The 144,179-nt window shown below is 46.0% G+C and overlaps 3 protein-coding genes across 4 annotated transcripts in view; 2 read left to right on the top strand and 1 right to left on the bottom strand.

The window, feature by feature from the left end:
* The window catches only part of NATD1 (N-acetyltransferase domain containing 1), a 12,033-nt gene extending 8,737 nt beyond the window's left edge, over positions 1-3,296 (top strand). Inside the window, exon 3 of the mRNA XM_088027918.1 lies at positions 753-3,296. Coding sequence (XP_087884044.1) covers positions 753-869 — 117 coding nt within the window. The 3' untranslated portion in view covers positions 870-3,296. The remainder of the gene's footprint in view (positions 1-752) is intronic.
* Positions 3,297-17,140: 13,844 nt separating this feature from the next.
* TMEM11 (transmembrane protein 11) lies at positions 17,141-31,958 on the top strand. Its single transcript, XM_028089560.2, has 2 exons — positions 17,141-17,215; positions 31,044-31,958. The coding sequence occupies exons 1-2, from the start codon at positions 17,154-17,156 to the stop codon at positions 31,558-31,560; spliced, it is 579 nt and encodes a 192-aa protein (XP_027945361.1). The 5' UTR covers positions 17,141-17,153; the 3' UTR covers positions 31,561-31,958.
* A 3,660-nt stretch (positions 31,959-35,618) lies between these two features.
* Positions 35,619-95,135, bottom strand: DHRS7B (dehydrogenase/reductase 7B). Of its 2 annotated transcripts, none has more exons than XM_028089562.2 (7): positions 95,073-95,135; positions 57,005-57,183; positions 51,708-51,817; positions 42,799-43,015; positions 42,096-42,188; positions 38,265-38,417; positions 35,619-36,586 (listed from the first exon to the last, which is right to left on the bottom strand). In XM_028089562.2, the coding sequence occupies exons 1-7, from the start codon at positions 95,090-95,092 to the stop codon at positions 36,381-36,383; spliced, it is 978 nt and encodes a 325-aa protein (XP_027945363.2). In that variant the 5' UTR covers positions 95,093-95,135; the 3' UTR covers positions 35,619-36,380. The 2 variants fall into 2 exon arrangements, with proteins under 2 accessions (XP_027945363.2, XP_027945362.2); XM_028089561.2 differs by lacking the exon at positions 95,073-95,135 and adding an exon at positions 60,387-60,463.
* Positions 95,136-144,179: the final 49,044 nt, after the last annotated feature.

The raw sequence follows: 144,179 nt of genomic DNA on the forward strand, positions 1-144,179 counted from the left end.
CAGGCTGTCTTCCACCTCGTTTCAGCACACGCTTATTAAACGCCAGCTGCGTGCAGCACATCGTGCAAGGCACCGGGGGCAGGGGGTACCCCGGGCGCGCCCTCGCCCTCCGTCTCCTGAGCTCCTTGGGGAGGACAGCCACAGCGGTGACAAAAGCCACAGGCTGCCACCCTCATTGCTTCCCTCCCCACCCCCCGCCCCCTCCCCTGATGGGCTTCAGAAGCCCGCTAAGAGCTGAGCGTGACCTCTGCAAGGGGCAGGGAGCCCTGGGGCTCCTGGTTAGGTTCCAGGGGGTAAGGGTCCAGGACGAGGCATCAAAGGAGTGGCTGCATGAAGATGACGGAAAGAGTTGCAGGCCTGGCAAGCACAGAGGCCCTGAGGTCGATGGGGCGGGTGCGCTGGCTCCCGGGCCTTGCGGGTGGGCTGGGGGACCGGCAAGACGCGGCGCGGGGTCGGGCGTGCTCTGGTTTAGTGCCTGCTTGGCGCCTTCCAAGACGCACGGAGCCGTGCGCACATTGCTGCTGGGCTCACTGGGCTGCCCTCCCAGGGCCTCTGCATCCGATCCTGGCTTAGCCGCTTCGGGGTCGTGTGGCCTCGGGCAGTTTACCCAAGCTTTGGACCTCGGTTTCCCCCACTGCACAAGAAGGGTGGCAGCAGTGGCCTCCAGCTCCCGCCCTCGGAGGGCAGCGCCCGGGAGAGCGTGGGGGCCGGGCTGCGGGCACTGACCACTTCTCTCTCTGCCCGGCCGCCAGGCTGCTCTGGACTTTGTAGTGGAGGAGGACCTGAAGGCCCATCTCACGTGCTGGTACATCCAGAAGTACGTCAAGGAGAACCCCCTGCCGCAGTACCTGGAGCGCCTCCAGCCATAACCCCGGCCCCGCGGGGCAGGAGCCCTCCGCGCCAGACCTCTCCTCGCGGCCTTCGCCCTGGCCCTCCGCGTGCTCTCAGGAAACCTGGTCCCCACAGGGGACGGACTCAGAGTTATTTTTGTAAGGACGCTCCTCGGTGGCCCCCGGAGGCTGCCGGCCAACGATGGGCAGTGGTCCAGCTACCGTGGTGAAGGGGAGGCCGGGCAGCCGAGGTCCCGGCGGTGGTCACTCTGCAGACGCTGGCTCCTCACGAGGCCACCCCCGCCTCTCGTGGGCGCGCCGGCGGGGGCCTGCGGCCAGGACTGCAAGGTGGCCAGGCCTGTCCCTGGGGCCGGTCTGGGTCCTACCTGCTGCTCGCTGCTCTGTGATCGGCAGGAGGGCTGATTTGGGGCCCCTGCCGCCCCCACCTAGTCTGTGTCCTTGGTGCAGACGAGAAGGGGATTCCCTGAGTGGAGAGGAGCAATTAGAAACCTGGCGTGCCAGCTTCCCAGGGGCGTGACACCAAGCCACCCCTGCCACCAGCGCCCAGCCTTCTCTTCCTCCAGCTCCTGTGCCCCGGCGCTGGGGGGCACAGGCCAAGGCGAGAGGCAACGCTCCTTCATGGGCAAGGCCTGCAGTGCATGTAATGGGCACCCGCCGCAGCTCGCCTGCGTGCACATGGCACACACACGCGCGCACACGCACACACACGCACGGGACGCTATGTGCAGGGCTGTGCATCATGGAGTGGCTGCTGTTCTCTCCTTGGTACCTGTTCCCTTAATTCCTTGCCCCCTCGTCTGTCAGCTCAGCAGGAGATCGAGGTCCCTGTCCCCTGTGGCCGCCCTCCATTTGCCTGGTCTGCCTGGAGCCAGCCCCAGGCGTGGCCCGAGCACCAAGCCCCGGGAACCCCCCTTTCGCCGGCCTCTTGGCCGCCCTGTGGGTGGGCTTTCTCACAGAGGACCCTTTGGAGCTCAGGTGGGAGGGAGGCACACCGTCCTCACGAAACCGTCCTCACCACCCAAAGGGAAGAAACATTTCTGTGGAGGGATTTCCTTTGTGGACATTGGACATCGGAGCATCTTTCTCTTTCAGGGCAAGCTTCTGGCTGCGCACGTTCTGTTGCCTGCTGGGATCCCAGGGTCCCTCCCAGACCAACCCTCCTGGTAATGGCCTGGGAGGTGCACACCAGCACCCTTTCTTCCGTAGGCTTTGTGAGCTGGTGAGGGCTCGGGGTCCTAACCTCCTGTGCCCTCCTTCCCACAAGGGTCAAATCCATGCCCACCTCTCTGTGGGGCTGGAGGGTGACCCTGGAGTCAGAGTCCCTTTGGGGCTGAGACATCAGTTAACAGCACCTCCCCAGGGGTACCGTGTCCCTTCCAGGCCTCTGGCTGGGGGCGGGCTTGGGGACGTGTGTGTGCTGGGGGGCCTGGTGGCCACGGTGACCCCTCACTTTCTCTGACTCGCTGTAGTGGGACTCGGCCTGGGGTTGCCTTCGCGCTCACCTCTTCCCCGCTCTCGGCACGGGCCGAGCTCGACCGCCAACGCAGCTCAGGGGTTCCCCCCTCCCGCAGACATTTGCACACACCCCTTCCCACCCAGTGGCAGGAACATCTAGATCAGGAAATGCACGGAGGCTGGGCAGCCTGCCCACGGCGGGGGGGGTCCCCGAGCCCCAGAGAGGCACTATCCTCAGCATCGCCCACCGCCTCCCATGTACTCCCAGCCCCACTCTGGCCTCTAAGAATTCCCCTCCCAGAGGGCTGAGGGCACCCCTCGCCTTTCCCACCATATTCCTCAGTGCTGTTGGCAAAGGGCTATTGTGAGGAGCCAGAGAAGCCCCTGGGCCTAGGAACAGCTTGTCCCCAGTTCCTGCAGGAGCCACCTGGAGCCTCCTGGAGCTTCCTCGCGTCCGGCTGCCTTAACGTACCACCGCCCCACCGCAGCGTCCAGCCCTCCCTCAGTCTTCAGCAGAGGCTCAAGACAGCAGGGACCTGCCCTCCGAGGCTGGGACCCTGGTCTGCAGCAGACACAGGCCCGAAGTGCCCAGCCCAGCCCCCCCCCCCAGCCCCCGCCCCGGTGCTACTCTGTGGCGCTCCTGCGTTGCCCGCACCCATCCGGGCTGTTCCAAGAGCCCTTCCCCGGCGGGCAGGTCACGAGGGCCGCTTCCACCCGCAAGGGCACGGGGATGCTTGGGGATCCAACCCCGGGCCCCCCTTCCAGCAGATTGCCCCAAAGGCCCTGCGCTCTTCTGCCATGTCTTGCTCTGGGGGGTTTCTTTTTCTTGCCCGGTCAAAATAGGTGGTAACTCATGTGCCTTTCCTACTCAGGACCTGTTCCAGGTGGTGTCTGGGCCAAGGCCGGTCTCCAGACCTGCTCCCTTTGTTATTTTTCAAACTCCTGAACAGATTGCATGGCATACGTTTCAATAAAAGGTGTGGCCGAGTGCGCGGGCTCCAGGGGTGCTTCTAGAAGCCGCACGGTGGGCACTCGGGCGGGGGCCTGTTCTCCCCCACACCGCCCTGCTCCATCCCCACGGCAGTCTGATCATTGGCCCCCCCTTTTACTGAGGAGGAAGGACGTTCGGGAGCCATGGGGTGTGAGGAAGGAGGGGAGAAGGCAGGCTTGGCAGGCGCTCTCCATTCTTCTGTCCCCGGTCCCTGGTGTTGAGCCTTGTGTTTAATGGGCAGGAAGGCCCCCATTTTTCTGGTAGGGAAGGCGAGGCTCTGACAGGCACCCGGGGCCTGGCTAAGGTCTCCCAGCAAGACCGCAGTGGCATCAGGATCTGGGGACTTTGCTTTCCTTTCACATGTCACGGCTCCCGCCCCCCGGGGCCACGGCCACGCTCTCAGCGCTGGGCACGTGGAGCAGCCCAACGGGGTTTGCCAGGAAGAGGCTGTGATGTCCTGTCATGTGTCCTCAGCTACTGCTCTTGGACATGTCCCTCTCCCCACTAAAGAGCCTTCTTTTGGGGCTTCTGGTCCCGTGGGGGGAGGCAGGCTCCTCTGCAGGCCCCCGGGGAAAGCCAGGTGCTGCGCTCAAGGGCCACGTGGCCACGTCCTGTGTCTGTCCCACTCCCTGCCCCCCACCCCGCGGCCCAGGGAGGAGGGGACCCCTGAATGGGAGTTTTCCTAGTTCCCACTCGGGATTATGGTGCTACCCCGAACAAAAGAAGAAGGGGAAGGCCCTTCAAAAATCTTGTCCGGCCTGTCATGGCAGGTGCCGTGAAAGCCCAGTTCTTAGGCCTATTTTACAGATGCGGAAACTGAGGCCCAGAATGGGGGAGTCACTAGGCTGCAGCCCACATAGCTAGACACCAAGAGCAGCAGGATCCACACCCGGTCCCCGCCCCCTTTATAAGATGATGCTGGGCTCGGGGGTCCTAGGTCTTAATGTCTACCCTAGGTGACAGACGGTCTCTGAGAGCAATACACACCTAACCCTTCTGGCAAGGTGGGTTCTGTCTTAAGCTACACAGCTAAGCAGGGGGGCCCGCTGGGCATGTGAGGATGACTTCGTGCGGGGATTAGGAGGGAGCAACCAACCATTCAGTCGCTCACATTGCTCCTTCCTCGGGGCAGGCTTCTCGGGTTTGCTCAAGTCCACACAAATGTCCCGTCTACCATTCTCAGGGTCCCGCTCCTTCCCAGTCAGCGCCCTAAGCTCCCCATCGGCGTCTGGCGAGGCTGTGAAGGGACGTCACGCTGCCCCCAGCAGATCCAGCTCCGGGCTCCGTGGGCCCTTGTGTCACCCCACAGCTACAGGACATTAGAGCGAGGAGTTCCCGGCTGCCGAGGACGCTCTGCGGTCTTGCGGCTGCGCCTGGAGCCGAGTCTACCCCTTTCTGTCTGCTGACCCTGCTGCAGCCCCTGCCTCCAGCCCACGGTGACTGGGGACAGCAGCCGGCGGGTCTCCAAGCCCGGCCTTCAGGAGGCACCTCTACCCCTCACCGAAACTAGCGGAGAGGTCAAGTAGCAGCTTTGAGCTTCCAGGGTCCCCTTCCCCCACGGGGGCAGTGAGGTCAAGACTGTGCCCCAGCCCAGTCCGGTCACACAAGCCAGCCCGGGTTCCCGTGTTCGAGGGATCGTTCCTCAGAGACCGAAGCTCCGACCAAGAACACCACCACTCCGTGTAGGGTCCGGCAAACACAGGGGATGTTAGTGCAGGGGACTGGCGATCACACTGTTGGAAGGATGAGAGGAACCAGCGCGAGAAGATGACCCGAATGTTAGTACGTGTGGGAGGCTGCGGTGCCATAAGCTGGGGCACGAGGTGTCCCTTAAAGCCGCCATCGCTGGGCCGCTGCTAGGACTCCGCTACCTGAATAAAAGCCCGGAGTGGGTGCCCACCCATCGCTGCCACCACTGCTAAAAACACCCCAGATCCAGAAACACCTCCACCGTCTTCTAGGCTCGTGCCAGTGCCCCCTTGGGCAGAAATGAACAGGCCGCCCACTGCCGAGGGCTCTGGGAGGTGTGGCCTGCAGGTGTGGTCCAGGCGGGGAAGGCATGTGGATGCCCCCAGACAAGTAGCTGGGATAAAATATCCTTGCCAGCGAGGGGCAGGGCATCTGATAGCGTGCCAACCCATCTACACCAATGGCTGAAGCCACAGCATGATCCAGAATGACAGCTCCCAATGCCAGGCCGACTCCGAATGGCTGTTAGAATGGCAACTCACGTCTGGCACGTCATGGGCTGGTGCCATGAGCTTGTCGTAGGTGACAGGGGACACTTGCAGGCTGTGGCTCGGGTTTGGGTGCGAGATCTGTGGGTGAGATTCAGCAATCCTCTGAATTAGGGAGAGGGTGAAACACATGAGGTCAGAGGAGGATCCTTCAAGAGGCTTCTTTCTAAAGGCACTCGACAATGAAGCAACAGGTGAGATGTGTAAAGACGCTGAGACTGGACAGGAATAAGCCTCTCCATGGTCATTCTGGAATCTAGAGTAAGGAGAGTCAGGGAGAAGAGAATTTACCAGTGTTTTATCTGTTAAGACAGAAAGGCCAACTAAAAGTATGAACTAGGTCAGAAAATCAGGTCCCTTCTTTCAGATTTCCCAAGTTGAATTTGCCTGTGAAGAGAGAGCCTTCCTCCTCTCACATGTGGAGACCCTGCGGTTCAGAAGCCCATCCCATTCCCACGTGGAGTAGCCATTATGTATTCAGTGAGGATCTGAGGGTGAGTAAGGCAGATGGGGCTCCATCTTCATGGGACCCCGCAGGGCAGGGTAGGAGTGGAAAGCACACACCCAGTAAGAAGACTCTGACAGGGCTGCTGGTGTTCACAGGCAAGGCGCCCACACCAATGCAGAGGGCCCTGGAAGGCTCTCTCGAGGAAGGAATATCTGGGTCGAAAGCTAAAAGATAGGTGGGCATTGTGAAGGGCTCAGCCTACAGGCCCCATAGTAGGTGGTCCCCACGGTCTCATGACCCCATCTCGTCATCAGCCACACAAGCCTCCCTGTGGTTCCTCATACCCGCAAAGTCACTCCCACCTCAGGGCCTTTGCACATGCGCTTCCAGCTGCACGGAATGCTCTTCTTCCCCGCCATCCTTGGGTCTTCCTCCCTGGCCTCCTTGAGGTCTGTGCCCAACTGTCACCTTCTCAGTGAGGCCTCCTTTCCCACATCCTACGCTGCCTTTAAGGGGCTACCCACCCCTCCTGATTCCCTTACTCTGCTCTAGTTTTGCCAGTCATTGCTTTCTTCTTACATTATATATAACCGGTTTGTTTTAGCTTGTTTAGTATTTGTTGTCTGCCTCTCACTCCTAGGATACAAGCCCCATGAGAACAGTAGTTTGTTTGTGTTCCATTTTGCTCACTTTGATATCCCCAGACCGGAGCAGTGCCTGACACAGATTCAACGCTCAGCAGTGTTTGTTGGATGGAGGGAGGGACCGGTGGACTCATAGATGAATGGATGGAACGATAAGGGGAAAGAAAGCTCTGGGTAGATTAAGCACGAGCAAAGGCCCAGCAGTGAGGTAGCTGACGGCGTCTTTTGAGGTTGCACGTGTCGGAGGTGAGGGAGGCAGGAAATGAGCCTGGAGAGGAGATGGCGCCAGAGGATGGACAGCACAGCGGAAAGCTGGAGACTCAGGTCGTGTGGGGACAAAACGTTCATGACCACCGGCCCCCGCCAGGCCCTGGAGGGCAGAGCAGGCCGCTCCTGAACCTGTGGCTTTCGGGGGGCACTCAGGCGATCGAAGCTGATACTGATGTGTGCGGGGGGGGGGTTCCTTCAGTTTGCAACGAGGCGTGAGGACAAGGTGCGTGCGAGAGGACAGTCTGCAAATGGAGGGCAGGTGCGGGAAAGGGCTGGAGGCCCCGCCGTGTTCGAAAAGACAACTGCTAAAAAAAACAAAAAACAAAAAACAAAAAAAAAAAACTGCTAGTGGCCGCAAAGAGCAGGGAATCGAACTGACAACGTCTGAGGCAGCAGCGGCCCGACACTCTCAGTTCTGCAGACAAAGCCTCGGCCGCCCGCAAGATCACATGCAAGTGTCCCCTGGGCCCGCCAGCTCACTGTCTGAGCTGCTCCGGAGGTTAAGCTTTGGTAAACTGAGGCAGAGACAGACATGTGATTAGAAAGCAAAGAAATGGAGCTGCTGCTGCTTCTTTTTTTTTTTTTTTTTTTTTTGAAAGCCACGTTAGGAAAGAGCGACGGGCACAGTCCTCCGGAACTTCCTGAAAGGAGAGCTGCCTCAGTCTTGGAGGGAATTGTACTGCCAACGAAGAGTGTGCCCATGGCTTGGCCCCCGAGGCCACGGCCATGTGGGCAGGCTGCAGAAAGCATGCAGACCCCTCCTCAGACCCCTCCTCAGAGGTGGCCACGGAGGAAACAGGACGGGGAGGGTCCTCCCCAAGAGCAGAGTCGGGGCCGAGCCAGGGCGGGGGTCCCCACGACGCCTGCCCCTCTGGATTCCGTTGTCGCTGGCCTGGGGCTGCCATGGGACGTGCCGGGACGTGCCGTCTCCTGCCCTCCCTTTTTCAGCTGAGAGCTTCACCTGCGTTGATCCCGTCCCTGTCTCACTACCTCATTCTGGGTCGGAGGGCGCAGTAACTTGGATTTTACTTCTAGATCCCAGGCCGGTGGAGAACATGCTGCATCTCTAAGAGACTGGAGGCCTCAAACCAAAATGGGGTGTGGTGTTGGCGTGTCCCTCGGGCGGAGGGGACGAGTGAAGAAAGGGGAGCACTGCCATTGGGTGGCCAGGGGACAGATTGTTGCAGGGACTCGGTAAGTCACCTAAACTCCATTTCCTGCCCTTCCTGGACAGACAGATGCATCTCCCGGGCTCCCTGGTCATTAATTACCAGCAAAAGTGGACGGAGGCTTTCCGAAGGTGGTGCCTCCCCTCCCCCATCTCTCCTTCCCCTTCAGGAAGTGACGGACCCCTGGGAGGGAGCCCCCAGCATTACATCTGAACTCTGAAGCATGGTTCGGTCTATTTGTTAGACTAACAACAGCTTAACAAACACATAGGCCTGGTCAGGCATCTAGATTGTTGCTGAGGCTTCTGGGGACTCATCGAACGCTTGTAAATAGGGAAGTGCCACGTTCATATTTGTTTTAAAGGAATTATGGTGGCTAGAGTGTGGAGAAAGGATTGCAAGGTGAAGGTGGGAGGTGGGAAGGCAGCTTAGGAGCTCAGCGCAGATCCTCAGTGTCTTGGATCACAACGGGGGAGTAAGATTAAGATAGAGAAATGGGTAGGTTTGAGGTGTCCCCGAGTCCGTAGCTGACAAGTGGCAGGGTCAGGACTCCAGCTGGGGTCCGTCTGGGTGGAAGAGGGCCCTATGTGTTGAGGTGTGTGTGTGTGTGTGTGTGTGTGTGTGTAAACATGGCCCCCCAGATTCCCTATGTGTTGAGGTGTGTGTGTGTGTATAAACATGGCCCCCCAGATTCCCTATGTGTTGAGGTGTGTGTGTGTGTGTGTGTGTGTGTAAACATGGCCCCCCAGATTCCCTATGTGTTGAGGTGTGTGTGTGTGTGTATAAACATGGCCCCCCAGATTCCATCTCCACTACAGCCAGCCCAGGGCAGGGCCCAGCCTCCCTCCCTCACCTGACCTTCTTGTCTCCTGACCGATCTCTTATGCCCTGTGAGCTGCTCTCCACACAATAGCCAGGAAGATCTTCCTAAAACCCCAATCAGACCATGTCCAGTGCCCTCCCACTGAACTAAGGGTACAGTCTGAGGGACCTGAAGCAGCCCCTGCTCACCCATGTCCCTCAGGTTCATCACAATTCAGTGGCACTGACCTCGTTCCTTTACTTCAAATCCTTCAAGCTTGTTCCTGCCCCAGGGCCTTTGCACTTCTGTTCCCTTTACCTGAAATTTTCTTCCTCCACATTTTACCATAATTTCACCTTCCTTGTCATTTAGATCTGTTTTAATTAGACATGTGTTCAGCTGCTAGGAAGACCCAGCTCACAGTGGTATTTCATTTATGCTATGCATTACAAAGTCTGGAGGATGAAGGCCCAGGCTCTTTTCATCCTCCTCTGCATCTCCTTACTATGTTGACTTTTGCCCTCCTGCTTGTTGCGTCATGGTCACAAAATGGCTCCTGTACCTCCAGGTATCACAGCCATATTCCAGGCAAGAGGAAAGGTGGATGCTGCCTTTCCTGAGCTCCCCATCTAATGTTGCCTCCCTGGGCACTCTTTACCTCACGCCCCATCTTATTCTGAACCTATATGACTCCTTGGACTGTTCTTACTTGTTTCCTTGTTTGTTGACCAACTCTTGCGCTGAAACAAAAGCCTAAAAGCAGGACCACACCCGTCGTGTTCATTGCTACACCCCGGCTGTGGCACCGTGTCGGGGACATAGGGGTATTTGCTGAATGAATGAACAATGAAGTCTCCTAGCTAGCTTGGTGCCAGAGTCAGGACTCCAACTCAGACCTCCTGTCTCATGGGCCTGGACATTTCACAGTGTCCCTGGGACCCTCTGTGTGAGGAATCCAGGGAGTCATGAGGAGCTGCCCCGCCCACGTGCAGGTTGTGGGCATATGAACAAGGAGCCTGTGTTTGCCGGCCTGGATAGAGAGAGAGAGAATCACCCCTGCCCCCCACCGGGTTTTGGGGAGTGCTCCTTACTCAAGAGTGTGGGGCAGTCTTTCCTCAGAGGCCAGCCGGCCAGTGAGACGATCCTGGGCCGTCTAGAGCCCAGAGTTAAAGGGCAACCCCTCACCTCGGGGGCAGGTGTCTCCCTTTTCCTGGGAGCTTTAGGGGAGCGACAATATCTTGCTAGAATTTAATAATTTTTTTTGTTCTTATTGTATTCATTTTTGCAGAATCGTGCATGTGATACAGGCATTCCATTCAGAGAGTCAATATAGAGTTTCTCTTTTAAATAACTATATTTCAGTGTTCAAAGAGTGAACCCATTCAAAGAGCAATATTAAGAGTGGACTAAGGATCTGGCACAAATGCCAATCATCACCTCTACCTAGTTCCAAAACATTCTCTTCATCCCCAAAGGAAGTCTGGTACCCATCAGCAGTCGCTCCCCGTTCCCTCTCCTGACACCCCCCCCCCCCGACCCCTCACACACAACTACTAATCCACTTTCTGTCTGTCTAGATTTGCCTATGTGGGCATTTCATATACATGTGACCAGCTTCTTTCATGCAGCATATTTTCAAAGTCCATCCATGTTGTACCATATGTCAGTACTTCATTTTTTATGGCCAAGTAATAGTCCACTGTGGGGATGCACCCTGTTTTGTTTATCTGCTCATCTGCAGATGGACTTTAGAGTTGTTCGAACTTTTGGTGATTGTGAATAGTGCTGCCGAGAGCATGGGGGTACAAACATCTTGTTGTTTTTGTTGTTTTCAGATTTTATTTATTTATTTGAGAGTGAGCAAGAGGGAGAGAGAAAGAGAGAGAGAGAGAGCACCAGCAAGAGGAGGGGCAGAGGGAGAGGGAGAAGCAGACTCCCTGCCAAGCAGGGAGCCCGATGCGGGGCTCGATCCCAGGACCCCGGGATCATGACCTGAGCTGAAGGCAGACGCCCAGCGACTGAGCCACCCAGGCGCCCCACAAACATCTGTTTAAATACGACATTTGCTGGTCACCTGTGTGCTTCCTGCAGAGGCCTATGGCCGGGTATTCTGATTCCACTTCCTGTGATGGCGGGTCTTCCAGTTCTTCTTTCAACCCCTAGGAATCTGGTAGCCCATCCTCTTGGTGGGGTCCCCCTGTCTCTCCAGGCATCCCCTGGGGCAGGACAGGATTTAAAATAGCGTCAGAGCCCCTCTGCCATTTCCCCCTGCCCAGGCGGGGAATGTAACTGGTCTAGCACAAGCCGGTCCCTCTCTCCGTGTGCAGCCCCCTTGGTTGCCAGCAAAGCCTCTCCCCTTCAAACGGCTTCACATGCAGCCGTCCACCGGCCCACAGCGTCCCAGCCCAAGGGGACCCAGAGCAAGTGGCGTCAGCCCACCTGTCCTTGTCTCGAAGCAATATTCCCTCTGCTCTCCAGCTTCTTTTAGGCTGGATGTTGGCAATGCTCACCACAGGGCATGGAATCTTGCCACATTTGGTGGCCTCAGTCCAAACATGTTCTGGGCAGAGTCATGTCCCCCGCCCCCAGATTCGTATGTCGAAGTCCAGTACCGCAGAATGTGGCTGTATTTGGAGGGAGTCTTTAAGTGAGCAGGGTAGAGGCGCCTGGGTGGCTCAGTCGGTTGAGCATCTGCCTTCGGCTCAGGTCATGCCCCATGTGGGATCAAGTCCCACATGAGGCACCCTGCTCAGCGGGGAGTCTGCCTCTTCCTCTGCCCCTCCCCACTGCTTCTGTGCTCTCTTTGACAAATAAATAAATAAAACCTGAAAAAAAATAAAGTGGGTAGGGTGAAATGAGGTCAGATGGGAGGGCCCTGATCCAGTCTGACTGGTGAGTTCATAAGAAGAGGAAATCTGGACACACAGGAGACACAGGGAGACGTGTGAGGACACAGCGAGCATGTGGCCTGCTGCAAGTCAAGGAGAGAGGCCTCAGGAGAAAGCAGCCTGCTGGCACCTTGATCTCGAACTTCTAGCTCCCAGAATCATGAAAAAAGAACTGTCTGTGGTTTAAGCCCCCCAGTCCGTAGCACTTGGTTATGGCAGCCCTAGCAATGATTATAGGGTAGTTTTAATGTCCTGTGAAGATCTGAGATCTTCACTTCCCCTGAGGTCCCCCAGCCCCTGCTTGTGATATAGACCTGTGAGTGGACGTCTCACCTACTTCACGCTCCCCAGGAGGCACCTGCTCTCACATGAAGTATAAACAGGCACTGTTATCATCAGACCGTCTTGGCCCAGTTTGTCCAGGAGCTCCTCATATTAACCCCGGAACTCCCGTGTCCCCCTCCAGTACCCTTGCTCTGTTTGGCCCAGCCCTGAATTAGGAGCTGGCCAGGCGGGCTACTGGAGGCAGGGGCCTTGGGCACGTCCTCCTCTATCAACCTGTGCCAGGTTGTGGGAAAGAGCAGGGTTTGGTGACACATGACCGAGTAACACCTCCCACAAAGCTCCACGACTGCTGAGCGGCGGCGCTCTCCTGCTGACGGCCACCAGTCTCCACCAAGGAGGACACTGAGATCGACTAGGGGCAATCTGTGCCTTTTCCACACTCTGGCCCTGAAACTGGGGCAACTGGTTTGCGATAACAGGCACGAGCTTGGGGTGCCCCAGGAGTATGGGCTGTGCACACACCAGGGCCCTTCCCGAGTCCGAGGTGGGATGCCAATAGCAGGGAGGATTGAAGCTCCCCAGGAACATCCCGAAAGGACGCTTGGTTGCTTGCGGCTGGGCTCATGACTGGCTTTGGGCACCACGGAGCACTGGGAGGCCAGCTTCTGTCTCTGCAAGTGCAGAGCATCTGCCAATATAGGATTTTAGGAAGGGCTTGTTTCAGGAGCCCACTCCTGTGGAACAAGCCACCTCCAAACACGGTCGCAGAAAACAAGGGCCACTTCTGTCTGCTCATGGAGTCTGTGGGTCGGGAATCTAGACGGGGCACAGCACATCTGCCCCTCAGTGTCTGGGGCCGCAGTGGGGGCGTCGTGAAGACTGTGCTGGTGAAGCTGTGGGAAAAGAGCCCCTGCTGGTGGGAGTGGAGGGTGCTTGGGCGATCATTACCAAGGCGACCAGTGCCCGTGCCCTCTGACCCAGCCAGTTGTCTGTAGGAAATTATCCCACAGGAAGGTGTGCACACGGGCGCCGGGAAGTTGTGCAAGCACACGGATTACAGCCCTCCTCGAAACAGCGAAACACTACTGGGAGGCTGCCTAATAAAACCCTGGCATCTCTGACCACGGCGTGCGCGTACTGTTAGAGCCGGTGTCTGCCCAGAGTGATCGCCAGGGTACGGCGAAGTGAACACCAGTCACACAGCCTGAGTACAGTATGCACCCTCGGGGTGAAAGGAAACAGCTGTTGGTAGCTGGATACATTTGCCTCTGTCTGAGGATCGGTACAAGACGCATAAGAGAGGTACTTAGCTCTAGCAGGTGTTAAGGACTAGGTCCTCGGGAGACCAGGATCCGAGAAACCTACTGTCACTGCATATTGTTTTGTAATTTGAATTTGACGCCGGGTGAATATATTATCCATTCAGAATTAAAATCCTATTTTTAAGATGCTCACTTTTGATGCTTTTGGTCGTTAAGTCCAGACCGTCATGTGAACACAGTATACCAAGATGTCTTCGCTTGCCTCCCGGATGCCCACCATGTGCTGCGCAGCACGCGAGCAGACATAGCCCGTTGCTCGTGCTCACACCAGGCGTGCACGGCCGCTGTGTGAGAATGGGTCTGCCGTGTCCATCCCACCCGTGCCTTTCTACACTCTCCCCTGCAGCCAGGCCTGGAGGCCTGCAAAGTGCACTTCGCAGACGCCCCTGTCGGGTGACTCGGCCTACAGCAGGCACGGGCAGGGGTTCCAGGGACGGGAGGGAGGGAGAAGCCATCCAGTCCAGGGTGCTGTGGCGCCTCGGGCCACCGTGGTGACAGCAGCACCCCCAGGGGTGTGGCGCTCAGCTCCTGCTCCAGCAAGTGGGAGTCACGGTTCTGGGAAACACTCATCTTTTCTTTTGCTCCCCCAATCTCAGGGGCCACAACTGCTCCCGCCGGTTACTAGGCTGTGGGCGTTCTTATTGTCGCTTTGCTTTTCCTGCCCTCCCAACACCTCTGTAAACTCCTTCTGCCTGAAATACCTACAGTGGCTTTGCCCCCTAACTAGACACTGACTAACACACAGAGAAAGTTACCCCCATTTTACAGAGGACAAAACGGAAACGCAAAGAGAGGAAGTGACTTAGCCAAAGGCAAACCCACTACCTCTCCTCCCTCGCCATGCTCCAGTCAGCCCGGTCCCGTTTCTGGAACACATGAAGCTCGCTCACACTCCAGAGCCTTCACACGGATTCTCTCGGGGCAGAACATTCTGTCTCCAGCTCTACCCGAGCACACTCTGTCCATTCAGGTCCCAGGCAAATGTTACCTCTTGAAAGAGATCTCCTCTAGCCCCCCATAGTCTCCAAGTCACTCTACGACATCATCCTGCTTTGTTTCTTCTTAGAAATTCTCTGAAAATAAGTACTTGGTTGTTATCTCACTAGACGGAAAAGCCCATGAGACCAGGAACAGTGTTCCTCTTACCAAATGCTGTGTCTCTGGTGCCTAAGAGTGTGACACAGAGTGCACTCAATACTTATTTGCTAAGAATGAATGAATGAAAAGGGTGCTCAATGATTTTGGAGCACCAGCTAGGACCCACCTTTCCTGCTTTCTGTCTGGTAGCAGTTCAAGGGTCTCTTCAGGAGGCTTCACTGCCTAGGAGGCCACAGGAATTCCAACTTCCACCATTCAGGCTGTGCCCGCAGTGGGTGCTCAGGTAGTACATGCTGAGGGAACGATCCTGCCTATAAACCTTCCAGAAGACGTCTGTGCAGTAAGAGTGATCCAGAGGCAACACTGGGGGGTGAGGGGGTCTATGTCATGTCAGCCGACTGGAAGCAGATGGCCTGCTAGAAGTTAAGTGCAAGAGCCGGGGAGGTGGGAAGATCGGCCTAGGTGCACAGCTGTTTGTGTACCTACCTTTCCTCTGTGCATTAGACATTGGCCTGGGACCTGTCCTCATTGATGAAGACAATGGCATTCCCAGGCTCCTCCCGAGGCGCACCACGGCGTAGTGTAATCTCTGCAACCAGACAGCTTGGGTTCAGTCCCCGGCACCATTCCTGACCAGCAGGGTGACCTTGGAAAGTCACTCAGGTCGTCTGTGACTCGGTTGTTACACAATAACAACGTTGATAATAACAGCATCACTTTCACGGGGTTGTTGTGGAGATCAATAGTTAAATCACTTAACATATTTAGAACAGGGCTTGGCTTGACAGCACCATCGGCTGTTACTGTTACCTGTGTAACATGTATGTGCAAGTTCCATACATGTATCATCTTATGTGATGCTCAGAGCAGTCCTATGAGGAGAGGTACTAACACCACCCCCACTCTACAAACAAGGAAACTGAGAAACAGGTTATAGAAGCAGCCCTAGATGCAGAGTGTGGAGCCAGGCTTCAAACCCAGCTGTTCTAGAATCCCTAGAGACCCTCCTCATCACCACTCTGGTCCAGAGAAAACGGGTCTGTCTGTAGGTAATGACGAGGCAGCGTGGTAATTGTTCAGAGGTCTCTAGCAATGCGGTACATACACACTGGCTCTGCGAGGCCGTGTCGTGTGACCTGAGCAGGCACTTCTGAGGTACCCGACAGGCCTACGGTCTAAAGGATAGTTGGCTGGGAGAGAAAGACACTTTAGGGAAAGCATGGACTCGCTCTCCTGGCAAGTTCCAGGCAGGAAAGAGAGGCAGTAGAAGCTGGCGAGATAGACAACCTCCAAACGATGGAGGGGCTTCTAGATTGTGCTAAGGAGCTTGAAGTCCATCATATAGGTAATGAGGGACTCTAAGAGGATTTCAAGCATTTAAATCTACTGTAGAACGTGAGCTGGAAGGAGATCCGGATGCATCCTCAATGCTAAGAGTGCGATCTACACCTGACAGCCCCGTGCCCAGGCGTGCTGAGTTCCGCCAGACTTTTTCCTATCTCGGAATCTGGAACAGATTTTGACATACAAGAGTTGCTCAAATATTTATGGAACCAACTAACGTGTCCTAACGTTGTCTGTGGAAAACAGGAGAGGGACGACAAGTTCCAACACTGTGAACGCTCCTCCTCCAAATAGCCCAAAGGTCCGTTGGAGTAGCGTCTACGAATCACCGGGTCCGGTTTCGTCCATCCTGACTCTCTGCAGCAGCGTCCAGGCAGGGCTCCCGCCAGGCGGGGTGATTTGCCCTGCATATACCCTCAAAGACACCGAAATAGAAGACTGATTATGTTCACGTCTCCGCACCAAGACAGGAGTGGGCTGTGCGGTGGAGACGAAAGGGCCTAAGGGGCCCTATCTAAAACGGGCTTTTCCCTATAAAGGATGCTGTTTCTTCCATAGCAATGATCACTTGTAGTTCTTTCTCTTCTTTGCTTTGAGACTCTCGATTCCAACAGTCTGTGAGCAGGGGCTTTCGTGGCAGAAGGGACCGCGTCTGTCTTGTCCCCACAGCATCCCTGGAGTGCAGGGAATTCGGGGGAAGGCAGCGGGAGTAGCGAGGGCCTCTGAGAAAGGCCGGTGGCGCCTCCGGCCCCTCGGTGACCTTAGTGGGGAGAGGCGGCTGTGAAGGGCAGGTCGGGCCGCCTTCGCGGAGGGCGAGACCCAGGCGCCAGCTGCCCACGCCGGCGGCGGGACCGGGGCGAGGGCGGCGAGCGCGGGTAGGACCGGGAAGCGGCGGGCGGGCCGCACAGAAAGCGCGGCGCCCCTCGGCGACTGCAGCGGGGCAGCGGCGGGACGCCTCCCGCGCGGTGCTTTGGGAGTTGTAGGCACTTTCTTTCCACTCTCCAGCTCTTTGCTCTTGAAGCCCAAGCCCGTACAGGCGGGCGGGCGCCTGTGACTCCTAGGCTGCGAACTCTGGGAATTTTTAATTTCTAAAAAGATGCCCTGAATAGGACTCTTCCCAGGGTGCCTCCTTCGCTCCGCCCGGCTTGAGGACTACATTTCCCAGGCGACCTCAAAGAGGCGGGGCTTCCGGCGCGCGCGATGCACTGTGGACATTGTAGTCCTAGGAGGGGCTCGATTTCCACCTCCTGTATAGTCCGGAGCTGGGCCCGGACTACATTTCCCTTCCGTCCGCCCACTATCCCGAGGCCGCCTTGGCGCGAGACATTTGCGAGCGGAGTGTCTCCAAGATGGCCGGTTGGGGAAGGAGGCGTCTTGGCCCGGGCAGCAGTGGCGGCAGCGCCCGAGAGAGGTGAGATCCGGGGGCCTGTTGCTTTCCCAGGGCGAGTGGCTCAGGAGCCTGGAGGCCAGTGAGGGCTCCTGGGGCTGCAGCGCTGTCCCTGCCTTCGTCCCCGGGCCCCCCTTTCCGCCCACCCGCCCTCCTCGTAGCCCTGCGGGGCACGAGGGGTTCCTGTCCCGGGCGATCCAGGATCTGGATGGGAGCCGGCACCCGCTCTAGCCCGGCTGAAGCGGCCTCCGCGGAGGGCTCAGGGGAGGTGACGATGGCGGGGCCGGGCGAGGTGGGCCGCGTCCGTACAGGGGCCGGGCCGGGCCCGGGCCACGCGGGAAGGACCGGGAGCCCCGCGCAGGCCCAAGGGACCCGCCTATAGCATCCCGCGGCCGAAGCTCCCGTCCCGCCTGGCCACGAGCGTGGCCGTCTGGGCCGCGACCCCTGACGTGGTGAGGAATGGCTCCCGGGAGGGAGAAGGAAGGGAAGCCTTCACCGAGTGGGCCAGCTGCGGGGAGGGCAGTGCGGTCTGCACGTTTATCAGGGTAGCTTTAACCTTCCCCAGTTTGTCTCCCGGGCCGAGAGCTGGCCGCTTCCTCGAACCCTCGATTCTTGCGACTTTTCGAGGGTTCTCTGCAAGCGCCCCTGCCGTGGAAGTCCTTTAAAGTGACCTTTCCTAATGAATGATGTGTGGGTAGGGAGCTAGGGGCTTGTTTCTTCCAAGGTGGATCTCGATTTGGAGAACTGATTTCTAGAAGATGAGATTGGAATGGTTTAGGTTTTGCTTCAGGAAAGCAGTTTCAGCTCGTAGAAGCCGCTAGAAGCTGTTCAGCTACTAGAAATTTGGGGAAGGATTTGTATTGGTGGAGTCACCTGGATTCAACTGCTCTGTCCATTGTGTTGTGGCTTGGTTGGTATAGCTGAGGTTAGCAAGAAAGTTGGGTGTTTGCTTGTTTTTTGTCTCTTTGGAAAGCCTTATTACCCAGAAAAGTTCTCTTTCTCCCCCCCCCCCCCACCGCCTTTCTCTTAACTCTCCTCATTATTCCTTTTCTTTGATTCCATCACATATTCATTGCTGTTGCCTGCAGATGGTTTTTTCAGCTCAGAAGACTCTTCCTGTTTGGTAGTTGGGATAGACCAGCTTACATTTTATTCTTAAGCTCAGAGTTATCCAACGTTGTCTGTTCTGCACTTCCTCTTCTGTGGAAAAGCAGTGAATGGCAAGCAGATAATTTTTGTCTTTCCAACTCCCATGTGCTATTTCTTAGATCAGACCCTAGGAAGAAGTTAAAGAAGTGACCTCGATGGTTTCCAGATGGCCTTTAAACCTGCAAACGTTTTCAAATCTTTAATGCGACCATTAATCCTGTTTAGAAAAGCCGGAGTAGCTGAGAGAAAGGCATTTCTCCCTCCTGGATAAAAACAGCTGGAAGGGCCAAATAGGAATGCCCCAGACACCATACAAGGAGGGCTGCGCCATCACAAGTTAAGCTTTTATTGATCTAAGAAATGAGATACTGGGGCTCTTATCTCCTTGGTTGGAGACGGGCATCAATTCAAAACGGAGTCTGTAAACTAGCAGCCCATAGGCTGAATCCAGCCCTTGACTGTTGATTCTCAGGTTTTAAAAAGAATTTAAATCAGTTGCCAATACTTAGAAGTTGAAAGATTTCACATAAAACTGCCCTTGAAAAGCTGAGTAGTGGCTGACTTTTTTTGGTCAGGGCAAGTGCTCTCTAGTTCATTACTCACCTGACAGCTTGACTCATTGCAGTTACCTGCCTAGTCTCCCTAGGTGTGCAGGTTGCAACCTTTGGCCTGGAACTGAAGGCTCTGCTCACAAATGCAGATGCTGTCTGTCAGCCAGGAATGGGGCATCAAATTTTGTGATTCGGGTGGCCCCATCTCTCTCTCTTCCAGATAACTGTGGTGTGTGGCTGGGGGAGACCCTTCTGTTTGCCTTTTCTGGGAGGCCCTAGCCACGCTCTGTTGGAGGAGTCATCTGTCTGAGCCCAGTTTCCTTACTATCCTCCCACACTGAGCAGGGGATGGAAACATAACCCGCTGCTGGGCCAGCTAGCTAACGTCTGGGCACACCTCCATTCCTGCTCAGTGGGTGGAAAGACTGTTCGGGCGGGGCAGGCTGGATTAATTGATTGCCCAGCACCGTAGATTAAGAGGCCCAAGCATATTATTGGCTCTTATGACTGAAATAGGCTGTTTATGGCTCTCTTAAATGAGTTTGTTCCATGTCACATTTGTGCTGACTCAAATCTCAGCTTCACATTGGAAGACCACTTTCCAGAATTGCTTGACACACCCAGTTGGAGTCTGCTTTATGCTGAAAGCGAAGGACACATTGCCTGGTTTGGGGCAGGAGCTGGAGCAGAGCAACACTTTGGGCAGGCTTTCCAGATTTGCCAGTGGCTGCAAACTCCAAGGCATGACTTGTATTTAAAGGCCCGGCCCAGGGCCGTACCATCCACCGGCATTACTGACCTCAGCTCTGTATTAACGGTGGTCCACTTTAGAATGCACAATGTGTGAATTCTTTACCTGGTTCTTGAGTCTAGAGCTGTGTTCATTCTGTAGCCACTAGTCACATGTGGCAATTAAATTTCAGTTAATTAAACACAGGGGCCCCTGGCTGGCGCAGTCAGTAGAGCGTACAACTCCTGACCTCAGGGTTGTGAGTTCAAGCCCCATGTTGGGTGTAGAGAGTATACTTAGGAAAAAAAAAAAAAATCTTAAAAAATTAAATAAAAATAAATAAAATGAAAAAATTCAGATCCTCAGTCACACTAGTCACATTTCGCTCAGTGGCCACATGGGACTCGGGGCTACCACATTGCGTAGGGCAGCTGTGGAACCGCTCCGTCACTGCAGAACGTTCTAGTGATGCGACAACGCTGGTCTAGACTACAAGACGAGAGGGGTGGAAATAGCAAAATGCCAGCTGCTTGCATGTTGATTTTTCTCTCCACTCCATTAAATCCAGGGACTCAGCAGTGTTTGTCATGAAGAACATCAGATTCTGAGCTGTAACCTGAATTCTTGTCCAGAATTCAGCACACTGGCAACGAGCACACGAAACAGATTGCCGCTTGTCCCGTCGGCGTCTTTGAGACACACTTGCCCATCTAGGAAGGCACAGTGCAGGTGTCTGTGTGTCCTGCCACTTGGGTGCCACCCCGGACCAGCTCACAGACGGTCCCGCGCGTCCTACTTGGGCTGCTTGTCTTCACTCCCTCAGGGCCTCCGAGCGTGATTGTTGGAATGTGAGGATAACCACGTACTCTCAGCTTCCGCTCTTCTCATCATGTGAAGATCTGCTTGATCTGATTCTGATCGCGATGCAAAGCAGCAGTGCTGTTTACAGACCTGGGGTGTTCAGAGGGCCGGGCACACGGGCCTAAGTGCTCAGGGGTTCAGGAGAAGGCACTTCTTGCGGCCCTCCCCCTCCCCGGGCCTGTGTGGCCGTCTGCCCGTGTTTTTAGGGAGCCGGGTCCGTGGGATTATGTCCCCGTCTTTCTGTACCATATACCTTCTTTCCCAGGACTCGGTCCTCCTTTTCTGACAGTGTTGCTTTAATATGTGAATTGAAGAGACGTGGTCCTGGATGGCTGGTAGGGAGTTTAGGTCCCAGTCCAGCTGAACAGATGGGCCCCAAGCCATGTGGGCAGTCGGCCCACATTCCGGGAGTGACACTCTCCTCATTCTGATCTGTTCTTTTCCTTCTAAAGCTGAGGACCCTAAGTGGTCGGGGGTATTTTTTTTTTTTTTTCTTTTTTTCTCTTGGAAAACTGCCTTTCCGGCTCTAGTATGTGGTAAAAATGTTTCTTTCATCCTGCTCTGGATGAGCCACACAGGTAGAGCGCCTGCACCCGGGTCTCTGGGTGTGTGGGTCCTCCCCAGCTGGCTACCAGAAGGTGGAGTCGTGCACACTTAGGCCACCTGTTCTGATCCCGGAACTTGGATATTGCGAGTTAAGGTCATCTGTGGGGTTCATCCTCTTAAGGCACGATTTTCCATTTTCCTGCATCGAGTTGAGCAGTCTGGTTCCAGCAGCAGTACCTTGTGCCTCGGGGGTTTAGTCCTTTAGGCCCCGTTCCAGCTCCATCCCAACTTCCTGAAGAAGGGCGAGATCATCTTGTATGCGGGGAGGGGAGGCCGAGGCCCGGCCTGAGTTGGGCTTCTCCGTCTGGGGCCTTGGTGAGCAGGGGCAGTGGGAGGACGTGGGAGGTCCTCCACGGAGCACACCCTTGGGCACCTCCCAGCTGCCACTGTGTTCTGTCCCTGCCGCCAGCAGCAGCATTATGGGCCACGGAGTTCTGGGGAGAGCCAGTAATCGCTTAGTATAGTCGTAGGAGTCCTTGAGCTCAGGGCTGTTCGGTAGGATTTTCTGCCGTAAGAGAAATGTTCTGTCTCTGCGCTGTCCATTAGGGTAGCCGTTGGCCGCAGGTGGCCGTGGAGTGTTCGAGGTGTGGCCCCCGTGTCTGAGCAACTGGAGTTGTTACTTGACAGTTTTAGTTAATTAATTAATTAATTAATTTTTAAAAAGATTTTATTTATTTATTCGAGAGAGAGAGAGAATGAGAGATAGAGAGCACGAGAGGGAAGAGGGTCAGAGGGAGAGGCAGACTCCCCGCTGAGCAGGGAGCCCGACATGGGACTCGATCCCGGGACTCCAGGATCATGACCTGAGCCGAAGGCAGTCGCTTAACCAACTGAGCCACCCAGGCGCCCCGACAGTTTTAGTTAATTTAAAGAGAAACAGCTGCGTGGGCCTTACGCTGGGGGGTGCTTTGCAGCTGTCCCTTTGGCTGGCATAGCTGACCCCATTCCACCCTCGCTGCGGCACTCACTCGGGAAGAGCTGGGGCCTTTGCCCTGTTTGACCCGAGGCAGCGTGGCTTAGAGCAGCAGGGGCTTTTGCCCTTGGCTACAAAGCCAGCGGGTCACCGAGAGGAACTAGAATCCAGGTCTCCGGACTCCCCCACTCGGTGCACTGTGTTCTTACTCCACGGCAGAGCGCTGTGCGGTTCCCGGAGCACCAGGGAGGAGCGTGTGCTCTTGCGCGGGGCTTTCTCTGAATCAGATGAACATGCCAGGTGCCCGTGGAAGTTCCTTGGCCTGTTTGGAGTCATTCTCCACATCTGGGGCTATGTGCCTGTGCCTTTCTGTCCGAAGTGGCCTTTGAATCCACAGCATAGAACCCTTCTGCTTGCTTTGGCAATTTTTGGTTAGCCAAAAGTGGATTCTAGATCTGGGGGGGGGGGGGGGGTAGAGGTAAAGTCCAGCACCTCACAGAGCACAGGTAATGGAGTGGCCACAGGCTTAGTAGGTGGAAAGCAACCTGACATATGGACCTAGTTTAATTTTTCACCCACCTGTTCTCTTAATTACTGTAATTGTTTTTCCCCTGCCACTCATTTCGAATGTGCTTCCGCTGATGTCTGCTGGTACCCTGTCACATTCAGGCCCGGTGCTGGGTTGCTGTGGTGAAAACACAGTCTGCCTCCACAATCTGACAATCCGAACTGACAATCCTTTGTGTTTCAGACGGGAGCTCACAGCCCAGGCCTGCCTGGGAGCCCAGGGCCCGCTCCAGGAAGTGGGCCCAAAGGAAGGCCTTCCGCTACAGTTAGATTAGCCTCTTCCGGTTCTGCCAGGACCAGAAAGTGATGGTGGCCTGCACGGCCCCTTGGCCAGTGCTTGCTTGAGCCGACAGGGAAATGGAATTTTCCTCCTGCTCACTGGCAGGACGGCAGGGGGCTGAGACCAGCAGGCTACCTCAGCCACGAGATGGCTGCCTGTGCCCAGACTCGCGGCGGTGGGCTCATTCGCTGGTAGCGCGGGCTTCTCCGCAAGCACGGAGACGCTGCTGGAGCCGGAATTGGGCTCCCTCCGCTCACCTCGGCTGTGGACGGTCCACGGCTGTGGGGTCTTGTCACCCCAAGGGATATGGGGCTGTCGAGCAAGAGTTTTCTTTTTTTAAGAAAAAGTTGGCCATTAATTTTCCCATTATGAAAGAAGCACATGTGTATTTGTTTTCTTTTTTGAGAAAGACAGAAACCTATGAAGGAAAGTAAAATTTTAGTCACCTGTTAGGCTACCATCCGAAGAAAACCATTGTTGACTTTTCTTTATGTATAGCATCTTTGATACCTCGCTCCAGATGTTTTGTCTTGGATTTAAAAAAAAAAAAAACTGTATGTTACACACATCAAAAGTATGTTCCTAACATGTGAAAAGTCATAAGCTTGCTGCCATGTGTCTGGCCCCTGAAAACATTACCCTCCATGAAAGATGCCAGTCACAAAAGGCCGCAGACATGATTGTGTTTATATTGAACGTCCAGAATAGGTGAGTCTGTCGAGCCAGGAAGTAGACTGGTGCTTGCCAGCGGCTGGGGAGGCCCGGGGGAGATGGGGAGGGATGGGGTTTCTTTTTGGGGTGATGGAAATTCTCCAGAATTGCTCATGGTGCTTGCTGCACAATGCAGTGAAGGCGCTGAGCCACTGAACTGTACACTCCAGATGGGTGAATTGTGTGGCATGTGACTGCTATCTCCATAAAAAGTACGAATCAAAACCACAGTGAGATCCCTACCTCACACCCATCAGGGTGGCTACAGTTACAAACAAAAACAAAACAAAATTAGAAGCATTACTGAGGTTGTGGAGCAGTTGGACCCCACATGCCCTTTTGGTGGGAATGTAAAGGGATGCAGCCGTGGGTAGCGTGGCGGTTCTGCAACCAGTGGGAAGTGGAATCCCCACACAGTCCAACACTTCTGCCTCTAGACGTGTATCCAGAAGAATTAGAAGTGGAGACCGGAGTTGATCATTTTATACTATGCTCACAGAAGCAGTATTCCCAGTAGCTAGAAGGTGGAAGTATCCCAAGGGTGATGGATGAACAAGTGTATAGACGTACGATGGAATCGTTTTTCTTCATCCTTAAAAAGAAAGGAAATTCTGACTCATGCTGTAGAACGTGGGTGAACCTTGAAAACATCACGTCGAGTAGGGCCAGTTGCAGAAGGACAAATACTATACGATTGCACTTACGTGTGGTACCTAAGGTTGTCCAGCTCAGAGGCACAAAGTCGGGGGGTGGGGGTGGGGAGTGCGGGCTGTTGCTTCACGGGGGCAGAGGTGTCCTTTTGCCAGCGGAAAGCGTCCCGGAGATTGGTTGCACGACAGCGGCAAGGTGCCGAACGCTACTGAACCGTGCACTTAACAAATGGTCAGGGGGCCCCTGGGGGGGCTCAGTCGTTAAACGTCTGCCTTGGGCTCAGGTCATGATCCCAGGGTCCTGGGATCGAGCCCCGCATCAGGCTCCCTGCTCAGCGGGAAGCCTGCTTCTCCCTCTGCCACTCTCCCTGCTTGTGTTCCCTCTCTCGCCGTGTCTCTCTGCGTCAAATAAATAAATCTTTAAAAACAAACAAACAAAAAGAAATGGTCAGGATGGTACATTTTCTGTGGGTTTCACCGTGATTTGAAGACACAGTAAACCCGTGTGTTCCCCGCTCAGCCTTAGTAGAAAACGAGCATTACCCTGGCCCACGTGTCCCTACCGGCAGGCAGAGGCCCCCTTGCTCATGACTTGTCATTTCCTTGCTGTTCTTCACAGCGCACACGGAGACAGTCCTCGGTAGTAGCACCTCCTTGGGTTCTGTGCGCTGCTGCACGCATGTGTAGGGTGTACACCTGCATGTTACCGGCTTTCTCCCCCACCTTACAAGTGAGGGATTCAGCTGTGCCTCCATTTTCGCTCTGACGGAGGAACCGCCCGAGTCGGCGATCTCTTCGCCTCAGTGCTGCTTGGAACGTTTTTGCACAGCTCTGACTTTGGGGGAGGTATCTCCAGACTTTGGGGATCCCATGGGTGAGACTACTTTTGTAATTCCGGATTCCTCTGAGACCAGCTTCCCGATGGTCTAGGGGACCAGGGCGCCACATGCTGGGCAGGCTGCCCGGGGCACAGAGGGTGCCCACATCGGGGGAGTGGAGTTCATCCGGCTGCTTCGCCGTGGCCACCTTTGCACCGGAAAGCCCGTGTTCGCAGGGAATTCCTCTGATGACCGTTTCCTGACTACCTCCGGAGCGGGTTCAGAGGAGAGGGGAGGGTCTCAGGCCCACTCTGGTCGAAGGCAGAGGGAGGGAGGCCGATTCAGGAGCCCCAGTGACAAGTGCCCATGGCCCTGAGGCAGCGTCCACAGCAGCCCCTCCGGCTCAGGTGAGAGAGCATCAGCTCTGCCGCACAGGCTACTTAAGGGCTCCCCAGGCAAACTGACCTCAGCACGGGCGGAGGGAGTTCAAGGGGACGACCCTGTACCGTAAGTACCATGGATCGTGCTAAATTCGAAAGGCTCAGAAGTTACGCGGTAAAAGAGCCCCCTTTCCTTTCGGAGACAGTCCATTCCTCTCCCCAGTGATGGTCATAAATCTCAGGTCTTTGTATATCCAGGAATGTTCTGTGTGTTTAAAAGCAAACATACACTTTTTATTTTTTTTGAAGATTTTATTTATTTGAGAGAGTGAGCGAGCACAAGCGGGGCGGCGGGGGGGGAGCAGAGGGAACAGACGCTCTGCTGAGCAGGGAACCCGATGCGGGGCTTGATCCTGCGACTCTAGGATCATGACCTGAGCCCAAGCAGACGCTTAACCGACTGAGCCACCCAGGTGCCCCTAAAAGCAAACATAGCTTTTTTTTTTTCCCTTCTTTTTCTTTTTGTTACTTATTTTTTAAAATTTTATGTTAGTCACCATACATCATTAGTTGTTTTTTTTTTTCAGAATAGTATTTTATTTTTTAATTGTTACATTAATCAACATACCTTACATCATTAGTTTTTGATGTAGTGTTCCGTGATTCATTGTTTGTGTCTTAACACTCAGTGCTCCACGCAGAACGTGCCCTCTTTTTTTTTTTTTAAGATTTTTATTTATTTATTTATTTGACAGAAACACAGCGAGAGAGGGAACACGAGCAGGGGGAGTGGGAGAGGGAGAAGCAGGCTTCCCGCGGAGCAAGGACCCCGATGCGGGGCTCGATCCCAGGACCCTGGGATCGTGACCTGAGCCAAAGGCAGATGCTTAACGACTGAGCCACCCAGGCGCCCCAAGAACGTGCCCTCTTTAATACCCATCCCCAGGCTAACCCATCCCCCCACCCCCCTCCCCTCTAGAACCCTCGGTTTGTTTTTCAGAGTCCATCCTCTCTCATGGTTCGTCTCCCCCTCCAATTTCCCCCCCTTCGTTCTTCCCCTCCTGCTATCTTTTTTTTTTATTTGTTTTTGTTTTTTTTTTAAAGATTTCATTTATTTATTTGACAGAGAGAGACACAGCGAGAGAGGGAACACAAGCAGGGGAGTGGGAGAGGGAGAAGCAGGCTTCCTGCTGAGCAGGGAGCCCGGTGTGGGGCTCGATCCCAGGACCCCGGGATCATGACCTGAGCCGAAGGCAGACACTTAACGACTGAGCCACCCAGGCGCCCCTTTTTTTAACATATATTGTATTATTTGTTTCAGAGGTACAGGTCTGTGGTTCAACACAAACATAGCTTCTTAAAAGTACACTAAATATAACGTACTATAATCACTGTTCTGTACTTGCCTTTTTCACTTTATTTCTTGGATACTTTTCCATCAGTTCTCTTTCTCTTTTTACATGAACTTTTTTTTTTTAAGATTTATTTGAGAGAGAGAGCGCGCCAAGTTGGGGGGAGGAGCAGAGGAAGAGGAGATAAGGAAGCTGTGCATTGAGCGCAGAGCCCGACTCAGGGCTTGATCCCAGGACCCTGAGATCGCCACCTGAGCTGAAACCAAGAGCCAGACGCTCAACCAGCTGCACCACTAGCCAGCCCTACATGAACTCTGTATTATGCACTCTTACTGCTCATGTCACACTTGTCATGAAAAGTAAAAATATAGTCTCTTAGGAAGCCCCAAAGACTCCCAATTAGCTTTTTTTTTTTAATCTGCATTTGTGTACCAGGGCTCAAGTTAGGGGTTGGCTGGTGATGGTCTAAAATTGTTCAAGGCCACTGGGTTCCTTCCTTAGTTGGGTGATGTGACCCGGAAACAAAAGCAGGCCACATGTGGGTGGGCACTGGAGTAGCTCGGTGGCGGGAGACACGGCCCTGTCCTGGGAGTACTCGGCCACCGGGTTTGTGACGTAACAGCCCATGACAACCATGCGGACTGAATCCAGTGGTCCAGGCAGCTATTAAAACCTGTAATTGCAGGGACACGAACCCCAGCTGCCACAGCCCAGGTGGAAGGAGTAGACGCTGACCGCTTGATGGGTGGCCTCTAACAGGTGGGGCCTCCGATCGTGTGCGCACGTGCCCGCGTTTTGAGCCTTTGTGTCTCCTGTGTATAGCGTATGGAATCCTGGAAATGTCCCCACGACTTCAGATTAGATCGTTGTGCAGTGAAACGACTGCGTGTGCTGAGTTTGGGAATAGCGCCTTGGCTTTAAGAGCAGAATTCGTGCGCGTCGGGGCCGGGAGCGCGGCTCTGCGGCTGGGCTGGCTTCAGAGGCGGGCTCGTTGGAAGGCGCCCGGAAGGGACTTCGGTGCGGCGGGTGCTCTGATTTTACACTCTGGGTAGCTGGTGGATGGTGACGGGTAGCAGTGGGGTGACCTGCCCCCAGGAAGCCGCTGGGGCTTCAGGAAGCTGTGGCATGCTTTGGCAAGGCTGGGTGTGCGTACTGGATGAGCACACTCGTGTGCGCTGTGGCGGTCAGAACGCAGAGGGTGACCCGCTGCCCGTGTCTACTCACGGTCCGTCCCTGTGCTGTCGGGCCTGACGCCGGGCACGGGGCGGCAGCAGTGAGGCAGGAACCTGGAGGGTAGTGGCCTTTCACTGTCGGGCTTGAGGGGGGCCCGCAGGCGGCGTGGCTGTGGATGCCAGCTGGGCCTGCAGAAGCACGGGCAGCAGGGGGCTCGGGGACGGCGAAGTGCAATCTGCCCGCCCGTGTGTTTCCAGAAGGGAGCGGCCGGTTCCAGGTGCTGGGGTTTCAACTGGCGTTTGCTTACTGGGCCTCACGACGTTCAGGATGCCTCCGATCTGCTGGGCAGAGAGGGCACTGTATACTAAGGTAGACTTGGGCTTTGGGCAGGAACATTCTGTGATCCCAACGCTGACACCCACGTTTTGGTTTGAACGTTCTGGAGGGACTTCGTGGCCAGAAGGGCATCCCTGGCCTCGCTCTGGTAGTCAGTGGGGTAGTCAGTGGGGACACGCACTGACTCGGAAGCGCCTCGTCCTCACACCTGGAGAACACAAGGGAAGTCGGAGCTGCCCTGGGAGCGAGTCCTCTCCCTGGTCCTGCGCACACGGGGCCAGTCAGCCCGTGGCCAGTGGCTTCCATTTCGGCTGTGACTTATCCAGCCAGCGTGAGACCCTGCCTGGGAGTAAGAACTGAAACAAGTTCCATCTCCCCTCCCTGAATTCAAACCAAATGGAGGCCTTGAAGGGGAAAGCCCTCCTTTTCCCGTTGCATCAACTTCCGGTGGATTCTTCCGGAAGCACCTCGTTAACTCCTCCTGGAGAGGCGGCCCTGACTACTGGCTCCCTACTGGCCCACCGTAGCTGCTCTGGCAATGTCCCGTGTTCAGGAGGCTGCTTGTCCGACCCCCAGGGAACGACTTCTCCCCAGTGCACACCGTTTAATTAGGGCCTGTGCTTTAATTAGGAGGCTCCCCTGAGCCCAGCTTCAGTACAGTTACTTTTTCAGAATAAAGAGTTCCCTCTGCCCAAGTCCCAGCCAGTGCCTTTTGCTGAAGTCCTTCCCACCTGGGAACGGAGGCCCCTCCCCCCTGCGCTTGGGGGCGCATTACCAGTGACTTTCCGATGCAACCACGGGGAGACTATTCGGGGAGAGTATTTGAGCAGTTGTTTTTCTAACAGAGTGAAACCCTCTGCCTCTTAGATTTGCTTACTTGTTGGCTAAAGGTAGCTTTTATCGTGTTGAATCCTGCCTGGGAGTAATAACTGGAAGGAGGGCTCTGATCACCTGTCCTTTTTCCTTGAGGCATACCCCCGCCAATGCAGTTTTCACCACACCTGACGTGTCATTTTCATCTTTGAACGAGGGCTAGGGCCTAGAGGTTCTGGGGTGACCTTGTTTTAAAAGCCTTCACTTGTCCTTAATGTGCACAGTCCCTGACGAGGAAGCTCTGAGCCCCGGCTCCCCTGTTGCTTTCCTCGGAGCGGCTGCTGAGTGTGCGTGCCCGGGAGGTGGGGAGCTGATGGCCTTGTGTCCTTGAGCACTTAGGGCTGTGCTTACTCGTTGGGCAATCAGACCTCAGGTGGTGGGCTGCGATCACCTTTGTATGGCTCGGTACACTTGCCCGGAGCCCCAGTCAGAGGGGCGTGGGCTTGGGCACGGGGAGCAGTGAGCACCAGAGCGAGACGGGTGCCCCTGGACCTCCTCTCCTTTGTGATGGTTTGACCAGCCCAGGGCCCAGGGGCTGCTGAAGGGAAGGGGCTGCTTTTCACCGAGGCACGTGGAGGGTGCTCTGCACTGCCTGGTAAGAGGGTTAAGTGACTTGATCCAGCTTCAGGAGCTGTGTCTCGCAGTGTCCCCCTCGGAGACTGGTTTTATAAAGAAGGCTTTTTACTGGATGAACTGAGAACATAAAACTAGGAGAAACTGTATACGCTGGCCGGCGGTATGGAATTTCAGAAAGATCTGGACAGGTTGAAACAAGCCAAATGGAAATGACAAGGCGTGTACAGGTCTATATTTAGGTTTGCCCATCAGGGGTGTGGAAAGATTCTGCTTTGGATACGAAGTTTGCGCCGGAGAGACGTCAGTAGAATCCCGAAACCGCCTAAAATGCCCCCGGGGCCCATGGTTCACAGCTGAGCCGTCCCTGAGCCTCCAGATTTGCCTTCCACCGGTGAGGGTCAGGTCACCCATCCCTAGTCCCGGGGGGGGGGGGGGGAGTTGGATCAGCTCAGCCACTTGAAGTGGGGCTTCGTGAACAGTGTTTTTTATGTGAGTGAGAGGAGCTTTACTGGCAGTAAATACAGAGTCCTGGAGGCACAGGGTCAGAATGGGTGGGAACCTCTAGGGGCCCTTCATGTCACCCCCTTAACACTGAATTTCACTGTCACGTTTCTCGAGGCCTTGTCTTTTCCTAATTAAATCAGAGGGCTTCTTTTTCTAAGCTGTGTGCTGGTGTTCTTGGGGCTCTCGGCCTCGGGTGCTTTGTGCACCTCATCCTCCCGTGACGGCCAGAGGAGTTTTGTTCTCGGTCATCGAGGTGAAGATGGCCCTGTCGGTCTTCTGTTCTGCAGCACAGGGATGACGACTTTTGAACCTTGCCGAGGGCAGAGCGTTTGGCACTATCGGCCTTGGGTCTGTTGGTTTCCATCGAAGGGTCCTCCTCCTCGCGTTGCTCTGGTTAACCAAGGGCCCGGTTCATCCAGCCGACCCCAGGCCTCTGTGTGGGTGTGATTCCGCGCCGAAACAGTCTTTCTTCCTTGGGGCTGCTGTGCACACTCAGCTCTGTCCGTGCGCGGCCTTGGGCTAACCGCCGGCCCGGTACACACCGCAGGTGGTCATGTCCTTAGGGATCTGGGTACTCCTCCCCCCTGTGTCTCTCTGCATTTCACCATTTTCTCTGAGGGGGGGGAAAAAAATTCTTTAGTGACTACCTTGTATATCGGGTTCCAGGGAAGATCAAAACATAAGCGAGACGTGGTGCCCTCACGAGCTCGGGCTCTCTGATGAGCCACGGACTTCTCCCCAGCGTCTCGGCGCAGAGGCGGGGTGTGCACTTCTCGGCCTGTCTCACTGTCTCCTCTTTCTCTCCCCTCCCCCCGCCCCAAGGGTGAGCTTGTCGGCCACAGACTGTTACATCGTGCACGAGATCTACAATGGGGAGAACGCCCAAGACCAGTTCGAGTACGAGCTCGAGCAGGCCCTGGAAGCCCAGTACAAGTACATCGTGATTGAGCCCACACGCATCGGCGACGAGACGGCCCGCTGGATCACCGTGGGCAACTGCCTGCACAAGACCGCCGTGCTGGCGGGCACCGCGTGCCTCTTCACCCCGCTGGCCCTGCCCTTAGATTACTCCCACTACATCTCCCTGCCTGCTGGCGTGCTCAGCCTGGCCTGCTGCACCCTGTACGGGATCTCCTGGCAGTTTGACCCCTGCTGCAAGTACCAAGTGGAGTACGACGCCTATAAACTGTCCCGCCTGCCCCTGCACACACTCACTTCCTCCACCCCCGTGGTGCTGGTCCGGAAGGACGACTTGCACAGAAAGAGACTGCACAACACAATAGCCCTGGCCGCCCTGGTGTACTGTGTAAAGAAGATTTACGAACTCTATGCCGTATGATCTCAGTAGGACGGGGAGAGAAGCAAATGACCCAGCCCACGAGAGACCCCCCCCCCCCGAGTATGCAGATGGCCCCAGTAACAGTTTTTGCTCTATGGGGCGGCAGAGCCTGGGAAGGGGTTTCGTTTAATATTTGTTATTTTAAAAAAAAAATAACACAGATCACAGGTGTACCAAGGGTTTTTCAACTCATTACACTAAGATGTGGATTTCCAGAACCCACAGGGGGTCTGAGCTGTGGGAGTCTGAGCGGGCGGTGGAGTGTGGACAGCAGCAACGCTACTGAGGGGGTATGAATGCGCTTGTGGGGCGGGGGGGAGGTCTTTACGTCTGTTGTTTAACTGTACCATCCAGAGCCAACCAGAAGCTATTGGCCATTAAAATTATGAGAATTTCAACTTCAGGTGTCCGCTGTGTCCATGACCACCTGCAGCTGCTGCCGGCGGGCGCTTGCTCGTGGGAGCTGTGGGCACCACGCGAGCCCGCCAGCCCTGCTCCTTGCTGTGGCCTGGTGCCACCGTCCGCAGCAAGAACAGGCCTTTGTGCAGGAGGCCGGCCCGGATCCCGCCCAGAGCGGTCTCACTGCGTGCCGGCCTCGTTTTCAAGGCGGGCGCCGCTAAATGCCATTCGGGGATGTGGCAGGACCCGGTGACGAGGCCTAGAGGTCACCGGGTTTGCGTGCGGGGCCACGTGGAGAACTGAGGCCTGGGACCTCCCGTCCAGAGATTCTGATTTGGAAGGCCCCACGGGTGAACGCCTGTATGTTTTCAAAGCGTCGAAGCTGTTCCTGATGTGGACCCCGAGTCGGAGCCCAGCGCCCCCCCAGCAGTCCCGTTCCACAGGAGCCGGCCCCGCGCCCCTCCCTCACAGCAGAGGGCGTGCCGCACCCCTTCCTCCATACCCCTCGAAGGTGTTGGGTAATTCAAAAATCTTCCCTTCCGTAAGGATGTCAGGTCCCCCGCCTTACCTGCAACCTTCCTGAGACCTGCTCTCAGTCCCCCCTGAAGAGCTATGTGGCACTTCCTTCTGAAGGGTCCACCTTTAAGAAGCAGTCTAGTTTTAAAGGCCACACCGGGAAGATCTGATACCAGAGAATAATGAAGGGGTACGTGGGAAGGCGTCAAGGAGCTCAAGTGGGCGACTGGTCCGTTTATTGTAAGGGGAGATCCGGCGCTTTTAAAAGACTTCACAATGGACCGTGGTCCACGGAGTTTGAACAACTTCAATTCCAAGAGGCCTAGAAATACTAATCACTCAGGTGAATGCTGGGTGGCAAGATGGTGCTGGGGGCACACTATAGCTTACACGGCAGTCTGGCCATCGGCAACAATGCTCGATCGGTAGTGATCCCAGACACAGGGTCTCAACGTGCAGAGCCCACAACCCCTTGGGTGTCTGACTGCTGGCTCCCAGGCCGGCCGGGCACGAATGGCAGGTGTCTTGTAATAAATGGCGCAGATTTGGAAAGGGAGCCCCATGCTCTGCCTGCAAACCAGATTTCATGGGGGAGGTGGCTGGAAGCCGACAAGCAGTAGCCGTCTCGGTCGGGTCAGCTAAGCAGAAGTCCTCACCGGGAACAGAAGCCAAGTGCAAACAGGCTGGCTCCAGCTGCGCTGAACAAAGTGATTCTTGTCGGGTGGACTAGCCGAGATTCTGAAATACCACCGCAGTTCCATGTCCCCCGCCAAGGTGGAGGACTCAGGCCTGCCGCGGACCGCAGAGCGGGACTTGGGTGCTCTAGGCCTCCCTACGTGAGCAGCGGCCCAGATTGGCTGGGAAGGGGAGCGGCAGGCCCACGCCTCCGGCGCCTGGAAGGCTTCTCTGTTTCTCCCGCCTTTCTAATTACCCGTCACAGTCGAGCGGGTTACACTCCTCGGTGACGTGCCGCAGGGCTCTTGACATGGGAAACACAGGCCCAGTCAGCTGGCCATTGCCTGCGAGGTCCACACACCAGGCCTGTGTGCGCCCACGTCCGTCAATGCATCGCGCCAGTAACCCAATTACAGGAGTCTTGTTTGAAGTGCCCACTCTCACCGCAGTTTCAGAGAAGAGCAAAGAGCCTTTAGAAAGGTCAGCTCATCGAGAAATGCGGAGGAGCAGACCCCGGCAAACACTTACTGGCTCTCTCCTTAGCCTGTCCGCTCCCTCCCAAGCGTTCACATCTGGTTCAGCAGCTGCGGTGCCCCATGAGGAAAGGAAGGGAAGCGGCGTCCCTGGGAGCCTGCAGGTGGCAGGCAGCGCGCGCGGGCTGTTCCGTCTGACCACCCGGGAGCTGCGCACAGATGTGCAGCGCTGCTGGATGGAAACTCATGTGCTTGTGCTTTCCACACCGACGTGGGCGCGCAGCCCAAGTGCGCATGCTTCTGCCCTCGGCCCGGGAAACTCCAGGAGGCCCACAGAGCAGAGCGGACAGTGCCTTTGAACTTTATGTGCAGGCAGAACCAATGCAGAGCTTTCCCAACCTACCCACAATCCACGGTGGGGCGGGGGGGAGGAGGGGAGGGGACGAACCCTTGAGGACAGAAAAGAGAAACGGCAACAGGAGCACCACCCCGCCCCTGGTGGCAGATGTTCATATTCAAACACCGGCTTGAAAGCAAGAGTGGGGTCCTGGCCGGGGGCACAGTGTGTGTGTGTGTGGGGGGGGGCTCGCCCTCCCAGGCCGGGGAGTCCCGCCTTCACGCCAGCGCGCCCTCCAGGGGGACGTTCCAGAACACTGACGTCGCTGGCCCTCCTTAGTCCTCTCCCTCGTTTCCGAGGCCAAAAGGAGCATCTGTGCGGCGGGAGCTCATCTCTACTACCTCTCCGATACTGCCCACCTCCTCAGGAGCAGCTGGCTGGGCCTCGGACAGCGTCTGCCAGCCGGCCGGAGGTAGCTAGATTTTAATGATTGGTTGTGTTCCATTTGCTGTTGATACGGCAGAATATAAAGTTTCTAAAGTAAGTTTAAGAAAGTGAGTGTGAGTCTTTTAAAAATAGGAGGTAAATGAACGTCCAGTGGTTTGGAATCGGGCCCAGGGGTCGTATGTAGGTTAAGAGACCCTTTGTGTCTGCTCCAAGCTCCGCGTCCGGACCCGTGCCTGAGTCGGGGCTTGGCGGGCCCCCAGCCGCTGCCCCAGTGAGCCCCACAGCAACACCCTCCGCAGCGGAGTGGGTGCCGTGTTTTGATGACCGACCCGTGTGGCTGCTGAGCATGTGTTCTTTAGAGGACAGCAGGTCACATCGTGTCCAGTTGCTGCCCGTTCTGTTTAACGGAGAGAAAAGGACAGCACCTGGATCCGGGCCCCGCTGAAAGTGCCAGTCAACTGAGTGCCCGAGGAGAGCTGTTCTGTCGTTCCCGTTTGGACGCACAGCTTCCTCTGTCACTGCCTTTCCCGAGGACGTGCTGGGCACTGGGCAATTTTATTCCATTTCAGAGTAGGCTTTAGAGTGGCCGCCACGGCTGTCGTGGGCCCAGCTCTTCCCTGGCTCTAACGGCCCTGACGTGAACAGGAAGATCGTTCTCTCCCCCGTTAGGGTGGAGCAGGTGCTTTCTGCGGAAAACAGGGAGCCGCCCTGTACGTCCGGACCCACGCTTCCACCACGGGCCCCTGCAACGTCCAGGCCGCGCTGGGCGCTGGGGAAGGTCACCAGAGCTAATGCCCCACGCCTCGTCCTGCTCCCAGGAAACTCGACAGCCTCAAACACTCACCACAGGTTGGCTTTGGCCATTTTTATTTCAGGGACAGCTGTTTAAGATACAAGCTCTGCAGGGCCAGGATACGGCGTAGGATGCCACGACGACGTGCTAGGGCATTTTTACTCCATGTCGGGGAAGCCATACAAAACACCCACAATTTCCACTTGCAGCCTCGATAAGAGGAAAAGTGTCATCCTAAACTTCAGGTATGATGTTGATTTACTCACTGAACTTCAACCATGTATTTTTCATAAATCAGAAACGTGGCGGCGGGCATCCCTTCTGGCCCCACTCGAACAGGCAGAGCTAACAAATGACTTCTGTCACCGGGGGCCAGCTGAGGCCTCAAGAACCGCCCCGCCCCCCCCCCCCCCCCCCAAGCGCACCGGGCTTCGGAGTCTCACTTCCTAGAGATCTGCGGGACCATCCGGGTGCTTTGCCTCTCCCTTTTGGCTGCCATGTCCTTGTACATTCATCTTCTGCTTGGAGTGGGGCCTGGTCTACACGGCTTCAGGCGAGAGTGCACAGGGAAACCAGGGAATTCCTTTGAGGTACTAAAGCCAGCATCACTTGGGTTATGTGGAAAGACGGAACACACAGGAGCCCATTTGTTGTGTTGGATGACGGACTGTAGGACCCTGACCGTGGATACGGATGACAGCTTCTTAAAAGGACAGCCTGCTCCCTCGAGTACTGTAGGTGACTCTGCCAAAACCATTAGTTTGTGATCCAGATCAGTCAAATATGAGAAGTGGGTCATGTGATGTCAGGATGTCTTCCGTCTTCAAGACTGAAACACTTTCTAGGAGCTGGCTGAGGCTGGATTTCAAAGGAGGCATGGTGCTGGCAGCCCTCGAGGACTACAACTCTTAACCGTTCTGCTCATTTATTTCAGAGTCTTAGTTTAAACCCAGCTCCACATTTGTTCCTTAAGGTTTACCCCTCACCCCTACGAAGCTGGGTGCCCTCTCTGGTTCTCATTCTATTAGCAGGGGCCTAGCCAGGGATCCTCAGAAGTGTGTGTTCCATCTCTCCCACCCGTAAGACAAATATCCAGTAAGGTCTCAACAAATGCAGCCGTCCCTTGCCGAGGAGCTGCACCCAGCCAGGTGCTGCTCCCTAGCCCAGCTCGGATGCGCCACTAGGAGTTCTTGGACTTCCGCTCCTTTCTGGCCCTGGAGGCCATGAGGCTGAAGAAGAGCCCAGGAGCCAGAGTTCGCAGATAAATGGCCAAGGAAGGCAACAGGTCGGCCAGGATCACATCCTTCTTTTTCTTCCCCACGGCAGCCAGAACATCTCGGGCCACCTCCCCAGGGCTCCGGCCCTGGGCCGTGGTCTTGTCCATAACTAAAATAAACAAAACAAAAGAAAGTCATGAACCAGAAAGCAGAAGTCCCTCTCTCAAGGACTTGAGCAGACACGGACCAATGTCAGCTGGGTTTGCTGAATTTCCCACCACGAAGCTCTTTCCACCGCCTGTTGGGAGGAACATGGTATGCCGCCACCCCTGACTAGTCTGTACTCCCAAGAAATGAGGAAGCCGTCTGCAGGTCGGTGTGTGTGAGCGGGGAAAGGGAATGCGGGTGAGACACGGGAACGAGGCAGACGAGCCCCCTCAGCGCTTAGGAACTGGTAGCCCGTGACAAAGGCCGAAGGCCAGGCCGCACGGGGTCCCGCAGAGTGAGCCCTTCACGCACAGTGATTCCAGGCCTTGGGAACTGTCCACTGGAACCAACACCACAGGATGGTGTGGTGCTGGGTTGGTCTTGAGTAGCCTGGCCTGAGGTCTGCCAGACGGGGGATGAGAGAAGACTAGGAGCGCCCACCGCCGTGAGAGTGAAGTAACTCAGGAACAGATGTCACAATTCCCCCGTCACGTGTTAACTGGACAAGAACCAGTAAGAAAGCCTTGGTTTGTCTGCGGTGTTACAGACAGCTGCAGGGAGTTTAGGAGGTGTTTGGCTGGTTAACACCAACATTCCTTCCTAGTAATCCGACAATTTTGCTCACAAAGTAGAGCTAGCTGGCGGGCGGAGAAGAGAGGCCACCAGCACAGGCCATTTGCCACCACCGGTGAGCTGTCCAAACTGCATGAGCTTCCTCACCGGTATCTGTTCTCACCGTGCTGCTGTAAACACAGAATAGGAAGTTTCTGACTGTTGCTTACTTTTAAATGTCACAGACAGAATTGTTAAAAAAGGATTCTTCTAGGTATAAATAAGTATGAACCTCTCTGACTCAATGCTTCTGTATGGTTCCTGCTGACTTGCTGAGTGAGCAGCTATCCAGGGCCCGCACAGTCGTGGTTCAGGTCTGGCTGGGGGTGGGGGGTGTAGGACCTGCAGGCCCCTGCTGAACACCAGAGCACAGGCCCAAGAGGGCACATTCAGGGAGGCAGGACATGGCAGGTCACTTCTCAGAGAGGTGGGGCCATGCAAGCGTGGGGAAGCAGAGCCAGGCCCCCCATCGACAGCACGCATGGCGCAGCAGACCTGGGAGGCTGGGGGCCAGGCCGTTCGGCCCACTAGTGCTGACTGCATGTCAGCTCACCATGTCTTTGGCTGAAGCAAGCTGGAGACTGAGACCGGCACCCCTAGCCTCACCCCAGAAGGCTTCACTCTTTCCTTTGAGCACCCTGAAATCAGTCATTTCTCAAGCACACTGGGTGGGGAGTATTTTGGGTCAAGCAACCCCTACTTTCCATGAAGTTAATCCACTTTAATTTTACTTTAATTTACTTTAATTTGGAAGCTTGGCCTTCCAAGTCCTTCAAAGGACTCACAGTCCTGGCCACCAGGGACCCTGTTCCAACAGCTGCAATGGTGATGCTCAGGCTAAGGACGGCTCGTGGTAAATGACCACTAATCAACAGTACGTATTAACCAATACCCACACATCAAGGTTTTTGGTTTGAAAAATTACATTGCAAATGAAAATAACCAAAGAATCATCAGGGAAGAGAGGCACACCTCACTGTGGCCAACCAACAGCTTTTCATGGAACAAAAGAGAAACCAGGGCCTCACCTCCGTATGTGGACCCGTCGGCAGTGACGGCATTGAGAGAGAGATTGGTGTGGATGTAGCCAGGGCTGATGACAGTCACCTCGATCTCATACTGCTCCATCTCGGCACGAAGACAGTCAAAGAATGCCTGGGTTGCATGTTTGGAGGCCGCATCTGCAAAGGTTCACAGCCAGACACACAGGTGAGGGAGAGGGCCTGGGACAGACAGGCCCACAGATTCATTCCCGTTCATTCTCTTTTATTTAAAAACTGATACTACAATTTAAGATTACGGTATTAAGGCAGCGTTCATTTCCTGAGTTAGGGAAGCGTATCGTACCCTTGTTCTCAGGAAATACCCTGAACTGTGTAGGAGTAAAGGCGTGTCATGTCTCCAACCTTCTTTCAAGTGGGTCAGGAAAAAACCTAGAAATTTTATATACACACACATGTGCATACATACACACAACACACACGTGCATACATACACACAACACACACACACTAGGATAAAGCAAATACGGTCAAATGTTAACAATTGGGGAATCTGTATGAAGGGGCCATGGGAGTTCTTTGTAATGTTCCTGTGAGTTTTCTTTAAATCAAAATTCTTTTTTTTTTAAAGATGTATTTATTTATCTTAGAGAGAGTGTGAGAGTGGGGGGGGCAGGGCAGAGGGTGAGGGAGAGAACCTCAAGCAGACTCCCCGCTGAGCACGGAGCCCAACGCAGGGCTTGACCTCCGCCCCATGAGATCAGAACCTGAGCAGAAATCACAAGTCGGACATTCAACCAACTGAGCCACCCAGGTGCCCTGAAATCTGCAATTATTCTAACGTTAGGAGTTTAAAAAAAAAAAAAATTAATGCCTACTAGGTAAAACATTCACACAGGACGGAGGATTTGAAGTAAAAAATGAAGGTCTTCCTTCTGTCTTCCAGTTCCGTTCTCCAGAGGTCACCTATACTTTCGGTTTCTCAGGACTGACTCTTTACATATCCTGTGTTCATATAAAGAATTTTTTGTGAGCTCAAACCGTTTATATTATTCCTGCAAGTAGCTTTCTTCACCCAGTGGCGCAGAGCTAGCAGTCTCTGTGTTGCCCATACAGGCCCGCCATGCTTCCACGGGTCATGGGACCAGAGAAGCGGCCCGAGCCACGGGACCTTGTGGGTGGTTTCCAGGTTTTGTCACTGAAGCAGCGCTACCAGGGGGCATCCCTGCAGGCCTGGGAGTGTGTGTATGAAATCCATGCCTGGCTTTCTTACGTATTTATAGTCTGACAGACCTCCGTGGAGGGGCTCTCCACTGCGAAAAGCTACTGAGCTTGCTCCCCTGGGAGCCACTGAGCCACGGCTGCTCTTCAGCCATGGCTCCAAACATGCTGACAGGTGCTCTGCGAGGGGACACAGTGACCGGACAATGACATTCTTGGAAAACACATGGCATCTCCACTGAAAATCAGTTTCCTCCCATTCAGACTTCTAAATGTTTTAGTCTTAGGGAAGGGGAATCCATCGGCCAAGAAAACAGGAAGGGAAGCAGCAAGGAAGTGTCCCAGCGAGTCACATGAGAAATTCCAGGGTCGGAACTCACTGCAGCAGCTTGAGGCCAGCAGCTTCGCTTGGGGCCAGGTTGCTGGGGGCTGACGGCGTAGTTTGTGGGTAGGCAGGTGGAGAGCTTCTATCACCTGTGATCCCAGGGGGGTAGCCCAGGCCCAAGGACTGAGAAGAGTCATCCTGGGGGTCCCCCAGAATGGAAGGCCACACCCGGGGGCGCCTGGGTGGCTCAGTCGTTAAGCGTCTGCCTTCAGCTCAGGTCATGATCCCAGGGTCCTGGGATCGAGCCCCGCATCGGGCTCCCTGCTCCGCGGGAGGTCTGCTTCTCCCTCTCCCACTCCGCCTGCTTGTGTTCTCTCTCTCGCTGTCTCTCTCTCTCTCTGTCAAATAAATTAAATAAAGTCTTAAAAAAAAAAAATAAAGAAGGCCACACCCTGCTGACTGGTCTCACGGAGTCTCAGGCCGTAGGTCCTGGCCTGGCAACTCACGGCTGGCAACAGGGAGCCCGCCGAGCCGCAGGGCACGGGGCTCGACACGCCACCCAGATCATCTCACTTGGTTCTCATGAGAGCAGTGGGAGACCGGGAGAGCGGCTCTCCCATTTCAGAGACGAGAAGACTGCTGCTCACCAGGATCAACCAACGTGCCCAGGCACGCTGCCACATTCGGTCTGCTTGTTAGGGAGTGCCCAGACCAACTGTGTGTGACCTACTACAGGCACAGGCCAAGGCGGAGAACAAAATTCAGAGATGAAATCAAAGTAAAGGCTGGAAGCTTGCCTTTACCCTGATTTACCTATTATCAACATTTTAGCTCACTTGCGTTCTCATTTGTGATTCTATTCATTCCTGGACCACTGGAGCTGCCTTCGATAGGTGTCCTGTGCTGTCGGAGCTGAAAGAGAACGCCGGCAAACAGGGAAATAACCAGCACAGACACAAATATGGCTGGGGTGCTTCCCAATTCACAAAGGACTTGCCATCTCCAGATGTCTCATTTCATCTTTAACACATCTCTGTGGAGTGTGTATGAGAGCTGTCGGTCTCTTAACAAGCAAGGAAATGGAGGCGGGTAGTCAGAGAAATTAAATTACTTGCCCAAGGACATGCAACTAGAACCACAAGGCAGAGCAGGGGGTCCGCTCTTGAGAGAGAGAGGGTGTCTTTGTGAAAGTTCCAGTTCAGCCGCGCCGTGTCATCCAGCTGGATGTCTGCGACTGTCCTTTCAAAATGCTGACGCAGCTCTGCTCTCCCTTCCCTCGCTGCCAAGTCTGCAGCTGCGTGAGGCAGAGGCCAGCGCTTGGAGGCGGTGAGAGCAGCTGAGGCTGCTACAGGTCAGTCTTGCAGAGGGTGGAGCAAAGAACGGAGCTCCGGGGGCAGTTTGTGAAATCACCTTTAAAATCTGTTAACACCCCCCCGTGTTTGCTTGCTGGTACAACAGGAAGGCAGGCAGACGGGCGAAACGAGATCTCAAACTTCTGGTGCGGTCACACGCACATGGAGGTGACAGTGTGAACTGGAAGTCAATCGGCAGTTCTAGTTTTTGGTCGTACTTACTATTTTCCACTTTTTGGAGACCCTCCCATGAGTGACCAGAGATGGAAGTATTTTAGGATATTCTGGGTAGCACATCATTGCTACTGGTCAAGAACTGAAGGGAAAGTAATCCTCGTGTGTCCAGAAAAATGGCTAAATCACTCACGACACAGCTATTCAATGCATTACTACATACCCACCTAAGAGGATCCAGTGAACTGCGGGTGTTGATATGGAAAGTTGCCTCGTCGAGTGGAATAAGCAAGCCGCGGAACAGTACGTATAACGTGATCCCATGTTTGAGTGTTTGATCACAGGAAAGAAGCTGGGAGGCATGTGCTGCAGAGTGATGACGTGGAAGTGCCTGGGTGTCCACGGTGAAAAGTGGTAACGAGCTAGTGGCTGACGCACGTGCGGCACCTAGGCCAGGCCAGCGCTGCACGCATGGCCCTCGCAGACTACCGCAGTCGTCCGGCGGCCCTCCGAGGCTGGGACCGGCCCGTCTCCCTTCTGCAGATGAAGACTGGGGTACAGAGCAGGAGGGACCTTTGCACAAGGTCACGTAGAGGGGGTAAGGAGTAGAGCTGGGATGTGAACCCAGTCATTCTGCTCAGGAGAGCGCATTCTCGTCAGGCCCCCTCACACCCTGTGTTGAATGTCTCTCTAGTGTCTGAATTCTGCATACTAAACGTGCTATTTTTATAATCCTGAGAAAACAATAAGGAAGAGCACACAGGGGAGGGAGCAGGGAGTACTCACATGCTGATCGGAAGGGAATGCTGATTTTGCCCTGGATGCTGCTGATCACAACAACGTGGCCTTGTCGTCTTTTGATCATGGAGGGCAGGAGTGCTAGAGACAGACAGCGGAGATTTAGAGACGACTTTTCTTGTGGTCACGCAGCTAACGCTGACAGGAGGTGACCTCGCTTATTATGTGCACTCAGAGCCAGGGGAGGGGACAGGGAAAGCGGCTCCGCGGGGAGCACCACGCGGGTTGGAAGTCTCAGGCCTCCTGCACCCAGCAGACCACCAGCAGGAGGGAGGAGGCCAGCAGACAGTGGGAAGGAGGTGAGGAGGGAGGCAGGCAGAAGCCCAGTCCCTCCGAACGGTCAGCTCGGTCCCCTTCTCTAGGGAGAGCCTCTCCCCTTGAGTGATATCTGTGGCTGGGCACAAAAATGTCCACACTTTGTATGGGCTTCCAAACCCCGTGGAAAGGAAACGGATGCAATGCTGTGCAGATAAGCTGTCACCGAGGAGAACACCCTGGTTTAAGGCTAGAAGGCAGATATAGAAAATGCAAAGGGAAGCCTGGAGAGAACAAACCCCCAAGCTGTAATGCCCACACCCATTCCAGGGTAAAACAGACGGAGACGGGCAACATCGGGCTAAAAAGCAATCCAGTAAAGTACGAAGGCTGCCGCCATACAGTGGTCTTTTTGCTTTTACTTCAGGACTATTACCTTTTGTTAGAGCAACTGGGCCAAAGTAGTTCGTCTCCATGACTTTCTTATCCACGTCCGTGGTGGTGTCCACGATGGCGCCGCGGTAGCTGATGCCGGCGTTGTTGAGGAGCACGTCCACGTGGCCGAAGCGCTGCAGGATCTCCGCTGCCGCTGCGACAATGGCCCCAGGGTCGGCGAGGTCAAAGGTCACCGTGTAAGGCCGGTGTGTCTGCACCTGGTCAAACAGGACAGAAACCAGATGCACCTTCAGAGTGAAAGGCGTGTGAGCCACGTGTCCCTGCTCCGAGTGCCGCGAGCAGCCTACTGGGCGTGACGTGACACAGGCTTCTCACACCTCTCTTCCGCAGAAATGTGGCCCAGAGCTTTCCTGCCGCTGGTGCTCACACCCGACCTGGGCAACTTTTCCCCTGAACTGAAAATGAGTAGTAGAGCCAGGCTCCCCTCCCTACCTCGGGCCAGCACTGTGCTGTACGTCGTCATGACGCTGAACAGTGCCCCTCCTGACAGGGACTATGCTTCTCTGGCTGTGCTTTTTGTTCATTTGTTCATGAAACTTTTTTATAAATATCTCCTATGTGCCAGACACTGGGGCCAGGGCAGAAAGCAAGACAAACATGGTTCCTGTCTTCCAGAAGCATACCATCCAGTGAGGAAGACAAATTCTGTAACTGTAAAGAATATCATGAAGAAGTATAAGATGCTAGAGAAATGAATAACTGAGCCATCTAACTTACAGGGCTTCCCAATGGACATGAGCTTAACAAGAGATTAAAAGGAGCGGTGGAGATGTGAAATCAGAGAAGATGGCATAGTTGGAAGTGCCAGGAATCTGTCTTTCCACCTGGACGTTGTACTGGCAGAAACTCTCTGAAGCGACAATTTTGGAACTCTGGAGTCTATATGAATGCTTGTAGATTGCAGGGCAGTGCTTGCCTGGCAAATTATGCATAATTTTGGTCCATTCTACCTATCACCTTGGTGGTAGGCTTCCATCCCCCATCCCCATTTCCTGTGGCAGGCAGCTGTAGGAAAACCCATACTTCTGGGGCAGCGTGAGGGAGCCAAAATAGGCAATAAGGACCTTGTCTTCTAAAAATCAGGGTTATATTCTGGTGATGGATCACTGAGGTGCGGCATGGAGGCAAGTTGAATTATTCTAACCACCACTGGCTAAAATGGTTTTCAGTAGATTTAAACCTGTAGTTAACACCTGTGGTTTAGTAGTTAAAGTAAAGTAGTTAACACCTGTTGTTTTGACATTCAAAAATATAAATAAGTCCCCAGAAAACATACCCGAGGAAGCCCAGACGATGAACTTACCAAAGATTTTTAAAACAAATGTCTTAAAAGATCCTCAAAGTGCTAAAGGAAGACATGGACAAAGGCAGGAAATTGATGTATAAACAAAATGAGTATCATTAAAGAAATGCCATCAAAGAAACAAATTATAAAAAAAATTCTGGAGCTCAAAGTACAATTTCCGAAATGGAAAATACACTACAAGTATACAAAGCACATTTGAGCAAGTAGAAGAGCGAAGCAGTGGAACAGAAGAAAGGACAACTGAAATTACTGAGCCTGAGAACAAGAAAAAAGAATGAGGAAAAGTAAACAGAGCCTAAGGGATCTGTGGGACATCATCAAGTGTCAATAAACACACTGTGGGAATCTGAGAAGGAGAAGAGACAGAGAGACGGGTGGAATGAACATCTGAAGAAATAATTGCTGAAAACTTCCTAAACTTTATGAAAGACATGAAAACTACACATTCAAGAAGCTTGACACCAAACTGGATAAATTCAGAGGCCCATACGGAGGCACATTATAATCAAACTGTCAAAAGACAAAAAGAGAGAGAGAGAGAATCCTGAAAACATCAAGAGAGAACTACTCTAACATAAAAGGAATTCTCAGTAAGATGATGAGCTGATGTCTCATCAGAAACCTTGGAGGCCAGAAGACAGTGGGTTGATAAAAGGGTGGAAAGAAAAAAAAAACAAAAAACCTGTCAACCAAGAATCCTGTATCTGGCACAACTACCCTTAGAAAATGAGGGAGAAATTAAGATTCCCAGATGAACAAAAGCTGAGGGAGCTAGTTACCAGTAGACCCGCTCTGCCAGAGATGCTAAAGGGAGTCCTTCAGGTTTGAAATGAAAGTAAGCTGGTCAGGGTAACCTGAAGTCATATGAAGACGAGGTAAAGATCTCTGGTAAAGTAAATGCACGGGCAAGTATAAAAGCTACTATTATTGTAATTTTGGCTTGTAACTCCACTTTTTACTTTCTACCTTATTTAAAAGACAAATGTGTTTGAAAACTATTATTTTTTTTATTATAGTTTTTTTTATTATGTTATGTTAGTCACCATACATTACATCATTAGTTTTTGATGTAGCGTTCCATGATTCATTGTTTGTGCATAACACCCGGTGCTCCACGCAGAACGTGCCCTCTTTAATACCCATCACCAGGCTAACCCATCCCCCCACTCCCCTCCCCTCTAGAACCCTCAGTTTGTTTTTCAGAGTCCATCGTCTCTCATGGTTCGTCTCCCCCTCTGATTCCCCCTCCTTCGTTCTTCCCCTATTTTTTTTTTTTTTAACGTATAATGCATTATTTGTTTCAGAGGTACAGGTCTGTGATTCAACAGTCTTGCACAATTCAAAGCGCTCACCATAGCACATACCCTCCCCAGTGTCTATCACCCAGCCACCCCATCCCTCCCACCCCCCACCACTCCAGCAACCCTCAGTTTGTTTCCTGAGATTAAGAATTCCTCATATCAGTGAGGTCATATGATACATGTCTTTCTCTGATTGACTTATTTCGCTCAGCATAACACCCTCCAGTTCCATCCACGTCGTTGCAAATGGCAAGATCTCATTCCTTTTGATGGCTGCGTAATATTCCATTGTATATATATTATTAATCTGTTAACGGGCCGAGCACTGTATGAAGATGTAACCGGTGATGTGAATAACAGAAATGGGGGAGGACAGAGCCATAAAGCAGAAATTTGGTATGCTATGAATCCCCTTAGAAACCACACAACAATAGCTATAAAATATGCACACGAGGAAATGAGAAGGAAATCAAAAACATTTCACTACAAAAAAATCAACTGAACACAAAAGACAGTAATGCAGGAAGTGAGGGACCAGAAAAAGCTATAAAGCACACAGAAAACAAACAGCCAAATGGCAGAGGTTCCTCCTTACTAATAATTTAAATATAAACCATTTAAACTCTCTCATCAAAACACTGATAGCTGGAATTTTTTTTCAAAATCCAACTATACGCTGTCTTTAAGAGACTCATTTTACATCCAAAGATACAATTAGGCTGAAAGTGAACGGATGAAAAAAGGGTTATTCCATGTAAATAATAACCAAAAGAGAGCTGGAGTGGCTGTACCAATATCGGACAAAACAGGCTTAAATCAGAAAAGGACAAAAAGGGACCTTATGTGCAGGCATACCTCAGAGACATTGTAGGTTTGGTTTCAGACCGCCACAGTACAGCAAATATCTCAATAAAGCAAGCCAGAGGAATTTTCTGGTTTCCCAGGAGATACAGAAGTTATCTTTACCCTGTATTGTAGTCTATTAGTGTGCAATAGCATTTTGTCTAACAAAACAACGTACGTATCTTAATTTAACAATATGGCTATAAAGTGTGAACCATCATCTGAACTTTCAGTGAGTTGTAATCACTGATCACAGATCACCATAACAAATTAATAATGGAAAAGTTTGAAATATTGTGAGAATTACCAGAATGTGACACAGAGACATGACGTGTGCAAACGCTGTTGGAAAAATGGCACTGATAGACTAGATCAATATGTGCTTGTCACAAAACCTTCAATTTGTAAAATACACCATATCGGCAAAGCACAATACAGTGAAACACAATAAAATAAGGTAAGCCTGTGATAATAAAGAGGTATTCGTTATAGCAAAAAAAAATGTAGTTACTGTAAATATTTATGTACCTAATAATAGACCCTCAAAATATATGAAGCAAAAGTCAACAGAATTGAAGGGAGACATAGACAGTTCTATAATAATATTGTGATATTTCCATATTCCATTTTCAAGAGTGGACAGAACAACCAATCAGAAGATCAATTACAAAATAGGTGACCTGAATACTATAAACCAACAGGACTGAACAGACACATACAGAACATCCCACCCAACAACAGCACGACACACATTCTTCTGAAGCACACATGGAACATTCTCTAGGATAGACCACATGTTAGGCCACGAGACAAATGCTAACAGGCTGAAAAAGACAGATATCATTCAAAGCGTCTTCTTCAACCACAGTGTGATGAAGCTAGAAATCAGTAACAGAAGGTAAACTGGAAACCCAGTGGAAATGAAACAACACACTCTTAAAGAACCACTGACTCAAAAGAAATAACAAAGGCAATTAGAGACTATTTAGACACAAATGAAAATGAATACATAACATACCCAAAGTTATGGGATGCAGTGAAAGCAGTGTTAAGAGGGAAATTTACACTATAAATGCCTACATTAAAAAAAAAAAAAAGATCTCTAATCAATAATATAAATTTACAACAACTTTACAGCTTACACCCGGGAACTGGAACAGAGTAAAACTAACCCAAAAGCTAGCAGAGGAAGGAAATAAAGATTAGAGAGGAGATAAAATAGAAAGTAGAAATAAAGAAAATCATGAAACCAAAAGCTGGTTCTTCGAAAAGAGTGACAAAATTGAGAAACCATTAGCTAGACAAAGAAAGAAAGGATAGAGCGAGTCCCTATGCACAAATTATCTGACTCAAGAAGAAATGGAAAAATCTCAGCAGACATAGAACACGTAGACAGATTGAAGCAATAACCTAAAACCTCCCAACAAAGACATGTCAGGCAGCAAATGGCTTCACTGGGGAATTATTTTACCAAACTTCAAAGAAGAATTAACATCAACACTTCTCATACTCTTCCAAAAAACTGAAGAAGGAGAGAACACTTCTTAACTCAATTCTGAGAGGCCAGCATTACTCTGATACCAAGTCCGGATAAAGACATCACAAGAAAATTACAGACCAATATCCTTTATGAATACAGATGCTAAAATCCTCAACAAAATACTAGCAAATCAAATTCAACAGCATATTGAAAAGATTATTCACCATGAACAAGTGAGATTTATCCTAGGAATGCAGGGGTGGTCCAAATCAATCAGTATATCACATTAATAGAACAAAGGAAAAAATTACATCATCATCTCAACTGATGCAAAAAAGAGATTTGACAAATTCCAACCACCCTTTAATGATAAAAACCCAGAAAACCAGGAATGGACGGGAAAGTCCACAACAGTGGTAAAGGATGTTTATGAAAAACCTACAGCTAATATATGTTCCCAATGGTGTAAGACAGGAGGTGTTGCCCTATGACCAAGAACCAGACAAGGATGCTTGCTTTCATGTAGGTATTCAACACCGTCCTAGGGTTGTAATCAGAGCACTTACACAAGAACAAGAAATAAAAGGACACCCATATTGCACAGGAAAAGGTACAACTTTTCACAGAGGTCAGGATCCCAAACATAGGAAATCCCGAGGAATCCAGAGAAAGCCACAGAGCCAATGTAAGTCAGCTTAGCAGAGTGCAGTTACCACAACAACACACACATACCAGCAATGGATAATCTGAAAAGGAAATGAGGAAAGCAAAATTTAGTTAGGAATAAATCGAACTAAAGAGGTCAAAGATTTGTATGCTAAACACTGCAGAACATTGCTGATAGAAATGAAAGAAAACCTAAATACATGGAAAGACATCTCACGTTCATGGACTGGAAGACTTAACACGGTTAAGTAGTCACTACTACCCAAAGTGATCTACAGAGTCAATGCTAGCCCTATCAAAATAATTGCATGTTTTGGAGGAAATAGGAAAAAAAATCCTAAAATCCATATGGAATCTCAAAGGTCCCCGCATAACCAAAACAATATTGGGGGAAAAAAAAAAAAGGAACACAGCTGGAAGAGTCACACTTCCTGATTTCAAAACTTACTACAAAGCTACAGCAAAGGGTGTGGGAATGGCATAAAGAGAGACACACAGACCCATGAAATAGGACGGACAGCCCAGAAATCAATGCTCGCATACATGGCCAAATGACTGTTGACAGGGGTGCAAGACCATTCAAGCAGGAAAGAACAATCTTTTTCAACAACTGGTGGGTGCTGGGAAAACTGGATATACACAAGCAAAAGAATGAAGTTGTGGGGCGCCGGGGTGGCTCAGTCGTTGAGCGTCTGCCTTCGGCTCAGGTCATGGTCCCGGGGTCCTGGGATCGAGCCCCGCATCGGGCTCCCTGCTCGGCGGGAAGCCTGCTTCTCCCTCTCCCACTCCCCCTGCTTGTGTTCCCTCTCTCGCTGTGTCTCTCTCTGTCAAATAAATAGATAAAAATCTTAAAAAAAAAAAAAAGAATGAAGTTGAAACCTTACCTAATACTGTATACAAAAATTAAATCAAGTGGATCAAAGACCTAAATGTTCGGAGTTAAAATTACAGAACTTTTAGAATAAAACATTGAGGAAAATCTTCAAAACATCAGACGTGGCAACAACCTCGTGGATATGACACCACAAGTACAGTCAACAAAAGAAAAATAAACTGGGCTTCATCAAAAATAAAAACTTTTCAGTGGCTCGGTTGGGCATCTGACTCTTGATTTGGGCTCAGGTCATGATCTCGGGGTCGTGAGATCGAGCCCCGAATCAAGCTCTGCACTCAGCATGGAGTCTGCTAGAGATTCTTTCTCTTGCTCCCCCTCTGCCCCTCCACCTGCTCGTGTGTGCGCGTGCTCTGTCTCTCAAATGAATAATAAAATCTTATGCGTGCTCTCTCGAATAATAAAATCTTTACTGAAAAAAAGGAAAACTTGGGGCACCTGGGTGGCTCAGTCGCTTAAGTGTCTGCCTTCGGCTCAGGTCACGATCCCGGGGTCCTGGGATCGAGCTCCACGTCGGGCTCCCTGCTCAGTGAGGAGTCTGCTTCTCCTTCTCCCCCTGCTTGTGTTCTCTCTCTCTCTCTCTCTCTCAAATAAATAAATAAATAAATAATCTACAAAAAAAAAAAGTAAAACTTTTCTGCATCAAAGGATACTGTCAACAAAGTGGAAAGACAATCTACTGAATGAGAAAAAATATTTGCAAACCACAGATCTGATAAAGGATTACTATCCAGAACATATACACAACTAAACTCAACGACAAAAACAAACAACCTGATTTAAAAAGACAGGAGAAGGACTTGAAAAGACAGACATTCCTCCAAAGAAGACATCTAAATGGTCAGTAAGCACATGAAGAGATGCTCAACGTCATTTGTAATTAGAGAAATGCAACTCAAAACCACAATGAGATACCATTTTCTATCTCTTAGGATGGGTACAATTAAAAGACAAAGAAAAGAACAACTGTTGGCAAGAATGTGGAGAAAGCAAAACCTTTGTGTGGTGCTGGTGGGAATGTCAAATGGTAGAGCTGCTGTGGAAAACAGAAGACAATTCTTCAAAAGGTTATACATAAAACTACCCTATGACCCAGCCATTCCACTCCTAGGTCTATATTCAAAAAAACTGAGAGCAGGGACTCAGATAACGTGTACAACTATGTTCAGTGCAGCATTATTCACAATAGCCAAAAGGCAGAAACTCTAGTGTACGTCAACAGAGTAATGGATAAATCCAAATGTGGAATATATGGACCGCACTGATCTGAGGAATTCTTAATCTCAGGAAACAAACGGAGGGTTGCTGGAGTGGCGGGGGTGGGAGGGATGGGGTGGCTGGGTGATAGACACTGGGGAGGGTATGTGCTACGGTGAGCGCTGTGAATTGTGCGAGACTGTTCAATCACAGACCTGTACCTCTGAAACAAATAATACATTATATGTAAAAAAAAAAAAAAAAAAAAAAGAAGAAGATAGCAGGAGGGGAAGAATGAAGGGGGTAAATCAGAGGGGGAGATGAACCATGAGAGACGATGGACTCTGAGAAACAAACTGAGGGTTCTGGGGGGGGGGATGGGTTAGCCCGGTGATGGGTATTAAAGAGGGCACGTTCTGCGTGGAGCACTGGGTGTTATGCACAAACAATGAATCGTGGAACACTACACCAAAAACTAATGATGTGATGTATGGTGATTAACATAACAATAAAAAAATTCAAAGGGAAAAAATGTGGTATATATGTATGCTGCAATAATACTCCGCCATAAAATGGAATGAAATTTTGATACACGCTACAATCTGGATGAACCCCGAAGACATAATGTGTAGTGAAATAGCCAGACAGAGAGAGACAAATATATTGTCCACTTAGATAAGGTATCTGGAAGAGGCAAATACACAGACAGTAGAATAGATGTTTCCAGGCACCGGGGAGAGGGGAGGAAGACTGAATGATTGTTAACAGGTACAGAATTTTTGTTGGGGATGGTAAGTACAGAAAGTGGTGACAGTTGTATACATTCTGAATGTGTCTAACGCCACTGAGTTGTACATCAATAAATGGTTAAATTCATTAATACTATGATACGTATATTTTATTTACATGTATATCTTTATATGCATGTAAGTACTATGTTATGTATATTTTTCCACAATTAAAATTTTAGGAGTCACAGCCAACCTCCCCCTATCTCCCACCGTAGAGAGATGAATAGGTGTCAGCCAGGTGAAGGGGGAGCGGAAGCACTCACGGAGGGAACTGCCCAAACTCAGTGGCAGAGTCGGGATCTGAACCGGGCAACAGGCCTCCCTCCTCAGGCAAGGAGACCTGCCATCTCCTCAGACGCCTGAAGATGATGGCCTGCCCCTCTGGCCCACGGAAAACACACCCCTGGGCTCACCTGGGTGGCCAGAGAAGCAGTAAGTTCTTCGGTGAGCTCTTCCAGGGCCTCCCGGTTTCGGCCGCAGAGCACCAGCTTAGCACCCGCAGTGTAGAAGACTCTGGCGCATTCTAAGGGAGGGAGAAAGAACCTTGACAGCTGAGGAAATTCAATGCCTTTCTTCCCCAGTGCAGGTCAGTCCAAACTCACTCCGTGTGTCAGAACGTGAACTTGTTCCTTCATGCACTGCACACGTGTGTATTCGCCCCTGCTGTGGACGAGGCGTGGAGCTAGGAGTTAAGGCCCCAGGGATGAATGAGCCCCGCTGCTGCCCTAGGAGAGCTCACATCGATGGTATGGCAGACACCAAGGCAAGAGGAAGGCCGGGACCGGTGGACAGATTTGTTGGGTACCGTGCTCAGAACTTTCCATTACGATCTTTAGCTCTGAACAACCCTGGGGGCATCACCCCCTTTCTCACAGCTGAGGAAGCTCAGAAAGGTCAAGCGATGTGCTCCACGATCAGGCAGCACCAGCCATCGTGAGGCCGTGGTCTGCCGAGGCCCGTGTTCTGGCACAATCTAGGCTGTTTCCCAAGTCACTTGAACGCAGCAGGTACAGATCTACAGGGCGTGCTTACATGGTTTTACAAGCACAGGGGGCACAGGACTCTGTTGAGAAAGGATGCGGGGCCTGAGGGGCTGTTTCTCTGGAAAGTGCGCAAGGCTAAGGGAGCAGAGTTTGCAAAGCACCCGGGGGGGGCCATGGACAGATACATCTGGGACACAGAGTGGAGAGTCTGCCAGGCTTGCGCCAGGCTGGGAAATGACAAACAAATGTGAACAGCTGAGGCGTGTGGAGTGTTGACAGCAGTGAAGGCCCAGTACGGGAGGATGCAGTTTAAAAGGCTCCCTCCCACTGGCTGAGAAGGAAGGGGACTGGTGGAGATCAGGCTCTGCTGAACGCACTCCAACATTCCAGGTGACATCAACTGAGACCGGGGTACCTCCTATCAGTCAGTGTTGTTTTGGTGGCAAGAAAAGAGACCCAACTCCCACTGGGACAAAGCAAAAAGAGATTTATCAGGAGGATGCTGGGGTCGCTCCAGAATTAAGGGAAAAGAGCTGAGTGGCCGAGACTCGGGAGGGACAGGAGTGGTGGCCGCCCAGGGCCACTGGCAGCAGGACCCAGGCTCTCTCAGGGCTGGCAGGGTCTTTTTTCCACTTCGTCTCCCTGGACGGGCTTCCTTCCAAGATGAGAACGCGGCTGCAGGCAGCTCTGAGTCACGATCAACACAGCTCTCCTGCCAGACAGGAGAGGGGTCTCTGACTCAGGCAAGCTCTGCTGCCGAAATCCCAGGAAGGGTGGGCCGGCATCTCGAGGACGAGGCCAGCAAGGGTCACAGGCAAATCCCTCAGGGGGGAGACCTCCAGAACCGGGGCTAACCTGTGGGGAAGACGGAGGGTGAGGGCCTCTTGCTTCTTGCTTGCTCTGAGCCCAGACACGGCCTGACTGAATGCTCGGTGCCCTCAAAACATACAGCTTGTGAAAAGCAGTGCAGTCCAGTGCTCAAGGGACTGGACTCGAACTCGACCTCCAGTGCCGGCCTCGGTCACTTCCTGGCTCTGTGATCTGGGGTAAGTTATAACCTCCGTGTATCTCACTTCTCTCTTCTATAGAATGCAGGTAAAACGCAGCCCTGGGACCGAATGACTAGAAGTTGATACAATACAGTAGAGAAAAAGCACTACAGAAAAAAGCACCACAGAAGTGTTCATTGTTTTCATATTTCTAAGCTGCCTTTTTTAAAACGTTCAAACAACTGACTACTGGCGAAAACTGAAACCCGAGGGTTTAAAGAGGCACTGCCTGTCCACGCCTTGGGGCTGGTCTCCCACAAACACCCACGGGCAGGTCCGTGCGGACCCCTCCGCCCCCAACTGACCAGGCAGCCAGAGCACCCCCACCTTGTCCCGCGCCGAATCTCAGAGGCTCAGAGTCGGGTGGTGTCTCGTATCCCGACTCAGAGAAAGGACAGGCCTGCCCTGGGAGCCGTGCAGCCAGGGGCTGAGGGATCAAGCCTGTCACTTCCCGGCTGGGAGCAGAGCTACGGTGTAGGGTCCAGGCAGGGTGTACGGGTCTGATGGCCCTTCCCCCACAAAAGTGCCAAAAGCTAGAAGGGTTCAAAACAGGAGGGGAGAACAAACTCCAGCATCCTTCAGGAAACCAGAAAGTTCTCTGACGTCTGGATTGTCTCATGGGGCAAAGCCTTGTCTCTTCACTCTACGGCTCCTGCTTTAGTTCCCCTTACAGCTTTCACATACCATCCCCAGACCAGCACCTCTTGGCGTGTGTCCAGGTGGAATTTTCGGGAAGGAAGTGCTTACGTGGACTAAATCAAGACATTTTCAGGTGTGGTGTATCACCTTCCTTTCAGATTTGGCTGGTTTGTTCTCTGGCTCATCCTGACAGAGGGCACAAACCCACACAGAGCTGCAGCCGCTGCTCTGCTCGTCCCTGGATGGTCCGGTCGGGGTCTCAGCCCCTGCACAGCCCACCTCGCTGTGCTTCCTCCGCAGGACAGCAAACGCCTCGCAGGGATGGGGGTGGCGGCTGCACTCAAAGCCAGATGCCAGCATTCCTGAGGCTAGAGCTGCTCTTGTGGTTTACTAACTCATTCCCAAAGAGAGGCATCTCAGGCATGGTTGGCTTCCTCACCCCATTTCATCCTGACGTGACTGACACAACGGACATTTTGTGAGGTGTCACCAAACAGGGCAGACATGCAGAACCAAAGGTGGGGAGGGGCACACTAGTGCCTAAACAACTTCTGGAAAACGGTCACGTACATTCTGCTTAAGCTTTGCTTCCTAGCACAGCCAAACAGGGAGGAAATTAAAGTCCGTGTAGGGAGTGACAGAAATGAAAACAACAGATTGCAAGGATTCCATTTTCATTTCTTGAAAAAGCTGACACAGGGAGGCAGGAGGGTCAAGGGAAAAAGAACAGTCCCAAAGTACCATTTATCTAGCTAGGGCTGCCAGATGATTCTCCAGCACTGCCGGCACTCCTGGCCTGTTCAGTCAAGAGAGTTATTCACGACCTCAGGGCTTAAGCTGGCTAAAGTGGTTATCCAGAACATTCTGTTCCTCTAGTCAATGGTCTTACTGTTTTATAAGGATAAGCTCGTGTAGCTTAAATATACAAAACAGGAGACAAAACAGGACAAATACACAAAGCTGTCTGAAGATTTATCACATAATCCAGGCTTTCAGACCGGCTGACAGGGCAGGCAGAGCAGAGCCACCAAGGGCAACTCACACTCTTCCTCCTCCGAAAGCTGAGGTGCAGCAGCGCCTCCTTCGTGGCCACCCACAGGGGCGTTTGTCCTTGAGACGGGTGGTGAAGAATCTGTTCCTATTCTATCTGGCCGGAGGGGAAAGAGATCCATGGACTCTTGCCTTTCAGATGTGAAACGGGGCAGCATACAAGCAGCGTGACTTGGAATCTGGGAAATGGCTGACCTAATATATGATAGAAATATATACATATATACACACACACAAACAGGTTTTGATTTTCTTTCAATTATATTGTCTATTCCCTTCACAGTCTTGGTTGCCGGAAGAAGAGCTATGGAATGACCAAGAGGACAGTGTCTTTCTCCAATATTCACATACTGGAGCACCTGAAAGTCACTATCCCAGCCAGCTCTCAAATACTCTTCAAGGACTTTAAAAAAAAAAAAAAAAAAAATTGCTTCTCTCTGAGATCAAGAGAAGTGGCTGCTGACTACCCTATATATAGTAGCTGAGTAAGGTCAGAGCACTGACAGTGGCAAAGGGCCTGGAGGCAGCTGTCCCCACTCAGGTCTGGGTATCTAATGACAGGCCCAGGGTTCACCCGCAGAGACCTCACCTAAAACATCAGAGTGGCGTACAAATGAATCCATGCTTTCCCAGGCTCCCCCCGGCCAACTGCAAGCCACTTCCTCTGCAGACAAGGCCCCGTCTGCTCCTTTATGTTCCTCCAACACCCAAGTTGCTTCCCAGCCCTGCATGACCACGCTGCTCCCTGTTCTGGGTTTGTCTGCAATGCCCTCCTTGCTGGCCCCATGCTTTCCTGTCCCTGGCCATCTCCCCCGCAGGGGAGACAAGACAGAGTCCTGCAGTCAGACCTGCGGTTTGAATCTAGAAGTCCTAGGGCAAATCTCTGCATCTTAGCTGTGCGGATTCGGTGAGCTCAGGAGGCAGCACATCCCCTCCCGGGCCTGGATGGGAACAGCCGTTACGGAAGTGTCAATATCCTGAGATAAGTCCTGGCCGCTCTCCACCGGACTGTGAACTCCCTGAGGGAAGGGACCCTGTCTTTCCTTGGTCGGTCCCACCACTTGGCCCAGAGCCTCCCAAACGGGAGATGCTCCATCAGCACTGGCTGTGCTACTCCCAAGCAAGAGACACAGCAGGGATGGGTTTACCGCAGTCCTGGGTGCCTCTCTGCCTTCTTCCGTGGCGCCGAGCGCCGGCGTGGACAACGCGCTGCTATGCTTGGTACGTGTGCAGATGCTGAGGAGGAGGAAGCGACACGCGACGTGCCTGTGTTTGCCCAAGTTCGTGTACATGTGTGAAAGCGAAATGACAGCAGCTCTACAAACTCATCTGCGAGGCCGGGAGTGGTGACTGACTCTGGGCCTGTGTCCCAGCATACAACGCCTGGCACCCAGAGGCTCACCGTGTGCACCAAACCAGATGGAACTCAGTGGAAGCACCGAGTATCTAAAGTACCACGTGTTCTGTTCCCGACCCTGCCCAGGCCACGCTCAGGGTACAGCTGGAGGCACAGCCCCAGGGAGAGGAAGGGGAGGGGAAGGGTTACACCAAGGCCATGAACCAGGGATGCTCGCTGAAGCCAGGAAAAAGCACGCTTTGTTTGGCCCTCATAGACGTAAAACCGTTTTTTAAGTTAGTTGCCGTATTTGACAATTGGGAGCCTTCGCATAAAAACCCCAATTTCCACCACTAGCCGGAGTGGAGTCAGGCGGCCCCCTGAGATGAGACGCGGAGTCTCCAGTTTGCCGCAGTCTTCCTCACGGCCTTCGCCTCCCAACACCGATGCTGATCAAAGTCAGGGGCCATTTCTCACCGCACTTAAGCTCTCGCCTTTTCCACGTGGACCAGGGACAGCGACGTGCTCTTGTTCCCAAGTCACCTAGCCCGCTTCACTTACTTGCACCCGCGCCGCGGAGGAGCTGCTCCCCTTGCCTCGGGCAGGTTCCCGGCCCCCCCGCCCTCCCCCGCAGCACTGCCCCCGGGACCCACCTCGCCCCAGGCCTGAGGTAGCACCGGTGATGACCACCACAGCGTTCCGCAGGTAGGCGTTCGTGCGCATCCGCTGCAGCAGCTTGAAGAGGCTGAAGACTCCCACACAGCCAAACAGCAGGGGCAGGATGGCCGTGGAGGTAATAAAGTCCATGACCCTCACCTTCAGCAGACTCTTCCTGAAGGAACCCAAATCAAATGAAGTTGTGACAAAACAGGAAAACTCAAGGCACTTGCCAGCCCTCCTCCCGCTAGACTGATACAGAGCCCAGACCTCTCTCGGGCGGATTTTAGCTCTGAGCCCAGCAACTATCTTCCTAAGGCCCTGGGCTCCATGCCGACCGCTCAGCACGGTGGACTTGCTTTCTCTCACTCGGACTGACATGAGCAGACAGCAAAGCCACAGGCCTTGCGATGTTTCTCAGAGGCGCACAGCGACCCCGGGACAAGCTGAAAGAGTCATTCGGCGCGGGACCCAGTTACCCATGAGTGTGACAGGAGGCTCTGTCAATATCCACACTCACCTGATTCTCCTTCCAAAACCTATTTAGGGGGACTCAGGTACACCCATTATCATTCTCAACCCCTATTTGTGAAACTAGAAAACATTTTTTAAAAAGGAAAAAGAACACCATACCAATCCTTCTACTCCTCGCTAACCACATGGATGTTTCTGGGTGGGGTGTTCCCTGGATGCTGTCTTCGATAGCCCACAAATGTCCTCCTGGCCACAGGCCTCACAGACACTCAGAGGGAATTCAGAGCAGAGGGGAGCTGCCTTTTGCCACAGACTCAGACTGGGAAGCGGGACGCCCTGCCACGCGCTCTGGCGTGTTCTCACTCAGCATTCGCCAGGGAGCCATGGGCAGCCACAGGAAATCAGGAGGCTACGGGAGCTTCTCTGCAACACTGGCAGTCAATTCTTAGGATCCGTTCCTTCCACGACTGCCCGAATTTCCTTACTCCTCCAAGCTTCCCTGATTCCGTGTCACTCACCCGTGCCCCCATGCCCAAAGCAGGCTAAGGGAGGAGGGAGACACATGATTAAAGGAAGCTCAGGGATGGGCCAGTGAGGAGCAGCGCCATGTCTGTCACTTTGAAAGAAATGCCCTGTTAAGGCTATCTGACAAGTGGGCTGAGTCTACTACACAAAAGGCCCACCACCCATAATCCTCCTCCAGAACTAAGATATTATGAGCATAGTAATCCTGTTCAGAAAGGCAGAGGCTGGAAACCAAGAGCAGAGCTCCTGCAAACCAGCCTAAAGCTTTCAATTCTTCATCAGATTGGGAGTAACTATGTAAAACCCTCACTCACCTGCTGAATGTCCCATGTTCTCAACTCCATATATTTAAAAAAAATATTTCTGATTCCGTTCCCAAGGCAACATCAACTCTGCGGGCACCACGAAGCCAGGACCCCACTGAAGCCCAGCACAGATCCACTGACATGCTGAGCTGCTTTGATCCTGCACCTCAGGATCAGGGAGAGCTGTCCTGATCTAGGTTACACTGCTTGACTGCAAAAGGGTTCTGCTCAGATTTGAACTGCCAACTCAACTAGTTTAGTATTTATTTTTTCATCTGCCTTTCTAAATATATCCAATTTCTTGGTCACCATAAAATATTAACATTCTTAAACATCTGCAAAAATGACTGTTTCCCATCAACTTCCCTTAATCTACTTCCGAAAAGTCCCCAACGACTGTCGGCTAAGTGGTTACATTTCCCTCTCACCCTCCATGGTGCCAAGCCTACGCTCGGATGAGCTGGCAATTAAAGTGGCTTCTAAAGTGCCAAGCTCTTTACCCGGGTACTACTGGCACCACACCCTGCCCACAACTGGAAGCTGAGGCCAGGTGTTCTAGCCTACAGTCGAGGCCCCTGAGTCCCAGGGGAAATGCTAGAGCCCAAGGACCCTTTGGCACCTGGAAGGACTGAGATTGGTGCAGAGCAGGGACCGGTACTTCTGCAGTTCTGTGGGTCTGCAGGTACTGCCTGGGGGCCTTCATAGGGCCCAGCCCCTGAAGACCGCAGAGCGTAGGAGTATTTCCTAGGGGTGGGAGGGGTGAATTCTGGGGGGAGGGGCAGGAATGATTGCCAGTTTGTTAGTGTAGCTTTACCAGAAAATTACAGCAAGTGACAGAAAACACAGATGGGCCCCAAGGTAATCATAGCTCAGAACTTTCCTGTAATGAACTTGGGGGTAGGGAGCTTTCAACGGAGCAGGATGGCTGTCTAGGAAGAGCTTTATCCCACTGCACTCCCTCATCCTTCTACCAGGCAGGTCCCAAGGTGGACCACCCTCCTTCGCTCAGAATTACATGGGACCTGGCCAGTGCCCGGGATGACCAGGGAGTTGAAGAAGGGACTCACGAAGGGACAACAGGCCTCAAGCCCTGGATGGAGGCGCAGAGCTCCATTAGGTCAGCTGGGTGGAAACAGCTCTGCACAGTCCTCCACAGGCTCCCGGAGACCAGAGCCTTGTGGAGCCTGCCCGTCTCAGACCTTCAGAACTCCACTGAAGGCTACAGGGGTGTCATATACCAATATGCAGCCCACTGCCCCCCAAAATTCAGAGGTTGCAGAGACCACGTGGAAAACACTAGCTGCGGCAAAGTGACAGCAGTTCAGGGGTAACAAGGATGACCCCTCGAGCCAGCCTGGCTGGGTTCACATCAGGGCTCAGCCACTTCCTTATCAGCCTGGGTAAGGGACCTCCCCACTCTGGGCCTCAATCTCCTCATCTGTAAAATGAGGGTATATGAGTCTCCACCTCACAGATCTGTTATGAGGTCAGCTGAATTAATGCATGGAAATGTGTGCGCAATCCCTAGAGAAGTGTAAGTGCTCAGTAAATGCAGTTGCCGTTGGCATCATCATGACCCAGAACTAACTAAATTAAGCTCCTGGGCCAGGAATTAGTTTCACAGCAGTCAGATTTCCAAGGTTGTCTGAAAGAGTCCCTGGTTTATGAAAACTGGTTTCTTCCAAATGAATGAAATTCATTAAAAATAGAGCTTGCTGGAGTTAAATTTTTATACTTTCATAAACCCTTTGGTTTAATGACATTAACAAATAGGAAAAAAGGAACCCTGACTTTGTCAGAAGTCAGGATCCCATATGCCAAGGTGTGTATCAGAAAATGTAGCCACCATAACAGTCATCGAGGTCAACACAGCAAGGAGAGAGCAGACAAGTGCCCAAATGTCCCTGCTCCCCTTTTCTCACACCCAGAGAGGAGCAGGATGAAAACAAACCCACCTAGCAAGGCTCCCCCCCATGAAGACAACGACAGCTGCCAACAAACTGCATTTTCATGCACCGTTTTACAACCCAAGCCAGCAGTCTAGGAGACGAAGAAAAGAGAGAGAACTACACACCGTCTTGTACACTTCTGGGATTCCTTGCGCACCTGACACAACATCGCTGGCCAGCCTTGGTGTCCTGGCCCTGGGGACCACTTTGCCTGCGGCAAATATGGCACCAGGTTAATGGGATCCATCCTCGGCCCACGGGCCGGCTTTCTGTAGGGAGAGCGCACATCTGCATTCAGTCTGGCAAGTCATTAACAGAATCAGAATGCAAAGTAAATTAGAAATCAGCACCAATTGTGCCCAGCTAACTCAGGATGATGATGGTGGGAAAAGACAGTCCAGAGCAAGCCATTTATTTGAGAGCATTATGGTATCCAGGGTAGGTATTCAGGCCACTTTCCTGACCAGGTGAAGCTGATCATATTGACAATCCCAACTTTCTGGGAGTTTCTCAAAATTCTGAAAGACCGTCCCCTTATGACGGCACTCTGCAGTGCACGGGGCCGTACTGCCGGGCCCCTGGGCTGCTAGGCCTCTCCGGCCTCTGAGTGCTGGCTGGGCTGGGTCAACTCCTCTATGTCTCACCGTCAGCAGTGAGGGTGGCCAAGACAGCAAGACACGGAGGTAACTCAGCCCCAGCGCTTTGCTGTGGTGTCTGGGCGCATGCTCCAAGCAAAGAGAAGCTTCCAAGTAGAAGAAAGGAATTGTGTCCTGACTGGCCACATTTCCAGAGTAGGAAATACATCTCCTATGTAAAACAAGGTCAGAGGGGGTCGGTTTTCTTTGAAAATGGCATAGAAGAAGAACTTCAGCATGTTTACAAATTTTGCATTTTATACCGAAATGCTTAACTGCTAGTTTCAGACAGAACCGGGAAGGCAAGATTGACGGTATAAAAAGGGAGTGGGGGAAAAAAATCTAGCTCATGATTTCTAGCATTTGGAGATCAGCTCATACATAGAGGGGAGAGCCCAGCATCACTGTGAGCTACAGCAGAAAGTAGGACAAGTCACAAAGAGACAGTGAGGTCAGAAAAGTAGGCGAGATAGCCCCCCTTAAGTAGAAACCACAGATCACACACGGTCTAGAAGTGCGAGTACACCGCCTAACAGAAAAGTAGGCACCCACAGTCCTGTCTACTCTCTTAATTGACAGGGAAGTGACCTGAAGCATGACCTTATGCTAATAAGCCACATCAACTGGTGTGAAGAAGTTAGAGAGTTCAGGCGTTCACACACTAAGTTCGTCTGCTTGTATTTTCATATACCACAGACTACGGAGCTCTAGATCTAAGTTAAAAGAGGATCAAGGGTAGAAAAATCCCTTCATGGGTGTTACTTGGGCCTGGACAGCCAGAAAGTTCATGGGGTCTCACTGCAACTTTGAAATTCAGCTATTCCCTTATTCCACTGAGAGGTTCTTTAAAAAAGGGCTTTTAGAACCTCAAACTGGAAACAAGACTATCTTCACGAAATCAACTCTGAGCAGAAATGTCACTTAAATGTTATTTCATTCCTCATCCTTTAGCCAAAATTCTGATGGAATCTGTTCCTAAGATTCCTTTTTTTCCCTCAACCAACTATAAAAAAATAAAGTAAATGGAACCATCCGTAAAAACAGGTTGTGGGGAAGCTACTCAGAACCACACACAGAAATTAAACCATTAACAGCCAAACTCGAAAATCAACAGAGGGTAGCCGAAAGCCCTCTGCAGTTAAAGAATAAAAATGATTTCAGGTCTGAAAGAAGGATCAGGCATGAAATAATTTGTCATGTTATGCACAAGAGAATCAGGCTAAAGGGCAGAGAGGAATTCCAACTGGAAGGCAGGTCGCTGAAATCATGCAGCAAGGAGTGGCTTAGTATCCCCAAAAGCAGTTAGGATCCCGTTCTCACAAACCTACACCGCTCTTGTATTTCGAAAGTGACGACCAGCACTTAACAGCTGGTCTGTTAAAGGTGACAAAAGCTTTAGGTCATGCTTATGACCCATATCTGAAAAGACCTATCTATTTTCAGAAAAGAAAAGCAGAGTAAACCTGCTCTCTTTGGGTCTTAAGTGTATGAGAAGCAGCAGCTAAGGGCCGTCTCTGACTGGAAAGAATAAATAATATCCTACCTCAGATAACAGCTACTTTGCCAGTGGTGGGTCCCGGTGCCAACGTCTTCTCTGGTCTCTTGACCTGGGGCAGAGTGACTATGGCCAGAGGCCAGAGGCCACCTTCAGGTCAGCAAGCCCTCCCTGGAGCGCTGGAACAAGCCAGCGAGGAGCGGCCTGGATGGTGTATTTTGGGATGCCAGCCTTAGGGCCCCCGGTTTAAAGGAATGCAGGCTGGCATTAGTAAAGATAAAACCAAAAGGAAGGCCCGAGACTGTTTCAGACCAGGCTCCTGAGCGTACACTCCTGGGAAGAGCAACCACGCTGAAGCAAGCCTGCTCTCCAGGGAGACACTGAGCACATGCTACACAGCAGCCCCAGCCAGGGCGGGCGGGAAGAGAGGGGCCAGCACAGCTCCAGACCCTGCAGGGCAGGCACCTACACAGGAGCGGGGCACCAGAGCCGAATCGTTTACAACGGGCCAAAGTCCTAGCTCCGCTTCTAAAGACAGCACTTACGATGTCTACCTAGCACCCTGCCACAGAAGAACGATTCTGGTGTCTAACAGGCTTTATAAAATGAATTAAGTATTACTGGAGGTTGCAGGAGTGGTATCACCCTCTTTCCTAGAAAACACACAAGAGGCCCTGACTAAACCAGACAGTACACTCACTGTGGGGGTGAGGCAGAAGAAACACCAACGTGGCACTCGGGGGGCTGGGTTCGAGTCCACCATGTCGTGTACTTGCTGTACGACATGCGCAAATTTACTCATGACCTGCAACTATGCGGACGATTATTGCAATGAGAAGACACATAGGAAACACCTTGTACATTTTAACATCCTGAACAAACATGCTCCTGACTCCTAAACTCACGGAGTAAAGGTGGCCCCCAGAAAGGAGCTGGGAAAGGAACTAAACATGGCAGCCAGGCGGGTCTCGTTAAGGGCCAGTCACGTTTCAGTACATTTGGTAAAAAGACCAAACGTATGACTTTATAGCCACACCTCATATATCAAATGCCATCCAGTACCAGACTCGGCTAAGACTGGGATGTAAGGCGATGAATGAAGTAGACATGGTTTCTGACCTTGTGGAGCTCACAGCCTAGATGGGGAGACTGATAATAAACAAAGAAACACAAAAATTAAACGATTAGAATTGTGATAACGAAAGAAACAATCATTGTAAAACCACACAGTGGTGGCCTGTCTAAAGGATAAGCCTCGCGTGAAGCTTTAATTCAAAGTCAAAACAATTCAAACCACTATGTTGGCCACAAGACACACAACCTGGCCCAGGGCAGCTACTAGTTTCTGACTCCTGAGTTTTACATTATTACCATAAAAAATTACATATAATAATGAATATGACAGACAAGGTACCCAGCTAAATATAAAGTCAGGAATCTGGTGTGTGTATAATTTTTTTAAGATTTATTTATTTTATATTGAGAGAGAGAGAGAGAGAGAGAGGGAAACCATGAGCAGGAGGGACAGAGGAAGAGGGAGAGAGAAAATCCCAAGCAGACTCCACACTGAGCACGGAGCCCAAAGTGGGGCTCGATCTCACAACGTGAGTTGATACCAAGAGTTGGACACTTAACCAACTGTGCCACCAGGTGCTCCAAGAATCCAGTGTGTTGACAAGTAGCTGGCAGGACCCAAACCAGAGTATGTAATAGGAACTGTGCATAGGTATCAGCTTCAGAAACAAGAAGAAAACACAGTAAACACTGTACTCAAACTTGGGCACAATTACTCACTATACCTGCTATAGTATAAATTTACTACACAAACATTTACTCAGCACCTACTGTGTGTCAATTGTTCCAGGTTTTGTGGTACAACGAGCAAATGGTAAGCAAATTGTTGTCCTCGTGGAGATGACATATCAATGGGAGAGACAAACACTAAAAAAGATAAGCAAATAAAATGCACATCAAAAGGATTCTAAGACAATGGTGGAATGGGAGGCACCACGAATCCATCTCCCTACCTACTCAATAATTGCACTCACAGAATCTGTCCTGTATAAACGTATATTTTAGAGCTCTGGAGTCTACTGAAGGCTTGCAAGTTCCCTGAGAAGGCCTAGTTGGCAAGTTGTGGTTAATTTCAGTCAATTTCAGCTGCAAACACAGTAGTAGCTACACAACCTCCACCCCAGGGGCATACATGTGGCCGCCATGCTGCAGCAACTTGCTGGAATGAGGCAAAAAAGACCCTGTCCTCTAAATATCAGGGATGTGTGTCTGACTGCTCATTGCTGCTTCTGATCAGAGAGGTGCAGGCAGAGGTGGGCAGCCAGTGTGGCTGCACCCCCTCCATTGTAGCAAGCCTCTCCACCTCCGGATGAGGTGGCTGCCAGGGTAATTACAGGGCTGGCAGCATTTTATCCTCCCTTCATTTCCCTCTTTTTCTCCTTTTAGGAGCCAGTAATTAAAGAGTAGTACATTCAAAAGCAATTGAATACATGGGAAAGATTAGAAAGTGACCACGAATGTCCAGGAAAAGGCACACGCTCAGAAAAGACCTGAGAAGACCTTAATTAAGTTCATAGATCAGACTGCTCCTAGGCACAAAGAGAGCCTACAAAAATAAATATGCCAATTAGTTAGTTAACAAAAAACAGCAAACACTAGGGAATGGAGAAAATCTGATTCCAGAGTTACCATATTATTAGATTAAAATGTCCAGTTTTCAAGAAAAAAGTCAAAAGGCATACAAACAAATAGGAAACCATGGCCCATTCAAAGAAACTGTCCCTGTGAAAGAACTACAGATTTGCCTGACAAGATATTAAAACAACTGTCTAAAGCTGCTCAGAAAACTAAAGACAGACCTAGAGAAAATCAAGCAAATAATGTATAAAAAGAATGGAAATACCAAGAATGAGACAGAAAACCTAAAAAGAAAGCAAAAGGAAACACTGGAGTTGAAAAGAATAACAGAAATGAAAAATTCACTATGGCGATTCAAAGGGAGATTTGAGCATGCAGATGACAGAATCAGCAAACCTGAAGACAGGGCAATGGAAAGTATTGAATCTAAGAAATGAGGGAAAAAGATTGAAATGAAAGTGAACAGAATGTAAGGGACCCACAAGACATATCAAGCCAACCAGCATATATTGTAGAAGCTTCAAAAACAGGAGACAGAGAGAGAGGCAGAGAGAATACTTGAATTAGTGGCTGAAAGCTTCTCAACTTTGCTGAAAGACAAAAAAACTCAATGAACTCCAGGTAACATGAACTCAAAGAGACCCATACCAAGACATATTATAATCAAACTTTCTAAAGGCAAATACAGAGAACCTTGAAAGCTGGAAAAGTGACTTGTCACACACAAGAGATCTCAATAAGATTATCAACACATTTCTCATCACATATAAGGCAGTGGACAATATATTCAAAGTGCTAAAAGAAAAAACTGTCAACCAAAAATCTTGTATCTGGCAAAACTGTCCTTCAAAAGTGAGGGAAAAATTAAGACATTCCCAGATAAACAAAAGCTGAGATAGCTGATCACTACATCTGCTCTGCAAGAAATGTCACGGGAGTCCTACAAGGTGAAATGAAAAGACACTAGACAGTAGCTCCAAGCCATGTGGAGAAATAAAGATTTCAATAAAGGTAAATACATGCAAAAATATAAATACTAGAATTATTATAACAACAGTTTGTAACTCCACTTTGTTTTCTACATATTTAAAAGACTAATTCATTTTTAAAAACCAATTTTTAGTTTAAAAGCTAATATTATTGTAACTTTGGTCTGTAACTCCAAATCTTTTTTCCTACATAATTTCTTTTAAAGATTTTATTTATTTGAGAGAGAGTGTGAGTGCACAAGTCGGGGGGAGGAGCAGAGGGAGAAGCAGGCTCCCCACTGAGCAGGGAGCCCAACATGGGGCTCGATCCCAGGACCCTGAGATATGACCCAAGCGGAAGGCAGACACTTAACCAACTAAGCCACCCACAGACCCCATTTCCCATAATTTAGGAGACTATTGCATTTAAAATTATTATTAATTTAGCCTTTGGGGCACACAATGTACAAAGATGTAATTTTGTGATATCAACAACCAAAGGGATGGAGACAGAGCTGTAAAAGGAGAATTTTTGTCTGTTATTGAAGTTAAGCTGGTATAAAGTCAAATTACAATGTTATAACATTAGGATGTTAAACAATCCTGATGGTAACCACAAAGAAAATAACTATAGAACATACACAAAAGGAAATGAAGAGAATCAAAACATTTCACTACAAAAAAAATCAACTAAATGTAAAAGACAATAATAAAGGAAATGGCGGGGGGAAGCAGAGAACAAATAGCACAACTGTAGAAGTAAGTCCTTCCTTACCTGTAATTACTTTAAACATAAATGGATTAAACTCTCCAAAGGACAGAATTTGGCAGCATAGATAAAAATCACATGATCAACTATATGCTGCCTACAAGAGACTCACTTGAGATCCAAAGACACAAACAGGTTGAAAGTGAAAGGATGGAAAAAGATACTCCGCGCAAACAGTAAGAGAGGGCAGGGGTAGCTACACTAGTATCAGACAAAATGGACTTTAAATATGTGAAGTAAAAACTGACAGATCTGAAGGCAAAACAGTCCTATAAGAGTAGTTGGAGACTTCAATATCCCACTCATAATAATGGAAAGAACAACCAAAATAAGGAAATAAAGGACTTAACACAATAAACCAACTAGGTCTAACAGACATATAAAACACTATCCAACAACAACAGCATACACATTGTTCTGAACTACACATGGGACAATTTCCAGGATATACATATGTTAGGCCACAAGTTCTCAAATTAGTCTCAATATTTAAAAGACAGATATCGGGCGCCTGGGTGGCTCAGTTGGTTAAGCGACTGCCTTCGGCTCAGGTCATGATCCTGGAGTCCCGGGATCGAGTCCCGCATCGGGCTCCCTGCTCGGCGGGGAGTGTGCTTCTCCCTCTGACCCTCTTCCCTCTTGTGCTCTCTGTCTCTCATTCTCTCTCTCTCTCAAATAAATAGATAATAAATAAAATCTTTAAAAATAAAGAGATACTATTAAAAAATAAATAAAATAAAATAAAAGATATCATACAAACTACCTTCTGTGATCACAATAGGATATAGTTGAAAATCAATAACAAGAGATATTAGAAAATACTTAGAGATAAATAAAAAGGAAAATATAATACACCAAACTTACGGTATATAACAAAAAGAGTGCTAAGGGGGAAATTCATAGCTATAAATACATATATTATAAAACAAGAAAGATCTCAATGACCTAATTCCACAATTTAAAAAACTAGAAAAAGAACAAACTAAAGTCAAAGCTAGCAGAGGGATGCCTGGGTGGCTCAGTCAGTTAAGTGCCTGCCTTCAGCTCAGGTCATGATCCCAGGGTCCTGGGATCGAGCCCCACATCAGACTCCTTGCTCGGCAGTGAGCCTGCTTCTCCCTCTGCCTATCACTTCCCCTGCTTGTGCTCTCTCTCTCTGGCAAATAAATAAATAAAATCTATTTTAAAAAAAGATTAGAACAGAGATAAATGAAACAGAATAGAAAATAGAAATCAATGAAACCAAAAGTTGATGCTTTGAAAAGGTCAACAAAATTGACAAACCTTTAGCTAGATGGACTAAAAAAGAGAGGAAAAAAAGACTCAAATTACTAAGTTCAGAAAAGAAAGTGAGGATGTTACTACTGACTCTACAGAAATAAAAAGGATTATGAGAGTACTATGAACATTATACACCAACAAATTGGATAACCTAGATGAAATCGACATATTCCTAGAAACACAAAACCTACCAAAACTTAATCACTAAGATACAGAACATCTGAATAGACCAATAACTACTAAAGAGACTGAATCCATAATAAAAAATGTCAGCAAAGGAAAGTCCTGGGGGCACATGGGTGGCTCAGGCAGCTGAGCATCCAACTCTTGATTTTGGCTCAGGTCACGATCTCAGGGTCATGAGACTGCGCCCCATGTCAGGTTCCACACTCAGTGTAGAGTCTGCTTAAGATTCTCTCTCTCTCCCTTTACCTCTCCCTGCTGCTTGTGCATGCCCCCCACCTCTAAAAAAAGAAAAAGAAAAAAGTCCCAGATCCAGTGGATTTACTGATGAATCCTACCAAACCTTTAAAGAAGAACTAATACCATGTCTTCTTAAACTTTTCCAAAAAATTATAGAGAATACTTCCTAACTCATTCAATGAGATCAGCACTACCCTGATACCAAGAAAAAAACAAAAAAACAACTACAGACCAACAGCCCTTTTGAAAACTGATACAAAAATCCTCAACAAAATAACAAACTGAACTCAGCAGCATATTTAAAAAAATGACCAAATGGGAGATGTCCCTAAAATGCAATATTGGAATAAGGCAAGTTACTAAAAGGCATCTAAATTGGAAAGAAGTAAGTAAAATGATCTCCATTTACAGATGATATGATCTTATACATAGGAAACCCTAAAGACTACACAAAAAGGTGTGAGAATAGATAAATACAGCAAAGTAGCAAAATACAAAGTCCACATACAAAAATCAGTTGGTATTTCTATGTGCAAAAAATGACCAGTCTGAGAAGGAAATTACAAAAACAATTCCACTTACAATACAGCTGAAAAAATTAAATACTTAGTAACTTAACCAAGGAGGTAAAGACTTGTAAAACGAAAACTACAAAATACTCCTGAAAGAAATTAAACAAGACATAAGTAAACGGAAACACATCCCATATTCACGGAGTGGAACACTTAATATTATTAAAATGTCAATACTACCCAACGTGCTCTACAGATTCAATGCAATCCCTATCAAAATCCCAGAGACATTTTGCAGAAACAGGAAAACTCATCCTAAAATTCATATGGAACCTCAAATGTCTCCAAATAGCCAAAAACAATCTTGAAAAGGACAAAGCCGGAAGACTCCTATTTCCCAACTTTGAAACTTACTACAAAGCTACAGTAATCAAAACAGTGTGTTTTGGGCATAAAGACAGACATATAGACCAGTGGAACACAACAGTAAGTCCAGAAATAAACCCTTCTATATATGGTCAAATGATTTCTGACAAGGGTACCAAGATCATTCAATGGGGAAAGGACAGTCTTTTCAACAGATGGTGCTGGATATCCACATGCAAAAGAACAAAGCCGGACCCTTACCTTATACAAAAGTTACCTCAAAATGGGTCAAGGACCTAATTGTAAGACCTAAAACAATAAAACTCTTTGAAGAAAACAGGGCAAAAGCTTCACAACATTGGATTTAGCAACGATTTCTAGGATATGACTCCAAAGGCACAGACAACAAAAGAAAAGGTAGACAAACTGAACTTCATGAAAATTTAAAAAATTTGTGCATTAAAGGACACTATCCACAGAATAAAAAGGCAACTTACAGAATAGGAGAAACTATTTTTAAATTATATATCTAATAAGGGATCAACATCCAGAATATATAGAAAACTCATAGAACTCACAAACAAAACAAAAACAAACAACCCGACTCAAAAGTGGGCAAAGGACTTGAATAGACATCTCTCAACAGGAGGCACACAAATGGCCAATAACTACATGAAAAGATGCTCAAGATCACTACCTACCAGTGAAATGCAAATGAAAACTATGAGATACTACCTCACATCCTTTAGGATGACTACTACCAAAAAAGCAAAACATAACAAGTGTTTGGGAGGATGTAGAGAAATTGAAACCCTTGTGCACTGTGGGTGGGAATGTAAAATAGTAGAGATGCTGAAAAAAACAGTATAAAGGTTCCTCAAAAAATTAAAAATAGAATTACCATATGATCTAGCAATTTCACTTCTGGATGTATACTCCAAAAAATGGAAAACAGGGTCTCAAAGAGATACGTGCACACCATGCTCATAGAAGCATATGTTCACCATAGATAAAACATGGAAGCAACCAAAGTGTCCATCAACCAATGAACGATAAGCAAAAGAGAGTATATACACAAAAGAATATTATTCAGTCTTAAAAAGGAAGGAAATTCTGCAATATGCTACAACATGGATGAACCTTGCAGACATAACAGGTAAGTGAAATAAGCCAGTCACAAGAGGACAAGTACTTTATGATTCCACTTATATGAAATACTTAGAGCAGTCAAATACTTAGAGACAAAAAAGTAGAATTGCAGTTGCCAGGGGCTGGGGTGGGAGCAGGAAGGGATGGGAGTTATATTTTATTGGGTACAGAGTTCCAGGTTTGCAAGATAAAAGAGTTTTGGAGATGTATGATAGTGATGGAGGCACAACACTACGAATGTATCTAACACCACTGAGCTGTACGCTTCAAAACGGTTAAATGGTAAACTTTGTGGGGCACCTGGCTGGCTCAGTCAGTGAAGCATGTGACTCTTGATCTCAGCGTTTTGAGTTCGAGCCCCGTGTTGGGTGTAGAGATTACTTAAAAATAAAATCTTAAAAAAAAAAAGATGGTAAACTTTATTGTGTGTATTTTATCACAAAAAGAAAAAATAAGTATGTCATTCACAAAGGATTAAACACTAAATGCTGCCCAATTTCATGTAGGCTCATGGTTGAAATCAGATTATCTTAAATTCTAACAAATGACTGTCTTAGTTTCCTCATGGATTTAGATAAATCATCTGCCCCTGTTCAGTGTCTCTCTTAGACAATCTGCCTTACTGTAATTAGTTTAGGATGATGCTTCACCCTGAATTCCAAGTTATTTTTAGAACTGAAAAACATTATTGTGAAATTTAACTAGGAAATGCCCTTTATTCTGAAGCAGTTTTTACAATGCTTGTACTTAAAACTTGTAGTGCACTGACTTTTATGCCAGAAAACATAAAGGAAGGAATTTCACAAACTGAAAGGGCAAAAGCAGAAGGAAAGCAGTATAACCTGAGAGGGGTTTTCCATCGCCAACTTCTACGCTTTCGTTTAAAAATAGCCTAGCGAGTGCCTGATCACTTTATTTTCAGTGTCCTAGCAAATTGCTCCCTGAGACATAGCCATGTCTCCTCAGGACAGGCCCATGGTAGGGAGTCAAAAAATTTTATTTCAACCACTCTTAGATTTCCCACCTTTCCCCAAACATATTTTTCCTCTTATTTCTCTCTCAGAGCCCTTCAGGCTTAAAAAATATATATTTGACAAATTCCAGAATATATATTAAAAGGAAAAACACTTGCAATTGAAAACTTCCTTTATACATTCACTGTATTTGTTGTGAGTGTGTAACAGTATAAGGGCTATCTCTTACACTGCATTAAAATATACAGTTACATAATGAAGCTTTTTTTTCCTGGTGATATAAAAGTTAATAAGCTTAACCACAGAATGAGGTAAAAGCAAACAAATTTTAGAGACAATTTTAGGAGTCAAGAAATGAAACATTAAAGTCTCTTTCCTTCCACGGCAAAATGCTGATGGTTGTTGAGGTTGGGTACAGGGTATATAGGGGTTCACTGTACTATTCAAGTTTGGTGTATCTTTGAGCATTTCCATAATTTCTACTTCACTCTCAACTTTGCTAAAATGGAGTTGGAAAAGTAAACAATTAGCTACACTGAAAGTATCAACTTTGTGAAATAAAAGTAGCTAATAAATACCACCAACTAGAACACCAAAAGGGACAAACTGACCAATGTTAAGTTACAGTGGCATCTGTGTGGGGTCTTGCTTTGGACCTTTCCTGGGACTTGAGACCAGGTGACTACAGAGTAAATCATCAGACTTTTCCAGGCTTCCCCTCCTGATGTATTTTCCAAACAAGCTGGCTCCAAGCTGCATTACTCGTCCTCGTCTAATCACTACCTACATTAGAAGCACCTGTTAAAATCCAGCTCCAGGGCCCCCACCCAGTGAAGACCTTTGAAATATACCAGAAAAGGTGAGACCTAGGAATCTGGACTCTTAATGCCCTCCTTCGATGATTTTTTAAAATTTTTTTTTTATTTATTTGACAGAGAGAGCCAGAGAGCACAAGCAGGGGGAACAGTAGAGGGAGAGGGAGAGGCAGGCTCCCCGCCAAGCAGGGAGCCCGATGTAGGGCTCGATTCCAGGACCCCGGGATCATGACCGGAGCCGAAGGCAGAGGCTTAACCATCTGAGCCACCCAGGTGCCCCTCCTCCGATGATTTTAATAGATACTAAAGTTAGAAGCCCCTGGAGATCTCTGTAATTGTCTATCAACAGAGATGTGCCACTCTGTGGGTAACAAGGGCTCTCTGCCAACTTCCATTCACAGGGTCAGGGGTAACTGCTTTTTTTCTAGATTTCATCTACAGGAGTCCAGAAAAGGCCCTCCACCCCCACCCTTACCCCAATGCCCAACCCCCCACCCCCATCTGCCCGGAAACCACTGGGACCAATCTCATCATAAGTTTTATCTGTTTACATCAGTCACCACAGGAAGTCCAGGTCTCTTGAGACATCCCCAGGCTCCTAAAGCACTCTGCACACTCCCTTTTCTGACCCCACCTCCCACCCTTCCCCATATTAACCCGTGGTCCTCTTGGTCAGTCATCAGCGAAATCATGCATCTTCAACTCATATCTTCTACGCTGGACAGCCCCTTCACCTTCCTGTTCCAACGATGTCCGGCTCCTCCTGAGGACAGATTCCCCTGCAGACCTCTGCAGTGGTGGCTGTTTTCTCCCCCATCCCCCTCACAAACTCACTCGAAGGTACGGTGGGGCCGTCTTTGCTCCTCACTATTCCTCCCTTTCTCCCTAAAACTGCCCAGCTGTGCCTCTTCCTTGTCAGAGGATATCACACACTGCATTATAAGCACCTGCTTTCCTCTTGGTCACCACCACCCCCACACCCCAGCATTACTTAAAAAGATTTTTAGCTACTCACTGTTACTCTTTCCAGCACATTTCCTGTCATTAGAATTCTTGGAGATTTTACATACACGTGGGTGCTCCTACCTACGCCATAGTTCCGTGACCTGTCCTCCATTGTCTTATCCTCCACCCTACTTCGGCCACTCCCATAGTCAAACAGCAGCCCTTTAGAATCTTCACCTCAAACACCCCATTCTGGCTATTCTTTCTTTGTGAATTTATTATCATACAGATTACATCTAAACATGTCAACCCAACAGTGTTAATAATTACTACTGCTTTAATACGATCTTATGACTTTTCCATAAATTAAGAGAAAACATATTTACAGTCTTTTATAGCTACCCACAAGTTAATCATTTCCAGGGCTCTTTATTTCTACCTGCAGATACAACATATAGTCTGGAGTCATTTCCTTTTAGCCTAAAGGATCCCTGAGTATTTCTTGAAAGATAAGTCTGTAATCAAGAGATTACTTCATCTTTGTTTATGCGAGAATATATTTTACTTTCATTTTTGAAGGATAGTTTTAGATATATTTAATATAGAATTTGGTGTTGACAGTTTTTCCGCTGAACATTGGAACTCCACGTTCTGTGATAAGCATTCTTTTTTTCAGTTATTAATACACTGTATTTTTTAGAGCTATTTTAGATGCACAGCAAAACTGAGCGGAAAGTACAGTTCTCTTATACCCCTTCTCCTTACAGGTGCACAACCTCCCACACTGTCATCATCCCCCATCATGGTGGTAAATGTTACAACTGATGAACCTATGTTGACTCCTCATTATCAACCAAAGTCCATAGTTTATGTTATGGTTTACTGACGGTGCACATTCCATGGGTTTTGAAAAATGTATAATGACATATGCCCACCACTGTAGTATCATATAGAATAGTTTCACTGCCTTAAATAATCTCTGTGCCTGTTGATTCATCCCTTCCTGCCCCCCCAACTCCTGGCAACCACAGATATTTCTACTGTCTCCATAGTTTTGCCTTTTCCAGAATGTCAGATAGTTGGAATCACACAGTATACAACCATTTCAGAGTGGCTTCTTTCACTTAGTAATATGCATTTAAGGTTCCTCCATGTCTCCTCATGGTTTGATAGCTCATTTCCTTCACACATTGAATAACATTTTCTTGTAGCACAAGAAAATATACATAATATTCCTGGATGTACCATAGTTTATTTGCCTAATGAAGGGCATCTAGGTTGCTTGCAGGTCGTGGCAATTGTGAATAAATATGCTAAAAACACCCGTTTCCAGGTTTTTGTGTGGACATAAAAGTTTTCAATTTATTTGGGTAAATACCAAGGAGTGCAATTGCTGGGTCATACGATAAGAGTACGTTTAATTTTGTAAGAAACTGCCAAACTGTCTTCCAAAGTGGCTGTGACATTTTGCATTCCTACCAGCAATAAACGAGAGTTCTTGTTGCTACACATCCTTGCCAGCATTCGGTGGTGTCAGTGTTCTGGATGTTGGCCTTTCTAATAGGTGTGTATTGATATCTCACTGTTGTTTGAATTCGCCATTCTCCAGAGACATAGGATGTTGAACATCTTTTCATGGTTACTTACCATCTGCATATCTTCTTTCTAAGGTGTCTGTCAGTCTTTTGCTCCACTTTTCAGCTGTTCATTTTCTTACTATTGAGTTTTAAATTAAGAGTTCTTTGTATATTTTGGATAGCCATGTTTGATCAGATATGTCTTTTACAAATATTTTCTCCCAGTCTGTGGCTTGTCTTCTCGTTTTCTTGACAGTTTCTTCCAGAGCAGAAGTTTTTAATTCTAATGAAGTCTAGGTTATCAAGTATTTCTTTCATGGATCATGTCTTTGGTGTTGTATCTAAAGAGGCATCAGTATACCCCAAATTACCAAGGTTTTCTCCAACATTATATTCTTGTTTTATAGCTTTGTGTTTTACATTTAAGTCTGTGATCCAGTCTGACTTAATTTTTGTAAAGGGTGTAAGATCTGTGTCTAGCTTCATTCTGGGGGGCTATGGGTGTGCAGTTGTTCCAGCATCATTTGTTGAAAGAACTTTCTTTGCTCCATTATATTGCCTTTGCTCCTTTGTCAACGATCAACTAACTAGAGCTTTGTGGGTCTATTTCTGGGCTCCCTATTCTGTTCCATTGATCTGTTTTTCTGTTCTTGCACCAATACCATATTGTCTTGATTAGTGTAGCTTTACAGTCAGTCTTGAGGTTGCCATCTTCCAACTTTGTTCTTCAATTATCAAGTCAGCTATTCTGGGTCTTTTCTCTCTCCATATAAATTTTAGAACCAGTTTGTCAATATCCACAAGATAAGTTGCTGAGATTTTTATTGAGATTATGTTGAAATCATAGATCAAGCTGAGGACTGACATCTTGACAATATTGAGTCATTCTATCCGTGAACATGGAATATCTCACTATTTTTGTTGGGGTGGATGCTAACAGAAATAATATTGTCTTTAGGGGCACCTGGGTGGCTCAGATAGTTAAGCGTCTGCCTTCAGCTCAGGTCATGATCCCAGGGTCATGGGATCAAGCCCCACCTGGGGCTCCTGGCTCGGCGGGGAGCCTGCTTCTCCCTCTGCCTCTCTCCCTGCTCATGCTTTCTCTCTCTGTATCTCTGTGTCTCAAATGAATAAATAAAATCTTTAAAAAAAAAAAGAAATAATATTGTCTTTAATTTCAAATTCCACTTGTTCATTGCTGGCATATAGGAAAGCGATTGACTTTTATATACTAACTTTGTATCCTATATCCTAGCTATAATTGCTTATTAATTCCAGGAGGTTTTTTTTTTTTTTTTTTGCTGATTCTTTTGGGTTTTCCACATAGACAATCATGTCATCTGCAAAAAAAAAAAAAAAAAAAAAGACAGTTTTATTTCTTCCTTCCCAAACGGTATACTTTTTGCTTCCCTTTCTCATTATATAAGTTAGGACTTCCAGTACTCTGTTGAAAAGCAGTGGTGAGAAGAGCATTGCCTTTTTCCTAATCTCAGTAGGGAAGCTTTGAGTTTCTCACTATTAAGTAGGCTGATGTTGGCTGTAGGTTGATTGTAAATGTTCTTTGTCAAATTGAGGAAGTTCTCTTCTATTACCAGTTTGCTGAGAGTTGGTTTTTGTCGTTGTTGTTGTTATTTTTAATCATGAATGGGTACTGGATTTTGTCAACTGCTTTTTCTGCATCCATTGATATGGTCACATAATTTTTCTTCTTTAGTATGTTAATGTGATGGGTTATATTGATTTTTGAATGTTCAACCAGCCTTATATGCTGAGATAAATTCCACTTGGTCATGGTGTATAATTCATTTTATACAATGCTTGATTCGATGTGGTAATATTTTGTTGAGGAATTTTGCATATATGTTCATGAGAAATATTGGTCTGTACTTTTATTTTCTTGTAATCTCTTTGTCCAGTTTGGGTATCAGGGTAATATTGGCCTCACAGAATGAGTAAGGAAGCATTCCCTCTACTTCCATCTTCTGTAAGAGATTATAGAGAATTGGCATAATTTCTTACTTAAATGTTTAGCAGAATTCACCAGTGAACTCATTCAGGTCTGGTGCTTTCTACTTTGGAACATTAATTATTAATCCCATTTCTTTCACAGATATAGGCCTATTCAGATTGTCTATTTCCTCTTGTATGAGTTTGACACATTGTGTCTTTCAAAGAATTGGTCAATTTCATCTAGGTTATCAAATTTGTGGGCATAGAATTGTTCATATTCCTTTAGTATCATGTCCATGGGATCTGTAGTAATGTCTCCTCTTTCTCTTTTGATATTAGCAATGTCTTCCTTTTATCCTTTTCCTAGTTAGCCTGGCCAGAGGCTTATCAATTTTATTAATCTCTTCAAAAAAAATCAGCTTTTGGTTTTGATTTTACCAATTCCGATTTTTCAATTTCACTGATTTCTACTCCAATTAGCATTATTATTCTGCTTACTTTTGATTTAATTTGTTCTTTTTCCTAAGGTAGAAGCTTAAATTTCTAATTTGGGATTTTTCTTTTTTTTCTAATATATGCATTCGATGCTATAAATTTCTAAGCATAGTTTTCACTACATTCCACATATTCTGATAAATTGGATTTTCATTTCCCTTTAGTTCAAAATATTTTTAAATTTCAGATTTCTTCTTTGACCCCCGTGTTATTTAGAAGTGTGTCATTCAATCTTCCACGCATTTTAGGGCATTTTCCAACTACCTTTCTGTTACTGACTTCTACTTTAATTCCAATGTGGCCCAAAGGCAGACAATATATGATTTCTATTCTTTTAAGTTTATTGTGTTTTATGGCCCAGAATATGATCTATCTTGGTGAATGTTCCATGTGAACTTGAGAATAATTTGTAATTTGCTGTTGTTGGATGAGATATTCTTTTCCTTCTGATGTTAATTATATCCAGTTGATTGATGGTGCTGTTAACTTCAAGTATGTTCTTACTGATGTTCTGCCTGGTGAATTATGTTCATTTCTGACAGAGAGGTATTAAGTCTCCAATTACAATAGTGGATTCATCTATTTGTCTTAGTAATTCTACCAGTTTTTGCCACATGTACCTTGACACACTGTAGTTAGGTGCATACACATTAAGGAATGTTACATCTTTTGGGAGTATTTTTTACTCCCCTTATCATTATGTAATGCCCCTCTTTATTCCTGATCACTGTCCTTACCCTGAAGTCTGCTCTAAAATTAATATAGCTACTCCTGCTTTCTTTTCATTAGTGTTAGCATGATATATCTTTCTCCAACCCTTTAGTTTAATCTATATGTCTTTATATTTAAAATAGGTTTCTTGTAGACAACGTATTGTTGGGTCTTGTTTTTTGATCCACCCTGAAAATTTCTTATAATTGGTATATATATCCTTTAGAGTGATTATTTATATAGTTAGATTAGTATCTACCATATTTGTTACTATTTTCTCTTTGTTGTCATCATTCTTTGCTCCTATTTTTGTCTTCCACACTTTTTCTACCTTCTGGAGTTTAACTGAGCATTTATATGGTTCCATTTTCTCTTTTTTAGAATATCAATTATACTTCTTTTTAAACTTTTTTTAGTGGTTGCCTTACAGAATGCAGCATATTTATAACTAATCCAAGCCCACTTTCAATTAACACTATACCACTTCACAGATAATGCAAGTGACAAAATATTAATTCCTTTCTTCCATCTATCATTGCTGTCATTCATTTCACGTATACATACGCATATACACACAAACTGATACATTTTTCCTATTATTATTCTGAGCAAACTGTTACCTGTTAGGCTAATTAAGAGGAAAATTAAAGTTTTTATTTTACTTTCACTAATGCTCTTTCTTCTTTTATGTAGATATGACTTGCTGACCTATACCATTTTCCTTCTCTGAAGAACTTCTTTTAACATTTCTTGCAAGGCAAGTCTACTGACAACAAATTCCCTCAATTTTTGTTTGTCTGAGAAGTCTATTTCTCCCTCACTTTTGAAAGATAACTTCCCAGGGTATAGAATTCTAGGCTTTTTGAGGCACCTGGCTGGCTCAGTTAGTGGAGCATGTGACTCCTGATCTCCAGGTTGTGAGTTTGAGACCCATGTTGGGTGTAGAGATTACTTAAAAAATAATAAAAATTTAAAAATTTTGTTTAAAATTTCTAGGTTTTCTCTTAACATTTTGGAAATTTCACACTATTCTGTTTTTGCTTACATGGTTTCTGAAGAGAAATCAGATGTATTATCTTTGTTCCTCTATGGTAAGTTTTTTTGTGTGGGGGGTGGTTTTTTGCTTCTTCCAAGATTTTTTTTCTTATTTTTGATTTTCTGAAGTTTAACAACAGTATGCCTAGGTGTTGTGAGATTATCTTGGCATTACCTTACTTGGTATTCCCTGAGCTTCCTGGATCTGTGGTTTGGTGTCTCCGATTAATTTGGGGACATTCTCTATCATTATTGCTTCAAATATTGTTTCTGATTCTTTTTCTTTTCCTTCTGATATTCCCATTATGTATATATTACATCTTTTGTAGTCGTTTCACAGTTCTTCTATATCTCTTTCTTTTTGCTTTTGTTTTGGGAAGAAAGGAACTGAAAGGAATAGAACAGAAAGTTCCTACTGTCATATGCTCAAGCTCAGAGATTCTTTCCTCAGCCATGCCCATCAAAGACATTCATTCTCTTAGAGTGTTTTCTATCTCTGGCATTTCTTTTTTATTTTTTCCTAGATTTTCTCTCTGCTTATATTATCCATCTGTTCTTGCATGTTGTCTATTTTTTTTCTTTTAAACTCCTTAGCATATTAATCATAGTTTTCAAATTATCAGAGAATTTGATCTGATAATTATCAGATAATTCCAACTTTCCTGCCATATCTGACTCTGGTTCTAATGCTGTTCAGTCTCCTCAAACTTTATTTTTTGTCTTTCAGTATGCCTTGTAATGTTTTCTTGAAAGGCAGAAATCGGGATGCCTGAGTGGCTCAGTCCGTTAAGCATCTGCCTTCAGCTCAGGTCATGATCCCAGGGTTCTGGGATTGACTCCTGCATCGGGCTCCTTGCTCAGCAGGGAGCCTGCTTTTCCCTCTGCCTGCTGCTCCCGCTGCTTGTGCTCTCGCTCTCTCTGACAAATAAGTAAATAAAATATATTTTAAAAAAAGGCAGAAATGATGTACTGGTTAAAAAGAACTGTAGTAAATAGGCCTTGAGAAATGAAGAGGCAGTGGATGCATGCTATGGTCCAATGATTAGATCTAGTCTTTTGGTGAGCCTATCCCCCTAACTGTGAACTTCATCAGTGGTTCTCAGGGTTTTATCCCCCTCCTTAGCTAGGACAGAATGACCAGAGGGAGCTGGAGTTGAGTATTTCCCTTTCCCTAAGTAAGTTCCCTAGATAAAATAGTTTCTTCTGAGGGCAGGTCTTGTTAAGAACAAAATGTTCTGCCATATTTCAAAAGAGTTACTTTTCCCTCCCCATAACAGAAGCACAAGGGAATTTTTCTCCCAGTATTCACTGTGAAGGCCTGGTAGAGCTCCTGGAGTCAAAACTCACAAAACTGTGGGGCTCCCTTTAGACTGGGTCACTCCAGAGTTTTTAACTCTCAGACTTGTCCACATCAAGCCTCCCAACAATTTGTCAATTACAGTTCAGGTTTTCCTGCAGCAGTACTGCTCCAACAAGTGTGATTCTCTGTATCCACCTGTCTTGCCAATTTTGGTGGCAAAAGTTTGCTCTGTGATCTCATGACTCTGATGGATCTAAGAGTTGGGTTGATTTTTCCATTTGTTCTGCTTTTTACTTGTTAGGATGGAAGGGCAACTTCTAAGCTCCTTACATGCTGAATAAGAAACCAGAAGTCCCAACACCATTCTTTAAGATGAGAAGTTAAGCCATTAATCATATATGGTTGTCCCCTGTATGTGAGGAGTAATTTTTCTCTTACTGCTTTTAACTTTGATCTTTGGCTTTCAACAGTTTTCCTATGATGTATCTAGGTAAGAATCTTTACGTTTACCCTACTTGGGGTTCACTGAGTTTCCTGGATATATATACTGATGTTTATAGTAGCCTGAATAAAATCCCCCGAAGATGTCCACATCCTAATCCCTGGAACCTATGAGTATATTATTTTATTTATATGATAAAAGGAACTTTACAAGATGCAATTAATTAAGAATCTCAAGATGGGGAGATTATCTTGCATTATCTGGGCAGGCCCAATACAATCAGAAGAGTCCTTATAAGAGGGATGAGTCATAGAGTAGATGTGACAACAGAGTGGAGGTTAGAGTAATATAAGGAAGGGGCCCTGAGCTAATGAATGTTGATGGCCTATAGAAGCTGGAAAAGGCAAGTAAACAGATTCCCTCTAGAGCTTCCAGCAGGAATACAATCTCACTGACACCTTGATTTTAGGACTTCTGATCTCAAGAACTATAAGATAATAAATTTATGGAGTTTTAAGCTATTGCATTTGCGGTAACTTATAGCAGCGATAGGAAACTAATACAGTGTTCTTTGTCAAATTTCGGGATTTGGGGACATTATTTCTTTCTTTTTTTTTTTTTTTTTTTAGTATTTATTCACTTCAGAGAGAGCGAGTGCATGAGCGGGGGTGGGGGGGGTTAGAGAGGCAAAGGGAGAGGGAGAAGCAGGTTCCCCACTGAGCAGAGAGCCTGACACGGGGCTTCATCCTGGGACCCTAGGATCATGACCTAAGCCAAAGGCAGGCGCTTAACAACTGAGCCATGCAGGCGCCCTGGGACATTATTTATTTCAATACTTTTTCTGCCCTATTCTCTCTTCTTCTGGTACTCCCAAATGATAGTACACTTGATGTTGTCCCAAGGCTTTCTGAGGCTCTATTAAACTGTCTTCAACCTTTGTTCTTTTTGCTATTTTCCCCTAGGTATGAGTCACAGTGTCCTGTTTTTTCAACATGTCTTACACATTTTTTGTTGAAAACTGGCTATTTTAGCTATTATATTGTAGCAACTCCAGATTCTCATTTTCTCCTCTGGAGACTGGTAGAGTAGCAGACTTTAAAAATTTGGTTAATAACTTGCCTGTACTAAACCTATGGATTTTGGTTCACCCACGGTATGTGGCCACTGAGGTCTCTGCTCAGGTTTTCTTTTTTTCTTATTTTTAGTTTTATGCTTGGATTCCTACTGGTGGTTATCTGAATATCTTAATAGTCAACCATTATATGTCAGTATTTGTGCCCAAACACCTCAGACAAGTACAGCTTCTACCCTTTGCAGATGGATCTATGTGTGGTATGGGAAGTACATACAAAGTTCAAGCAATTTTCAAGTCTTCCTCAGCTTTTACTTTTCATCAAGCTTTCTCATAACTCCTCTGTAGTTGCACACTGTCATCCAGGGATGTGTGGATAGCTTGGGCCCTCTCTAGCAAACTGTGCTCATACATGTAGCTTTCCAGTCATCCAGAGTACGTGGGGGTTTATCAAGCCTATCTATGGCTGTCTCACTTATAGGACCTGTCAAATTTCTAGCTCGTCTACTGGTTCACTGCTTGCCCAACCAGGGCCACAACCTAAGACTAAGAAAGCTGCTGGGCATGGTTTTTGGTTTTCTCTCTGTTCCAAATAGCTAGCCGCAACAGTGAGACAGCTGGTCACCTGGTTGAACGACTACACTAACTGAGCTGGGGAGATGGGATGGGAGGAGCCCAGGCAGGAACACCACAGATTCCCACTGGTCTCACCTAACGTTTGATGCGTTTTCTTTTCTTTTTCTTTAAAGATTTTATTTATTTATTTGACAGAGAGAGAGAGAGAGACAGTGAGAGAGGGAATACAAGCAGGGGGAGTAGGAGAGGGAGAAGCAGGCTTCCCAATGAGCAGGGAGCCCGATTCAGGACTCGATCACGGGCTGGTCACGGGGCTCCATCCCATGACCCTGGAATCATGACTTGAGCCAAAGGCAGGCGCTTAACGACTGAGCCACCCACGTGCCCCTGTTGGATGCTTTTTCATGAATAAATGCTTTTCAAATTTGTGTGCCTTTGGTCAATTTCCAGACCTCTGAAATGGTTGTTTTTGACAAATCTGTCCTGTTTTATAGTTAGTTTTTTGAGGAAATTTGCAACCTCTTTACCATACCAGAAGTCCTCCCACCTCAACCCAAGGACTTAATGGACTTTTTCCTACTGCTAGACATTAAAACTGATAATAACACAAACCTAATCAAATAGAAATTCTGTCTCTCAAATCATCCTATCTGAATGTCTTCATAAGCAAATACTGCATGTCAATTAGAAACTTTCAAAAGATGGCTTCTAAGACGTGATATGTGGCCGAGTTAAATTTAAAATGTTGAGGGAAAAAAAGCAACTAATTTTAATTTCAAGTTTATGGGAAGAAAAAAAAAGATACTAGATCACTGTGAAATTTGCTTCTTGTAAGAATTTACATTTTCTCACTTTATCCAGTATCTCTGGCCTGGTGTCAGTTGCTACAGTTGTCCAACCACACCTTTCTCCTGATACAGTTCAGAACCAAACTTTGTTTCTTACAATTCAGTAATTTTTTTCCCAACAAATAATTTCTCTTTAAATTTCTCTCTCTCGCTCTCTCTTTTTTTTTTTAGATTTTTATTTATTTATTTGACAGAGATAGCAAGAGCAGGAGCACAAGCAGCGGGAGTGGAAGAGGGAGAAGCAGGCTTCCCGCTGAGCAGGGAGCCCGACGCGGGGCTCGATCCCAGGACCCTGGGATCATGACTTGAGCCGAAGGCAGACGCTTAACGACTGAGCCACCCAGGTGCCCCAAATTTCTCTTGATTTTTACCTAAGATCAAGTTTCCAGCTACCATTTTTCTATTGAGATATAAATGACAGGTATGATGATAATTTCAAATTACTGATATGATATAGCAAACCATCTCTGGAACCAAGCAGACCTAGGTTCAAATACCAATAACCAGACTAACTAGGTAAGTATCTCTAGACAAGTTACTTAATATTTCAGCTGGTTTCCTTATCTACAAAATATGTCTAACACCTGCCTCACACAGTTGCAGGAAGGATTAGAAATGATAGCAATGATCTCTATAATTACTGGGTTATCTACTTCGAAAGTTGGTAGGTAATGTCAGAAAGGGTGAAAAGAAGGAATTAAGAAGGAATGCCTGGGTGGCTCAGTTAAATGTCTGCCTTTGGCTCAGGTCATGATCCCAGGGTCCTGGGATGGAGTCCACAGAGGGCTACTTGCTCAGCGGGGAGCCTGCTTCTCCCTCTGCCTGCCACTCCCCCTGCTTGTGCTTTTTCTCTGACAAATAAATAAATAAAATCTTTTTAAAAAAAAAGGAACAAAGAAAATGGATAAATTAATCTTTCTTGCTATGTCTAGCACTCATGGGTGGCCAAAGTAACTATTTAAATTTCATCTCTCCTTATCCACCAATTAACAATGAAGTGACCTTCTCTTTTTTATCCCCCTTTTCATTAATTGAAACAGTTCTACACAGTATGATATTCTACCACACACAACACACTGAGGAACATAACAGATATTTTCCTACAAAGTTGCATTTACATTTTTTTAAACAATTTTTTGGGGGACATTACTGTCTGAGAAACATTGGGGAAAATTAAGTACCATAGTTCTTAAATTTATATATTGAATTTTAAAAATTCTCTATCTTTTCTCGGAATAGATTCCTTTGGAAACCTTATTACTGCTGAATCTGCTAAAATATAAGTTTATACAAATAAACTGCGGAAATATCAGGAAATCCACAAACCGCCCTAAGTCCATCTGGATACTACAAGTTAGAATACCTACCTTTGTTAGAAAATCCTTCTGCCATGTGAATATTCACCTCTTAAACCTGACTGAATTAGTACACCTGGATTTTCATTAAGTCTAGATTCCTTAAACTGAGGCAGTCTAGCATTACAAATGAAATGCAAATCACTGTAATTACTACTTGGTGGAGCAATGGTGGAATCAAAATGTTGCCATCATTTATTTCCTGTTCTATAATGGAACTTATTTTCCACTTTGGACCCCAGCTTCCCTACCTATAAAATAAGGAAATAATCCCCATTCTACACACATCTCAAGACAGTTATGGTAAGAGATAGAGAGTTAACAGTTCTTCATATACTATAAAGTGATGAGTGGGGTCCATTGGAACTGCTTACCCCAGCTGCTAGAAACCTCCTCTGCTGTTGCAAGTTTACCTCATGTAAGTGTTTCTCAACCTGAAAATCAGATCAAGAAGAAAGCCCAGAACTGTCTGGTGCCTTATGCCAGAGTTCTTGGAACACCTGGTTGTACTTGATCTGTCCACATGTGGACTCTCTCTGGTGGCTTAAGCCCCTCAGTTCTCTGCTTCCTGTGCCAGACACAAATACTGCTGGATGAATGATGAACAAATGGGTGGCATATGTGAAATGAAAAAACCGAACACCTGTAGCGCCTTGGGATCCCTCGCGGTACTCCTATCTCCTAGTTCTCAGGAGCTGGAACTTCAGGCCCCAATCGCTCTCCAAAGAGTCAGTGGAGAGCAAAAACTGTAACACTTTTGTGCAACCTACTGGATTGGGCCCTTGGGAGGTGCATGTACAGTATGTACAAAAAGAACCACTATTTGTCACAATTTGTAAATCTCCAGGTTAAGAAGAGAGAAAAAAGCTTGCCCTTTGTAAAGATCCGGCAACTGATAGGAAAAGAGGGATAATGCTGCTTTCAGATGCTTTTTATATATTACAGAATGCTCCAAGATAAAATGTCACAATCCTTCATTCCCTTGAAAATGTGGCAGAAATTACTAGATATCCCAACCCCTGCGCCAGAGTGCATTTCTATTTCTAATATAATTAATCTTTTACTTATTCTGTGACCATTTCTAACACACATGACGAGTTTAATGGAGTGAAACAATAATATTACACAAATGTCCAAAATGTACTTTAAAAAAGTAACTTTTAGCTTGTTACCATATATGGCTACTGTGTAAAGAAAAATATTAATAACAATTACTAAGTTTTTTAGTGTTTGCAACTTACTGGGCTACAGACTCCATTTCCATGATCTCATTTCCTCCTCATACCAATCCTATGAGGTAGGTATGATAGTAATTTCCATTTGCTAAATGAGAAAAGCACTTGAAGTCACATAGCCAGCAAGTCGCAGATTAGAGATTTGAACCAGGTATTCAGACTCTAAAGTCCACATTAAGTGCATTACATAGGGGGTAAATAATAATATTAGTAATCTTTTAGTTGGAGCCCTAAACAGGAAGAATTTTAATACTGTCTAGATGAATAGATCCCCATATTCAGCTGCAATCACCCAAATAAAATACAAAGGCTTTTATGCAAGAATTGAATGTAAACAAGCTAATTGATTAATAGGAACTCAGTACGATTTCCTTGATTCAGTTTAGCTAATGTTTTAAGCCAATCTGGACTATAATACCCTACCCACAGAGAATTTTGAAGCAATAGTAGTTTCCTAATACACTTGCCAGTTTAACAACTGCTAAGTACTACTCATACAAACCTGGAAAATCTTACATCTCCCTTCAAAACAACGCTCCCAATACAAACAAGATCTTACTTGAGAAAGTAAAGCTCTAGCTAAAGCAAACAAGCTCAAACCACTGGTAAGCAACGTTCCATTAACTCAGCGGCTATCAGCAGACCTCCTCTCCCTCCCACAAAGCAGATGAGCAGACAAGTCTCAGGTTACCATGAACTTAAGGAGATGGGAGGGAGAGCTCAATCACAGTCTAAAAACATTTATTCAATTTCCTACCTTGGTGGGTGGCAAGAAGCTTCCAAGCTAAATTTACTTGCCATTCAACCTCAATTTCTATCCTCATGTTTGTAGCTTTTTTCTATCCTCATGTTTGTAGCTTTCCAGAATAGATTAATGGAGAGTTCAGTTCTGCATTAAAATCTTAACATTACCTACCAAAGAAAGGTCTCATATGTGTATAACTGGGGTTAAAAACAAGGCAAAAGACCCAAAACAGAGTCACGTATGCTAAGCCCCACATCACCAAACCAAGTCTTGGTTTAATTAGTCTCGGACTCTTCCAGGAGTGGAATCTTAAACCAATTAGGAACCACCTGGTCAGGTGAGGTAATCTGATAGACCCCTGCAATCCCCTAAAGGAAAGTGACCTTGCCAAAATCAATCCACTTTTTGCTAGTATAACTTCCTTGTTCCCAGTCCCTTCTGCTTATAAAAGTTTTTCATTTTGTACAGCTCCTGGAAGCTCCTTTCTGTCTGCTAGATGGGACGCTGCCTGATTTATGAATCACTGAATAAAGCTAATAAAATCTTTAAATTTTGGGCACCTGGGTGGCTCAGTTGGTTAAGCGCCTGCCTTCGGCTCAGGTCATGATCCCAGGGTCCTGGGATCGAGCCCCGCATTGGGCTCCCTGCTCCGCGGGAAGCCCACTTCTCCCTCTCCCACTCCCCCTGCTTGTGTTCCCTCTCTCACTGTGTCTCTCTCTGTCAAATAAATAAATAAAATCTTTAAAAAAATCTTCAAATTTTACTTATTTGAATTTTGTTTTTCAACACTGGGTAGGACTAAGAAATGACATTATTGACATTAAGGAGGACAAGACAAGCCCTGGAAGGGTTAACTATGAGAGACAAGAGTTTTGGCTGGAAACTACCAGGAGCACCCAGATCTACATTTTTCTTTAAATCAATGTACAAGAAATTATGGGCTACATTTGACCATTTGAGGGCATTCTAACTATGCAAAACTACATGGAACTCACTTCAAAGTCATCTTCAGAATAATCCCCATTCTGTGTGTGCTCCAGTCCAACATTTTACTGCACCGTAAGTTTAAGTAAATTTTTAAAATTGACTTTTCTCTGTTGCCAAAAGGGAAAGAGATCTTTTTTCCTCTCTCGTTTTTCTTAGAGCATTTCTTTGAATAACCTATTTATAAAACTTTCCTCTGTCCTTTGATATGTATGCAAATCTTTTTAAAGGTTAAATAAGCTAGCTGCAGGACTCAGGAAGGGTTTTTTGAAGGTCCTAGAAGCCATCTCTTTTAAATGTAAATACCCAGGAAGGCAGCGCCCCCTCTCCCAGTCACGGTAGGAGTTTAGCTTACACACCTCTACTCTGTGCACATCGAGATTAGAGAGGTTTTACTTTTCTTTCAGATAAGGGCAATTAATTAGTACAGATGGCCACCTCCATTACCAGGTGAATTTAGGAGGAACTATGAAAGCATGTACATCAAATGGTGCTGTCAAGTGTTCTTACAAGATTACCATTAATCTTGAGACTGTATGTAATGAATTGTAAATGGCAGAATTTCTTTTTTGTTTTTGTAATCTCATTAGCAGAGTACTTGTGATGTATCCCAGTCTGGGTTAATGCTTATTCAATAATAGAACTAGTTTCTTTCATTCCACATTTGTGGAGACCATTTCTAAGGTGGGCAGATCTTAACTTTTCCGCAACATAAATGTGGAGAAATTTTACTCCCTGCTGGGCTACCTCACTGTCACTTTCCAGACTTTGATGGCTCCCTCAATACAAGAAAAAAAAATTCCTCACAGACAAGAGGTTTTCTTAGGGACTTAGCCCATTACTGTCATCTGAGGGACAGATCCCCCTAGACCATTACCTTTGTGACACCTCCACTTGGATTATTTCAAAGACATCTTTTTCGAAACTGAACTCATGTTCTTCCTCCAGGGTTTCCTATCACAGAAGCACAAGCCAGAAAATGAAGAACTGGCCCTGACACCTTCCTTTCCCCTCTCGTCCCAGAGTGAAAATATTACCAAGCCCTACTGATCTACCTCCTGAATAGCCCTCAAATCCATGGACTTTTGCCTCCACTGAGGAGCCAAAGTGATCTTTTAATAACACAGATCTGCTGATACTCTCGCGACTGAAATTCTTCAACGGTGTCCCACCATTCTTAGGATAAGCCTTAAATCCTTGGCATGACCTATGAGGGCTGCATGGTCTGACCCCAGCCTACCTTTTCAACCTTATCTCCCTGTCTCTCTCCCTCCCTCACTGCCTTCCAGCCCCAAATGGGAGCTTTAAGCTCCATAAGGACTGAGACCATGACTATTTGCTCATGCTGTATCCCTAGCCCAGTGCCTAGCACATAATAAATGCTAAATAAATATATGTTGAAGAATAATGTTGACAAAACAACTGAAGCACCTTAGGGGCACCTGGGCGGCTCAGTCAGTTGGGCATCCGACTCTTGATTTTGGTTCAGGTCATGATCTCAGGGTCATGGGATCTAACCCCACCTTGGGCTCGACGCTCAGCACAGAGTCTGCTTGTCTCTGCTCCGCCCTCTGCTCCATCCCCTGCTGGCGTTCTCTCTCTCTCTCTCAAAAAAGTAAATAAAACCTTTCTTAAAAAACCTGCAGCACCTTAAATGGAAGGCATATAAAACATTAAATTATGCATGGCAAAGGAAAAGAATGTCCTTACACATTTGTACCCTGGGTGGCTAACATAGGGTGTGGACTGTAGTGGGGCTATACAATGTTTGTTAAATCATTTTGTAAACCAGAGACAACATGATGAAACAAAATATTGGCACTCAGTGTCTATTTAGCTTTGTAGTACAAATTACCAATGCCAATTAGGTCTCCCATTTAGGTATTTATCTCTCCTCTCCTCCCCAATCCCCATCCTGTGGGCAACCAGAGGTCTAACCACATGTTTGAAGGAGGCTGGACTCTAATCAGAGCTGGAAAACAGATATGGTTTGTGGAGCTGATTATAAATTCTGAGAAGCAAATAAACCAAGACTGGGGAGTGATACTGCTCTTAGGCTAAGACTCCTATCTACATTTTGTGTTAGACTTGGGCAACATTTGCCATCCTTTGGCCACACAGTAACCATAAGACACAAGCTCCTCCTATTCTCAAGGCTTCACACATGCCCTTCCCTCCCCCTGGTAACTCTTCACCCTTCTCTTTGCCCAATTTAACTCCAATGCAGTCCTTAAAGGTCTCAGATCTAAGTATTTCCTCAGCAGAGCCTCCTGTCTCCCCTCACTCCCTCCCGCTGCCAAATGGCCCCATTATACATTCTCACAGCACCCTCTACCGTCCTCTATAGCATGTACCACAACTGTAATTAATATTTAGTTTGTAATTCTTTTTCTGCCTATCTCCATTGTTAGACTTAGAAGCAACCTGACAACAGGCACTGTGTCTGTTTGGGCCATCACTGTATCCCCAACACCTAGCAAATCGCTGGTAGAGAGTAGGTGTGTTCTGGTAAATGAAGGAGTGAATGAAATACACAAATAAACACTAGCTTTTGGAGTACATAGAATTGGCTCTACCCTCACTAGCTCTGTGCCTTTGGATAAATTTCTTAACATCTCTGAGCCCATTTCTTCCTCTATAAAGATAACTATTCCTACTTTACAGAGTTATTGTGAGAATTGAATAATCCAATAAAATGCTTAGCATAAAGTCTGGCACACAATACTCAATGAATGTTAACTATTATTATTATGGAGAAAAAGAGGAATGTATGTTAGGGAAGATACATTCCACGTTCTTGACTAAACACAAACATAGCTCCCTTTAGACAAACATACAGTTGCAAATCTGAATAAAATATTTTAAGTACACTATAGGAATGTATTATCTAAAATAACCCTGAAGAAGAGAGTACAAGCAGTAATTTCTTTCACATCAGCTATAGCAACTTCTTTCAAGATATGTGTCCTATGGGGCACCTGGGTGGCTCAGTTGGTTAAGTGTCTGCCTTCGACTCAGATCATGATCCCAGTATCCTGGGATGGAGTCCTGCATCGGGCTCCCTGATCAGCGGGGAGTTTGCTTCTCTCTCTTTCTCTACCCCTCCCCCCTGCTCATGTGTGCTCTCTCCTCTCAAATAAATAAAATCTTAAAAAAAAAAAAAAAGATGGGTGCCTGGGTGGCTCAGTCGGTTAAGCGACTGCCTTCAGCTCGGGTCATGATCCCAGGGTCCTGGGATCGAGTCCCACATCAGGCTCCCTGCTCCGCGGGGAGCCTGCTTCTCCCTCTCCCACTCCCCCTGCTTGTGTTCTCTCTCTCGCTGTGTCTCTCTCTGTCAAATAAATAAATAAAATCTTTAAAAAAAAAAAAGACATGTGTCCTAAGGCAAGGGAAACAAAAGCAAAAATAAACTATTGGGACTACATCAAAATAAAAAGCTTCTGCAGAGTGAAGGAAACAATCAAAACTATAAGACAACCTACTGAATGGGAGAAGATATTTACAAATGACATATACAATAAAAGGCTAGTAACGAAAATATATAAAGAACTTATAAAACTCAACACCCAAGAAACAAATAACCCAATTAAAAAATGGGCAGAAGACATGAACAGACATATTCCAAAGATATACAGATGGCCAACAGACACGTGAAAAGATGCCCAACATCACTCATCATAAGAGAAACGGAAATCAAAACTGCAATGAGATAATCACCTCACACCTTTTAGAATGGCTAAAACCAAAAACACAAGAAACAAATGTTGGCGAGGCTGTGAAGAAAAAGAACCCTCTTGCACTGTTGGTGGAAATGAAAACTGGTGCAGCCACTGTGGAAAACAGTATGGAGGTTCCTCAAAAAATTACAAATAGAACTACCCTATGATCCAGGAATCGCAACACTGGTATTTACCCAAAGAATACGAAAACATTAATTTGAAAGGATATTTGCACCCCAATGTTTACTGCAGGATTATTTACAAGCCAAATTGTGGAAGCAGCCCAAGTGTCCATCGACAGATGAATGGATAAAGATGTGGTGTATATATACAATGCACTGTGTGTGTGTGTGTGTGTGTGTGTGTGTGTGTATGATACATTCTGTGTGTATATATGTATATTGTATAATATATATGCATATTGCATACATATATTGTATAATATGTATGTATACATCTATTGTATAGTATCCTCATTGTATATATGTAATACATTGTGTGTGCGTGTGTGTATATACATACATCTATGTAATGGATTGTACATATATATTCAATTCAGCCATAAATAAGAATGAAATCTTGCCATTTGCAACATGGATGGAGCTAAAGAATAAATGCTAAGCTAAAGAATAAATGCTAAGCAAAATAAGTCAGAGAAAGACAAATACCATATGTTTTCACTCGTGTAATTTAAGAAACAAAACAAACGAACGAAGGAAAAAAAAAGACAAACCAAAAAACAGACTCTTAACTTCAGAGAACAAACTGATGGTTACCAGAGGGAAGTGGGTGGGGAGATGGGTGAAACAGATGAAGGGGATTAAGAGAACACTTAATCTTGATGAGCACTGAGTAATATACTGAATTGTTACATCACTACATTGTACACCTGAAGCTAATATAACACTGTGTTAACTATACTGGAATTAAAATTTTTAAAAATAAGAAAAAAATTTTAAATAAAAACTAAAAGAACCCTCAAATAGATGTTTATAAATAGCCAAGAATCCTTTTGGATGTGAAGTGATCATGCATTTATGTGATCTGCACACTCTTGTATACAGTATCAGGTTCTTTCAAAGCAAAGTACATTATCAATCCATTACTGCAAGGCAGCAGGGTTCCAGACCTGCACTTCAAAACCTAGGGACCTAAGTCCAGCTGTGCTGACCTTGGCCCAGGATATGCTGATAAAACAACAGGTTTTTGCCTTTAAGTGCCCTTCCCTCCCAGTAGGAAAAAACTCCAAGCCCTAATGAGAAAATGTCCCTTCATTCCAGTGTTCTCCAGCATCTGAGGATAACCTTTCTCTCCCTTCCTGGTGTATTCTACATTCCCCAAGATACCCCCCTTTAACATGGTTTCTGTTCTCTCTTAGATTCTCCAAATTTAGACACATCATTCCACTTCTGTAAGCCTCAATTTCTTCATCTGTAAAAAATGGAACTAAAATAGTACTTCCCCGGGCACCTGGGTGGTTCAGTCAGTTAAGCATCTGACTCTTGATTTTGGCTCAGATCATGATCTCAGGGTTGTGGGATAGAGCCCTGTGTTAGGCTCTGCGCTGAGTGAGGAGTCTGCTGAAGATTCTCTTTCTCACTCTCCCTCTGCCCCCCGCCCAAGCACAGGCACTCTCTCTCTCTCTCTCTAAAACAAATAAATAAATATTTAAAAAATGAATAAGGTAGTAGTTCCCTCTTGGGTAAATGGCTCAGTATATGCCATAAAATTAACACATGCTAACTACTGTTTTAGTGTTTCTACCAGATCCCTAATCAATCTACAATCCAGAAAAAAATTACAACAAAGATCCTTTCCAATGGTGTAAGTTTTTTTTTTCAAAGTCTGTTTTCTACAATAAAAGAAACCTTGCACCCAGGAATAAAAGGAATGATCCTAAAGAAGCTTCAAATGTTGCAAAGGAGGGCACCTGGGTGGCTCAGTCTGTTAAGCATCTGCCTTTGGCTCAGGTCAAGATCCCAGGGTCCTGGGATCGAGTCCCACATCGGGCTCCTTGCTAAGCAGGAAGTCTGCTTCTCCCTTTGCCTGCCACTTCCCCCTGCTTGTGCTCTCTCTCTCTCTTACAAATAAATAAACCTTTTTAAAAAAATGTTGCAAAGGAAAACAATAGAACAAATTAGGTGGTCTTCTGTTTCCTGAAAAAGATTAATTCAGCAAAACATAATTCATGCATATCCATCTTTATAATGCCTCCTTTTAAAGCGAGCCCTATTAGGACTACAATAGGCTACAGTCAACTGCTAATCTGGAAGCCTCACTACACTGCCTTTGGGGATAACAGAAGGTCAGCCCAGAAAATCCCAGCAAGAGGAAGCACTCAGCCTTACTGGTCACTCCTGACCAAGGCCCAGTCATGACCCTACTTCTTCCTCCCATCTCGGCTCCTTCCATCATAAGCCTCAGGAGAAATAAAAGGCATCATTACCTTAGGAAAGGGTTGAGAGACCCTCTGTATGTTCATAAGCTATATTATGACAAGGCTCCAGATTACCTTTTAAATATAACTTCTTTCACAAGGACCTCTTCAAAGGCAACCCCTGTACTAGAATGAGTAGGTTTTACAGAGAGGCCTAGTTCTAAAAGCCTGCCTCCCCCACGTATTTGTTGTGTGTAATCTCAGCTTTCATAACTCCACTGAACGCATATGATGATACCACCCACTTTACTCTTTTGTGGTGAAGAGTAAGAGAGATATCTACAAGAGACACAGTCATAAGTTAGTTCCCCTATCCTTCTGAAGAATTAGATCATTTTTACTAATTGTATCTCTGGACCACCAAGCTAAGGATCCCTTGCTCCACCTGCCACTCCTTTAGAAACCGGCTTCTTCTTTGTTCTCCTCACCACCAACCCCCCTCCCTCCACCTCCATACAGGTTGGGAGACGCGGAAAGCACTCCCTGGCAAGTCCACTACAAGAATCAAGTATTAGTTCACTAAACATAGGTGTATACGAAGCCCAGAAGTAACTTCTCAACTCTCAAACCACTATACCAAGGGAAATTAAAAGAGAATTCTACAGATACCTTTTATTGGGTAACTACTATGTGCCGGACGCTGGGCGGGGTGCATCCTACAGGCAATCTCCTTGACGTTTCACAACCACTTCACGAATAGGGGCGTCTTATTCTCAAAATTACTGTTGAGTACCCAGGCGCCAAGAATTTAAGACATTTGTGCGTCTTTGGAGACGCACAGGCAGGAAGCGGCGGAGCTAGGACTGGAGGAGTAAGAGATCTGAAAACAGCCCCCTGCTGCGGGTGCTCCGCAGTCGATACCCTCCCCTGCCTTGTGAAAAACGGGATCTCCTTTGCTAATGCTAGGTCTCTAACGCCAGGCTTTAGTGCCACCAGCCTCTAGCGCTCGAGCCTGGGTCACGTCCGTGGGTGCGGAATCGGGGAAAGCGACAGGCCCCGGCCCGGGGCGCACACTGGGGCGTGTCCGCCCTTTCCAGCGGCTCACACCGCCACAGGGACGTCAGCGAAGGCGCCGGCTGTCCAAAGAGAAAGCACCAGAGGCAAGACTCGAGTGTAAGCGCCGGACTGAGTCTTCCGCCAGACCCGGGGGGCGGCGGGCGACCAGAGGCCCGCCCCGGGACGCGGCGTGCCCCTCAGGGTCCGCGGCCTCCGCTCGGCCCCTAAACCCGCTTCCCTCCCTTCGCCGGGGCCGGGAATGCACTCGAGTCGGGGTACAGCCGCGCGCCTCGTTCCGGGCCTGTCCCTCCGCCCCTCGCCGCCAAGGTTGCTTCCTCCCCAACCCCTACCTGGTCGCTTCTGTGACCATGGTCAATCAACTTCATCCTCCCGCCTCGGAAGTGACGCGAGACTTCGCTCGCCCAGCCCGCGAGGCTCCGTCCAGTCCCCGTCCTTGCGCTGCGCGTGCGTGTCGGGCGTGCGTTCCTGGAGGTGCCGGGAGGATGCGCAGGGCTGCGAAGTTTGAAAGGCCAACTCCTACCTAAGTGGCTTCCTTCCATCTTTCGGAGGGAAATTCGGAAGGCCGTGGTTTGGGTTTCCTGCACTCTCTCGGTGGCTTGTTGGGGTGGGGGGAAGTGGTCGGTACACTGGAGAATGTATGCTCCAGTTATCAAGACATTATAAATTACAAAGACATAATGAAAACAGCGATATATAAGAAGATCAATGGAAAAGAAGAGGCTAGAAACAAACCCACAGGCATGTAGGCATAATTCTCCTCCACAAAGGAGCCACCATAAAGCAATAGGAAAGTTATTTTCAGTAAATAGTGCTAGATCAATTGAATGCCGATAGGGATTGGGGGTGAGTAATGAGCCTTGACCTATATCTTGTACGAAAAATCAATTCAAAAGTACACCTAAATGTGAAAGGCGCAACTCTAGAAAATAACAGCACAATGTTGGGACCATGGATTAGGGAAATGTTTTTTACCAGGGCACAGAAAGTACCAACCCTAAAGGGAAAGGTTGATAAATTGGTCATCCTTAAAAAAAAAAAAAAAAAAGATTTTATTTATTTATTTGAGAGAGAGAGAGCGCATGAGAGGGGGGAGGGTCAGAGGGAGAAGCAGACTCCCCGCTGAGCGGGGAGCCTGATGCGGGACTCGATCCAGGGACTCCAGGATCGTGACCAGAGCCGAAGGCCATCGCTCAACCAACTGAGCCACCCAGGCGCCCTAAATCGGGCATCCTTAAATTTAAGACATCGAAAGACAGAAGAGAGTACCATGCAAGGAATAGAGTGGAGAAGGTATTTGCAATACATATATCTGAGAATGATTTTTATTCAGGATATGTAAGTAATTCTTGCAAGTAAATTTTGTAAAAGAGCTGAAGTGGTTGAAGTGGAACCATGGGAAGAGGATGTTGAAAGAGAAACAGGAGAATTCTCATAGTTCAAGATTCAAGAGATGGCAAAAGTGTGTAAGTTGAAAAATCTCCCTTCCTGCTCTCCAGGTACTACCCAGTTCTCTTCCCAGTAGGCAACGATGCTATTAGCTATGTTTGTCTTTCCAGAGCTATCTTATGCATAATTCAGCAATGATGTGTACATTCAGCATTCTCCCCATCGTCCCTTGTTGTACAAACAGCATACTGTGGCACTGCTCTGTATGTTGCTTTTATTCACTTTAGTCAATTAGTTTTCATGGAAATCCTCACAAGTACTCACAAAATCTAGAAAAAGGAAATTGTATCTCTAACTAAGTGTTAGTTATCTTTTCAAATAATATGTTTAATATGTTTTCCTTAGACATTTTCACAGGAGTTGGTATACCCTCCTGCCTCCTGTCCACTGTTCTGGAAACTCTAGACTCCTTTTTTTTTTTTTTTCTTTTTTAAGATTTCATTTATTTGAGAGAAAGAGAGACTGTGAGAGAGAGAGAGAGAGAGAAAAGAGAAAGAGGCAGGAGCAGGGCAGAGGGAGAGGGACAAGACTCCCCACTGAATGGGGAGCCTGATGCAGGGCTCATTCCCAGGACCCCGAGATCATGACCCAAGCTGAAGGCAGACGCGTAACCAACTGAGCCACCCAGGCGCCCTGAAACTCTAGACTCCTGCTTGCTAGTTCCCAAAATGTGAATATCCCACTCACAAACCCACTATGACCCTGAGTCCTTACTGCAAGACTGAGTCAGTTTCCTAGGGTTAATTTTCTAAACCTATCATCCATCCCTTTAGCCAACATAAACTTCAGTCCTACTTGGAGTCATTCTGGAAGCAAGAATAAGTTCCAATGTTTTTATGACCCATTCGAGTTGGATCTTCTGTCAAATGCAAGTATAAGAACTCTAACTTCCCAGCCAGGATATTATACAAATAGACTCCATGGCTTTCAATGAAAACGGGACAGGGCACTTCCTAAGAAGATAGAATAGACACACTATTCCTATTGCTAAGTACAACTAAAAACCCTGGACAATATATATTTTAAAAAGCATAAGAACTATCTGAAAAGTAGAGGGAAGGCACACTGGTTAGGGACCTTGGGACTGAAGGAACAACATGGTGGTGAATTCCCTGGGGGTTTTGGTTTTGGTTTTTGTTCTTTGCCTCATTACCCCAAACTGGATACTAGAGGTGCAGGCAACCTAGAAATGCCAACATGCACAGACAGAGTCCCCCCCAAAAGGCCCTCTGTTCTCTCTAACTAGAAAGACAGGGAAAAGGGCAGCCTTGGAAGACAGAAAACTTAAACAATGGCTCTACTCCAGCCAATAACCTGAAAAATACTTTAGCCCCACACACCCCTGCCAGCAAAGGCTAAGTGGAAAGCTTAGACTTTCCCTCAAGCCACGTTATAAAGGGATCCGGCTACCCCTTTCTTCCCTCTGCTGATATAATGTCAGAGAAGGCCAAGTAGAGAGCTGGGACTTTCATTCCCATTGGGCAGAAGGCTCTCACCCATTATGGTGTTAGTGGAAACTGTGTGGGGAACCTGGGCTTCCATCCCCACTTAATGGTAAGGAGGTACCCCCTCCCCCCTCTTTGAGGTGGTGTTAGAGGAACTAAATGAAGAGTTAGGACCTTTACCACTGCTCAGCAGCAACAGGGCCACCTCCCACCCCACATTCATGGAAGAGCTCAGCAATTCCATCAACAAACAGGACTTAATCAACATTTGTGGGACATCCCTCAACAACAACAGAAAACACATTCTTTTTAAGCACTCACAGAACATATGTCAAAATGGACCATATTCTGGGCCATAAAAAACTAACCTCAACAAGTTTAAAAGAAGTGGAATTATACAGAGTGTGTACCAACTACAATGGATTCAAGCTAGATATCAAGAGAATACTAAGAAGAAAACCTCCAAAAACTTGGAAGCTAAACAACATATTTTTAAATAATCCATAGGTCAAAAAAGGTAGTCTCAAGAAGCTTTTTAAAAATACATTGAACATAATGAAAATGAGAATATATTATACCAAAACCTGTGGGACACAGCTAAAGTGGTGCTGAAAGGGAAATTTACTTACATTAGAAAAGAGAACAGTCTCAAACAAGCTAAAAATAAATTAGGGAGGGAAAAAAGACCAAAACAAACAGAAGAAAATAATAAAGACAACAGAAATCAATGAAATTTTAAAACAAAATTAATGAAACAAAAAGCTGGTTCTTTCAGAAGATAAAATTGATAAACCTCTAAGAAGACTGACAAAAAAGATAAACAGCGTTATGAAATGGTGTTATCACTACAGACCCACAGACATCAGAAGGGAGTGCTAAAGCAACTTAAACACATAGATTTGACAATTGAGATGAAATGGACCAATTCCTTAAAAAGTACAAACTGCCACAACTTGTCCAATATGAAATAGAAAAGTAGAATAGCCTTTTAACTATTAAAGAAATAATTAAACGCCTGCCAAAGATGAAATATTTGGGCCCTGATAGTTTAATTGGAGAGTTATACCAAACATTTAAAGAAGTAATACCAGTCCTACAGATCTCTTCCAGAAATTAGAAGAGGTGGGAACACTTCCTAACTCATTCTATGAAGTCAGTCTGTATTACCCTGATACCCAAACCAGACAGAGACAGTACCAAAAGAAAAAAGAAAAGAAAGAAACAAAGAATCGTATAGACCAGCATTCCTCATAAATCTAGAGGCAAACCTCTTAGTAAAATACTAGCAATTAGAATTCAGCAATATGTAAAAAGGATCATATACCATAACCTAGTGAAGTTTATCCCAGGAATGCAAGGCTGTTTCAATATTTGAAAAAAATCAATCAAAGCAATCCACGATATTAAGAGACTAATGAAGAAAATAAAACATATGATCATATCAATTGGTGCAGAAAAAGATTTTGACAAAATCAAACACCCATTAATAATAAAAACATTCAACAGACTAGGAATGAAAGGGAACTTACTCAATCTTATAAACAGCAACTATGAAAAACCCACAGCTGTCCATATAGCTAATAGTGAAAGACCAAATGCTTTCCCTCTAAAATTGGACAAGGCAAGGATGTTCACTTTCACTGATGCTATTCAACCTAGTACTAGAAGTTCTAGCCAGTGCAATAAGGCAAGGCAAGGAAATAAAGGGCATACAGATTGGAAAAGAAAAAATTAAAGTGGATTTCTCATACATTGTTGGTGGGAATGTAAAATGGTACAGCCACTCCTGAAAACAGTGTGATAGTTTCTCAACACAAAATAAAAAAGTAAACATAGAACCTAGTAATTGCATTTATCCTAAAGAAATAGAAACTTACAAAAAGATGAAAACCCAAACGCAATTGTTCATAGACACTTTACTTGTGGTGGACAAAAACTAGAACCAACCAAAATGTCTCTCATGGTTAAACAAATGGTGGTACATCCATACCACGGAATACTAATAAACAAGGAAAAGGAATGACTTATTTATTCATGCAATAGTTTGAATCTCAGGAGCATTAGGCTGAGTGAAAAAAGCCAACTTCAAAAGGTTTCCGTTTATATAAGATTCTTAAAATGACGGATTAGGGGTTGCTATGGGTTGCCATGGGAGAGAGGGGAATGATTTTGTCTATAAAGTGATAGTAGGAAGGAGATCTTTGTGGTGATACAATAATTCTGTATCTTGATTGTATCTGTGGTTACACAAATCTACACATATGACATGGAATTGCACGTATGCACACTAACACACATACATTGTTAGATTCCTGGCTTTGGTACAGAAATACAATCATGCTCTATACTGCTCTATATTCCCTTTGCAACTTCCTGTGAATCTAAAATTCATTCAAAATAAAGTTTAAAATTAAACACATATGACAAGTGTTGAATTTCTTAACACCTCAGCCTTAACATCTCCTTAAAATGAAAATAAAGTGTGAGACCAAAAGCAATAACACCTGTAAAGTGCCACATAAGTTAGTGCTCAATAAATTGTAGCTGGTTTTTTTTTTTAAGATTTTATTTTTTATTTGACAGAGAGAGACACAGCGAGAGAGGGAACACAAGCAGGGGGAGTCGGAGAGGGAGAAGCAGGCCTCCTGCCGAGCAGGGAGCGCGATGCGGGGCTCCATCCCAGGACCCCGGGATCATGACCTGAGCCGAAGGCAGACGCTTAACGACTGAGCCACCCAGGCGCCCCAATAGCTGTTGTTTTGATCGCAGTTGGTGGTGGAATTATTGGTGCAAAAATACAAGGATACATAACCATATTTTCCTCTGATGAGAGCAGAAAAAGGAAAAAAAATGTTTCATTGGTAGTGACACAGATTTTGTACAGTTCTAAGGAGAAATCTTCTATTAGTGACAAGAATTCTAACATGACCCCATCCTCCCACCCCATGGATCTTTTTAATAAAATTGGTTTCCGTCTGATATGTGCTTCATATGATGCTACTTGGAGGCTGCAAGGATGATGCAAAGGACCCCTCCCCGCCTCCTCCACCACACAGAGCTGCAAGGAAAGACCACCGCCTTCCCGAAGCACGTGGAATCAAATCAGTAGTTTGCAGTATTTGTATTTGCACTTGTTGTATCCCCTCTTCATCTCGGAGATGTATTTGTGAGTATAAAGGTTATGCCAAAGATAGTAAATGGTCAGAAGGACACCTGGGAAGAGATAACAGAAGAAAAGCAATGCAGTTTTTAGAATATTGCCTGTGTGAGAGCAGAAAGCACAAAGCTGAGGGGCGCCTAGCTGGCTCAGTTGGTGGAGTTCACGATTCTTGATTTTGGGGTTATGATTTTGAGCCCCACGTTGGGTGTAGGGGTGGAGGGATTACTAAAAAATATATATTTTAAAAAAGCACAAAGCTGAAACACACACAACATGTTCTGTTATTTGTGGTTCCTGGGAAATGTTCAGTTTCCTGGCAGCAAGGGGAGTTTTAGTGCTACTCACTGAAACTTAGGAGAAAAGCAAGTGTTTGGTCATTACTGCACAGAGATTGTGACTCTCAGAGAGCTTGTATTTCTTCCCTGGGAAGAAGCGGATTTCTAAAACTTTTTAAGTAAAAATGTCCTGTAGGATCCTGTTGCCTAATCTAACTAATAATATGTACACTGTATTTCTTCAAGCTTTTAATCAGACATAATATTCGAGAGGAACACCCATAAAAGGCTAGGAGTGTCAGATGGAGTAAACACTTTCATAAGATTAATTTTTCCACAGGAAGCTGGTGGCATCTGGGGCTAAGACTGTGCTGTCGGTACAGTAACCACTAGCTACATATGGCTATTTAAATGTAAGTTAATTAAAATAAAATTAAAAATTCAGTTCCTCAGTCACACCAGCTATATTTCAAGTGTTCATTACAGACAGAGAACATTTCTGCCATCTCAGAAAGTTCTCTGGAACAGCACTAGACGAGTCACAGCAAAGGTACACTAACTTGGATAAACGTTCCTTCTGCACCGCTATTTCTACTAGATACTTCTACTCCTGTCAAAAGCATCTGTGTGTCAAACAATGTGCTAATGTCAAATGGAAAAAAATTAACCTTCAGACCCTGGGATTTGAACCTGAGGAGTCTGACTCCAGAGCACACCCTTGGAAATAGTTATAATCTTCCAGTGAGAGACCACAGCTCCACAGCTGGTTACGGACGTCTTCTTTTGTAGTCCAGGGAGTAAGTTCTCTGACTCTGGGCCCCCGGGGGCAGAGAAGCTGCGCTCTGCAACACACACACACACACACACACACACACACGCACGCGCGTACACACACACGCACGTACACATGAAGCAGCGCTCTGCAACACACACGCACGCACGCACGCATGCACATACACATGAAGCAGCGCTCTGCAACACACACGCACGCACGCACGCATGCACATACACATGAAGCAGCGCTCTGCAACACACACGCACGCACGCACGCATGCACATACACATGAAGCAGCGCTCTGCAACACACACGCACGCACGCACGCATGCACATACACATGAAACAGCGCTCTGCAACGCACGCACGCACGCACCTTGCTTCAAAACCAATTCCATTTTATGTTCACAGGAACTGTTGGATTTTGTTTGAATCAAAACATGTCAATTTAATGGTTGCAAGCGTCCATGCCGACTCGATGAGAAGTGGTCTTACTTGCCTTTCTCTTCCATATTCAATCCCAGGGCTTCCACCTTCTAAAACTTCCTGGTGTGTTTAAAAAATAAGAAAAAACAAAAACAAAACAAAAACCCCAATGCGATTACAATACTTAGGGAATACCTCTAAGGTTGGCATTTAACAAATCAATGATTTCAATACGCAAATAAAATGTGATGTATTTGTGTTGCTTACAATTCCAGAATTCCTGGGGAGATCTAGTGACAGCTGCCCCAGGGGTGGGGCGGGGACAAGAGTGTAGATAGTATGAGAAGCGACATTTTTCTGTCTCCCGTCAGCGTCTCTCCGTGACTCCGTGGCCTCCCAGGGCAATAAAGTCAGAAGTCTAAAACAGGACTTTGTCGAATACGAAGTCGGGGACAAACGCCTTGCCTACCGGCAACCGGCGGGTTTCCAGCCGCGCACGCGGGGGGAAAGCAGGGCTCGCAAAAGGGTGTGTTCCGAACTCTTCCAGCAGGTGGCGCCCGCGACCGGCGCGCGGCCCCCGAGGAGCCATCTTGCGCGGGCTGCTCTCCCAACTTCCATTTTCTCCCCTGACCAGGAGGCGTTCGTGTTGATTCTCCCGAGAGGAGTGGCTTGTCTGTGCCTTTCTTACCCTCTTGCCAGCTACCCTACCTCTTAAGCTTCTCTTTGTAGAATTGTGGGTACACAACTCTGGTGAAGGGAGTGGGTATCTTTGTCTTCCCTTAAGGACACGGCTTCACAGAGCAATCCCACTTCCCCTTCACTGTTCGCCCGGCACAGTTAGGGGAGTGGAGAACGAGGTAGTTTAGCTGGTCGGTTCGATTGTCCTCTATTTCTCCAGCACAAAGATTCTGCCAAAACAGAGGCCATGGATTTCGGAGTGTGTGTGTGTGTGTGTGGTGGTCACATCCCTCTTTGAGGCAGACAGATAAGCTTTGATCTCAAGGTTTCTCCCGGGAAGGGCCTGAATCTTCTAGACTCAAAAGCTGCAGCATCTGCCATTTAGCAACTTAGAGACTTTCTGCCATCCCGAGGGTATTTTTGGTTTTTTTAAAAAAAGCACATGTGATTATGAAAAATTCTGTTGAAGGACCTATGAAAAGCTATTTGTGTGCTTACTAACCACATGCAGTCCAATCAGCCGTGGCAACACATGGTCTGTGACATTTCTGGGTTAGCTGAAACCGACTGATCTGGAAGATGAAATGGGAAGTGAGAGCTCCCACCATTGCCCGTGCAGAAGCAGGTAGAAAATCATACAGTGAGAGCCTAGGAGTCTGTGGTTTCAGCTACTGGAGCCCAAGACTTCAGGCCTGGGCTTTGTATATTGTAAGTGCTCAGGAGAGTACTGACAGGGCATCATCCTGGATCAAGGTATGTTTTGTGGAGAAACGCACCTCATTTTCTTACTATTTCCCGTGTTTTTGTTCAACAAATCCTTATAGAGTACTTACTACATGTAGGGTACTGTTGGGTGCAAGGGTACAGCAGGCACAGCTCTAGCCCACAGAAACTCAGGATCTGAGGGGGAGAGAAGACATGAACACGCTTAGCTGGGCCAAGAGAATATGGCATGCAGTGTAGAGAGTTTCAGGCACAGTGTCGTGGAAATTTAGAAGGAGATGAGTAGGGACGGGCACCCAGGAAGTCTTCTTGGAAGAGTAGATATTTGTGTGGGTCTTTGCAGGATACAGAGAACCTAGACATGTCCATTTCACCCTTAGTGATGTTAGCAAGGGCACAGAGATGCTTAGGCGTTTGATTTGGCTACTGTGCAGGCCAGGTGAGGATGAGACTTTGGAGAGCAGACAGGGTCAGACTGGCCTGTGTTCAGCTGGGAGTGAGGAGACACGACTGGCTTCGTAGCAGGGAATTGAGCAGTTTTGTGCGTCAGGAAGATCCCCACAGCTTCTTTCTGAAACATGCCGGAAGAGGGTTGACAGTAGAGGCACATAGCCCAGTTAGGAAACAGGAGTAACGTTGTTCACGGTTAAGCACGTAACTTAATGCAAGTTCACAGAAAACACATTAAGGAATTATGGAAAGTTAACTCATCATTTAATAAATATTTCTTTTTTTAAAAGATTTTATTTATTTATTTGACAGAGAGAGACACAGCGAGAGAGGGAACACAAGCAGGGGGAGTGGGAGAGGGAGAAGCAGGCTTCCCACTGAGCAGGGAGCCCGATGCGGGGCTCGATCCCAGGACCCTGGGATCATGACCCGAGCCGAAGGCAGACGCTTAGCGCCTGAGCCACCCAAGCGCCCCTTAATGAATATTTCTTGTATACGTACCATGTGCCAGGTGGTTCAGGAATAATGAAGGGAATGGATTTCAAAGTTAGGGTCCTGAGGGCAGAAATGGAGTTGGAGAAGCTGAAATCCAGGGACACGGCAAGTGTAGCCTCAACTGTGACTTGGCAGTGGGCTGGATGAGGGAGAGGCAAACATGACTTGAGCAGGATCCAGGGTGATGTAGGTATGATAGAAGAAGCAGGTTTGGCTGGGGGGTGGGGGATGAAATGAACTTAACTTTAGATGTGTTGGGGTTGAGGTTCTGGCAAGGGATCCCTCTAGAGCTGCCCAGCAAGCATTGGATTTGTCACTTTGTCAGGCCTGGAGACAGAGCAGAGACCATAGAGTCCACGGGATCACCTTAGGGGAAGGGAAAGGGCCTGAGCCCCAGGTCCACACTGTGAGGTAAAAAGAGAATAGGGCTGTGGTAGATTGAATTATTGTTCACTCCGATGTGGTACCCCACCCTGCAGAGAGATTAAACATCTCTGCTCTATAGAACTCAGGAGTGGCCCTTAGATTTCCGTAACCAGTGAAATGTGGGCAGAAGTGACATGTGTCACTTCTGAGCAAAACCTGAGGAAATCAGTGTGCAGTTTATCATGCCTCTTTTCTTTCTGCCTTAAATCAGCAATGTCCCATATAGAGGCTTCTCCAATAGTCTGGGTCCTGGAATGAAGAAAGTGAGAGATGGGACCTTAGAAGACTGTAGTGTAAGCCTTGACAGTGGCTGTCTTCTCTCTCTCTCTCTCTCTCTCTCTCTCAATACAAGTGCCTGACTTAAGTTTTGATCACCAAGGTATCCACTTCAAAGTCAAATAAACACACTGCCTGCCACAGGACCACACAAAGAGCCAGGCTACCTTCTTCCCATTCAGGGCCCTTTGATTTATAAATCTTGGCTGATTTCAATAACTATTTGAGCCACTTGTATTTTCTCTTCCCTGCACTTTAAATTCCCCCTCTTATGTTTTCAACTCACCAATTAGGAGTGAGCCTGTGAAAGCCTAGGCCCCCATCCCTTGACCCCAGTAAAAGTAGAACTCATGGCCCATGCTTGCTCTTCTGTCTCTACCCCCCAACCTCGCTGTGTGGCTCCAAGTGTTGCATATTTTCGATGTCTTTTAAGTAATAACCCTCTGTTTTTTTCTTTTCTTTTTTTAAAGATTTTTATTTATTTATTTGTCAGAGAGAGCACAAGCAGGGGGAGCTTCAGGCAGAGGGAGAAGCAGGCTCCCCACTGAGCAGGGAGTCCAATGCGGGACTCGACCCTCAGATCATGACCTGAGCTGAAGGCAGACACTTAACTGACTGATCCTCTGTTTTTTCAAGGTTTCCTGATGGTCGTTGCTGAAGGGCATCTTGCGATCATTACAGGAACTGCAGAATTGGTTAATAGGCTGAGACTTGCACAAAACACAGACCCACAATGGACATGTACATGATCAAGAAGCCACTGAAATACAGGGGTCATTTTTTATACAGCATAACCTAGCTTGTCCTGACTGATACCAAGGATCTGGTGAACTAAGGGAATAGAAAGAAGAAGAGAAGATGTAGAAGGTGACCTCTGAGAAAAAGGATGAGAATGGGGATACACGTGATACCAAAACTAAAGTGTACTCTTAATCCCATCCAGTTTTAGTTTGGTGATCAATGTCATTGTTCTTCTAAACTCCTAAGTAGGGCAATTGAGCAATATCTTTCAGTATTTCAAATTTCATGTTCCCTCCATCCCAGAAATTCCAAGATTCTTTTTTTTTTAAGAGTTTATTTTTATTTGTATGTCAGAGAGAGAGAGCACACGCACAAGCAGGAGGAGCGGCAGGCAGAGGGAGAGGGAGAAGCCGACTCCCCGTTGAGCAGGGAGCCCGATGTGGGGCTTGACCCCAGGACTCGGGGATTATGACCTGAGCCGAAGGCAGACACTTAACCTACTGAGCCACCTGGGTGTCCCAGAAATTCCAAGATTCTAAAGATACCTTTGCACATATATAAAATGACGTATGTAAAAGACTATTCAGTGCATCTTTATTTGTGATAACAAAACATTGGAATGTGGGCAGGCTGGGTCTGAGGACCCAGAGGGGGCCCCACAGGACCAGCCAGGAGGGTCCTTGGCTTTGCCCAGGATAGAAACTAAATGCAAGCTGGGAGGAAGTGAAAGCAGAGTTCCTTGAATAGCATTAAGTGTTACATTGTAGTAGACTGAGTGTTTAGGAGACTTGAAAAGAAAGGAGAGTGAGTCTCATCATCACTCGGAGTTAGGGGTTTATATGGGAAAGGGGTCCAGGGTACATGTTCCTTCAGGACTCCAGGGTCGGGTCCAATCAAAGGTGAGTGACAGGTGAACAATAGGTGTTATTTCATAAATCATTGAAGGCAGGGGGTATTGATGCCAGTGTTGGCCAGGTTTTGTTCAGAGCTAATGTACTGGAACATGTTTGGGATCCGGTTTTTCTTAGATGTCATCAGGTGTATGGGGGCTGAGGATGAAACTCAGAGAATGGTTAACTTTCTTGCTTCCCCCCTTGGAGTGGGAACGTAGCTTCCTTGGTTTATTCAGATGCAAGTAGAGATGGAGCCTTTCTGAAACAGAGTCCTTTCCGTTTCCCTATCTTGGGTGGACCAAGCCGAGGACTCATTTGTGGAAGTTGGTTAAATATATTGGGGCCCAGCTCTCCACTGGAATATCATGAAGCTCAAAGAAGAAAATCTGTGCTCCAATATGGGAAGTCACTATATATCTTAGTGACTTATATATAAAGTTAAAGGCAAAATGAAACTAGATTTTTTAAAAAGATTTTTATTTATTTATTTATTTGAGAGAAAGCATGAGAGGGGGAAGGGTCAGAGGGAGAAGCAGATTCCCCGCCGAGCAGGGAGTCCCATGTGGGACTCGATCCCGGGACTCCAGGATCATGACCTGAGCCAAAAGCAGTCGCTTAACCAACTGAGCCACTCAGGTGCCCCTGAAACTAGATTTTTGCTGCAATAATACCACCTAATAAGTATGCCCCAACCTCCCAAAGTCTAACTGATTTACAACAACATTTTCTTGCTCGCGGATCTGGGGGTCTGACTGCTTCGGGCTGCTACACAGGTTCAGGTGTGCTCCCCATGTCTCTCATCCTGGGGCCCAGTCTGAACATGCAAGCTCTTGTCCTGGCAGGTGGCAGGAATGCAAGAGTTCTGGAGGTAACTTGCCACATCTCCTAAAACCTCAGCTTGGAAAGGGTGCACTTTCACTTCTGCCCATCTTCTGTCTTCTAGTTAGAGGAATGTCAAGTCCGACGTCAGCAGGTAAATTCTACCACAATGGAGGGAGGCGAGAAGAGTGAATATTAACTGAGCAAAAGCCCAATCAAAGCACAGATGCATATGAAGCCAAGCTCAGAGGGAACCCAAGGAGGGGAACACAGACACTGCGGCAGGAAGGATGACGGAACCATGTCAATGAATGACTTTTTATCATACTTTCTATTTGTTGAGCCCTATTCATGTATTATGTTCATGTTTTTGAACCATGTGAATAAAATTTAAGTAACTCAGAAAAAAAAATCTACACTGTGCCAGAGACCTTGACTGTGAATTCCCAGAGGGCAAGATCTATATCTTCTTTGTTTCCACATAACTATGTTCTTTTCAGACACTGAATGAATGCACTAGATAAATGCTAATGATGTCATGATGTTTTCTTATTTGCCACCTCCCCCATGTAGCCTTCCCTAACTCTGCCTCCTTCCCCAGGTTGAAAAAATTTTCCCATTCACAGAACCTTTTCATATTCTCATAGCTCCAATCACATGGAGACTTGGGGGACAAATTACCCATATGGTTGTGTTAATTATCCAAACTACCCTTGGTCTTCCCTCTACCTCAACTGATAGATTCTCGAAGACAGAAATTGTATTTGTCTATCTCAGCCCTTTCTGGTATATATTAAGCATTAATAACCTTTTTTAAAAGACCATTTTTCAAAGAGCAGTTTAGGTTTATAACAACATTGAGAGGAAAGTACAGAGATTTACCACATACCTCCCATCCCCACGCATACACGTGCTCCCCTTTTATCAATATGACTCACCAGTATGATACTTTTTTTTTTTTACCAAGAATGAATCTACATCAACACATCCTAACCACCCAAGTCCACAGTTTAAAATAAGGTTCACTCTCGGTGTTGTACATTCTCTGGGTTTGGACAAAACTCTAATGACATATATCTATCATTATAATATCATACAAAGTACTTTCACTGCCCTAAAAATCCTCTGTGCTCTGCTTATTTATCCCTCCTTCTCCCACCCCTATTAATCTTTTGTTGAGGGAAGTTTAAGATATGAAACTTTAAAGCATCTTACCTTTAACTGAATTTAAATTTTTTTAAAAAGCATCTTACTTTAATTTGTGCTTATGAATACTTAATTTCCCCCTTGTAATTTAGGTACCGATGTTTGAAGTTATAGGGGTACTTGTCTATAAAGTGAATCTGGATAATACTTAGAATTATTTTGAGTTGTAAAGTGCTATGGGGTCCAAATGTCACCTAGTGTATTATTGAACACGGACAGATAGATGTAGATGGTGGCAAGACTCTTAACTGAGGGATAAGAAAATGCTTGCTGCCTGGAATTCATTTAAATTCTGACTTTCTCTTCTTTAAGTTTCTGGCTCTGTGTGAAATGGATACCGTCCTCCTGGTAATTGTTGGAGAATCACATGTCACATTTTGTTTCCGACGAGATACTTGCTTTTCACCTTAAATTAAAAGAGGAGAGATGCAAATTCTGACCCCATCATGGGATGCAGCTCCTCCTACTAGCCAGCTCTGTAGCTGGTCGTGTTATCAGCGACTCTAAAATTGTCTCCGAGAGCTTTAGGAAGCGCGTTGGAGGAGACAAATGGGTGGTTTTGATTTGGGTAGTCTTTGGTTTGGGTAGTGTTTTCCTCCTGGATCCACTCGCAAGGAATTGCTGTCTCCTTCCCTTTCCTACCGTGCGCGCATGAGTGGGTCAGTCCACCCATTTGTGAGTTGTCCATCAATCTAGAGATTGGTAGGACTTTCAATTAAGAGGTCTTCATCAAGCATTGGGCTTGTGTCACGTCTGGACCAATCAGGCTCTGTCTCTAGGGCTTTTGTGAGAAGCGACTTCAAGTCCGAAAAGTAAAAAAAGGGTGGACAGAGATTGGCTGATATTTTCTGCCTTCCCGTCCTGTGAAGCTGCCCCTTTAATTTCTGTTCCCTGAATCCCTGCTCTTTCCTTCCTATAAAATCCCTTTTTGTTATTGTAACAGGAATAGATATTGATCCTCTCGATCGATATAGGCATAAAAGTCCCCTGATTTTTAGCAGGTCACTCCGTCTTCAACAAAAGACTACATTTCCCAGCATGCTTTGCAGACTAGCGGGCCAATGAGATGTCAGTAACGGAGACGCGACAAGTCCCGCGTGCCGACAGGGGGCGCTGAGCGCCGTGTCCACCTCGCTGCTTCCCGAGGTGCTGATGCTGAGGGGTCCTCGCGTTCAGAAAGTAACCCATTGTGTCGGGGTGTTGGGCCAGGGATGGCTTGCGGGTAAGTCAGCAGAATTGAGTAAGTGAAGGTGTAGCCCACCCTGTCACCCAGGGATTCCACTGGTAGGTGTATTGCCGAGAGAAATGTACCAGAATGTGCACAGCTGCTTTATTCGTAATCACCAAAACGCAGAAACGAACCCAAACGTTCATCAACAGACAAATTGTGATGTAATCATAAAATGCACTGTTAACAAATTAACGGAAAAGAATTAACTGCAGCTAGGGGCAATGCGGATGAGTATCACAGACATAGTGATGAATGGTCTTTAACAAAGACACGAATTTGAGTACCATTTCATGAAGTCTAGGAACAGGCGATGGAGATGGCAGAGGCCAAAATAGTGGCTCCCTGGGGCTGGGGATTGTGATGGGGAAAGGGGCATGAGAAAACCTTCTGGTACAGGAATTAGTCTACACGTTGATCTGGGAATAATTAGGTAGGTGTATACATATGTAAAAATTCTTCGAGTTGTGCGCTTAAGATTAGTGCACTTTATTATATATATAACAACTGTGTGTATATTACACCGCAAAAAAATTTGAAGGATGTCCTAAATAACAAAAATTCAACTGAGTAACTTTTAAAGATCTAATTGGCTTTATTATTGATTCATGAATCAGGCAGCATCCCATCTAGCAGATAGAGGGGAATGCCAAAGGGCTACAGAATAGAAAGGGTTTTTATAGGTAGAGAGGGAGCAGAAAACAGGAAATCATTAGCGGAGAATTCATTGTTTGAGGCAAGGCCACCCTCCTCAAGGGAGTGGAGGGGGTCTATCAGCAAACTTTCTGGTGCAACCAGGAAACTCCCATGCTGAGTGGTTAAAGGTTACATTCCTGGGGGATTTAAAATGCATTTAGGTTAGGTATTAAGTCTTGGTTTACTGACTTGGGGCCTTAACCTAAGCAATGCCATTTGGGGCCTGTGGTTTTCTTCTTGAAAGATACACCGCTTCATTCTTGCGTCAATATTCCCATAGGATCCAAAATCAACTCAGAAGGTTTTAATGGGAATTCTCTACTTACATTTTAATCAAATTTCATTTTCTAATAAATCACTCCCTATCATCTTTGGGCTGAACTACAAACTCGTTTGATTAGTGACATAATAATTGTGGCTAAAGAACAGGTTCTAGGGCCAGACTTCCTGGCCTTAAATCATCTCTCTGCCTCCCACTTGCCATATGAACCTGAAGAAAGTGTTTAACCAGTTTTCCTCGTTTGTAAAGTGAAGTAATCATATTACCTACTTCACAGGGTTGTTGCAATAATTAAATGAGTTAATATATGAAAAGTGCCTAGAATACTAAGAACAAAAGAATGCATACTATTGTTATTGGTGCTCAAGGCCGTTCATCCTTTGTCCCCTATCAACCTTCCAACAAGATGTCTCCCCATTCACCTTCCAGTATCTACTCACTCAAGTATACTTAACCACGCTCTTTTACTTCTTTTTCTCTTTTCATAACTGCTCCTTCTGCCTGAAACACCCTTCCCCCGGGCTGGAGCACCTAACACATAGTTTCAGCACATACATAAAGCACCGGCAAAAAAGGGACCCCCCCAAAAAAAAACCCTCCAAAAAAAAATCCAAAATGTACAAAAGGAGTTATTTTGGGGAAGTCTGTAGTTTACTGAGCTGCATTGCACTTTTTTATGATCTAGGGTTGTTTGTGTTAGAATTACATCTGTGTGGTGGGAAGAGAGGTGACTTTGATGATCCTCCTATTGAGAGGTAGAACCTCTCTCCTTGAATCTGTGAGGGTTTATAACTATGGGGAAACGGGGCCCTGCCCCTTCCAAGTCAAGGTGAGATCAGTTCCTTCTGGCTCCTTTGGGATGCATGCTCTTGGAATCCAGCTGAGGAAGCCCAGGCCATATTAATGCAACCTAGGGGCTTTCAACAGCCACAACTGAGGCTCTAGCCAACAACCAGGGTCAACCATCAGACATTTCATTGAGGAAGCCCTCAAGATGAATCTAGCGCCAAGCCATCTTCCTGCAACTATCTGAGATTCTGACACAGAACCACACCAATCAACTCCCATAACCATGAGAGAATGGAATGATTATTGTTGTTTTAAGTCACCAAGATTTGGAGTGATTTGTTATATAGCAATAGATAACTGGAACAGTTTTTTTTTTAAGATTTTATTTATTTATTCGACAGAGATAGAGAGAGAGAGCACAAGTAGGCAGAGAGGCAGGCAGAGGGAGAGGGAGAAGCAGGCTCTCCGCTGAGCAGGGAGCCTGATGCGGGACTTGATCCCAGGACCCTGGGATCACGACCTGAGCTGAAGGCAGCCGCTTAACCAACTGAGCCACCCAGGCGCCCGATAACTGGAGCAGTTTTAATGGAACACTCCTTCCCTTCCTCTCTTTCCCCATCTGGATATTCCTTCTTGTTCTTCAAGACTTGGCTCCAGTATTCCACCTCTGGGAAGCTTTCTCTGACCTCTAAGTCTGAGTGAGGTGCCCTTCATCTGGAGCCCCACAGACCTCTGGGCATCCCACCCCCCCCCACCGCCAAGCTCTGTAATCATTGTTTAATTGTCTGATGTCCCCATTTAAAACTTTAAACTCACGTGGGCAGTGACCGTGTTTTTCATCCTCTGTATTCCCAGTGGCTAGGGCAGAGCTCGGAAAAAAGTAGGGGGTAGTAAATCTTGAGGAACCAACAACTTTTTCAGCGAAGCAGGGACTTAAAGTTGACTGGTGGCCAGAACGTGGCAGGGAGAGTCAAAGCGGGCTTAGGAACCAGACTGCCAGGTTCCCTATCCTAGCTGGGTAACCTCAGGCAAGTTACCAAACTTTTCTGTGTCCCAGTTTCTGTAATACGGTAATGGTAAAGAAGATATTGAAGAAAAAGTCTCATGCTTAGTTTTGAGCACTGAATGAAAGTTTCTTCTTTTCTTGTAAAACGTACAAAGGAGTCTGGCTTTCAGAACAACTGGCTAGCAGATGAAAAGAGATGGTGCTAATAGTAAAGATTATTATATACAAATTGCCAGTCCTGATTGGATAATGTATTCTTGTTGATGAAAACTGGAAATTCCTGTCTTTTATTAATAAAAAACTAGGCATGGTTTATCTAAAGATGCCAAGCCATTGGCATTTGTACTTCAAGGCTTTCTGGAAGCTTCTCTGTCCATGGCCTATCTCAGAATGCAAGGTTTTTAGAAATGTAAACATTTTTACTTTTTGAAGTATAAACATTTTCTGGACTGAAGATATGGATACATCTATGTGGGATAGAATTAGTCTCAGTAACTCCTTAATTGGACTTTTATGAGGACTACACTATATCACAGAACAGTGCTTGTACATAATAAGTATTCAATAAATATTAGTTGTTGTTATTCTTGATGTCACCACCATCATCAAAGCCTGGCAAAGCCAAGATTCCAATCCTCTTTGCGACTGAAGCTGTGTGAGTTTCTGCCTCTGAGCCTCAGGGCTCTTGAGGGGAAAATGGAAATTAATGCCTATTTCACAAGGCCATTGTGACAATTACACAAAAGTATAGATGGGAAAGTGGCTTTTCCAAGAAGTGTAGATTATTAATATCTTGAATATTTTCTCATAGGAAGCTAATGCATTTGAGAGAAGAAAAATTCCATACACTCTTCATTTTCATTTCACCGTTACTAAGTAAAATCTGTTATCAATCTTTTCCCCATTTCTGACAGCAAAAAGGCACTTTGCAGCCTGTTCTTTGTGTATGATGCTGAGTAGCCTCATTTCAGAGCCAGGCCTTAAAAACTCCAAGTCTTAACAGGGAATCTCAGAAAGAACGAAAGATGTAACAGTTAGAGATAATGTTCTGCATCTCAAACTATTAAAAAAAATAGTTTAAACCATTTAGAATAATCTATTTTAAATAACCTCTTTAAAATTTATTATTCAAACAATCTATTGTAATCATAAATAATTTAAAATAACCTGATTTGATAACATAGTAAGTTAAGAGTGTTCACAATTTGCTGCAAAATGGAGAGTGATGTGAACATTTAGAACAGTTACCAACTTGTATTTGTGATTAGAATAAATTTTCTGTTACAAGTGTTATTTGAACAAAGAAGCTTTAGAAATTGTTGCCATGTCCTGTAAAAACAAACAAACAAACAAAACCTGCAAAAAGGACATCATTCCTACATGGTTATTTTAGTTGATAGTTTGCTGCTGAGGGCGATAGTGTTATGATTGATGTCTCTGTATTCCTAATAGATACTTTTAAGATTTATCCATTAAATCTGAAGAGGATCATTAGCCCCTTTCTCTTTTCCCACATGCACGATGTAGAAGGTCCAACTCCTTTGGATTTATCATTTAACAATGAGTGAGAAGTTTAAGAGTTTGAATTCTGCTAAGAAATTGTGATCGTTTAATCGGCTCGGGGCAGAAGTTGACTCTTGTTTCATTTAGAAAACTTCTTTTTTTTTTTTTGGTTAAGATTTTATTTATTTGTTTGTTTGTTTGTTTGTTTGTTTGTTTGACAGAGAGAGAGAGCACAGATAGGCAGAGCGGCAGGCAGAGGGAGAGGGAGAAGCAGGCTCTCCACTGAGCAGGGAGCCCGATGCAGGGCTCAATCCCAAGACCTTAGGATCATGACCTCAGCCGAAGGCAGATGCTTAACAGAGTGAGCCACCCAGGCATGCCTCATCTAGAAAACTTCTTAAAGACATCACACGTTTACTGCTTGAATATGGTGGGCATGACTAATTTCAATATGATATAAAATATTACATCTGGAATTACTTTGTTAACGTTTAATTCTGGTGGGAAAGTCCTAACAGGATTTGGTAAAATGTTCACATTTCAGGATTTTCTAAATTTAAACAGGACTTTCCCTTATTGGAAGGACTCAGTGGATCCCGCTGTGGACTTTTCAGAGAGAGAGTGAGAGAGAGAGAGAGAGAGAGAGAGGCAGGAGAGAGGAAAGAAGTATGAGGGGAAGAAGATAAGAAGTATGAGATGTTTCAGTGAGAACTGTGAACACTGAGATTCATCAAGAAAATTGCTTAGCAGCTTTTAGTGGGCATCTTTATTTAACTTTCCAAAGAACAATAACAGCATAGGGCTTCTGCTTAACATATATAAGTCTCCTTCTCATTCTCATCCTCTTCCCTGAAAGAGGAGACACAGAATCCCACCAGTCATTGTGTAGAATTCTGTGTGGTGTTAATTTCTATTGCAGCCACAGTCCTGGACTGTTTCGTCCGTACCTAAATGCTATGAGGTTAATCACCACCACTTCCCTTATCTAAAACAGCTGGGGAAAAGCGCAACAGAAAAACAGAAAGTGATTAATATACACAAATACAAGCAAAAACAGAAGTATCCATATCTCCTAGACTGTTTACTCTAACTGGTCAAATGCCATATTGGTGTTTATAACTCCTTCCTTCACAGTGTATTTCCTGTTAACTCTACCCTCCACCAGCATCTCAGCTCTTAGGGTTCTGTACCTCCAGAAAGATCTGAGCCCCCGTATTGTCATTTATAGTATGTTGCTATAATCTTCCTTTGACTTTTGCTACTGGATCTGGAAGCCCTGGGTCCCCTCTGAAAGAGAGCCCCACCCCACTCTGAAATCCCTTAGGATCCAGATACAGCCTTCCCTGCCCACATTTTGCAACAGCAACCCTATCTGGTAATCAGGATCAATCATCCACGCCAGCATAATAATTCCCTTAATTGCCTGTTGGTTCAATGGAAGAGCTAAAAATAGCAAGGAGACATCTCAACGTCCAGTTAAATGGAGTAATTGCTGTGTCCCCTGTGGAAACTTTCCTCCATTAGAAACTAAGACCTCTGCCCAGGTTGAGCCCAATGTAATGGTCATGAAAAATGAAAAGTTTTGCACGTGAATCTTTGTGTAAGAATAAAAGGTCATCTCACATCTCACAAAAAAAATAATGTTTGCAAAGATGTGGAGAAATTGGAACATTTGTTCACTGTTGATGGAAATGCAAAATGGTACAGCTACTATGGAAAATAGTATGATGGTTCCTCAAAAAATGAAAAATAGAATTACCCTATGATCCAGCAATTCCACTCCTGGGCATTTACTCAAAAGAATTGAAAGCAAGGTCTGAAAGAGATATTTGTATATAGCAGCATTATTCACAATAGCTAAAAACATAGAAGCAACCCAGGTGTCCACACACGAATGAATGAATAAACAAAAGGTGGTACATCCGTACAGTGAAGTATTATTCAGCCTTTAAAAGGAGGAAATTCTTTTTTTTTTAAAGATTTTGTTTATTTATTTAACAGAGAAAGAGAGAGAGAGAGAGAGAGAGAGGGAACACAAGCAGGGGGACTGGGAGAGGGAGAAGCAGGCTTCCCGCCAAGCAGGGAGCCCGTTGAGGGGCTTGATCCCAGGACCCTGAGATCAGGACCCGAGCTCAGGACCTGAGCTGAAGGCAGATGCTTAACGGCTGAGCCACCCAGGCACCCCAAAAGGAGGAAATTCTGACACATGCTACAATATGGGTGAACCTTAAGGACATTATGCTAAGTTTATAAGCCAGTCACGAAAGGACAAATACTGTATGGTTCTGCTTATAGGAGGTACATATAGTAGTTAAAATCACAAAGATGGATAGTAGGAGGGTGGTTGCCAGGGATTTGGGGGGAATGGGGGATGGGAGTTATTGTTTAATGGGGACAGAGTTTCAGTTTTACAAGATGAAAAGAGTTCTGGAGATGGATGGTGGTGATGGTTGCACAACAACGCGAATATACAGTGTCACTGGAGTATACACTTAAAAATAGTTAAGATGGTAAATTTTATGTTATGTGTATTTTACCATAATAAAGAAAAGTGAGAATGAAAAGAGCCACTTCCATTTCCACCTCTGATATCCAGCCCCAGGGTTCTGGCTATGGGAGAAAAACAACCCTACATGTTGATCATTGGCTCTAAGTATGTGCTGCATCCTATAGGAGAGCCTTCCAAACTTACAGGCATCTCACAGCTGCCACAAAAATTAAGTCTTCTATAGGTCCTGCCCACATTCGAAAAGCCCCATAGCTTTTCAAAGATGCTAAGGCTCCCACACCAAAGCATTTCTCAATTACCAAGGGGCATTGTCTGCACACTGTCAGGGTACAGGGAGTTCAGGAGAATCACATGTGAGAAATTTCCTCCACCATGTCTGCCTCACTCAGCCTGGATTCTGTCCTTTATATCAGTGATTCTCCATGCACAGGCCCACACCATGGAGAAACTGGTTAGCTTCACTGAATATAGGCTGAGAGGATTTCAGGTTTTGGTCGGCCAATCAAACAATCCATTAAAGCCACTTCCAGCTACTCAAGCTCCTCAAATCCTGAAGCCCTAGTAAGCGAATCCATATCCTTAAATTCTGTCTAATCAAACAAAATACTCTCTTCTCCTTGATCTAGTGCCCTTAAAATCCATTTCCATGAATTTCCCCAGATTTTGGCAGACAAGTTAGTAAAATCTTGTAATTCCTTCATCATCTTGTAGTTCTTTTGGTGTGTAGACAACATAGTACTTGTCTTCTTGGGGCACACTGGGATCTGACTTTAGTTAGGGTCTGAAGGCAATGAGGAGACCTGGGTGGCGGGAGTCCCTGGAAGAAGATCACTAACTCCTTACAAAGCAACTGCCTCAGATGAGGTCATTACATGGTCTTCAAGCAAGGAAGGCTTGGGCTATGTATGAGTTCAAGGTTCTCAGATGTATCCAAATTCACCCAAATGCCCTCCCCAGTTCCTTTCTAGTCATTGCGAGACATCAGTTAAAGTGGTTGAAAAGCCTGGAGGAGCAAAAGTGGGAAGATGGTGTTACTGATAGATGAGCTATGCCAACCTCTGTAATAAATGAGCCTGTACTTAACACTGCTGTTGATAAAGGAGTTGTTGGCAGCAGAAAAGCTTCATCTTCCCTCACATCTGCAAATCTCACCCATTGGCTTCCTAGTGGTGGAAGCTAACTGGGCTGCATCTGACAAAGGAGCCTGGGAAATGTAGTTTTGGGGCTTCCGTTTCTGAAAGCACAGAGAAGACACAGCACAGCAGGTGCGAGACGGAGTGCCCCCAGACAATAGGTGGCTGTATTTATATATTTAACAATTATTTTTGAAGAGAATAATACAGGCCCATGGTAGAAATTCAAACACTCTAAAATAGGCACATAATAAGCCTCTGTCCTGTCTCTCTTCCTCCCCAGAGGAAATCATGGTTACCTGTTACTTATATTTCGTCTAGAGATATCTAACACATATACAAGTTATGTGTATTTTAGAGGGATTAGCGGTGGATTGTGATGGTCTTTTTCTTTTTCTTTAAAAAAATTTTAAAAATATGTTCAAAGTTTCAATAGCAGCTAAAAAAATCAGGAATACGAGTTCAATAAAAAATATTTTCTTGCGATGATCTTTCTCATGAGTCTACTTGGTTAGACTCAATTCCTAGATACTCAATCAAACATTAGTCTTGATGTTGCCATGAAGGCATTTTGTAGATGTGACTAAACCTAGAATAATCTGGTAATAAATTAGAATAGTCTTGGTGGACCTGATTCAATTTACTGAAAGGACTTAAAACCAGGGCTGAGGGTTCCCCGAGAGAAGAAGCCTTAGCCCACACTCATGATTTCTGGCCTGCTCTTCCCAGCAGCCTGCCCTCTGGACTTAACGCTTGCCCAGCCAGCCCCCACTATTGTGTAAGCCAATTATTTGCAATAAATCTCTTAGTATATATCTCGTATGTGTTATGCTTCTCTAGTTGAACCCTGAATGATATACTTGCTTTATCACATATTTATCATCTATCCACTCATTAAGCCAGTATATTTTGTTATGTTTTTAAAAATAAATTTCGACCATCATATACTTTCTTCTAAATAGTTTACTATGCATATCATTACTTAGAATCCATTTTTTTTGCATTCAGAGGATTTTTATTTTTTTATTTTTTTATTTAAATTCAATTAATTAACATATAATGTATTATTAGTTTCAGAGGTAGAGGTCAGTGATTCATTAGTCTTATATAACACCAAGTGCTCATTACATCATGTGCTCTCCTTAATGCCCATCACCCAGTTACCCATCCCCCCCACCCCACCCCTCCCCCAACCCTCAGTTTGGTTCCTATGATTAAGAGTCTCTCATGGTTTGTCTCCCTCCCTGATTTCATCTTGTTTTATTTTTCCCTCCCTTCCCCTATGCTGCTCTGTTTTGTTTCTAAATTCCACATATGAGTGATATCATATAATGATTGTCTTTCTCTGATTGACTTATTTCACTTAGCATAATACCCTCTAGTTCCATCTATGTCATTGCAAATGGCAAGATTTCATTTTTTTTGATGGTTGAGTAGTATTCCATTACTACACACATACACACACACACACACACACACAGACACATACACATATCACACCTTCTTTATCCATTCATCTGTTGATGGACATCTGGGCTCTTTCCATAGTTTGGCTATTGCGAACATTGCTGCTATAAACATTGGGCTGCAGGTGCCCAAATCACCACATTTGTATCTTTGGGGTAAATACCCAGTAGTGCAATTGCTGGGTCATAGGGTAACTCTATTTTCAACTTTTTTTTTTTAAGATTTTTTTAAATTTATTCATTTGAGACACAGAGATACAGAGAGAGAGCGAGCGCGCGCATGAGGAAGGGGAGAGGCAGAGGGAGAGGGAGAAGCAGACTTCCTGCTGAGCAAGGAGCCTGACACTGGGCTCAATCCCAGGACCCCGGGATCATGACCCGAGCTGAAGGCAGATGCTTAACCATCTGAGCCACCCAGGTGCCCCTATTTTCAACCTTTTGAGGAAACGCCATACCGTTTTCCAGGGTGGATGCACCAGGCTGCATTCCCACCAACAGTGTAGGAGGGTTCCCCTTTCTCCACATCCTTGCCAACATCTGTCGTTTCCTGACATGTTAATTTTAGCCATTCTGACATACAGAAAACAAATAGATAATTAGCAGAAGAAAATCCTTCTGAAAACCACAAAACACGGCTGAAAGAAATTAAAGAAAACTAAATAAATGGAAAGACGTCCTGTGTTCATGAAATAGAAGACTTAATATTATTAGTATTGTCAATTCTACCCAAAGCAATCCACAGAATCAATGAAATCCCTATTAAAATCCCAATGGCATTTCTTGTAGGAATAGAAAACCCAACCTAAAATTCATCTGGAATCTCAAGGGACCACAAATAGCCAAAACAACCTCTTTTTTTGTAAAGATTTTATTTACTTACTTACTCTTTTACTTATTTATTTGAAAGAGAGAGAGAGAGGAGGAGGAGCAGAGGAGAGGGACAAGCAGACTCCAAACAGAGTGTGGAACCCGACGTGGGGCTCAGTCCCATGACCCTGAGAGCGTGAGCTGAGCTGAAATCAAGTCGGAGGCTTAACCGACTGAGTCACCCAGGCACTCCCAAAACAATCTCGAAAACCAAAAAACAATTGGAGGACTCACATTTCTCGATTTCAAAAATTACTACAAAGCTACAATAATCAAACGGTGTGGCACTGGCATAGGGATAAATAACAGACCAATGGAATAGACTAGACGGCCCAGGAATTAAATCTCCTATCTAGAGTCAGTGGATTTTCAACAAGGGTGCCAATACCAGTCGATGGAGAAATAATACTCTCTATAACAAATAATGCTGGGGAAGCTAGATACCCATGTGCAGAATGAAATAGGACTTTTACTTTATTCCATGTGCAAAAATTTACTCAAAATGGATCAAAAACTTAAATTTAAGGGCTAAAATGCCTTGGAGAGAACATAAGGGAAAATCTTTATGAACTTGCATTTGGGAGCGGGTTCTTAAATATGACAACAAAAGCCAAGGCAACAAAATAAAAAATAGATAAATTGAACTTGTTCAAAATGTGAAATTTTTTGTGCATCAAAGGACTCTGTAAAGTAAGTGAAAAGACAACTCGCAGAGTGGGAGAAAATATTTGCAACTCATGTATCTCATAAGAGTTTAATATCCAGAATATATAAAGAACTCCTACAACTTGACATCAAAGAGACAATCCAATTTAAAAACAGGCAAAGGACTTGAGTAGACATGCAAATAACCAATTAGCACACAAGATAATGCGCAACATCGTTAGTCATTAGGGAAATGTAAATCAAAACCACAGTGAGATACCATTTTACATCCATTAGGATGGCTATAATTTTTTTTAAAAAGGAAAATAACATGTTGGTAAGGATGTGGAGAAACTGGAATGCTCATGCACTGCTGTGGGAATGTAAAGTGGTTCAGCTGCTGTGAAAAAGCTTGTCAGTTCCTCACAAAGTTAAACAGAGAATTTGCACATGACCCAGTAATTCCACTCCTTGGTATATATCCAAAAGAATCAAAAACAATGATTCAAACAGATAATTGCACACCAGTATTCACAGCAGCATTATTCACAATAAACAATCAGTAGAAGCAACCAAGTGTCCATCAGCAGAAGAATGGGTAACCAAATGTGTACACATACAATGAAATAATATTCAGCCACAAAAAGGAATGAAGTTTTGATCCATGCTACGATGTGAATGAACCATGAAAACATTATGTTGAGTGAAAAAAGCCAGACGCAAAAGGACAAATGTTATGATTGCACTTAATTGAAGTATCTAGTGAGGAGTCCAGCTCCTGTTTAGAGACCTTTGTGTGACTTTTCAGGCCTGACCACAGGCCATCACAAAGGCTTTCCCTGTCAGACCTCACAGGCGTGGGTGGGGGTGGGGTGGTGGGTCAAAACCTTCCCCCCCACACGGGGCTCGGGCCCGATCTTGGCAGATGCACTTCAGTCTCCAGGGAGAGTTGCACTCGGGGACTCGGGCCCCTGGCTGTCCGCTCTCCTTGCCCAGGTGCCTTCATTGTTGCCTGGGGCAGAGATCTCCAGGTGCTTCTGTGAGGCCTCTTTACGGGGGCAATGGGGCACTTTCTCCACTCTGACTCCATACTCAGCACTTTTCCACTTTAAGCCCTCTCCCTCACCTTTCCTCTGACCTTAGAGTTCATAAAACTGCCCTTTGTTGGGATTCCCTCCACAGTAAGATGACCCCTACACCTGTGTTACTCCACCTGACCCTCAGCAGGTGCACCATTTCACAGGGAAAAATGGAACAGGGGGGATCAGTGCCTGCTTAGTTTTAGATTCTTGCTTGTGTCATCTCAGTAAGTGATTAAAGCTTAACTCTTTCACTCTGGGCTTGTTGTTTGAATCATCTATTCTAACACCTGGCAGCTCAGCTCACTTTCTCTCTCTCTCTCACTCTCCCCCAGCTAAGCTGAGCTCCTAACATCTAGAACAGTCAAATTCATACAGACATAGAGTAGATTAAAAGTTACCAGGAGGTGGGGAGTTACAGGTTAATGGCTACAGAATTTCCATCCTTTCTGTTCTATGTCCATCTACAGTCGCCCACAGGCAGCCACTATTCTGAGGGTTTTTTGTACATAGATTTATTTTGCTTCTTCTAGAACTTCATATAAACGGAATCATATGCTATGCTTCCTTTTGTGTAAGGCTTTCTTCACTCAGGAAAATGTTTTTGAGATTCATCTTTGTTGTGGCTAGATGTGATTCATTCCCTTTTATTGATGAATAGCATTCCGATGGATGAATTCACCATAGTTTAACCATTCTCCTATTGATGGCTATGAGGGCTGTTTCCAGTCTGGGGCTCTTATGAATAACGTGGCTACATTACTTTGCAAGTCTTTTCATGAAAGTATATTTTCATTTCTCTTGGTACATATCAGAGAGTGGAACTCTGCATCACAGGGTAGGTACGTGTTTAATTTTACAAGAAACTCCCAGACCTTTTTCCAAAGTGGTCGTCACATTTCAGATGAGATCGGGCACATTCAGGGTGGTATGGTCGTAGATGGTCGCCACATTTCAAATTCCCACCAATAATGTGAGAGTTCCAGCTGCTCCACATCATCACAAATATTTAATATTACTCATTTTAATTTTAGCCATTCTGACAAATGCATAATGGTATGTAATGGATGTATACTACAGTTTTAATTTACATTTCCCTGATGATTAACAGTGTTCAGCGTTTTTCATGTGCTTATTGGCTATTCATACATCTTCTTTGGTGGAGTACCTGTTCCAAACTTTTGCCTATTTTAAAATTTAGTTGTTGGTCTTCGCATTATCGATTGTAATATTTGTAATAATATATCCTAGGTACTAGTCCTTTTACAGATACATGTTTTGTAAATATTTACTCCTAGTGTGACTTGCCTATTTATTTTCTTAATGGAGCCTCACAAAGTGCAGAACTTTTTTATTCTATACAGTCTCATTTATCAATTTTTATTTTATTGTTATCTTCAGTGACCTAAGAAACTTCTGTTTACCAGCCACCCCCCACCCCCTCGACCCCTCCACCCCCCGCCATCCAATCCTGAAGATATTCTTTTGATTTCTTCTTAAAGCTTTAGGGTTTTAGCTTTTATGTCTATGACTCATCTTGAAATAATCTTGAATTTTGTATGATATGAGGTAGGGATTGAGGTTTATTCTTTTCCATAAGAATTTATGGTAATTCCAGATCTATTTGTTGAAAACTCTTCATTGGATTGTTTTGGTGTCATTTTCAAAATCTACTGACTACACAAATATGGATCTATTTCTGGGCTTTCTATTGTATTCTGTTGATCTGTCAGTCCTTTTACTAATACCACACTGTCCTGATTACTGTGGTTTTATGTTAGGTATTAAAGTAAGACAATGTAAGTTCTCTTTATTATTCATTTTCAAGATTGCTTTGGATATTCTAGAGTCTTTGACTTCTCAAAAAAATATTAGAATCCAGCTGTGAATTTCCACCAAAATCCTGCTAGGATCATGATTGGGATTGTGTTCAATTTATAAATTTGAGGTTGGCAAACTCTGGCCTCTGGCAGCCAGCCACCTATTTTGCAAATAAAATTTTACTGGAGGACAGCCCTGCCTGTTCATTTATTTATTGTCTCTGGCTGCTTTCACTCTACAGTGCAGAGGTATAAGAAGTTGCAACAGAGACCATATGGCACACAAGCCTAAAATATCTAGCCCTTTAAGAAAAAATATGCCAATCTCTACTATCGATCAATGTGAAAGGAAATTGATATCCTAAGGATAAGGAGTCTTCATGTTCATGAGTATGATATTTTGCTGTTTATTTAAATATTCCTTAATTTCTCTTGGCAATGTTTTGTGGTTTTCAATATAGAAGTCTTGCATGTCTTTTGTTAAATTTATTCCTAGTAATTTCATTGTTTGAGGAACACTATTATAAATGGACATGCTTTAAGATTTAATTTCCAATTCTTTGTTCTTAGAATATAAAATACAATTAAATGTTGTATAGTAATTTTGTATCTTGTGGAATTGCTAAATTCACTTTCAGGTTCTAGTAGTTATAAATTCCATAGCATTTTCTAGCTAAATGATCTTATCATCAGAGAGTCATTTTTAATTCTTCCTTTCAGATTTTTGTACCTTTTATTTCTTCTTTTCTTGCTTTATTGTAGTGGCTAGGACCTCCAGTACAATGCTGAATAGATCTGGTATTACTTTGTTCACGATCATATGGAACACCATTAAACAGGATATTAAGGGTAGGGTTTCTTTTTTATAGATGTCTTTTGTTAGATTGACAGATTTCCTTATTATTCCTAGTTTATTGAGAGTTTTTATGATGAATGAGTGTTGAGCATTTTGTCAAATGCTTTTCCTGAGTTTATTAAAATATGGCTGTCCTTTATTATCCTAATATAGTGAATGACATTTGATTTTCTAATGCTAAACCCATTTTGCCTTACTGGGATAAATGTTACTTGGTCATGATGTATTATCCTTTTTATCCACTGTTGGATTAAATTTTCTATTATTTTCTTATGAAATTTTCCAACCATGTTAATAGAAATTATTGGCCTATAATTTTTAAAAAGTATTTTTCACCAGAAAAAATGCATTTGGCATTAGATTTCTACTGACTTCATAAAATGATTTGGAAAGTATTCCATCCTCCTGTTTTTCAAAAGAATTTATGTAAGATTGGTGTTATTTATCTCTTAAATATTTGGTAGAATTTACTAGTAAAATCATCTGGGCCTAGTTTCTTTGTGGAAGATTTTTTATTTTTTATTTTATTTTATTTTTTTTTTTTAAAGATTCTATTTATCTATTTGAGAGAGCGAGAACGAGAGATAGAGAGCATGAGAGGGAAGAGGGTCAGAGGGAGAAGCAGACTCCCCGCCGAGCAGGGAGCCCGATGCGGGACTCGATCCCGGGACTCCAGGACCATGACCCGAGCCGAAGGCAGTCGCCCAACCAACTGAGCCACCCAGGCGCCCCTGTGGAAGATTTTTTAAATAAATTCCGTTTCTTTAATAGACACAATTCTATTTCTATTTCCTATTTTGTCATCTTGCGTCAGTTTTGGTAAATTGTATTTTTCAAGGAATATATTCCTTTCTTTTAAGTTCATGAATTTGTAGGCATGACATTGTTCATAATATTCTCTTAATATTCTTTTAATATTGTTAGGTTCTACTGCAAAGCCCCTCTTTCATCCCTAATATCACTAACTTGTTTTATTTCTGTATTTTTTTAAATTACTCTAAGGCATATCAGTTTTGTTGATATTGCCAAAGAAGCACTGTTTGACCTTACTAGTTTAAAAATTATTTTCCATTTTGTTGATTTCTGGACTTAATTTTACAGTTTCCTTTCTTCTACTTACTCTGAAGTTACTTTGCTCTTCATTTCCTAGCTTCTTAAGGTAGATCCTTAGCTAATTGACTTTAGACATTTCTTTTTTTTTATTATTTTATTTATTTATTTGACAGAGAGACACAGTGAGAGAGGGAACACAAGCAGGGGGAGCGGGAGAGGGAGAAGCAGGCCTCCCGAGGAGCAAAGAGCCCGATGCGGGGCTCGATCCCAGGACCTGGGATCATGACCTGAGCCAAAGGTTGAGTCACCCAGGTGCCCCAAGACATTTCTTTTCTGATAAAAGCATTTGAACCTCTAAACTTCTAAACTTAGCTGTAGCCCAGAAATTTTGATTTTTATTATTATTCAATTCAAAATCTTTTCTAATTTTTCTTGTGATTAGTTCTTTGATTCATGAATTACTTGGCTCATTGGTCATCTGTATATCTTCTTTGGTGAGGTGTCTATTTAGGTCTTTTGCCCATTTTTTTCTCAAGGAAGTGTTAACACAGTCCCCTACTAGCATGTGGGAAATTGCAGGCGTTAGCAATGGATGAGCCTTGCTCTAGGAAAACCACCTTTAAAACCACGGTATCTCCTCTGCCAGATAAGGGCTGTGTGTGTGTGTGTGTGTGTGTGTGTGTGTGTGTGTGTGTGTGTGTGTGTGTTGCCCATTTCAAAATCAGAGTTGTCTGTTTTTTTATTGTTGGGTTCTCAGCTATTAATTCTTCAATTCATTCTCTCTCTTGTCCTTCTGGAACTTGAATTGCATTTATGTTAGGCTTTTGGATATTATCCCATTGGTCCCTGGGTTACTATTTGTTTTGTTTTGTTTTGTTTTAAGATTTTATTTATTTATTTGCGAGAGAGAGAATGAGAGACAGAGAGCATGAGAGTGAGCAGGGTCAGAGGGAGAAGCAGACTCCCTGCAGGGAGCCCGATGTGGGACTCGATCCCAGGACTCCAGGATCATGACCTGAGCCGAAGGCAGTCGCTTATCCAACTGAGCCACCCAGGCGCCCTGTACTATTTGGTTTTTATTTTCCCTGTTCTTCACATTGAATGATTTCTATTGATCTATCCTCAAATTCACTTACTATTTCATTGTCATCTACATTCCACTGCTAAGCCCAATTCAGTGAATTTTTTATGATAGGCATCATGTTTTTCAGTTGTAGAGTTTCCTCTTGGTTCTTTCTGTAGTTTCTATTTCTCTGCTGAGATTTCCTATCTTTTCATTCATTGTAACAATATTTTCCTTTATGTCAGGGGTCAGCAAATGATAGTGTGTGGACCTAATTTGGCTATTTTTGTAAACAATTTTTTTTTTTTACTGCATAACAGCCACTCCCTTTGTTTACATATTGTTTATAATAGCTTTTATACTACAATTGCAGAGCTGAGCAGTTACAACAGAGATCCTATGTGGGCCACAAAACCAAAAATACTTGCTATCTGACCTTTTACAGAAAAAGTTTGGTGACTTGTGCTTTACATTATTGAGCATAGTTACAACTGATTTAAAATTCTTGTCTGCTATACAGTATCTGAGTCATTTTAGGATTAGTCTTTAAGCATAGTCTCCTTTCTTGAGAATTGGTCACTCCTTCCTGGTTTTTCATAGTGGAGTAACTTTTTTTTTTTAATATAGACATTGTGAATGTTATATTGTGGAGATTCTAAACTCCATTTCAATCCTCTAAAGAGTGTTTTTTTGTTGTTGTTTTTTAATTGTCCTAACTTTAAATGCTCTCTCTTTGAATGGCAGCTCAAATCTCAGTTTGCTTCTTTATTTTTTTTGCTGAGCTACTTTGGGGATAAGCCAGAGACTGGGATTGGTTAATATACAGAATTTAGGGCTTGTTTTCTCTGGCTCCTCTTTTTTCCAGATTTCCTCTTGCACTTGCTAGCATCTACGGTTTGTCTGAACTCTGGATTTTCAGGTCAGAGCAACTGTAGGTTTACTATTGAAGTTTTAGCCACCCCATGCAATATAGACAACTGCCTACCCTTAAGCTAAAAGTATAAAAACGGGAAATTCATTGCAAGTTGGTTCTTCTCCCAGATGTTGACCACCCTTCAGAAACTGCCTGCTTGGGGCGCCTGGGTGGCTCAGTCATTAAGCGTCTGCCTTCGGCTCAGGTCATGATCCCAGGGTCCTGGGATTGAGCCCCGCATCGGGCTCCCTGCTTGGTGGGAAGCCCGCTTCTCCCTCTCCCACTCCCCCTGCTTGTGTTCCCTCTCTCGCTGTGTCTCTCTCTGTCAAATAAATAAAATCTTTAAAACAAACAAACAAACAAAAAGAAACTGCCTGCTTTTGTTTCTCTCTCTGATACCTTGTGGTCAGTGCTTTTGCTTTGTTTTGTTTCTTTTGTTGTTGTTGTTTCTAGTTCTCTGCAGACAGATCAGTTCCATTAGGAGCTTGCTCTGCCACACCAGAAACAGAAACCACTTAAATCTCTTTTCAGCTATAGATCTCATTTCTGTTTTGCCTTCCTTGTAATTTGCTTCAGAAATGGAATAGTTTGTCCTGTGAATGTACTCCCCATTGTATATTTTGCTATTGCACCACCATCACGTAATTTTATTCTAAAAAAAATTTCACTTTATTTCCTCAGGTCTCTCTTACTATTTTTGAGGAAATAAAATGTTCCTGACACTGGTGTATTCGTTTTGTGAGGTATTGCATTGAAAGGATAGTCCATAATGTATTCATCCAGACTCCTGATTGTTGTTTCAAACAATGTGGCAATTTGTTGTCTTGGACCATCTTCCTTTGTGCAAATATGTAACCATATATGTTGTAGTTTTGCTTAGTCAGATGGTACATGTCTTTATATTTTTATAGATATTGCCCTCTAAGCTTATTCTAGTTTACCATCCTAGGATGCCTGCCTTCCCAAAGGTGTATGCTATGTAGTTAATTTTTTAAATGTGTGCATTAGTTTCCTTAACAAATTAACGCAAACTGGATGTTTTCAAATAACAAAAATCCTTTCTCTCACACTTCTGGAGCTAGAAGTCTGAAATCAAGGTGTTGACAGGGTTGGAGAAACTGCTTCATGCTTCTCTCCGAGCTTCTGGAAGTTGTCGGAAATCCTTGGCATTCCTTGGCTTGCAGATTCTTCACGGCAGTCTCTTTCTCCAACTTCACAGAGCTTTCTCCCCTGTGTCTGTGTGCCTCAGTATCTTTGTTTTTCTGCCAGTACAGAAGTTGGCAGCACTTCTGTGAAGATATTTTATTAGATCCGCAACTCGCACACCTAATCTCTTCAGCAAAGGATTGTCCAGGCACACCCCGGTATTCTCTCACACTTTCTCATCTTTTAGATATGATGAGAATTCCCCAAATCTTTGAGTTCTGGTTCCTTTTTCATGCTTAACAATTCCTTCTTCCATTTATCGCTTTCCCCCTGCATTTTCCTATTAGTAGGAAGGAGAAGCGGGGCTGCACCTTCCATATTTTGCTTGGACATTTCCTCACCCAAATTGCCAAGTTCATCCCTTGCAAGTTCTACTTTCCACTTGACAGCAGAACACAATTCAGCCAAGTTTCTGCCACTTTATAACAGGCATCACTTTTTCTCCAGTGTCCAATGACCTGCTTATTTCCTTTGAAAACTTACCAGGAAAATTTAACAATCATATCCCAGGCTGCCATGCCAACATTCTGCTCATGATGACGTGTGTATTCTCTAAGACAACAGAAGTCTTCTCTCCAGCTCTCCTCCCTTCTTCCAGGATCTTTCAGCAGAATTACCTTTCACATATATATTTCTATCAGCAGTCTCTGCAAGGCAACTTAGCCTTTTTCTACCAAGGGTCGCAAAATTCTTCTAGCCTCTACCCATAACCCAATTCCAAAGCTCCTTCTACATTTTTGGGTATTTGTTACAGCGAACCCCACTTACAGGTACCAAAATCTGTATTAGTTTCCTAGGGCTGCCATAACAAATTACCACTTAACAACAGAAATGTATTCTCCCACAGTTCTGGGGGCCAGAAGTCTGAAGTCAAGGTGTTGGCAGGGCTGTGTTCTCTCTGAAGGTTCTAGGGGGGGCATCTTTCCTTGCTTCTTCCTATTTTCTGGTGGTTGCCAGCCACCCTTGGCATTCCTTGGCTTATAGCTAGCTACACCACTCCAACCTTTGCCTCTGTTTTCATATGGTGTTCTTCCTGTGTGTCTGTGTGTCTCCAACCTCCCTCTGTCCTTACAGGGACACTGGTCATTAGATTTAGGGCTCATCTTAATTTAATATGACCTCATCTTAACTTAATCATATCTGTAAAGACCTTATTTCTAAATAAGGTCGCATGCACAGGTTAGGACTCTAAAACATCTTTAGGGTGGGGGGAACACAATTCAACACACAATAAAACTCTCTAAATCTTTGACATGTTTTGTCTTTATCCTGCAGCTGAGACCTTCATTTCTGGTGGTGTGACTTCCTGATGCCAACAGCTGGGTGGACACAAACCTGGATATCACATTGCCTGTTGGAAACTCTCTTCAGGACTCCAGGCTTTTCCTGCTAGCCTGGACTCCCATCTCCGTCTGGTGCCAAATTAGCTGTTTGTCCTGAACAGCATCCTGACTCCCTTTTTTTGGTACCAGCAATTTGGGGACTCTTACTTCTCACTCAGTGCAGCCTTACTGGGATTATGTCAAGGTGCCCTGTATTCCCCTAGCCATGGGGAGGCGGGGGGGTCAGGTGAGTCAAGTTAAGCCAATCAGAATCTTCCTGCTGGGCCTTTGACACACATACACACACCCTCAGACCCCTGGATGATGGAAAAATAGATGGAATAAAGTCAACTTTGTGTCAGGGTCTCCCTACCACTCTCAGGTTTGGTGATTCTTTAGAAACACTCGCAGAACTCAGAAAAGTTTGTAATACTCATGGTTATAGTTTATCATAATGAGAAGATACAGATTAAAACTAACAAAGGAAAAAGGTACAATAGGGTCGAGTACAGGAGAAACCAGGGGTGAGCTTCCAGTTGTCCTCTCCTAGTAGAGTTGTATGGATAGTCCTTAATTCTCCCACCAGGATATGTGACAATGGATACAAAGTATTGTCAACCGGGAGAGCTCATCTGAATCTTGGGTTTTTATTGGCTGTCAAGTCACATAGGCATGGAGGGTCCACACACTAAACTTAGCTCCTCATACTCCAGCCCCAATTCATTCAGAGGTCAAACTGGTATGGTGTGGCCCAGGGCTCCCAGCAAATGAAAACAGGCATTTACCATAAATCACATTTGTCAACAGAACCTACTGGCATGGCCAAGATTTTAGTTACCCAATGACAGTCTAATCAAGCAGGAGATTCCAAGGACTCAGGAGCTCTTAAGGGCCAGTCCTTCCTTCGGAATGTGCAGAATCTGAGTAACCCAAGCCTTCTAAGTTAACCCTTTATTTTGCCCACACTTACTCCTTGACACTCTAGGTTTTCTAAAAAGAGGGAATTTCAGCTGCACTTCTGAGAAGGGACATTTGTAGAAAAGATACATCCTTTTGTTACAGGATCTTTCTCTCCGTTGGTGCCCGTGCTTCTTGGTCACGCCACTTTTGAAGAATGAAGAGGTAGACCAGACAGCGTGGTGGGCAGCAAAGCAAGGTTTATAGAGTGATAGCAAAGTGATAGTACAAAGCTCCCAAGGAGGGAGGGGACCCTAGAGGGTTGCCACCAAAGTTTCTAAATCTAGGGTTTTTTATGGGCTTATTGGGGGGGGGCTGTTTTAATCTGATTAACCCTCCCTGTGCCTGTCATTCAATCAGGTTTTTGTCACTTATCTATCACATGGGAAAGGGTGGAGGGCTCCTTCCAGGGTGATATAAAATCCTTTTAAGAGTGGTTTCCTCTTAGGGGGTCCCTACCTGCCTGCCTTCCAACTATCCTTCATCACCTTAAGGGAGGCAGACCAATTGTCTGACTGGTGAATTTGAGAAACAAAATTGCGTTTCTTCATACCTCTTGGATTCACTCTTGCAGCTTTCCCTGTGTGTTCTTTGCTATGTTATTTCTCAGACATGCCAGACTTATTTCAGCTTGAGGGCCTCCATCCTTGCTGTTTCTCTGCCAGAAATGCTCCTCTCCCACATATCTCCATGGCTTCCTCTCTCTCTCTTCATTTGGGCTTTTCTAAACTTGGCAGGGGCTAGTGTACATTCCCATGATTAGTCATGGCAGCAATCATTTGAGTTGGGATGAAGTTGAGAGGCTAATTTGCTGACCAAGTCTGGGATATAGCCCCCAGCTGTTCATTTCTAAGAGAAAAACTGAGCTCAGCAACCTCACTGAAGGGCGTTTAGAAGACTTGAGTCAGGGGCAACACTGTTGGGACCCCTCTCACTCCTGAGAGCTTTTTCTTTATGTTCACTTAATAAACTTCTATCTCTTTACTCACACTCACACACACACGAAACAAACAAACAAACAAACAAACAAGAAGAAGACTTGAGTCAGAAGGAAAGCACCTTCTCTCCACAGCCTGGCTCTCACAGGCTGTTTAGAGAGCCACTATTTCCCGGCCCAGTTGCAGCCTCTTCTGTTAGTTGTAGCCCCCAAAATGATATGTACAAGTCTTAATCCCTGATATCTGTGAGTGTGACCTTATTTGGAAATAGGGTCTTTGCAGATGTAATAAAGGTAAGATGAAGTTAAACTGGATTAGAGTGGGCCCTAATCCAGTGACTAGTGTCCTTCTAAGAAAAGAAAGCAAAGACACAGGTGCACAGAGGGAGAAGGCCATCTGAAGACGGAGGCAGAGATTGGAGCAATGCATCTATAAACTGAGGGACACCAAGGATCATGGCAATCACCAGAAGCTAGGAAGGACCATGGAAGAGATTCTCCTTCAGAGCCTCCAGTGGGAATAACACTGCTGACACCTTTATTTCAGACTTCTAGCTGCAGAACTGTGAGAAAATACATTTATGTTGTAATTTTGAGGTGCATGGTAGAAAAAGCCTAGATGGCCTTGAAGAGACTGATGATAGAAATATGCATGTTAGAGATTCTAGTGAGAGCTCAGAAGAAAGTGAGGAGAGCTGTAGAGAAAGCCTCCATCATCCTAGAGAATATATGTATCATTGTGAACAGCCCTTTGTACAACAGCCTGGTGTGTGAGTGTCAAAGGTACATGTGGTAAAGCCTTAGAAGGAAAGGATGAGCATGTTATTGGTCATGGGAGGAAAGATGAGCCTTGGTAGAAGTGGCAGGAAGTTGATTGAATTGTGTTCTGCCATTGGGTGGACCTTGGGTATTTAGGTGAAGAGATTTCCAAGCAAAGTGTGGAAGGTGCAGCCTGGTTTCTCTTTCCTGCTTATAGTAAAAGGTGAGAGGAAAGAGACAAATGGAAGAATGAATCATTAAGCAAAAAAGGGAACCAGAACTTGATGATTGGAGAGATTCTCAGGGTATCCATATCACAAAAGATGCTAAGGCATGCTCTGGAGAGAGTACCGAGGGTGTGGTTGGACAACCTGCTGATCAGATTAAGCATGTGACTCATGGATCCCATCAAGCATCTCAGCAGGAGCCAGAAAAAGAGATGGGATTATCCAGGAACAATCTATGGCAAATCCTCATGTTTAATGATGTGGATCCCCTTGATGTACACAGGAGACCCACAATAATTTTGAGACTAATATAGAATCCAAAAGACTGCCAGCTTTGACTGAAGAGGACAGTGACAGGATGACCTGAAGGAAGGCTGTTAGACTTGTGGAATTCTATAGGTAGGTAACTGTCTGAGAGAACTACTCAGCTGTAAATATGCATTATCCTTCAAGAAAAGGGAAGAATAACTCCAGTGGTGGCCTGGCGGTCAGGGAGACTGATGGGGCATCTGCCTCTGTGAGCCCAGAAGTGGGAATCAGTGGGGCTACTGCAGGTCCAGAGGGTGAAGCATCAGGCCCTGGAAGATTATTCTCAGGCCTTAAAAACTAAGTGATTTTGCCCTGCTAGGTTTTGGCTTGCTTGGAACCCAGGGTCCTTTTATCTCTTCCAATTTATCCCTCTGGGAATGGAAATGTTGATGCTATGCCTGTCCCACCTTTGTATTCTAGAAGGAAACAACCTATTTTTTTTAATTTTTTATTGTTATGTTAATCACCATATATTACATAATTTGTTTTGGTGTACTGTTCCATGATTCATTGTTTGTTCATAACACCCAGTGCTCCATGCAGAACGTGCCCTCCTCAATACCCATCACCAGGCTAACCCATCCCCCCACCCTCCTCCCCTCTAGAACCCTCAGTTTGTTTTTCAGAGTCCATCATCTCTCCTGGTTCGTCTCCCCCTCTGACTTACTCCCCTTCATTCTTCCTCTCCTGCTATCTTCTTCTTTTTTTTTCTTAAAATATGTTGCGTTATTTGTTTCAGAAGTACAGATCTGTGATTCAACAGTCTTACACAATTCACAGCGCTCACCGTAGCACATATCTTCCCCAATGTCCATCACCCAGCCACCCCATCCCTCCCACCCCCGACCACTCCAGCAACCCTCAGTTTGTTCCTGAGATTAAGAATTCCTCCTATCAGTGAGGTCATATGATACATGTCTTTCTCTGATTGACTTATTTCACTCAGCATAACACCCTCCAGTTCCATCCACGTTGTTGCAAATGGCAAGATCTCATTCCTTTTGATGGCTGCATAATATTCCGTTGTGTATATATACCACATCTTCTTTATCCATTCATCTGTCGATGGACATCTTGGCTCTTTCCACAGTTTGGCTATTGTGGACATTGCTGCTATAAACATTGGGGTGCACGTACCCCTTCGGGTCCCTACATTTGTATCTTTGGGGTAAATACCCAGTAGTGCAATTGCTGGATCGAATGGTAGCTCTAATTTCAACTAGGAAACAACCTATTTTCACAGACCTGTGGATGGAGAGGAATTTGCTCCCGAGATTCATCCATACCTGGTTTAGATGATTTAGAAGATGAGATTTTGGACTTTTTGAGTGGATGATATTTAGATGATATTTTGTAATTAGAGTTGATACTGAAATGTGTTGAGGCTCTGTGGGATGTTAGGATAGGGTGAATATACTTTGCACACGAGAAGGGCATGAATTTGGGGGAGCTAGAGGGCAGACTGTCATGGGTAGAAATGTGTCCCCCACCCCCAAAAGATATGTTGAAGTCCTGTTGCTTTAAGCTACCTAGTTGGTGGTAATTTGTTATGGCAGCCCCAAGAAACCCCTGCAGGTGTCAACATGAAAACGGTTGTCAGCAGACTCCAGATAGGGCCCAGCATAAAGCATGGGAGACTGGTCCCTTCGATGAGAACTCCTAGGAGCAAGACAAAATCCTTAGTCCTAAAGAGCCTTGGTCCGGGGGTGCCAGAAGCATTACCCACTGGGCTACCTGCACACAAGGATGAAAATGGATTGTGGAAATGGAGAGATTATGACTTGCCTCCAGTAGCCATCCACCTGCACTTCTGCAGCAATAGAACCCTCAATCTTTAGCTAGGCACATGACCACTCAGAAAACAGATTATATCCTAGTCTCTCTTCTAAGTAGATGTTGCCATGTGACTAAGCTCTGGCAAGTGGGGTTAGAGTACAGATAACATGTATTAGTGCCCTTTAAGGGGCAGGGCTATGCTTTTTCCTCCCCTTTTCCCCTTTCTTCTTCCCAGCAGCTGCAGTTGGAGATGGCAGTCTGCCATCTTGTACTGTGCAGACCTGGGAATGCCCAAGGGATGGTCGAACAACAGAATGGGAGGAACTTGGATTTCTGGCTATTGGAGCGGCCAAACCAACCTTACGGTTCTTACACCCAGATTATTTTGAAATTAACTTCATTTTGTTCAAGCTTCTGTTATTTGTTTCTGTTACATGAGCCAAAATTACATTCTAACATATATTATCTATATAATATATCTAACGTAGACCTAGAATTGGGGAACGAAATCAAGAATTGGGGAATGAAATCAATGAGGATAGCAGTGGCAGGGGTGGAGAGAAAGGGGACAGCTCAGCCTGAATCTGGAAGCAGGTAGGGTGATCCCGGGGTCCTGGGACTGAACCCAGCATCGGGCTCCCTGCTCAGCAGGGAGCCTGCTTCTCCCTCTGCCTGCCGCTCGCCCTGCTCGTCCTCTCTTTCTCTCTCTGACAAATAAATAAATAAAATCTTAAAAAAAAAAAACCCTGCATGTCAGGACCAAATGATAGGCAGGAAATGATTTACAGACAAATCTTAATAAAATGGATAATAGACCAAAGAGGAGGATGAAATGCTATTTTTTGAAATAGTTATTTTGGTTATTATATCCGTGTGTGTGTGTGTGTGTGTGTGTGTTGTGTTGCTAAGAAAACATGTTCTTTACTGTAGATCTGGTATGCAATGAAACCAAATGCTTGACTTCCCCAAAAGTGGTGTAGCCCCTGTGAAAGAGTCAGTGCATTTACATTAGTAAGAATATGTGCTCCCGTGTTCAAATCACAGCTCTGCTCTTATTGGTTGTTGCATATTGGAATGCTCCGGGCCTCAATGTCCTCATCTGTGTTATGGGATAATCAGAGTATCTGCCTTATGGTATTAATTACTGTGAGGATTAAATGAGAGAACATCTGTAAAGCACCTAGCATAGTATTTGGCACATGGTGGACTTATCTTCCACTTCCTCCTCATTATTGTCATTAGTCAAAGTGGTCATTAATTATTATTACTATCCATTGGACCAGAAACTGATAAGGAATAAGCATTTTCCTCCTAGAGATTGAAAATATAAGATATTTGTAATGAAAACCATAAATTGGGTTTGGGATTGGAAGGCTTATATTCCCTTTTGCTGCAACCCATCTATCAATAATTACTTTGAATATAAGTGGACTAAACACTCCAATCAAAAGACATAGGGTGACAGAGCGGATAAAAAAATAAGACCCATCTATACGCTGCATATAAGAGACTCATCTCAGACCTAAAGACACTGGCAGATTGAAAGTGAGGGAATGGAGAAGCATTTATTATGCAAGTAGATGTCAAAAGAAAGCAGAGTAGCAATACTTAATTAGACAAAACAGACTTCAAAACAAAGACTGCAACAAAAGACAAAGAAGAACACTATATAATAGTAAAGGGGACAATCTAACAAGAAGATGAAACAATTGCAAATATTTATATACCTAACATGGGAGCACCCAAATACATAAAACAGTTAATAACAAACATAAAGGAACTAATCAATAGTAGAACAATAATAGTAGGGGGCTTTAACACCCCAAATAACATCAATGGACAAATCGTCAGAACAGAAAGAACAGAACAGAGAGTCAATAAGGAAACAGGGGCTTTAAATGACACTCTGGACCAGATGGAGTTAACGGACATATTCAGAACATTCCATCCTAAAACAGCAGAATACACATTCTTTTCAAATGCACAAGGAACAGATCTTCAGAACAGATCACATATTGGCCATGAAACAAATTTCAACAATTTAAAAAGATCAAAGTCATACCATGCATCTTCTCTGACCACAATGCTATGAAACTGGAAATCAACCACAGGAAAAATCTGGAAAGAAGACAAATACATGGAGGTTAAATCACATGCTACCAATAATGAATGTGTCAATGAAGAAATAAAAAATTACATGGAAACAAATGAAATGAAAACATAACAATCCAAAATCTTTGGGAAGCAGCAAAAGCAGTCTAAGAGGAAAGTTAATAGCAATAAAGCCTACCTCAAGAAGTAAGAAAAATATCAAATAAACAACCTAACCTTACACCTAAAGAAGCTAGAAAAAGAAGAACAAACAAAACCCAAAACCAGTAGAAGGAAGGAAATAACAAAGATTAGAGCAGAAATAAATGATATAGAAACAAACAAACAAACAAACAAACAAACAAAAACAATAGAAAAGATCAATGAAACCAGGAGCTGGTTCTTTGGAAAGATCAACAAAATTGATAAACCTGTAGTCAGACTCAAAAAAACAAAACAAAACAAAACAGAGGACTCAAATAAACAAAATCCCAAACAAAAGAGGAGAAATAACAATGAACACCACAGAAATACCCCCCCAAAAAAATTGTAAGAGAATAGTATGAAAAATTATATGCCAACAACTTGGACAACCTAGTAGGAATGGATAAATTCCTAGAAACGGGTAACCTCCCAAAACTAAATCAGGAAGAAATAGAAAATTTGAACAGACTGATTATCAGCAATGAAGTGAAATCAGTCATCAAAAAACTCCTAACAGGGGCGCCTGGGTGGCTTAGTTGGTTAAGCGACTGCCTTCAGCTCGGGTCATGATCCTGGAGTCCTGGGATCGAGTCCCACATCAGGCTCCGGCTTAGCGGGGAGCCTGCTTCTCCCTCTGACCCTCCCCCTTCTCATGCTCTCTCTCATTCTCTCTCTCTCTCAAATAAATAAATTTAAAAAATCTTTAAAAACAAAACAAAACAAAACAAAAAACTCCTAACAAAAAGAAGTCCAGGACCAGACTGCTTCACAGGTGAATTCTAGCAAACATTTAAAGAAGAGTTAATACCTATTCTTCTTAAACTATTCCAAAAATAGAAGAGGAAGGAAAACTTCCAAAATCATTCTATGAGGCCAGCATTACCCTGATAGCTAAACTAGATAAAGACACCACAAAAAAGAGAACTACAGGCCAATATCTTTGATGAACACAGACGCAAAAATCCTCAACAAAATACTAGCAAACTGAATCCAACAATACATTAAAGAAATCATTCACCATGATCAAGTGGGATTTATTCCTGGGATGCAAGTTCAACATTTGCAAATCGATCAACATGATACATCTCATCAATAAGAGAAAGGATAAAAACCATATGATCATTTCAACAGATGCAGAAAAAGCACCCGACAAAGTACAACATCCATGATAAAAACCCTCAACAAAGTAGTTCTAGACGGAATGTGCCTTGACATAATAAAGGCCTGGTATGAAAAGCCCACAGCCAACATCATACTCAATGGTGAAAAATTGAGATATTGTCCCCTAAGGTCAGGAAGAAGACAAGATATCCACTCTCAACATTTTTATTCAACATGGTACTGGAAGTCCTAGCCACAGCAATCAGACAAGAAAAAGGAATAAAAGGCATCCAAATTGGTAAGGAAGAGGTAAACCTTCACTGTTTGCAGGTGACATGATACTATATATAGGAAGCCCTAAGGACTCCACCAAAAAACTACTAGAACTGATAAATGAATTCAGTAAAGTCACAGGTTACAAAATCAATGTACAGAAATCTGTTGCACTTCTATACACCAATAATGAAGCAACAGAAAGAGAAATTAAGAAAACACTCCCATTTATAATTGCATCAAAAATAATAAGATACATGGGAATAAACCAAAAATAATAAGATACCTAGGAATAAACCTAACCAAAGAGGTAGAAGACATGTACTCTGTAAACCATAAAACACTGTTGAAGGAAATTGAAGATGACACAAAGAAATGGAAAGACATTCCATGCTCATGGACTGGAAGAACAAATATTGTAAAAATGTCTATACTACCCAAAGCAATCTACGCATTTAACGCAATCCCTATCAAAATACCAACAGCATTTTTTCACAGAACTAGAACAAACAATCCTAAAATTTGTATGGAACCACAAAACACCCCAAATAGCCAAAGCAATCTTGAAAAAGAAAAATGAAACTGAAGGCATCACAATTCTAGACTTTAACTTATTTTAAAAAGCTGCAGTAATCAATATATTATGTGGTACTGGTGCAAAAATAGACACACAGATCAATAGAACAGAATAGAAAACCCAGAAATACACCCACAATTAGATGGTTAGTTAAACTTCGGCAAAGGGTGAAAGAATATCCAAGGGGGAAAAAGAGAGTCTCTTCAACAAATGGTGTTGGAAAAACTGGACAGCAACATGCAGAAGAATGAAACTGGACCACTTTCTTACAGCATACACAAAAATAAACTCAAAATTTAAGGACCTAAATGTGAGACCTGATACCACAAAAACCCTAGAAGAGAGCACAGGTAGTAATTTCTCTGATATTGGCAGTAGCAACATTTTTCTAGATATGTCTCCTGAGGCAAGGAAAATAAAAGCAAAAATAAACTGTTGGGACTACATCAAAATAAAAAGCTTCTCTGCAGCAAAGGAAATAATCAACAATCCTAAAAGACAACCTATTGAATGGGAGAAGATATTTGCAAAGGACACACCCAATAAGGGGCTAGCATCCAAAATATATAAAGAACTTAAACAACACCAAAAGCCCCAAATAATCCAATTAAAATGGGCAGAAGACATGAACAGACATTTCTCCAAAGAAAACATATGGATGGCCAAGAGACACATGAAAAGATGCTCAACATCACTCATCATCAGGGAAATGCAAATCCAAACCGCAATGAGATATCACCTCACACTTGTCAGAATGGCTAAAATAAACACAAGAAACCACAGGTGTTGGCGAGGATGTGGAGAAAAAGGAACCCTCTTGCATTGTTGATGGGAATGCAAACTGGTGCAGCCACTGTGGAAAACAGTATAGAGCTTCCTCAAAAAGTTGAAAATAGAGCTACCTTATGATCCAGTAATCACACTACTGGGTATTTACCCAAACAAATCAAAAACCCTAGAGATGCCTGGGTGGCTCAGTCGGTTAAGCATCTGCCTTTGGCTCAGGTCATGATCCCAGGGTCCTTGGATCAAGTCCCACATCAGGCTCCTTGCTCAGTGGGGAGTCTGCTTCTCCCTCTGCCTGCCGCTCCCCGTGCTTGTGCTCTCTCTCTCTGACAAATAAATAAAACCTTAAAAAAAAACCAAAAACACTAAATCAAAGGAATACATGTACCCCCACATTTATTGCATTATTTACAATAGCCAAATTATGGAAGCAGCCCTGGTGAATGGATAAAGAAGATGTGGTATATATATATGTACACAATGGAATATTATTGAGCCATAAAAAAGAATGAAATCTTGCCATTTGCAAAAACATGGATGGAGCTAGAGAGTAGACTGCTAAGTGAAATGTCAGAGAAAGACAAATACCATATTTGATTTCACTCATATGTGGAATTTAAGAAACAAAACAAATGAGCAAAGGGAGAAAAAAGAGAGAGAGAGAGACAACCAAGGAACAGACTCAACTACAGAGAACAAACTGATGGTTATCAGAGGGAAGTGGGTGGGGGAATGGGTGAAATAGGTGATAGGGTTTCAGGGGACGCTTAGCATGATGAGCACGGAGTAATGTACAGAATTGCTGAATCACTATATCGTACACCTGAAACTCAAATAATACTGTATGTTAACTATACCAGAATTGAAATAAAAAACTTAATAAAAAAATAAACAGTGTACCCTCAAAAAACTGAAAATAATCAAAAAAATTTCCCAAAAGTTTTAAAAAGAAAGAAAAACACTCACGCATTCATTCAACAAACATTATCCAATGTCTATGAAATAGCAGGAATAGGTGCTTTTGAATGAACCACAGTGACACCTTACAATGATTTGAGGAGCTTAAAAAATATATTGATGCCTCTTTCTTGTTCCAGATTCATTAAAAGGAGTTTGAAGGGCATGGGATGTGGACATGAGTCCTTCATTAAAAATTCCCTGGTGATCTTGAAGAGCAGCGGGGGCTGCGGACGGCTGGTCTGCACCAGGATACCGACTCCGTGCTCTACTCTCCGCACAGGAGGGGATACAGACCTGAGAGAAGATTTGATGCTAGGAACAAAATGAAGCGGGACACCATGCTGCATGCCTGCTGGGTGAAGGGAGCCTCTGAGGGAGGTCAAGGAGAGCCACATGAGGTCTGACTGCTGAGTGCGCATCTGAGCGACAGTAAAAATCAGGGGGCGAGAGAAGAGCTAGTACAGCTCTTTTGAGGCGGGAGTGAGGCGGGCAGGGGTCACCAAGGACCCCCATAGGGCGTGGCAAGGAGTTTGGATTGTATTCCAAGGGCAACGGAAACTAACGGAGAGATGTGATCTGATTTGTACTTATCCAAGATCGCTCTGGGGTAATAGGACCAAGAAACGAGGCTGGGTCGCTGGCAGGGGAGGACTCAGGACTGGGTGATGGATGTGGAAGGGAAGAAAACAGATTTTCTTTGAGGGAAGAGTGAGAAGGGCTTAGTGATAGGGAAAGAGGAAGAAGCCCATGAAGGCGCAGGGTGGGCTCCTCAGGCAGACAGAAAAGCAGGGCAGGGGCCCTGAGGGTGAGGAGCCGCAGGACTGGGAGAGGGGGTGGAGAGGGAGGGGTGGGCGGGCGGGTCGCTGGAGGAGTGTACTGATCCACGCACAAGTATTTACTGAATGTTGGGCATGGGTTAGGCCCTAGGTACACATCAATTTAAAAAAATCTTACCTGCAAGGAGCTTACATTCTGGTACAGGGAGAGAGAAAATCAACATGACAAAAAAATAATGTGATATGCAAAAATATAAAACAGACTAAGAGGCATCTGAAATGCTGAGTGAAGAGATGTTTGTAATTTTAAGTAGAATGGTCAGGAACTGCTCACTGATCAAGACTTCCTGAGAGAGCAAACCATATCTGGGGAAGAGTTATCCAGGCCTCAAACAGCAGGTGCAAAGGTCCAGAGGCAGAAGTGTTGCTGGTATGTTAGAGGGCCTGGAAGGAATTGAGGGTGGCTGGATTGGAAGAGCAAGAAGACAGCAGGAGGAAAGAGCTGTGGAGGGATGATGCATGGAAACGACTAGTTTTCTTTTCTTTTTTAAAGATTTTATTTATTTGACACAGAGGGAGAGAGTGAGAAAGAGAGAGCAGAAGCAGGGGGAGCGGCAGGCAGAGGGAGAGGGAGAAGCAGCCTCCCCGCTGAGCAAGGAGCCCAATGTGGGGCTCGATCCCAGGACCCTGGGATGGAGCCCAATGTGGGGCTCGATCCCAGGACCCTGGGATCATGACCTGAGCTGAAGGCAGACGCTTAACCGACTGAGCCACCCAGGCGCCCCTAAAAATATTTTTTATTGAGATGAAATTCGTGTAACATAAAATTAACCATTTTAAAGTGTACAATTCAGCAACGTGAAGTGCATTCATACTGTCGTGCAACCCCCACCTCTGTCTAGTTCCAGAACGTTTTCATCCTGCCAAATGGAAACCCCATTCCCCAAGCCCGAGTAAGCAGTCATGCCCTGATCTTCCCTCCTTGCAGCCCCTGGCAAACACTAATCTACTTTCTATGTGTATGGGCTTTCCTATTCTGCACATTTCACAGAAATGGAATCATACGATATGTGGTCTTTTGTGTCCGGCCTTTGTCCCTTAGCATAAAACTTCAGGCTTCATGAACTCTTTAGCATGGGTCACAACTTTAGGTCTTTTTATAGCTGAGCAACAGGCCCTCGGATAGACGTACCACAGTTTTTTGACCGGACCATTCCTCTGTTGATGGACTTCCGGTTGTTTGAAGGACTCAGCTTTGATTCTGAGTGAGGTGTTGGCCGTTGCTCTGAGCAGAGGACAGGACCCGGTGTCTGTTCTGACAGGATCTCTCTGACCGAGGCAGGAGAGCAGACAGGGAGGGACACCTGTCGGCGTTTAGAGCAATCGTCCAGGGAAGGGATGGTGGTGGGTTGGCCCAGAGTGCTAGCCGCGGGGATGCTGGCCCTCCCTCAGCCTTCTGGAAGCCACGAAGGGCAGGAGAATGGAGGCCTGCCCGCCCTGCAGGCAAGCCCTGTCACACTCTCTGTGAGGCCTCCTTCAGTGGCCGGCTTTGCTCGCTGTCCTACCAGGTCTCTACCACGCCAGAATGCCACGTGGGTGTGGAGGAGAGGTCTTCTTCGAACAATAGGAGCCATGGAGGACAAATGGAAAATAGAGCCCCTTATCATCCAAGCAAGGAAACTCGGTGGGCTGAAAAGCCCCTGTGGAGGAGAGAAATAAGAGCCACGGGCTCCAGCGCCCATCCCAGGGCCAGCTGAATCACCTGACCTGAGCCGTAAGGGGTGGCCACGGGGCGTCCCTCCTCCTCCCGCGCACTGCCAAGTCTTAGCAGCTCCCCAGTGCCACCTGCCCTGAGATGACCCTGGAAGCATCCATCACAGCCACCCCAGGGCTTGCACTGGCCATCCATTCGTCTCGGCTCTTACCATCCCTGGGCCTCAGGCGGCTTGATGTCAGAAGGGCAGGCACCCCATGTGGGCCCCACCTTTGTGGCTCCCAGCCGAAGTGGGGTTTGCTGAATTTGGCCTTGACAGAC

This window comes from Eumetopias jubatus, unplaced genomic scaffold (assembly GCF_037043125.1).
Source record: "Eumetopias jubatus isolate StellerSeaLion01/CBP00866 unplaced genomic scaffold, mEumJub1_p1.0 scaffold_10, whole genome shotgun sequence".
NCBI lineage: Eukaryota > Metazoa > Chordata > Mammalia > Carnivora > Otariidae > Eumetopias > Eumetopias jubatus.

Bases quoted from the DNA above. Each gene is read 5' to 3' on its own strand.
- TMEM11 (XM_028089560.2), top strand. From the start codon at position 17,154: ATGGCCGGTTGGGGAAGGAGGCGTCTTGGCCCGGGCAGCAGTGGCGGC. The intron at 17,216-31,043 runs GTGAGATCCGGG...CCCCGCCCCAAG, and splicing joins GGCGGCAGCGCCCGAGAGAG to GGTGAGCTTGTCGGCCACAG.
- DHRS7B (XM_028089561.2), bottom strand. From the start codon at position 60,430: ATGTTGTGTCAGGTGCGCAAGGAATCCCAGAAGTGTACAAGACG. The intron at 43,016-51,707 runs GTGAGCCCAGGG...CTGTTTGACCAG, and splicing joins CTGCTTCTCTGGCCACCCAG to GTGCAGACACACCGGCCTTA. The intron at 42,189-42,798 runs GTAATAGTCCTG...GTCTGTCTCTAG, and splicing joins CCCAGTTGCTCTAACAAAAG to CACTCCTGCCCTCCATGATC.